This window comes from Pristis pectinata, chromosome 2 (genome assembly GCF_009764475.1).
Source record: "Pristis pectinata isolate sPriPec2 chromosome 2, sPriPec2.1.pri, whole genome shotgun sequence".
Taxonomy (NCBI): domain Eukaryota; kingdom Metazoa; phylum Chordata; class Chondrichthyes; order Rhinopristiformes; family Pristidae; genus Pristis; species Pristis pectinata.
The window spans coordinates 44,991,481-45,097,965 of record NC_067406.1 but is presented as its reverse complement, the minus strand read 5'-3'; the positions used below and the strand labels follow the sequence as shown (position 1 = coordinate 45,097,965).

At 39.1% G+C, this 106,485-nt stretch overlaps 1 protein-coding gene across 8 annotated transcripts; it reads left to right on the top strand.

Annotated features, from left to right (window-relative positions):
* The first annotated feature begins 480 nt into the window (after positions 1–480).
* On the top strand, positions 481–93,845 carry LOC127581216 (protein FAM214B). 8 transcript variants are annotated; one of them, XM_052035403.1, is made up of 12 exons: positions 525–612; positions 2,817–2,898; positions 32,268–32,325; positions 36,926–37,070; positions 62,125–62,355; positions 72,348–73,381; positions 76,562–76,620; positions 77,912–78,011; positions 82,029–82,187; positions 83,774–83,842; positions 88,055–88,251; positions 92,345–93,845. In XM_052035403.1, exons 6-12 carry the CDS (start codon positions 72,353–72,355, stop codon positions 92,496–92,498), a joined length of 1,767 nt encoding a protein of 588 aa, XP_051891363.1. In that variant the 5' UTR covers positions 525–612; positions 2,817–2,898; positions 32,268–32,325; positions 36,926–37,070; positions 62,125–62,355; positions 72,348–72,352; the 3' UTR covers positions 92,499–93,845. The 8 variants fall into 8 exon arrangements, with proteins under 8 accessions (XP_051891354.1, XP_051891333.1, XP_051891363.1 ...); XM_052035373.1 differs by lacking the exon at positions 2,817–2,898 and having other exon boundaries at positions 521–612; XM_052035420.1 differs by lacking the exons at positions 525–612; positions 2,817–2,898 and adding an exon at positions 788–807.
* Positions 93,846–106,485: the final 12,640 nt, after the last annotated feature.

Genomic DNA, 106,485 nt, shown 5'->3' with positions numbered 1-106,485 from the left:
ATAGACGCCTGATAAAAATCACCCAGCTTTTAACAACATCCAATCTGTCCGGTTAAGAAACCTCCTCAAACGCAACTTTTCATCTCCAACGAGCTACACCCATTCACCAGACTGGGGAAGGCGTCAAGGATGGGCGGGGTGGGTGCCAAGGAATGGGGAAACTCCGTGGGGAGAGGGACCACTGACGACTGTCACTGGTCTCACTGAGATGATTCTAACCCATTACCCTCAGCATCCCAGGACGGGGGGCTCCATCCCCTCCCCACCCCACTGCAGAATAAAACTCCTCAACGTCCGCACGTGTACATGGGCCTCGCCACCTGCGCCGCTCGCTGCCTGACGCCCATCTAGTCTGCTCACAGCCTGTGCCGAGGTCTTATTTATTAGCGTTGAATGCAAATGAGGCGCCGAGTGTCCAATCACCCCGCAGCCCGGGAGGGGGGCGGGCATTAGCAAAGCACGGTCGCCTGACAACAGGCCGGAAGGAATGTATGTGTACGGAAGCCAGTGTGGGTCAAGCGATGTATTGAACTGGGTTTGTTGCACCGAAGTGGGAAGGAGCAGAGGATAGAACTGAGGTGAACGATAACAGCGGGGTCGGACGGTCCCCAGGTCAGTTCTGTTCGGGATCGAGGGGAGGGGAGGGGAGGGGAGGGGAGGGGAGGGGAGTGGTAGACAGAAGCGGGCGTTCCTCTGCCTTGTTTTCCAGCCACTTGAACCGGCTGTTAGTGGTTAGTTTCAGGAAGGAGTTAAACTCCCGACTTGCCGCAACAGATCAGCTGTGAGCTCTGCTCCTGCTCTGTGAAGGTATGAACCTCGGGGCTTTTTGTCTGTCAGCTCGGCTGCATCTTGAGGTATTCAAGAGACTGACGGGCATCGCTTTTTGATTTGCGGGGAAGAATGTACTATGTTGTCTTTGTGCTTATTTGTGCTGTCGTAAAACTTGCAGCTTTATAGTTTAATTATTGGCGATTAATCCTCTTTCTAAATTTAATTCATAATTTTGAGGAGGTAATCAGAGGAGAGGGAATTCTAGAAATATACATAGATAATTATAATCTTTTGACATACGAATATTCGCACAGAACGCTTATGATCAGGGAACGTGAGGGCGGTTCGTGTCACTGTTGGTTTAATCTGTCAACTTGTTTGCCAGTCAGTGCATTAATAAAAAGGAAAAGGAGTGACTCTGGAGGACTTGTTTTATCAAAAGGCTCATTTGACAATTGCAAATAAGCGTATTCTTCTGGATGCATTTGGCGGATTTTTTATTATTATTAACAACGAGACTGTGTCCCTATGGTGACCATAGGAAAGTCCTTCAACGGTTTATAAAAAGTATTGGCATCTACTGATTAACCCTTTGTGTTCCGGATTTCAATTCATTGGGCCTACTTTCCCAGGCATACTTTTGTTTTTCAGCATTAAGTCATCTCCCTTATAAAATAAAAATTGCATTTGAAATATATTAGTTTTTTTCAAAACAGAACTAAATTTGTATACGTTTCCACCAGTGATGAACATCCCTGAAGTTAATTTCAGTATCCAGATTTTGGTATAAAAAAATACTAGTTTTCTTTTTGTAAGTTTTCTAACCGTTAAGATATTTGCTAGGTTGATTTTTTTTCCAATACCTTTTTGAAGTTTCCTGAAAACTACAGTGGCAATGTTTTTTCTACATGTAGCATCTGATTCCTGATAGATTTTGAGAAAGTACAAATTTAAAAGGTCTATTTGACAAAATATGGCGCACACCCTAGGTTCGCTGGTAGCATTTTCCTTTTGGTGAGGTGGTGCATGGTCCTTGCAAGCAAACATAGTGGCACATCTAGTGAAGCAACTGTCTAGCAGCTCCAACGACCTGGGTTCAATCCTAACTTCTGGTGCTGTCTGTGGAGCTTGCATGTTCTCCCTGTGACTGCGTGAGTTCATGAGTTTCACCCATGTACTTTGGTTTCCTCCCATGTTCCAAAGATGTGCAAGTGGGTAAGTTAATTGACCATTGTAAATTTCCCCAGCATGTGGATGAATGCTAGAATCTGGTGGGGGGGGGGGGGTGGAGTGGGGGTGGCGTTAATGGGAGTGTGGGGAGAATAGGTTACAGAGAAAATTACTTGCGACAGGGTTGCTCTGTGAGCCAACGTAGATAAAATAGACCGAAATGGCTGCCTCCTGTGATATATGGAATCCTGTATCTGGATTCTGGGTTTACATGGTCAGCTAAGTTGTGGGAGGCAACATAATTTTTTCAGCATGCAAGTTGAGATTGATAGGCTGTAGAGTATAGTTATTTCCATTATGGATCTTTACAGCTTTTCAGAATGTTAATTAGTCTGCAAATCCATGTACTTCACTCTAACAAAAAATGGCAAAGAAACAACAAAATTGTAGAAAATGGATTTGATTGTTGAATGCTTATGCCACATGTAATCATAAAACTACTAAATGAACTCATTGAATTTGTGATGCAATTTGGGATCTCCAATAGTATGTCATCAAAGTAGGAGTTTTAAGAAAATAAACAAATATTTGTAAAGCTGGTCTTGAATCCTGTATCCCCTTGTGCATAAAATAATTTCAAATTCAAGGTATTTTAGTTAAAGCAGTCACATTACAGCTCATGAAAGTTAAATTGAATGACAGCATAAATTTAAGCCTTTATTCTTTCTGATATTTAAGAAAGCTCATTTGTTTCATTGATTGGTAATCCTGTTGGGAAATGTTTAAAATGTAAATGTGATTGTTTCCTCTTTCTTCCATTGCACCCGTCATCCCCCTTCCCACAACTCCTTATCCTCCAAACTCTTTCCATTTAGCTTTCATTGGTGCTACAAGGGGCAGTTCTAGTTGGGAGGTTGAGCAAGAGTGCAGTTTCCCTTTCTGCACCCTTCACAAGCAGTGAGTATCTATAGGTTAAATATTATGCTCAATGCAATTGTAGAATATGTAAGGGTCCTTCTACACCTTTAGCGATGGCTGCACATTTTTACTCAATATCAACATAATTAGCAAGTTTTGATACAAGAGACTGCAGATGCTGGAAATCTTGAACAATGCACACCAAATGCTGGAGGAACTCAGTAGGTCAGGCAGCATCTATGCAGGGCAATGAACAGATCTGTCAAGGGCAATGAACAGTCGACGTTGCGGGCCGAGACCCTTCAGGATTGGAAAGGAAGAAGGCAGAAGCCAGAATAAAAGGGTAGGGGGAGAGGGAGGAGCACAAGCTGGCAGGTGATAGGTGAGAGGGGGAAGGTAGGTAGGTGGGGGAGGGGGGTAAAAGGGAATGATGTGAGAAGCTGGAAGGTGATAGGTGGAAGAGGCAAAGGGCTGAAGAAGAAGGAATCTGATAGGATTCCTTCTTCCATCACCATCCTCCTCCATCTGGCAGAACGGGTACTCGCCCTCGACAACTTCTCTTTCGGCTTTCCCCACCTTCTCCAGAGCAAAGGTGTAGCCATGGACACTCGCATGGGCCCCAGCTATGCCTGCCTTTTCATCGGCTATGTGGAAGAGTCCATGTTCCAAGCCTACACCGGTAATGCTCCCCAACTCTTTCTCCACTACATTGACAACTGCATCGGTGCTGCTTCCTGCACCATGTGGAGCTTGTCAATTTCATCAACTTAGCCTTCAACTTCCACCCCACCCTCAAATGTACTTGGTCCATCTCTGACACCTCTCTCCCCTTTCTTGATATCTCTGTTGCCATCTCTGGAGACAGATTAGTGACATTTTTTTACAAACCCACTGACTCCCTCAGTTACCTTGACTATACCTCTTCCCACCCTGTCACTTGCAAGGATGCTATTCCCTTCTCTCAGTTCCTTTGCCTCCGCCACATCTGCTCTCATGATGAGGCTTTCCGTTTCAGGACATCCAAGATCCCCTCCACTACTATTAATCTGCATCTCCTCCATTTCCCACATGTTTGCCCTCACCCCATCTCCCCCCTCCGCCCCCCGAGATAACAGGGACAGGGTTCCCCTTGTCCTCACCTACCACCTTACGAGCCTCCACATCGAACACATCATTCTCCACAACTTCCACTATCTCCAACGGGATCCCACCACCAGGCACATCTTCCTCTCCCCTCCCCTCTCCACTTTCAGCAGGGATCGCTCTCTCCACGACTCCCTTGTACACTCATCCTTCCCCACTGATCACCCTCCAGGCACTTATCCCTGCAACCGTGCAAAGTGTCACACCTGCCTCTACACCTCCTCCCTCACCACCATTCAGGGCTCTAAACAGCCCTTCCAGGTGAGGTGACACTTCGCCTGCGAATCTGTCGGTGTCATTTATTGCATCCAGTGCTCCTGGTGCAGCCTCCTCTACATAGGTGAGACCCAACGCAGATTAGGGGACTGCTTCATTGAGAGCCTTCGCTCCGTCCACCGCAACAGCCAAGATCTCCCGGGGGGCAGCCATTTTAATTCCACTACACCTTGTATTCCGCCTTGGTAGTCTCCAACCTGATGGCGTCAACATCAATTTCTCTAACTTCTAGTAACCACTCCCCTCTGTTTCCTTCCCTTCCCCCTTTGTTTTCCCTCATTCCTTCACCCCTTCTCTTTCCCCTCCCCCGCCCTCACGACATGCCCACCTCCTTCCCTTTATTCCATGGTCTACTGTCCTCTCCTATCAGATTCCTCATTCAGCCCTTTGCCTCTTCCGCCTATCACCTCCCAGCTTCTCACATCATTGCTATTGGTATTGTCACTTGTACTGAGGTACAGTGAAAAACTTGTCTTGCATACCAATCGTACAGGTCAATTCATTACACAATGCAGTTACATTGCGTTAGTACAGAGTGCATTGAGGTAGATAAGATAAGATAAGATATCTTTATTAGTCACATGTACATCAAAACACACAGTGAAATGCACCGTTGTGCAGAATTATCCTGGGGGCAGCCCGCAAGTGTCGCCACGCTTCCGGCACCAACATAGCGTGCCCACAGCTCCTAACCCATACGTCTTTGCAATGTGGGAGGAAACAGGAGCACCCGGAGGAAACCCACGCAGACACGGGGAGAACGTCCAAACTCCTTACAGACAGTGGCCGAAATTGAACCCAGGTCGCTGACACTGTAATAGCGTTACACTTACCGTTACACTACCGTGGGTAAAAACAATAACAGTACAGAGTAAAGTGTCACAGCTACAGAGGAAGTGCAGTGCAGGTAGACAATAAGGTGCAAGGTCACAAAATCATTCCCTTTTACCCCCTCCTCCTCCACCTCCGTACTGTCTCTCCTCACCTGGACTCACCTATCACCTGCCAGCTTGTGCTCCTCCCCCTCCCCTACCCTTTTATTCTGGCTTCGGCCCTCTTCCTTTCCGGTCCTGATGAAGGGTCTCAGCCTGAAACGTTGACTGTTCACTTCCCTCCATAGATGCTGCCTGACCTGCTGAGTTCCTCCAGCACTTAAATTGCAAGTTTTGCTTGGAACATTTTCTATGAAGGTGATGTGTGTATGAAATTAAGATATGGTTTTACTCTGGCACTTCACTACATTGAGCATTTTCATGTGACCAAGTGGTTAAAAATGGGTTTCATAGGAAAGGGAGAAGCAGATGAGGGCAGGAAGAAAGACAAGTAATGAGAGACAGAGATTCAGAAGATAGGCAGAAAACATGCTGTGGAGGCAGCAAAGTAACCAACAGTAAGTGTATTTGGTAACTCACCGCAAAACTATGAGAAATAGATGTGTAAAATAAGAAAACTCTCATGTCTTCATGCTCAGTGAGTAATTTCTTCGACAATAAATCAGTATGTAGGTATATGTCTAAAAGGTGTAGTGTTTATGTTACTGGTCTGGTAATCCAGAAAGTATGACTTACAATTTAGGTTTTAAAATAAAGTGGAAATGAACAGCCAATCACAAAGCTGTCATGTTGTCTTGAAAACCCAACTATTTCATTGCTGACTTTTCAGATGTCTTTATCCATCTGCCCTACATGAGACTCCACACCAATATACTGTAGTTGTCTCTCAGTTGCTCTTTGAAGCATTCCTACAAGACACTTGGTTGAATAAAATAAAGAATAAGAATCAAAATGCAGTTGTGACAAAGGTACACTGTCTAGTCAACATTGCAAAGGTCTCGCTCTCATCTGGAGATTGTTGCCATAATTGGGGAAAGCTGAGCCACAGATTAGTTAGTCTATATTCCAATGGTCATGCAAACAAACTCATGCGTAAACCAATGTTATAAATTACCCCTCCATCTCTCTTAATGTCTTACACAGAAGTGCAACTGACTTAATAAAGACGGGGGCACAGTGCAGAATGTAGTGACCTTCGGTCTCAGTTCACACACACATAGTAATACTTGTTCTCATTGGACATCAGTTGGAGAAATCACTGAGAGCAGTAAAGACAATGGATTTAATGTGCGTGGGACCCAATGGCATTCAGGACAGAGGTGAAGAAGAAAAGGAGTAATCACCACCACCTTCTCAAAGCTCAGCCTGTGAAGTCCACATCCCTTGAATTAATATATTTTTTTAAAAAATAAGGGGTACAAATGACATTGACACATTATCATTTATCCCAGGAAGTGAGAGCATTGGAAAATGGACGCAAAGTTGGCAGAAATAGAGAGAGGTTCATGCAACTTTGAGATTAATGAACAATACAGCATAATACAGGCCCTTCGGCCCACCATAAATGAGATGTTTGAAAATCCAGGTCAATTTGACCCTGACCCACTCTGGATTTTTGAGTGCATGTGTGTTTTCCTCCTGGCCTGATAGAATCATAGAATCCTAACCCTTTCGACCCACCTTGTCATGCCAATCATGATGCCTATCCACACCAATCCCATTTGCTTGTATTTGGCTTGTATCCTTCCATGCCTTTCCTATCCAAGTACCTGTCTATACACCTTCTATCGGTGTTTTAGTTCAAATTATGTCTTAATAATGTGGTTGCTGACAATACATCAGAACAGAAACAATTCATCTTTGATCCTGGGAACCTAACTAAGAAGAAGATAATTCTGTAGCTCATCGCAGTAATTAGAATGTTTACAGTTGATTTGCTTCCAAAACAGAGATTAAAGCACTGGCCCAAAAGCAAATGGAAAACCTACAACAATCACGGAGTCACATGAATTATGACCCATAGCCTTTAATGCCTGAGCAATTCAACTTCACCACCCCCACTTTTGTTTCTTGCATTAGTGGGTTTAATCTTGCTGGTAAGGATCCTGCCAGAAGCTTGCCTTGGTTAGTGAATTGCCTCCAGTACTGAAATTTTAGTCAAGGTTTCACCACTCTTTCAAAAGGAAATTTTAAAAGAGGAAACTGCCACAGCAATTGCAGTTAAATAAGGGAGGTGTGACTGGGGGATACTTGCAGAGTAAATTAGTAGATGAAAAATATAGGCTTAAAGACTACATTTTTATATGCAGGTCTCCAGACTAGCATTTCAACAATGTTAAATGACAAATGTTAAATCCTTTCCTTTTTGTTAATCAATTTTCTATTTGCTTTCTGCATACTTTATTTATATATTCACTTCCTTTTTATTTCTAATTAATAGGAGAATGTTAGACTGTTTGCAAGACTAATAATAACCATTGCACACTCTGTCAGCTTTACATGGTCTTCCACTCAAATAGCACTTTTATTTTGTAAAAACTTTATGGTCACACTTTTTCACATGTGCCATGCTTGTCTATCATGAATTTTAACTCTTCATTTTATTTATCTTCTGAATCCTGCCAGCCATTGACTTTGACAGCTTTACATGTCATTCTGCTGAAAATGGCTTTGTAGGTCACTAATCATTTATTAACAAAGAAGCCATCAACCCATTTAGGGCAGTCTGCTGCAAGCGTTTCTACAAGGTACAAATTTCCAAAGCGTACACAACAGGTTGTCAAGAATGCTAATTGTTTAACTAATGAGGACCACATTCTTTCCATTGTCAAAATTTGACTATCTATTTAGTATTAATGGACAGCCAAACTGAGGTGATTAGGAACTCTTCAACTTCTGCTTGATCTGCATACTACAATCCTAAACATAGAACACACGAGAGGAGGTCTCCTGCTCTGCCACTGGAGTTATCCCTGAGTCCAGTGACAGCTCTGGAACATGCCAAGCTGAGAAGTTAGATGCACCTCATAAATATGGTAAATTTTGTTAAGTGTTTTTATTTTTCTTTGCTACACTATTATCGTTTCTAATTAGCAGTAGTGTAAAGTGCTTTGAATGATTTATTTTTAATTTTATTATTTTAATTCATTTCAACAGTGTTTAAATGTCTCTGAGTAAAAGGGACATTTAAAATGGTGAAAGAAAACTTTGCTGGCAGCAAGCTCTCAATGGCCATATTGGATGGCAGGGCTTTCAGTTCAGCTGTCACCTGCATGCAACTCTGCTTCCTGAGAAGTCTCTACACAGAATGCAGGCCTCCAGCATTGCCCATTACTGTAGTTGCTGCAGCAATTAAGTACATCCATGAGAATAGCATGGGGGTCAAAGTGTGTATGTCAGGTCAGATTGAGAATGGTCTAGTCTATTGTTTTTGGTTTTGCTGCTGACTCCATTATTTTCTTTGTCAACTGCCAGATAATTCAGAACCTTGGTGTCGTATGTGATATTGAGATGAACTTCTGATTGTCACCAACCATCACCAACATTATAAATGTCAACGTTGCTAAACTCCACGCGTACCTCATGTTCATCTGCAGAGACCTTCATCCATGTCTTGTTCCCTCCTATACTAGCTTATTCCCCTGTATTTTGAAGTGATGATCCATGTTCTACCCTCCTGTCAAACCTGTCATTCAAAACTCTGCTATGTGAATTGATGCACCAACTCCTCCCATTCACCTTCACTCTGATGAGCTACATAGGCTCTCAGAGAAACATCAGGATTTTCTTGTTGACAAAAAAAAACTCCTCCTTATTTTCAAATCCATAATGTGTTGCAATTTCTAACCTTCTCCAGCTGTACAGCCCCCAAGATGTCTTGAGTATTCCCAGTTTTAATCTCTCAGTTGGCAGCTGTGCTTTGAGGCTGCCTAACCCTGAAACTTTGGCATTCCCCCACTAAATCTCTTTGGTTCTTTACCTCATTCTTTTAAAACACTCTTTTAATATATACCTCTTTGAATAAACTTCTGATCATCTGCCAATATATCAGTTTGTATATTTTGATGTTAAAAAATATATTCAATAATGCTCCAAGAAAGTATCTGAGGACATTTTAATGTTAATAATGCTATGTGAATGTAAGTTGGTGCTACTGTTGTCTTTTTCACTGAAACCAAATGTAGATTACATTTCTGTTGGTAGGCATATGTTCAGAAATATTCCCAAACCATTTACAGGAATCAAAACTTGAATCCCATTCTGGGGCATTCAGTGCAATAGTCAGTCTGAGAACATTTTTGAGAAGTGGTCAGTGTCATTGCTAGCGTCCTCTGGGCAATTTAAGTATCACCAATATTGGTCTTTGTTTTCTTTTAAAATTTTGTAATTAGAGTCTTAAAAGCTCTGATCAAAATCTTTTAGCAACTTGCCAGAGGTATGCAAGCAGATTGATGAGCATATTTATATAGTTTATATGGAAGAATAGCATGCAGGTGTAGGGAAGTAAAAGACATTTCTCTACCACCACTCACTCTCTCCCTCCTTCACTCCGGAGGCTTGGTTTGGAGTATGCATATAGGAGAATATGTGGAAGCAGATGACCTTCTCCAGTACCTGGGATTATATTCAGCAGGATCTTCCATAACAACGTCTACCATTTAAGAAGTATAATGGTAGTAGGTGTTTGGGAACCCCACCCACTTGATAGGCTCCCCTCCAAGTTGCACACCATCCCAAATTGGAAATGTATCACGGTTTCTTCATGGTTGAACCAAAGTCCTGGAGTTCCTTACCAAAAGCACTGTGTGGGAGCACCTTCAGGACTGCAGAGATTCAAACAAGCATCTCATCACCATCAGCACCACCAAAAGGGCAATAAGTGATGGGGACTAAATGCTAATGTTGTTGTTGTATTTGCCAGTGTTGCCCACATCCCATAAATGGATAAAAACATTGAAATAAAAAGGTGTAGGGTAAGGGTCTTGGTTATGAACCCTGGTCCTAGCTGTTGTTTACCCAGAAGAAAATTGGTTAAGAGAAGTTGTTCCATAAACTCTGGAAATTGTAAGATACATTTAGAGGAGTGACTAGGATGATAAAACCGAGGGGTTGGGGGTGGAGGAGAAATGTCTTAATCGTGTTTTTACTATGAGGGTGTTGTTTGCATAATTCAGCTTCCAGATGACCCAAAATATGTGGTACCTTTTTACTCTGGGTCATCCACCTTAAGCTACTTGCTCTTATTGCTACCTTTTCCCTAATCGATAACATCATTCCCACCTTTTCTTCACTGTTGTCTTCCCCCTGAATTGATATCGAGGAGTAAAGTTTTATCGATGCACCATAGAAACCATCCTACCTGGATGCATCATGGCTTGTTATGGCAATTACTCTGCCCATGACCGCAAGAAACTGCAGAGAGTTGTGGACACAGTCCAGCACATCATGGAAACCAGCCTCCCCTCCATGGACTCTGTCTATACATTTCACTGCCTTGGTAAAGCAGCCAGCATAATTAAAGACTCCACCCACCCCGACCATCCTCTCTTCTCCCCTCTCCCATCCAACAGAAGATACAAAAACCTGAAAGCACATACCACCAGGCTCAAGGCCAGCTTCTATCCTGCCGTTCTAAGACTATTGAATGGTTCCCTTATACGATAAAATGGACTCTTGACCTCACAATCTACCTCGTTATGACCTTGCACCTTATTGTCCACCTGCACTGCACTTTCTCTGTGGCTGTTACACTTTATTCTTAACTCTGTTATTGTTTTACCTTATACTACCTCAATGCACCGTGTAATGAAATGATCTGTATGAACAGTATGCAAGTTTTTCACTGTACCTCAGTACATGTGACAATAATAAACCAATTTACCTCTTTTTCAAAAAAATCACAAGTTCTCACCTTTGTGGCAGGCTCCAAAGATCAGCCTTTGGCACTGATTGGGATGCCTGGGGCTCAAGGCAAGGTCAGGCTAGGTTACAGAGGATAGATATAGCTTTAAAGCCATAGCTTTATATCTATAGAGTTTCATTTGCCAGGTATTGGGAATTGTTAACAATAAGTTCTTCTATTATAGCAAGCCTGTTTTCAAAATTAGTACCATTTATTATATCTATATGAAAATCATCAATGCTATTTATTTTTAATTCAGTTTTGCCATAATTTTACCAGGGATACAAAGCTGCCTACCATGTTTACAACAGTTGGTAATTGAATTATTGTTGTGCAGAGAACTTGATTAGAGATTTACAGAAGACCAGAATTATTTATTCTGTAGTGAAATACCCTTAAAAGGTTACAGTAACATGACATCTGACCATTCCTTTTCTCCCTACCCCACTGTGCTACAAGCTGAGCCCATGTACTTGTGTCTGTCTCAGGGTCAATCCACCAATGATCCAGTGAGGCACAACTTCTGAAGGTTAATCAGGTCACCCTTCCCCACCTGCAATCTCCACCTCAGTACTCCCCCACCAATATCTGGTGACTACAGTGTCCTTGTGGCTGAGAAATCCTGTTAAAAGCTCCCTCCACCTTCCCCTGCTGTGCTGAGAAAGCCAGGACTTGCATCTTTTTTTTCTGTCTGTTTTTTTCCTCAGTCTCTGTGTCTGTTATCATTAATACTATTTTAATATGTTGCAAAGTTACAATTTTGAACTACATTCCACATGGTCAAACACAATTTCAATTGTTACAAGGGGGCTTCAGGTGGAAAGATGGCTTTGTCTGTTTACAAGTTGTGAGAGGAACCTTGCCCTTTGTTTCCTTGTGGTATGCTGGGATATTAGTCTTAGTGACTCTCCACGAGATGTGACAACAAATCCATCCCTAATACCAGACCATTAAACTAAATTGGGTGTTACCTTGTGGTATTCTGGGATATTAGTCTTAGTGACTCTCCATGAGATGTGATGACAAATCCATCCCTAATACCAGACCTTTAAACCAAATTGAGTGTATCCTTGTGGTATTCTGGGATATTAGTTTTAGTGACTCTCCCCGAGATGTGACGACAAATCCATCCCTACTACCAAACCTTTAAACCAAATTGGGTTTTGTAGTTGAACAATTTCCTTAAAAATAAAAGTCATTTTGTTTTGCACATTTCAGCAGTCTGGTCTGGATCCTTTTTAAATGGTTCCTGCCCCCTCTGTTTTTCCTTTCTTCTTCTAGTTACCCCTCCCTTTCATTGTCTATCAGCCTTCAAAAATATTTTTCCAACATTCTGCATCTCTTGGCAATGTTCCCAAAGCCTGGCATTACCACTTTGATGATATACCCTTTTAAATCCTGCACCCTTCCAATGTTCTTGGGCATCAGAATACCCCCTTCTCTCCTACATTTAGGATAGCATTTTAATTTTTACCTCCTCTCTTCGATAATAATGGCAAATCAGTATAACAGTCTACAAACCCTTTTAGACCCAGGACTTCCAACCAAGGCCCCTGACCACCTTCCCTTTCTCCTTTTTCTCTATGTCCTACAGAACATCACAATGCTCTCAGCAGTTCTACAACTTAACAGACCATAATTTTGTTTATTGAGTCTTTAAAAATAATACCCCTAGTAATATATATTAAACAAAGCATTGCTATGATCACGGCCGCTGTAAATCTCCAAGTACGCTAAATAGGCCATTGCTGATAAGATGAAATCAACCCTTTGTTGTTTATTTGTTCACATGTCTATCAGGTCTCTAATATTTTTACTACTTTTCACCATTTTGAAGTTCTTCATTTCTTCAGCTGAGGATTGTACTTGTCTGTAGGCTTTAGTATGAAACATTCTGAGATTTCATTCTGTATTCTCAGCAGCAAATTACAAAATTTCAACTGAATTCATTTATACTGGGTATAAGGGAGAGTTGAGCTTTGTCTCCATTACATTTTTTCTGTACATGATTTGGAAGCTTCTCTCCTCTATGGATTTGCCTTTGTCAATAGGAATTCAACACACGCTCATGTCATGCTGTCATCATCATAATAGGAAACCTCGTGAGGATCAACAGACTTGCATGTTAGAATTGCTGTAGATGGAATAGAATACTTGGATGTTTGAGACCTTGCTAAATTTTTTAGCCCATGTTCCCACTCATTGTTCAGTGAAGCTTTCTGATCTCAAGGTTTGAATTTTGCACTTGCATCTTCTGAGAATGGTAGCTCCTCAAGTAGCATCTCCATGAGAAAAGCTGTTGATTATAAAACCAAAATGCGATATTGGAGGTGACTGTCTTAAGTGATCTTAAAGCTTGCACTGAAAGCTCTGAGATTTTGAAAAATTGTAATGAGCAATGGAATGCCGGTTTATTTTGTTTTAAGTCCCAGATAGGGGGAAAATATAGATAAGTACATTAAAATTAAGGTATTAAAGGGAACTGAATATCTTGAGTAGTTAAACATTTTAGCAGCTTGGATTTTTCTGATTTTTTTTTAAATTTCTATTATTGGCATTGTTCACTTGAACCATAAAATTTACAAATCAAAATGTCATTGAGTCCATGGTATCGGCTTGGATTTTTACTAAGCCACCCCAGTAAAGGTAATTTTTAAAAATTATGCTCTTGCACATGCTTTAACTGATATTTAAATTGCTGACCTGTTGTCATTGACTAATTCAAACATCTCCTCATAATTGTGGTTTCCTATTTCTACCATTTTTACTCCCTGTGGCTTTATTGTAATTTCTATTATGTGGTGTCATAAGAGTAAGAGTAGGCATTGAGCCTGTTCTGTCATTTAATGAGGTTCTGGATGATCTGTGCTTTAACCCTGCATATCTGCCTTTGCTCCATTATCCCTTTTCAGATTTATGATTTTATTTAAATTAACTTGCATTCTAAAATAACAATTGATGTGGCACAGTTTGCAGGTTGAGAAAGAAGGTGACAAATTTCAGCCACCTTCTGTATGTAGATATAATACCTAAATTTATTTCTGGAAGGCCTAGCTCTAAATTTTTAGGTTATATTTCTCATCTTAGAGGGGGTATCGGTTTCTTCATTTCACTCCTTCTATGTACCCTCTCAGTTCCCCTGAATATATCTTAAATTTCATACAAATCATTTTTTAACATTTTTATAAAAATAGGTAAACCAATCGGTTGTTTTATTTTGCACATTTTCTTAGTAGTTTGTGTAACCTTGTATCATGATTTAACCCTTGGAGTCCAGGTATCGTTCTGGTAAGCATTTCATTCAAGGCCAATATTTATTATCTTTAAAGTGTGCCACTCAGAACTGAATCTACAGTTGTAGTATGACCTCTGACCTCCCGTCCACTTCTGTATGTAAATACCAGCATTCATTAGCCCTTTTGATTAATTTTCTGCATGTTTACATGACATTTGTGTGTTCTGTTTGACCTCGGCTACCTCAATTGTATTTCCACCCCACCCCTGTCTGGCTCGCCAATTAGGTTTCAGGATTGCTTCCTTCCCACAGACTGAAGCTACTGATAAATGTGACCAATGACTTCTTGTGTGACGGTGCTGATTACTCAGATCCCCTGAGGGTTTTCTGTATGTTGTTTGAAAATAAGACTAAGAATTAGCTGCAGGAGTAAGCATTTGCTCCCCCCCCCCCCCCCCCCAAGCTGACTAGACTATTCATCAAAATAGTACAATGAGATCGTAAATCAGCCACAATCTCCCCATCCCTATTGTTGTCAGTTTTGAATTAACTCAGTGACTGAACCTCCATAGCTCTCTGGGGCAGAGAATTCCAGAGATTCATCATCCTCTCAGTGCAGAAATTTTTCCTGATCTTAGTCTGAAATGACCTATCCCTGTGCTAAGTTTTAGTCTCCTCACCCGGGGAAACACCCTCCCCACATCCCCTGTTGAGCACTGTAAGAAGTTTGTAAGTTTCAATGAGTTCTCCTCTCATTCTTTTAAACTCTAGAGAATACAGACCTAGTCTACTCAACCTCTGCTCATATAGCAAATCCACTGTCTCTGGAACCAGTCTGCACTCCATCTATCCCCTTTCAGGTAAGGCAACCAAAACTGTATGTAATACTCGCATGTGTGGTCTCACCAAGGTTCATTATAATTGCATTAATTTGACACAGTTAACTGCATCAGTCCCCTCGAGCATTTGTTCTCCACATTCCATATTATAAGATCACTCTTCTGGTCCATCTATGATTAGCATCATTGTTGAGGTTAGTCCTTTAAATATTTTGTATGCATCTGTGCAGCAAAAAAACACTAAAAGTGTACCAAAAGTATTAGGAATTCAAAAAGAAAGAACATAGTAATCTTACATAAGAATTTAAGAAGCAAGAGTAGTGATCAGTTGATTCCTCGAATCTCCTCTGTTGTTCAGTAAGATCACAGTTGATCCAATCTTGGCATCAACACAACTTTCCCACTCTCTCCCATAACTTTATTCCCTTGTGGTATAAATGTCTTTCAGTCTCCACCTTGAATATATTCAATAACTCCATCTCTACAACTCTGCAGTAGAGAACACCAGGGATTCATGACCCTCTGAGAGAAGAAATTCTTCCTCTATCTCCACCTGAAATGGAGATTCTGAAACTATGCTCCCAAGATTTAGACACTCTTACTATGGCAAGCACCCTTTCAGCATCCACCCTGCTCGTAATCTTGTATGTTTCAATAAAGTCATCTGCTTAACCTTTTAAGTCAACTCCTTCAACCCAGGTATCAGTGTAGTGAGCTTTCTCTGCATGGTGTCATTGTAATTGCATTCTTTCCAAAGTTTAGAGACCAAAACTATACACATAGCACTGGTGAGATACCTAGAGCAATGTAAAGCTGCATCAAAACTTCTCTACTTTTATACCCCTTGCAATTAAGGTCACCTCTCCATTAGCTTTCCTAATGTCTTGCTATACTTGCACGCAAATGTTTCGTGTTTCATATGCTGAGACTCCTGGTTTCCTTTTGTACTGCAACATTTTGCAGTCAAACTCCATTCAAATAATTTGATTTTTTTCATTCTTCCATCCTACCAAAGTGGATAACCTCATGATTTCCCACATTATGATCCATCTCCCTACTTCTTGCCTAATTACTTGCCTAATAATGATATTGCTTTGCAGGCTCTTTGTGTGCTCCTCACAATTTGCTAACCAACCTATCTTTGTACTGTCATCAAATTTTGCCTACAGAACATACACTAAGGTATTTGACATAGATTATAAATAGTTGAGTCCTTGGTAGTGGTCCCTATGTTGTTGCTACCAATCCAAAAATGACCCATTTATCCCTTCTCATGCTTTTAATTGGTTTGTCACTCACCTATCCATGTCAATTTTTTTACCCCAAGCATTGCATTCTTGTGCAGTAACCTTTTATGTGGCTCCTCAGTGAATTCTTCTTGCAAATCCAAATCTACTGTATCTACTCGTACCACTTAATTCACCTTTTTGTTATATTCTCAAAGAACTCCAGCAAATTTGTCTCACATTTTTTTCTTCCATAAACCCATATTGATTCTGCTTGATTATCTTGTGATTTAGAGTCATAGAGTTATACCACACGGAAATAGGCCTTTCGGCCCAAATTGTCCGTGCCCGCCCATGTGTCTACCTGAGCTGGACCCATTTGCCTCTGTTTGGCTTGTATCCTTCTAAATCTTTCCTATCCATGTACTTGTCCAAATGTCTTTCAAATGTTTCTTGTGTTTCAAACGTTGTAATTATACCCACCTCTACCATTTCCTCTGGCAGCTTGTCCATATACCAACCAACCTCTGTATGAAAAACCTGCCCCTCAGGTCCCTTTTAAATCTTTCCCCTCTCACCATAAACCTATGTCCTTTTGTTTTAGATTCCCCTACCCTGGGCAAAATACTGTGACTATCCACCTTTTCCATGCTCCTCATGATTTTATGAACCTCTATAAGGTCACCCCTCAGCCTCCTACACTCTAGGGAAGACAGTCCCGGCCTATCCAGTCTTTCCTTATAACTCAAGCCATCCAGTCCTGACAATATCCTTGTGAACCAACATGTAAAGGGGACTGGATGAACTCAGCGGGTCAGGCAGCATCTATGGAGGGAAATGGACAGTTGACGTTTCAGGTCAAGGCCCTTCATCAGGACTTCAGTGTTGCTCCAGATTTCCAGCATCTGCAGTCTCTTGTGTCTCCAATATCCTTGTGAATCTTTTCTGCACCTTTTCCAGCGTAATAACAATCTTCCAATAGCTCAGCAACCAGAACTGCTTACAATACTCCAAGTGCAGTCTCACCAATGAATTGAACAACTGTAATTTGATTTTGAAAAAACTTTGACTTTTTTTTTGACATGTCTTGCTATTACTTAATAGATTCCAGCATTTTCTCAATGATAGGTGATAGGCTAACCAGCCTAGAGTTTCCGGTCTTCTTTCTTGAAAGTGGCATGACATTTTCCACTTTCCACTTCTCTGGCACCTCTCCAGAATCAAAGAAATTTTGTAGATAATGCACCCACCATCCCTGCAGCCACCTGCATCTAAGACCCCAGGATACAGGCCAATAGGTCTCGGGGACTTGTTGGCCTTTTGCCCTATTAGTTTGTCTAATGCTCTTTTTCTAGTGATAGACTGTTTTAAGTAAATTATTTCCTCTCCCTTTTAGTGAGCTTAATCATGTATTAGTATTTTTCAATCTTATTGCAATTAAATCACTGAACAATACCAACTAAGGGCAGAGGAATCCTTCGGACCTGATGATCTTCACCCTAAAGTTCTAACAAAAAAGCAAATAGTCAAGTCAAGTTTATTATCAAGTACAGTGAGGAACAGGTACAATGAAAAACTTGTTTGCTGCAGCATTATAGGCATGTAGATTCAGACAACAACACAGAAAAAAAGTTAGACATAAATTATTCAAAACAGTGAAGAAAAAAAGACTTTTGTTTTGCACAACCAGAGATAAGTCCATGGTAATGCAAGAGGTGGTCCGTAGTGCTCCACTGCCAAGGGTGGATTAGGGTTGCACAGGTCAGTTCAAGAAACTGATGGTTGTAAGAAAGTAGCTGTTCCTGAACCTCATAGTGTGGGATTTGGGGCTTCTGTACTTCCTACCTGATAGTAGCAGTGAGAAGAGGGCATTACCTGGATTGTGAGGATCCTTGATGATAGATGCTGCTTTCTTGAAGTAGCAGCTTATGTAGATGCTTTCAATGGTGGGGAGGGCTGTGCCTGTGATGGACTAGCCTCTGTCCGCTACTCTCTGCAACCTCTTGTGTTCCTGAGCATTGGAATTGCCGTACCAGGCGATCAAGCAACCTTGTCAGTGTATTTGGTGACGTGCCAACCCTCCTTAAGCTTTGAAGAAAGTAGGAGCACTGGTGCACCTTCTTCATGATTGCATCTATGTGCTGGGTCCAGGACAGGTTGTCAGAGATATTAATATCCAAGAACTTGAAGCTGCTAGCTTTCATCATCTCTATCCCAACAATGAGAACTGGTGCGTGGTCTCTGGTTTTCATCCAAAATTCTGTGGATTTATCTAAGGTTGGAAAAATAAAATGACACATCACAGAGATTAGAGAGTGAGATCAGCTGTTGGAAAGTACTGGAATTGGTTATTAAAGAAGTCCCAGCACAGTGCATAAAAATGCATAATATGATTAACATTATTGGACAGTCAACATGGTTTTGTGAAATATGACATATTTAGCTGAACTGAAATTTAACCAGCAAGTTAGCTAAGGGAGAGCCAGTGGGTAGTGTATTTGGAATTCCAAAAGACCTTCAGTAGGGTGCTACATAAAATGTTACTGCCCAAAATGGGATCGAAAGTAACATAGAAACATAGAAGAACTACAGCACAATTCAGGCCCTTCGGCCCACAAAGCTGTGCTGAACATGTCCCTACCCTAGAAATTACTAGGCTTACCCATAACCCTCTATTTTTCTCAGCTCCATGTACCTATCCAACAGTCTCTTAAAAGACCCTATCGTATCCGCTTCCACCACTGTTGCCGGCAGCCTATTCCATGCACTCACCACTCTCTGAGTAAAAAAACTTACCCCTGATGTAACGTAACAACATAACGTATAGTAACGTAATACTATCAGATACAGGATTGGTTAACAAAGAGATGATAAAGGGTGGGGATAAAGGGGTGATTTTCATGTTGGTGAGCTATAACGAAGTGCCTCAAGGTCACTGTTGTGCCTCTGCTATATATGGTTTATATTAATGACTTGGATTGGATCAAAGCCGTTAAGTGCAGTGTACCCAAGTTTGCTGATGATACAATGGAAAGGTGAAAAGAAAATCTGCAAAGAGGTTAAGTGCATGGGCAAAAGGATGATGGATGAAAGGAAAATAAAAAAGCAAATGGAATGTTGACCTTTGTTGCAAGAGGGATACAGTACAAAAATTGGGAAGTGTTCCTGAAACTGTACAAGGTTTTGTTAAGTCCACAGCTGGAATACAGTTTAGATCTTGTGCAAGGAAGGATGTACTTACCTCAGAGGCAAAGTAACAAAGGATTATTAGATTGATTCCTTGAATGAGTAGTTGATTTGAGGAAAGATTAGGCAGTTTGGGCTTGTGCTTTCTGGAGTTTAGAGGAAGGAGAGCTGAGCTCATTGGGGAAAAAACTATTGTGAGAGGGCTTAATTTGGTAAATACTATGAGGATTTTACCTTGCTGGGGAAGTCCAGGGTTTAAGATTAGAGTCATAGAATGATATTGGCCCAATGAGACTGTGCTGACTATCACACCTTGTATCTTCAATTCCATCTGCCATAGTTACAGCCACTCATTTTATTTATTGTAAATCTGTAAATGTGTGGAAATGATCAGCTTCCTCATTTCAAGTGGTTATCGGGGAAAGATTCAGAGGTCCAAAAGAAGGTCAGGGATTAATTCTCAGTGATAATAACAAAATATTAGAAATCAGTGGTTGGGAAGCTTTTGCAGAGAAGTCTTGGGGATAGGATTTACTCACATTAGGAAAAGCATGGGCTTATTAGGGATTGTCAGCATGACTGTGCAGGGTAGGTCATGTCTTGCAAACGTGATTGTGTTTTTTGAGGAGGTGATGAAAATGATTAATGAGGATAGGGCAGTAGATGTTGTCTACATGGACTTTAGTAAGGCATTTGACAAGGTCCCTCATGGTAGACTGATCCAGAAGATTAAGATGCATGAGATCCATGGTGATTTGGAAGATTGAATTCAAAGTTGGCTTGACCATTGAAGATAGAGAATAGTGGTAGAGGGGTGTTATCCTAACTAGAGGTCTGCGACCAGCGGGGTTCCACAGGGATTGGTGCTAAGACCTCTGTTTGTGATATATATGTAACTTGGATGAAAATGGGTTGGGTAGTAAGCTTGCAGATGACACAAAAATTGGAGTTGTGAATAGTGAAGTAGGTTGTCGCAGGATATAGATCAGCTGCAGAAATGGATGGAGAAATGGCAGATAGCGTTTAATCTGGGCAGGTGTGAAGTGTTGCCCATTGGGAGGTCAAATGTAAGGGGAAAGTATACAGTAAATGCCAGGACCCTGAGGAGCATTACTGTACAAGGGGATCTTGGGATCCAAGTCCATAGCTCCCTGAAAGTGGCAGTAGAAGTAGACAGAGTGGTAAAGAAGGAATATGGCATGCTTGCCTTCATTGGTTGGGGCATTGAGTATAAGAGTCAGGAAGTCGTGTGGCAACTATATAAAACTTTGATTAGGTTGCACGAAGAGCATTGTGTGCCGTTCAGGTCACCCCATTGCAGGAAGGATGTGGAGGCTTTGGGGAGGGGGCAGAAGAGGTTTATGTGAATGCTGCCTGGATTAAAGTATTAGTTCTAAGGAGAGGTTGGACAAATTTGGATTGTTTTCTATTGAGTGTTAGAGACTGAGGGGAGACGTGATAGAAGTGTATAAGATTATGAGAGACATAGAGGTAGACAGCCAGAATCTTTTTTCCCAGGATAGAAATGTCAAATACTAGAGGACATGGATTAAAGGTGAGGAGGGAAAGTTTAAAGGAGATATTTAAAGTTTTTTACACACAGAGTGGTAGGTGCCTGGAATGTGCTGCCAGAGATCGTGGTGGAACCAGACATGATAGAGGCATTTGAGGCTGTTAGACAAAAACATGAACAGGCAGGGAATAGAGGGATACAGACCACATGCAGGCAAATATGATTAGTTAGATCAGCATCATGGTTGGTGTAGACATGGTAGACCGAGGGTCCTGTTGCAGTGCTGTACTGTTCTATGTTCTTTGTATTAAATAACATTTTGAAAGAAACACTGAAAGTAGCAAGGGTACAGAACGTACTCTGGATGGGGGACTTCAGTGTCTACCACCCAGTGGCTTGGTAGCATCAGTAATGACTGATCTGACTGAATCCTGAAGGACACAGTTGCCAGATTGGTTTTGCTGCATGTAGTAGGGGATAAACCTTGAGCTTGTCCTTGCCAGTTTATCTGTTGCAGATGCGTCTGTCCATGATGGTATTGGTAGAAGTGACCACTGCTGATCTTGCAAAAAATATCCATCCTGACAAAAATGGAGAACTTTTAGGGAGACCAGCATAGTGACTTGGAAGACAATCTGTATACCAAGAACATGATGAAAGCCAGTCATTAGATCTGCTCCTTCCACTAATAAATGACTTAAATATTTGTGAGGTTGACCACATCATATGAATGTGAGTCACTGGGGAAAAGTACAACCACAGTGGCATTTTGTTTTCTGTCAATCTCCAATGCTTTCATTGGTTGCCAGGATCACTCTTTTCAAGAATATGCCTGTGAAGCATTGCTTATTTTAAATGGCTTCTGAGTCCACAGATTGTCCATTGGGCTGACATAAGGAGATTATACAAGTGTCAAATGCTGTAAGAGCCTTGATTCTCCACTACACTCCACCTAATGTAATGTTTTCTAGCATCCAATGGCATTCCAAATCTCCCATTAACTATCTTTGTATTTTATTTTATTCATTCAAGGAAGACTGAGCCAGCACTTAATTGCCCATCTCTAATTGCCCTGAAGAAGGTGGTGGTGAGCTGTCTTCTTGAACCACTGCAATACTTGAGGTGTGGATGTGCCTACAAATTTGTTAGGGAATTCCAGGATCAATGGTGAAGGAATTTCCAAGTCAGGATGGTGTGTGGCTTGGAGGACATCTTCCAGGTGGTGGTGTTCCCATGCTTTTGCTGCCCTTGTCCTTGTAGCTGGTAGAGATCATGGGTTTGAAAGTGCTGTCTAAGAAGTCTTGGTGAGTTGCTGCAGTACAAACTGCTGCTACTGTGCATTGGTGGTTGAGTGAGTGAGTGGCTGTGGATGAGCTCCCTAACCAGTGAGCTTCTGTGTTCTGTATGATGTCGAGCTTCTTTGAATAGAAGAATGCTTAACCTTGAATAGAGAAAGTCAACATTTAACTCAAAGTTAATTGAACTTGCCACATGAACACTAAGGTTGTAGGTGGAGTATTATATGATGAGTTGCTCACCCAATGCCCCTGCACCACCAACAAATCAAGAATCTAATGGTATACTAACCACTTCCTTGAATAGAAGCCAGCACAAAATAGCACTAAAATCTAACATTAATCAGGTCAAAGCTTAATTGACCTCTTTATCCCCATATCAATTCACTCCACCTGTCAGTATTATGTATTATTTACAGAATGGACATAGGCAGCTTTTGGTGTACTTAATAGGATTTTCCAATCATGTACTTTTCTCATGGTAAAAGATAATCCTTATCTACAGCAGGTCATATCTTGGACAAAAATGCCACTTCACCTTGTGGATCAAAATCCTGCAATTTCCAACATAAAACCATCAGGGAAGTATCACCTGCCCAAGTATTTCACTAATTTGAGATGTACCAGCAGTTTCTCCAGAATGGGGCAATAAATGTATGCATTGAAAATGAATTGCAACTATTTTTGATTTGCTTAAACATCATTGTGCTTTGTACCCGTGCCTTCCCAGAAGTGGCAATATTGAGCCAAAACAAGCTCATGGCAACATTTGCATGACTTCAACTGGAAAGAAGTGTTTATATATGACCTGTACATCCTTTCAGGTCCCTTAGTTCAGTGCAACTGCTAACACTTTACTGTGCAATAATTGAAGTGTCAACTTTTTCAAGGCACATTCCCTGAGGCAACCAGACAGCAGCAACACATGGTTGTCATGGAGGTGAGAAGAGGGAGGGAGTTCCCAGATTTGAACAAAGGACATGAGTGAAATGCATGCCAGAGGCAAGATCCTGTGTGCAAGTAATTCAGGAGACCTGCCAAGACCAATGTAAGAGCTCAGCTGGAAGTGACTCAAGTGATGGTCTCCTCCAGAAGTGAGAATCCTTAAAAAAAGCAAACACACATGCAGTAGAGTCTCAAAAAATTGTGTGACATCCTCATTACCCTGTGTTCTTCATTTCAATTTAGGATAAAACATTGAGGAGTAGGAAGGAGGTTACCCACATTGGAGGGAGGACCCTTTCAGGTTCAGAGTCTTACTCAGCTGGAGGACAAAATGCTCCTTGTAGTTAGAGAGCCAAGTGTAGTCATTATAACTATTTCATTATGGTTACCAGATCCCCTTTGAAGTGATCCACATTAAGCATCTTAATTACAAAGTATACTACTGCATCACCATGAAGGTGTTTTACTTATGAATGCAATGCTCTTGTGTTTTGTCTTTACTCCTTTCCCCTTCATCAGAACAGAATGCATTAGAACAGGAGTAGCGTAGGTGATGGAGAAGGGAATGATGATGATTATTATACCCGATGGCCCACAGTACCACCACCAGACACTTGCATTGCATGAGATCAGCAAAATAGATTAGAAGGATGCATGTCATGAGGAGATGCCCCATGCCCTAGTGGGCAGAAGCTTTCTTGTGGACTGTCAAGGACATCTAAGATTCAAAGTGAAAGGAAGCACTTTTCCAGCAGCCATATTGTGATGTCTGACTTGGACATTGAAACCCACCTGCAAGATTGTCAAGCAGTAAGGGTACTGGGGTGTGTAACTTTAGAAAGTAATGTCATGATTTTCTGTTTGTGTACAGTCAGATTTCATTTTTTAAATAATTTGCAAGACACTAGCAATGTTCAATTGGATATTCATTGTGGGCGCATAACATCCTTCAGTACATTGCAATAGGTAACATTGGTATGGCAGCTCCAAGGACTGCTGCATAACCTGCCCTACCTAGAGCAGCTAACTTTTCATGTTAATCTACTTGAGGAAAACTTTGATTGTCTTTGGACAGTGAGTAATGTTTTGCCATGTAAAAATTGTAGCTTCGCAGCAGTGGAACACATAATTGTGAAATAATTTGATTGATGCCATAGCTGCCATGTTATTCAGGCAATGATTATGATCTCCTGTGTGAAATTGATGTCTATCTTGGAATTCTTTTCTTCTCCCTAATGCCCACCACACCCAGTGCTTGGTCTGCTTATAGTACTGTGAAACACATTTTTGTATTATCTGCCCTCATGCCCACTGGTCCCATGGACTTGCATTTCCTCTCTAGCAACTTTACTGCCCTCCTTTTGTGGTCTTGAATAAAGTATACGTCAATGGGTTAGGAGCTGTGGGCATGCTATGTTGGCGCCGGAAGCATAGTGACACTTGTGGGCTGCCCCCAGAACACTCTACGCAAAAGATGCATTTCACTGTGTTTCGACGTACGTGTGACTAATAAAGAAATCTTATTTTATCTAACCTTGAAATTTGGTGCAGAGATGGGAAGGAGGTGTTCCTTTGTACCTCAAGTATTTGTGGTGGTTTGTGGAAGTATTTAAGTAGCTAAAATTACTGATCTGTTCTTTTTTCAAAAGTCATTTCATACCCAGTGGAAAATTTGGAATTGCTCTGAGCCCTTTCATTCCTCAATTTCCAGTCCACTTTTGTAAATAGAAATTGGCAAAGAAAATTGCATAACCCTGCCAGAGTTATGTATTCTAAACATACTCAAAGTAAAAGACTGCTGATGCTGGAAATCTGAAGTAAAGTGGAAAATGTTGGAAATACTCAGCAGGAGAGGAAAATGTTAGTCATTGATCTAAACATTAACTTTGTTCGCTCTCCATAGAAGCTGCCTGACCTGCTAGGTATTTCCAGCATGTTCTGTTTTTATCCGAAATATACTAATACTAAAGCACACTGGAGAAAAGTTTTAAGGTATTTTGTGTTTATGAAATTGAGGTAATTTTTCATAAATGCATGTTTCTTGAATGTCATTGTACTAATTGCATAAGGTGTTCTGATCCCATCATCACAACAAAACCGTAAGTCCATACTGAATGAAGGGATGTGGGCAAGTTCCAGCATTAATTGCAGTGGCAGAAATACTTTTTCTAAGTTTAAAAATAGAGGAGCAGTATCACACTGTTTTGGAGAAAATATTAACTTGCCAGATGTCTTGAATTTCTTCATACTACGGAATAAGAGGTCAGTCAATGTATAGCGATTGTTGCTGTGGGCATTTGAACTTCCTTCAAGGGTTAATGTTTAAAAGTATATGCTGTACTATTATTTCCCCTGGATTATTCCTACCTTCATGAGATGATGTGTTTAGTGGAAATTATTCTACTCTTGAACCCAGTTTAATTGCATTCGCAGTGCATGAAGTGACATTTTAATAATCTAGGCTTTAGATTCATGTTGCACACAACCTGAATACTAATGAATAACAGTGAGGAAATTGATCTCTCTAATTTAAAAAGAAAATGTTGTACTAACCAACAAGTTTTGAGAAACATAGTATCAGTGAATTTTTTGATCTATGCTAAGATTTAAATAAATTTTCTTGATACAATATTTTCTAGCCTTGTGATTGTCATCCTTTAAGTCCCTGTCTTAATCATGGTTGTTTTTCCACTCCCATTGTCTGTCTAGATGTGCTTGAATGTACATTTAACAACTCTGAGATTATCGTCTTCCAAGTCCATTCAGAGCTCCCTGATTTGATTATGGAATCAGTTAACATGTACAATACCACCCATTTGGTATGAATTTAATTGAACTCGTGATAAAATTTCCCTTTTGGCCTCAAACTTATTCATTGGTTTGTGCTTTTTTTCAAGACCCATTTCATTGCAGTCATTTACAATCCAGTCTGCTATCTCATTCCAGAATGACTTTTTAATGGCTGCACATTAAATCTTTGGCAGTTTCTATTGCGATGGGTTCATGGAGCATCCTTTACTGACATTTAGCAGCTCCAGCATGTGTTTTAAATTCAGTGTAACATAATAATTTATAGAAAATGGTTAGCCAGATCTTTTGGCAGAAAAATAATAAAATGAGTTGTACATGTTGATCAATAGAACCTAAGACTATATAAAGTTACCTTGCAAAACCAAATTTACTTCTAGGAGGTATTGATCAAAAGAGGACTTAAGTGAAATAATTGAGAGATTTGTGGAAAAAGTCAAAATTTCTTCCTATAAATTTTAAGGCAAACGTCTTTTGAAACAAAACTATCTCAGGAACTTGTGCAGCTTTGAAATGTGTGGTTTCTGATAATGACGCTCTATTAAATTGCCAACTTTGGGTGGGGGTGAGCATATAGTTCTGTTTCTATTACCCAGCCTGCTATTCTTTGTGTTAATTGGTCTCGTATGTCTAAGGTTAGCAGTCAAGATTTATTTTAGAACAGAATTAAGATTGCTGTATTCTGAAATGAGAGACTCGTTTAAAAATAATTAATTAGTATTTGAATTTAGCATCTTCTTAAAAACCCATGATTTAAAACAGTGGTCAATGTAAAATATTTTGTCACAAAGGATATGGTTAGTTTTTTTTTCCAAATCTGCTGTTAAACCACAAAAGATAACAAGGTCAACAAAAAGAATATTATAATAAAGATTGATGACTAAATGTGCATTCAAATAAAACTTCAAAATTTTCTGTTCCTTAATTTATACTGCAACAAACCTATGTACTAGAGAAACAAAGGATTGCAGATGCTGGAATCTAGATGAAAAACACTATGATGCTGGAGGAACTCAGCAGGCCAGACAGCATCCGTGGAGAAAGGCAGGCAGTCAACACTTTGGATCAGGACCCTTCCTCAGGACCTATGTACTACATTGAATGCACAATGCAAAACTAAAATAAATAAGCAAAAGCAAAATATTATGGAAACTGGAAACCTGAAGTTTTTTAAAAAAAAAACAAAATTGCTGAAAATAATCAACAGTCAGGCAGCATCTCTGGAGACAGAAGCAGAGTTAGCATTTTAAGGCAATGATCATTAATCGCAATTGGGAAAAGTTAGTGAGGAAAGATTTTTTTTCTTTTTGAGAAGGGCAGAAAGAAAAATAGAGAAAATCTTCAAAGGGTTGAAAGATGGGCAAGATTAAATGACTTGAAGGTGATGGTACGAAAGAGGGAATGATAAAGACATGAGCTATCATAAATGATTTTGTCATTTAATCTCTCCTGCCTTCTATCCCCACTATCACAGACCTTCCTTTTTCTTGGTTTCTTTTCCACCTCTTTGTTACAATGCTTGCTAAAAATATATAACTTTTCTAATTTTTTTCCATTCTTCTGGGTTTTTATTTTGGCTTCATGGTGACTGATCTTTTGAGTATTTCTACCATCTTCTGTTTCCATTTTAATACTACAAAAATGTAACTCAAGGCCATTGGGACAGTGCTACTCTGCAGATATTTCAGTAGATATCTTGCACACCATGTATAACTATTCATGGGATATTAAAATAAAATGAGTTAATTGGTTAAAAAAAAAAGTAAGGGATCCAGAGGTAAAATTGGAATGACACCAGCCTCCCCTCCTTGGACTCTGTCTTTACCTCTCGTTGTCTTGGTGAAGCAGCCAGCATAATCAAAGACCCCACCCACCCGGGACATTTACTCTTCTCTCCTCTTCCATTGGGTAGAAGATACAGGAGCCTGAGGGCACTTACCACCAGACTTAAGGACAGCTTCTACCCCACTGTGATAAGACTATTGAACAGTTCCCTTATACAGTGAGATAGACTCTGACCTCACGATCTACCTTGTTGTGACCTTGCACCTTATTGCACTGCACTTTCTCTGTAGCTGTGACACTTTACTCTGTACTGTTATTGTTTTTAGCTGTACTACCTCAATGCACTCTGTACTAACTCCATGTAACTGCACTGTGTAATGAATTGACCTGTACGATCGGTATGCAAGACAAGTTTTTCACTGTACCTTGGTACAAGTGACAATAATATACCAATACCAAAATGCTGGAAATGCTCAGCAAATCAAGTGGCGTCTGAGACAGAATCAAAATTATCTTTTCAAGTTAATAATCTGTTCTCAGAAATTATTCACACCTTCTGGAAAAATAGAGTAGTGATGATAGATGGTGAGGCTCCTTCTTATTGGAATGGTAATCATTTTCACTTATCAGCCTATGCCTGAATGTTGACTAGGCTTTGCTGAGTGTAGACATGGACTGCTTCATTTACTGAGAGTTGTGAATGGAATTGAATATTATGCAATCATCAACAAGTATCCCTACCTTATGATGGAAGGAAGATCATTGGTGAAGCAGCTGAAGATCATTGGACCAAGGATACTGCCTGGAGGAACTCCTGCAGTCATGCTTGGGTCTTTGGCAAAGCAGATAGGATGTCTGCCCTGTTCTCCTAACTATTGCTGGCTGTGACACTACTTCACCTGCAAAATTAACTGCTGTAATACTGGACTTTACCAGACCCCAGGAATAACACAGCTGCTTGGTTAACTGGAAGGATAGGCATGAAGAGAGAAATTGCTAAAGTGTATTGGGAAATTATATTAAAAGCCATGTCTATGAATAAGCAGTAGAAGATATTTAAAGAAATATTTCATCATTCCCACTGAAAGTAAAGAAAAATAGAGGAGGAGGAAAATAGACAAAATATAAATAAAAGCAGGATTAGTCTATAAAGCTCCTTGTCTGTTCTGCCATTCAGTAGGATCAGATCTGATCATGGCCACAACTCCAATTTCTTGCTTGGTCCCCATAACCCTGATCTCTCCTAAAGTCTAAATATCTATGCAAAGCAGGATGCTGTAAGCCAGTTAACAACTGTATTCAGGACAAGGCTGGAATCCATTATGGTGGTATTGGCAAACCTAATAAAAATCCAAAGTACAATTAGAGTCAATATTTTATGAAAAGTAAGTTTTTAGTTTGACAAATCTGTTAATCCTGTGAGGATGTAACAAATTGGAAAGCGAGAAGCCAGTGAATATAGTGGATTTTGAAAAGGCATTCAATAATGTCCCATTAAAAAGTGGCTGCACAAGGTAATAGATCATGGTATTGAGGGTAATATTATTAGCATGGATAGAGGATTAGTTCACTAACAGAAAAATATAGTAGGATAAATGGGACATTTTCAGGATTATCTGGCTGTAATTATTGGGGTGCCACAGGGATCAGTGTTGGGACTTTGGCTATTTATAGTTTGTTAATGGCTTGTATGTAGGGGCCAAGTGTATTAAAAACAATTTTATTGATCATGCAAAGGTAGCTAGAAAGTAACTTGTGAGGAAGATGCAGAAAGATTGCAAGGGAATGTGGCGAGATTAAGTGAGTGGATAAAGAAATAGCAGATGGATGACAATGTGAGATGATCCACTTCTGTACCAAGAAATGAAAGCAGAGTATTATTTAAATGATGTGAGATTAACAACTACTTGTGTCCAGAGAAATCTGTTTCATTGCACAAAAAACAATGTTAGAATACAGATAAAGGTAGTAATTAGTAAACAAATGGAATGTTGGCTTTATTGCAGGAGAGATGGAATACAATAGTGAAGTCTTGCTACAATTGAATGGTGCTTGATGTGCTTCCACCCAGAGTGCTGTGTAGTTTTAGTTTCCTTATTTAAGGGAGGATGTATTTGCTTCAAAGGCAGTTCAGAGGAGACCTCTTGGATGGTGTTTTATGAGCAAAAGCTGAGTAAATTGGGCCTATGTTCTCTGGATTTTGGTGGAATAAAAGGTGATTGCTTTAAAAGGTATAAGATTCTGAGGGGGCTTGACAAAGGTAGATGGTGTTAGAGTGCCCCTATTTTGGGTTTCTAGAACCAGGGAACATGATCCCTTGTCCTGAGACAAGATAGAGATGAGGAGGAATTCTTTCTGAGGATTGTGAATCAGTAATTCTCTACTCTGAGAGTTGTGGGTGCTGAACGCTATAGGCAGTGGTGAAGAATGGGATAGATTAATTGAATTTTCGATAACGGGGTTAGCTATTGTGAGATTGGACAGGAAAATGGAGTTGCAACAAACAATAAAATCAACCATGAGGTTGCATGTCCAACTCCTCCTATTTCTAATTGTTGGATTATAAACTGGAGAATGACAGTGCATAAGGTATGTTGTTGGGGTCAATGAATTAGATTTGTCAGTGCTTATTTTAAACCAGTTCAGTCAGGCTTTGAAATGGTGATAATGTGACAATAGCACTGTTTTCATAGGTGGAATGCAGAAAGAACTGGAGCAATTTTAAAACGTGTCTACCATAAGTTTTTAAAAAACTGGTACAGGTACATGGACAACTGGTAAATCTGTAAAGGGATACAAAAGTTTAGAAACTTTTGGTTTAAATAGTTTGATAACTGACTGCATTGTAACGCAAAGCTTATTCATTATACAAAATTGAAATATTTATTTGAAAATTCTCCCATAATTTCACATTTCCATATTTGGTTAAACAATCTTGTTTGTGGGAGGAGAGAAAAGGCAAACTAAAAATATAATTTAATTCAAATGGTCTCCCTATACAGTATGCTGCAGTTCCTATTTTTTCCAGTTGTTTCCAGTCAGTTATGGGCCCACCTATGTTTAAAATGGCATGCTTAAGATTACATTTGCATGTATTATCTTCCCTTTTTCAACCTGAATGGTATTAAGCTTTCTGTTCAGTCGGAATGTCCTACCATCATCGTGCTAGGCAACAAGGAGGAGTTCTTCTAAGTTAATTGCCAATCGTAACAGGCAGGAATCTTCCAATCAGCAGTGTGCTTTGCTGAAAAGCCAGAGCTGACGGAATGAGCTTGTTTAGTCAGCTGATAGGAAATGAAGTGAAGGCTGTAGCCGGCAAGAACAAGGCTCTGAATGTGAACATTTTTCATTGTGCCTGGGCAAGGGTGAGAATCAAAAACAGTCATAAATAACAGATAATGCTACTCAAGGTCTGTAACAAACTGCCGTGTATCTAAGTAACAATATAGAGCTTTGTTTCCTTCCCAGTAGGCACTGTGCAGTTCTGTTAGCACTGGAATAGAATATTCTGTAGAAAAGTTAACTGGGTAATTGCTGTTGGATTAAAGGTATCCACACAATGTTCTCTGGTCGGTTGTGGGAGAAGCACTGGGTACTTTGCCCTGCACTTGATGGGAAGAATTTTAATGTTGACCTAAAAGTAGTTACTAATCAATCGCACTGCTGCTTTATTTACAATATGTTGCTTCCATATGGTTTGCTTACAAATCTTTAAATATTAAATTTGGCACAATTGCTTCTTTTTTTGGGGATGGGGTCTTGTCCATAATTGGGGCTGTTTTAGTTTTTGTGGATGGATTCGAAATGGCTGTCTTCATTATTAAATATGGCTTTGTAATATTTTAAGAATTCTTCACAGAAACATGTGTCACTAAAGCTAGTTTTGGTCTGAATGCAAGTGAAATATTAAAGAAGGCATTTATTCAGCAAGGTGCTAAGTACAGGACCAAATAACCTATCCAGCAGAGAGCTGAGATATTGGGTAAATTGACCCATGTCACAAACTGTTTCTGTGCGCCTGTGTTAAGAGCTTTTTGTGCTCTCATTTTGATTAATCATGGTAACCAACAGAAACAATGATGCATTAGCTTTTCCTTCTGAGATTAGAGGAAATGCACTGTAATTGCACAATTGTTCATGAATCTTGAGAGGAAATTCTGCAAGAATATATGTTTTGGAATGGCAGTGTGCATGTTTTAGTGACCTGGTATAGCATTACTGCAATTACTTAAATTTACAATTCCTATATTTGTGAAAGGGTTACTGTGAATACGTATTTCAGAAAAGAAGATCCATAATGGTGCATTTATTTATTGAAAGCAATTATTTTAATACATTTTTGAAATAATTATTCATCACAAGTTAGAAGCAGACCAACTCAATAACAAATATATTTCCTCTAATACTTGATTCTTTTTTTAGAAAAGGTTACTTGTGTGATCCATGTAGAGTCACTTCATGTCATGATATACAGTAATAGGTAAGTTTTTTTTTCCCTTGACTTTCTAATGGGTGTGAAGCTTATGACTTATTCACTTCCTCTGGACCTATTGTTTTTTATATTTACTCTGAACCTCGGGCTTCCCACTTCAATAATATTTTTCTTTTATTATTCATAAAATGTAGGTGCCACTGACAAGTCCAGCTTATTGTTCCTAAACTTCTTTTGAGAAATTACTAAACTGCTGGAATGACATTCCATGTCATTCTTTGTCATGAAGGTATTCTAGTATTTGAATCCACCAACAGTGAAGGAACAATAATAAATTTACAAGTGGGGAGAAATTGCCCTCAAGGGAAAAAAGCCTCATCTACTAACGGGGCATATTACAGCTTTTTGGAGACAACACTGAATTCAATAACTTCAGACTATCAACATTTCTAGCATTTTTATTTTGGGTTTCCAGGTTTTGCAGTATTTTGTTTTTGTGTTCCCCTCCAGTTTGTACCTTCTACATTAATGTTTGATCAAAATCTTATTAGCACATTTGAGAGCAAATTCATCCCAAGGACTAGAGCGTTTATAGAAATGGTTCATTACCTCCTTGAAGACACCAAGACTAGATAATGTATACTAGCCTTGATGCTAAAATCCACATTGCATTTAATGAAAGTTAGAACATTCATTAGAATGATAGGTAAGAGGTGCTGCAAAATGAATAGAACAGAGGAGGATGCAGATGTAGACAAGCATTTGGAGGAACAACCTTCCGTTATCGAGACACCAGAGACTGCAGATGCTGTAATTTGAAGCAAACAAACTGCTGGAAGAACTCAGCAGGTCAGGCAAAGGGTTGATCAATGTTTCAGGTCGAGACCTTGCATCAGGACCTTCCATTATACATCTTTTTAAATAGTCTTGTTTTAATTCTTTCTGAATATTATTATTGTTTATAAAACATGCTGAGATTTCCAGAGTATTTTGTTTGCTGTGGGTACAGCCGATGCATCACAGAATGATCTTCATTTGGAGTTGGAATATTATTCTCTTAACCAAACAGGAGTTTCCTACAAAGTTTCTTTGTAAAGTCGCCCTTTTTGTTTTTACCTTGGTTATGGGCAGTGGGTGGGGAACAGTTAAAATCCCACTCATGGTTGCTATTTGATCTGAAAACGTTTCTAACAGTGGAAGATGATTTTAACCACTTTCCTTTTCCCTGAATTAGTACCAGCATTTGTACAAGGTAATATTCCAGCATAACCTCATTTAAGCCATTTCTAAGAACATAAAAGACCTGGTTCAACAAAGCTTTAATTGTCAGATTTTTGTGTCAGCTGCTGGTGTGTTTCCGAAGCATGTAACAGCTAGACCACAATGAATTGGCTACAAAACGTCAGGAGGCGCATGCCTTTTGAAAAGCTGCTTTTACATAGTGAAATTTAACCAGCATTAAATTATCAAAGCTAAAGTGAAATCCCATCCCTTACACATGTTACATGATCAAAACATTAATTTCATTAAGAGTGTGTACTTTGTATATTCCAGCTTTTCTTTTAGGTTCTCCTGGAATAGAAAGTAAATAAGTTTCTGATCTGCTTCACTTTGTATTCTGTTGAGTTTCAGTCTGGAAATGACTATTGTGCTTTCTCAGCATGAGAGCTGTTCATGGACAGGTTGAAAAAAAGAACTTTAATGTCCTGCAGTGACTACTTTAAAATAATGTTTCATTTCAGTAACTCAAAAGTCTCTGGCTATAATCTTTTACTTAAAAAAAACTGATCCATTTGAATATTTAAATTGGAAAATAACGTTAGTTAGTGCCTATGCCATTTTTCCATTTTGAAGAACATCTAATACATTCTCTCTTGCACATAACCCTATTCCATGAAACAACACAGTTTTCATTTAGAACTATAACACTTTCTGTGCCCAAGTATACGGTTTCAGTCCAATTGGATCCACTGATCGGTATCCTCTTTCCCTTCATGTCTTCATTAAAAAAATCTTTTTCAATTTCCTTTTGATTTTTGCTTACCAATTCTTTTGTTCATGCACCATCTTTCCTTGAGTAATTTTTATTTTCACCCCTGATGGGCAACATATCTCCAGACATTTTGAATGTATTCCTCTTGGCATTTGTCATAATCTTCTTTTTGTTTGCCTTATCCCATCTTCAATTGTATCTTGAAGAGACCTAGATTTGGGAGCTCTCCCTTTTTCATTTGTTGGGAACACATTAACTATTTCCTCAAATGTCTCTGGTGTTTTGGCACTAATTTACCTCCAAGAGGCTGTTTCCAGTGTACTTCTCATCCCAGTAAAATAGGCTTATCCCAATTTAATAATGTTATTCTTGGTCTATTTTTGTTCTTTTCCATAACAATGTAAAATCTTTCTGTTCAATCTGCTCAATTCTGTTCTGATGAAAGGTCTCAGACCCAAAACATTGATTATTTCTCTTTTCACAGATGACCTGCTGAGTATTTCTAGTACTTTGTTTTTATTTCAAATTTCCAGCCAGTGCCACTCTTTCCATCAACCCAGGTTTCTTCCCTTAAACCAAGTTCTGTAACTCCCCTGCTTGCTGGGCATGCTACATTTCAGAATATTCACTTGAATGCATATCAGAATCAGATTTATTATCACTGACATATGACGTGAAATATATTGTTTTGTGGCAGCAGTACAGTGCAAAGATAAGGAAATATATAAATTACAGAAATAAATAGTGCAGGAAAAAGAATAATGAGGTAGTGTTCATGGATCATTCAGAAATCTGATGGCGGAGGGGAAGAAGCTGTCCCCGAATCACTGAGTTTGGGTCCTTCGGCTCCTGAATGATGGTAACGAGAAGAGCATGGTAGTGTAGCGGTTAACGCAACACTATTACAGCGCTAGCGATCCGGGTTCAATTCCAGCCGCTGTCTGTGAGGAGTTTGTATGTTCTCCATGTGTCTGCGTGGGTTTCCTCTGGGTGCTCCGGTTTCCTCCCACATTCCAAAGGTGTACGGGTTAGAAAGTTGTGGGCATGCTATGTTGGCGCCGGAAGCGTGGCAACACTTGCGGGCTGCCCCAGAAGACCCTACGCAAAAAGCTGCATTTCACTGTGTGTTTCGATGTACATGTGACTAATAAAGATATCTTATCTCTTAGAGGGCATGTCCCAGATGGTGACAGTCCTTAATGATGGATGCTGCCTTCTTGTGTCACCACCTCTTGAAGATGTCTTCAGTGGCGGGGAGAGCTGTGCCCAGGATTGAGCTGGCTGAATCTATAACCCTCTGCAGCCTCTTGTGATCCTGTGCGTTGGAGGCTCCATACCTGGCTGTGATGCAACCAGTCAGAATGCTCTCCACCGTACATCTGTAGAAATTTGCAAGAGTCTTTGGTGACATACCAAATCTCCTCAAACTCCTAATGAAGTAGAGCTGCTGGCATGCTTTCTTCATGATTGCATTAATGTGTTGGGCCCAGGATAGATCCTCTGAGATGTTGATGTCCAGGTACTTGAAGCTGCTCACCTTTTCTACCATTGACCCCTCAATGAAGACTGGTGTGTATTCTCCCGACTTCCCCTTCCTGAAGTCCACAATCTATTCCTTGGTCTTGCTGACGTTGAGTGTGATGTTGTTGTGACGCCACTCAACCAGCCAACCTATCTCACTCCTGTAAGGCCTCCTCATCGCCATCTGAGATTTTACCAACAACAGTGGTGTCATCGGTGAATTTATAGATGGTGTTTGTGCTGCGCTTAGCCACTCAGTTATGAGTGTAGAGAGAGTAGAGCAGTGGGCTAAGCACGCATCCTTGAGGTGCACCTGTGTCGATAGCAAAGAGGAGATGTTATTGCCAATTCACACTGACTGTGGTCTCCCTATAATTTCCTTAACTAATATAGTTAAACTCCTTTTTTAATTCCTATTAAAATCCTTTTGATGGGAATATTGAGCTGCTGTTCCTCCCCATCTTTAAGCCATATTTTAGTAATGACCTCAATATTGTGTCTGTCTGTGTCCTCAGTTCATTGTTTTTTAGTTCAAGGAGTTTTGGAAATGAAGCATACGCGATTCAACGCAGACCAAGCTTTTGTTTCCTTCCCTTAAGCGATCTTGTTACACTTTACTGAATTGTGCCAAGGGTTCCATTGTTCACCTGAACAAACAGTGCCTTGGTTGAACAATGTAACACTTCTTTCATTCTACATTGAAGTCTCTGTTCAGATGAATTGCTCAAATCCTGGAGTAGAACTCAAACCCACAGCTTTCTCATTTTAGGACCGTACCACCAACTGAGCCAAGCTACTAGTATATATGTATTGGGCCACAGATCAATGCCCTATTGGGGCCGATATGTTTAAAATCCAATGTGGGCAGTTAAGGTTGTATCCTGACTAAATTTCTTGGGCAGTGCCTAAGAGTGGCAGGCATAAGATTCCAAATTCCACTGTTATTACTTCCTCTTCCCACTTGTCATGTGGATAGGTTGTAATACCAATAAGCATTGCTTATTGCAAGAGTGCTGATAAATTTTGCATGTTTTGATCCTGCATGGCTGGATGCCATTTCCAAAAAGAAATGTTAACATTCCTGTCTTTTCCATGTCCTAAGATTTAATTAAAATTGGCTTCCTTTGTCAACAGGTTCTTGTGATACAACAAAGACCAGTTTCTTACAAAATCTCTGATCTGGGGAACTGTTGCACAAGCTTAAAGGTTGGACAGGTTACTGGATATTGTCTAACATATGGTAACGTGAAAATAATCAACAAATGATGTCCAATGCCAGGTTAGTTTAATGACTTTTACTGCCTGCAAACCTCCCTAAAAGTAATGTTTTTGTCTGTAATACTTCATTCTACCCTTTGTTATTATAACATACTGTTCATTTGATAACTCTCCGTTTTAAGCCACAGTTTGTTCATTACTGATCAGTATAGATTTATAATCTTGGACATGCTTTCTTTCAACTTTCTCTCATTGTCCTTGTTCTAGTTAGTTTTTTTTTACTTTCTCTCCTCTTCTTTTTGTGAAATGCTTTATCATATTTTGCCAATTCTTTGTACTAGCTGGTTTATTGAAACATTTTGTAATGGTTAATAAACATAATTGAATTGCATACATTTTTATTTGGCATTTATTGAAAAGATATTGCAAGGAAACTTGAAATATAAGCTTTGGGAACCATGTGAAGACCTTGGGGCAGGTGCAGATTAAACTTGTTTGAATACTTGCTGGAATGAAGGATTTGCACCTTTGGAAAGGTGAAAGAAATTTGAATTATTTGTCCTGGAGTGGAGTGAAAATGTGGTAGAGATGTTCAAAATAATGAGAGGGCAAGTGAGGCAAGAAATAGAAAGATAGTCCAGTTTAACACATGGCTAAGGAGATGGTGCAGGAGGGAGAGCTTCAGATTTTTTGGGTCATTGGGCTCTCTTCCAGGGTAGGTGGGACCTGTACAAACGGGACGGTTTGCACCTGAACTGGAGGGGGACCAATGTTGTTGTGGGAAGCTTTACTTGTGCTGCTCGAGGGGGGGGTTTAAACTAGAGTTGGAAGGGGGCAGGAACCAAAGTGTCACAGCAGCAAATGGAATGGCTGTGGGGAAAGTAGATGTAAAGCCTACAAACAAAGATAGAAATTGACTGGTCGATGAACATGGTGGGACTAATTTTCTGAGATGTGTCTATTTCAATGTGAGGAGTATTGTAGGTTAAGGCAGGTGAACTTAGAGCATGGATCAGCATGTGGACTTATGATGTTGTTGCCATTAGTGAGACTTGGTTGCAGGAGGGGCAGGACTGGCAGCTCAATGTTCTGGGGTTCTGACATTTTAGACATGATAGAGAGGGAAGTATTAAATGGGGAGGGGTGGCATTACTCATCAGGGAAAATGTCACAGCAGTGCTCAGAGAAGACATACTGGAGGGACCGTCTACTGAGGCAATATGGGTAGAACTGAGAAATAAGAAAGGGATGACCATATTAATGAGACTATATTATAGACCTCCCAATAGTCAGCAGGATTTACAGGAACAAATTTGTAGAGGGATAGTAGCCAGTTGCAAGAAAAATAAGGTTGTGATAGTAGGTGATTTTAACTTTTCACATATTGACTGGGACTCCTATACTGTAAAGGGATTGGATGACATAGAGTTTGTCAAATGTGTTCAGGAAAGTTTCCTCAATCAATAGGTGGAGTTTCCAATGAGAGAGAGCATGATCCTTGATCTCCTCTTAGGGAATGAGACAGGGCAGGTGACGGAAGTGTATGCAGGGGAGCATTTTGGATCTAGTGAGCATAATTCCATTAATTTCAAGATAATTGTGGAGAAGAATAGGACAAGTCCTTGGTTTGAGGTTCTAAATTGGAATAAGGCCAATTTTGATGGCATCAGAAGGGATCTGGCAGGCGTAGATTGGGATAGGCTGTTTTCCGGCTAAGAGATGCTTGGTAAGTGGGAAGCCTTCAAAAGTGAAATATTGAGAGTACAGAAGCTGTGTGTTCCTGGTAGAGTAAAAGGCAAGGCTAACAGTTTTAGGGAACCTTGGTTATCAAGGGATATTGAGGCCCTAGTAAAGAAAAAGGAGGTGCATATCAGGTATAGGCAGTTGGGATCAAATGAGCTGCTTGAGGAGTATAAGAAATGCAAGAGAGCACTTGAGAGAGAAATCAGGAGGGCAAAAAGTGGACATGAGATTGCTCTGGCAGACAGGGTGAAAGAGAATCCCAAGGGCTTCTATAGCTATATTAAGAGCAAAAGGGTAGCAAGGGACAAACTTGGCCCTCTTGAAGATCAGCATGGTCATCTATGCATAGAGCCGAGAGAGATGGGGGAGATCTTAAATGAATTTTTTGCGTCCGTATTTACTCTGGAGACAGACACAGATACTATAGAACTGAGGCAAAAGAGTAGTGAAGTCAAGGACTGGATCTGAATTACGGAAGAGGAGGTGCTGGCTGTCTTGAGGCGAATGAAGGTGGATAAGTCCCCAGGTCCTGACAAACTGTCCCTTTGGACCTTGTGGGAGGCTAGTGCAGAAATTGCAGGGGCCCTGGCATGGATATTTAAAACATCCTTAGCCACGGGTGTGGTGCCGGAGGACTGGAGGATAGCTAATGTTGTTCTGTTGTTCAAGAAAGGCCCTAAGAATAAGCCAGGAAATTATAGGCCAGTGAGCTTGACAAGGGTAAGACTTGCACAGTGAATAGTAGGGCTCTGAGGTGTGCAGTAGTACAGATCCATACTTCCTTGAAAGTGGCGTCACAGGTAGATAAAGTCGTAAAGAGAGCTTTAGGCACTTTGGCCTTCATAAATCAGGGCATTGAGTACAGGGATATTATGTTGAAGTTGTACAAGACATTGGTGAGGCAAATTTGGAGTGTGTGCAGTTCTGGTCACCTACCTACAGGAAAGATATCAATAAGCTTGAAAGAGTACAGAAAAAATTTACAAGGATGTTGCCGGGACTTGGGGATCTGAGTTATAGGGAAAGGTTAAATCGGTTTGTACTTTATTCCCTGGAGCTCAGGAGATTGAGTAGAGATCTTATAGAGGTCTACAAAATTATGAGGGGTATAGATAGGGTGAATGCATGCAGGCTTTTTCCCCTAAGGTTGGGTGAGACCAGAATTAGAGGACATAGGTTTCAGGTGAAAGGTGAAATGTATAAGGGGAATCTGAGGGGGAACTTCTTCACTCAGACGGTGGTGCGAGTGTGGAACAAGCTGCCAGCAGAAGTGGTGGATGTGAGTTCAATTGTAACATTTAAGAGAAGTTTAGATAGGTGCATGGATGGGAGGAGTTTGGAGGGATATGGTCCAGGTGCAGGTAGATGGGACTAGGCAGTAGATCAGGTTGGCATGGACTAGATGGGCCGACGGGCCTGTTTCTGTGCTGTAGTACTCTGACTCTTATGGCTAGAGGAGGTAGATAGAAGATGTTCCTATTGGGAAATAATGGAGAATCTGAAGACATAGATTTTAGGGAATTAGGAAAAGAACCAAAAGTGCTGCAAAGAAAAGCCTTTCTAAAGAGTGAATGGTTAATGTCTGAGTGTATTAGGTGACAGATTAGTTGGGGTAGATTCATTTATGACTTTCAAAGAGGAACTGGACCCGCATTTCCAAATAAAATTGCGGAGTTTTAAGAAAAAGGTGGGAAGTGGACCTTGCTACACTGCTGTTGATTTGATGCTCCTCGTCAGTGTTGATGCCATTTCATAATTCTTTGTTGACACAGCTGAAAATCAAATTCTTGGAATGTTAGAATTAGGAACTTTGCCAATTAAGTATGGTGGTGCAGTGGAATTTAACTTCAGCTGAAAAGACTGTGAAAATAACTTTAATGTTTGACTCAACTTAATTCCACCCCCAGCACTGGGTGTGAGCCTCGAAAGTCACTGTTCTTCAAGTACACTTCTAAGTGTTGTTTAAATGTGATGAATGTTTCTGCCTCCAGTACCTTCTTTTGGAAGCGAGTTCCAGAACACTACTACCATTTTGGTGAAAAGACTTTTGCACTCCTTTCCTATGTGAAGCACCTACATTCCACTGGTGGGATTGACCCCCGAGCACCTTCTTGCCTGCCAACTGAATTCTCCATTGCAAGTGTTCACTATTCCAATGAGGCCCAACAAAAGTTTGAGGAACAGCACCTCATCTTCCATCTGGGCATGTTGTAGCCTTGCGGATTCTATATCGAACTCTCTAACTTACATTAACCTGCTTTCACTGACTGGTATCAAGTCCTATTCATTCCTGCTCTCATTCATCCATCTGTGACATTAGATGAATTTTTCTCTTTTTCTCTGATCTGCTAGGTATGTCCCACAACCCTGCTGTTTGCAACACATTATACTTCTGGCCGTGTTATCACCTTCTAATTGTACTTATTAATACATTTGACTGTAGGACATTTAAAATTTGACCCCATGGCAACCCTGGCTTCACACCAACACAGATATTCCCTTTGTCCTATCCATCACTGTCCCCCTGCAACTTAAAATACATTTCTTTTTTTTGTTTCCCAGTTCTGCCAAAGGGTCTTTGACGTAAAACATTTACTGTTTCTTTTTCCACGGATGCTGCCAAACCTGCTGACTGTTTTCAGCATTTCGTTTTTGTCTCAGATAATGATGCATTTTTAAATTTTTATCTCATTATTATAGCTATCTCCTGGAACTCATTTTTAATTATTTTCAGAAGTTGAAGAGGAATTTACCAGATTTTGTTTTTAACTGGAATCTTTAAGTTGGTCTCTCTGAATCTTTTAGAGGTCATGCATTTTGCACATTCTGAAAAATATCTTTTGTGCAAGTACAAAGTTTTTTTCCTGAATGAGGCAAAGAAGCTTTATTTAAGATCATTGCTTAATCTCAGACTTGCATTCAGACTCAGAATTTGAGCATTTTACTCACAATATTATAAATTGTATTTTTCACTTTGTGTTTGTATTTTTCAAAAATTATATCAATACTGCTTAAAAATTAAAGGCTCCTTGAGAAAAGAAAATGTAAACGTTTGATTCTTATACATATTTGAAAAGGATTTGCAAACCTAATATTTCTTACAATTTGATATAAATGGTGCATTATAATTTTAAATGTTGCTTATAAATGGTTTAATCAGATTTGCACTATTAGCTTTTGAAAGTCTTGATTTAGTAGTGTAGTTATGGTGATAAAATAGAATCTGGTGTTCCAAGTAATTTGGCAGATAACTGTTATGCTTGGGGTAGACTTCATTAAAACTCAACAACTATCTTTCTAATAAATAGACATGCAAATTCTGCAATTAGTAAGTTGTAAATTTCTTACTGATATATTCATTTTCAACAATATCAATACTTTCTGAAAAGTTAATTTGGACTATGTAATTGTTCTATCAATCAGGAACATGTTTTGACTAAAATGTAGTAGATTCCATTAAAGCAGCTTTCACTGTTGCCTGCAGAGTCATTGGAAAAACAGCAGTTTCATTCAAAGGATAGGAGTCCACTGAGTGACCATTTCTGACTTCTGATGTCACAGTGACTACAACCTGCTGAGGGACTGACTGCATTAGCAAATAATGGATGAGCAGGCTGTGTTTTTGTCCTTCAATCAAGCTGCCATTACAGTATTCATATATACCTTTTGAGATCTGTATCTCTAAAAACAGCACATTTGTATCAAATGCCCACCCAGTATATCTGTGGCCACGGATCATAAGTGTTATAAAATGTCTTCTATTCGTGGGACACAACATTAAGCTCAGCAACCCTAATGAGAGTGTAATGGAAATCATAAAGTCTGATAAAACAGCAGCAAGAGTACTTTGAAAAGGTAAAGAATAGACTTTTAACTCCAGAAAAGTAGCTTCAAATCTATTATGTCTTCAAAGTTCAGCTTGTAGCATTTAATTTTCGTATTGTTTGATGGTCCATTTACCTATCATATAACCATGATTAAACTGCACATTTAAATTGTATTTGGTTTTAATCAGCTGTTGCCATTGTGGTGCTGAATCATTCAGATCAAAAAAGTCCTAAATTTGAATATTGATCTAGATTAAGTGATCTTACCTCGAATGAACTGAAGAGTTTATACTGTTTGCCCATCTCAAGGATGGAAGGGGTAAATCTGATAGCTTTTAGGATCACACCAGGGGGAAAAGAATCTTAAAAGGGAACCTTTCTTTCTAGACTATTGTGGTTTAGATGTGACTCAATTTGACAGTAAGTGAATAATTTCTAATGACAACAAGGTTTGAGCTATAGATGTTTCATTGCCAGATTTACCTATATTCTGTGCAACAAAAAAAATCAGCAGCCAGAGTTCTTGTACAACTGTTGATTTATGTCATTTTGACCTATGAAGTACTTTTGCTTTGATTTCCTGAACCATGCCTCCCTAGAAGTCAAATAACCTACTGGTAACTGCACCCAAGGCCCCTTTATGAATGATTGTGTAATAAGTTAGTATGTATGAAAGCTGAATAAATTATCATTTTCATAAGAGCAAGTATGGAAACTGCAGTAAGAACATGCTAACGCAGGAAGGATACCTCATTGACTTAATCTACATTCTTTAATTGAGACAATTCTATGGCAACACAACTTCAAATGACTCAAAATATCGGTTTGTAAGTAGAGCAAGTAATTAGGAAAAGTGGCAGAATATGATCATCTGTTGCTAGGGAAGCTAATACAAAAATAGGGAAGTTGTGCTTCAGTTATGTAGGGCATTGGTGAAACCACAGCTGGAGGACTGTGTACAATATTTGTCCTCCTTGTTGAAGGAAGGACGTTCATCCATTAGAAGCAGTTCAGGGAAGGTTTAATACTTTGATAGACAGGTTGTCTTGCGAGGCTAGCCTTGTATCTGCCAGCATTTAGAAGAATGTGAGGGGACTTGATTGAAGTATACGATCCTGAGGGGTCTTGATGGGGTGGATGTGGAGAGAGGATTTCCTCTTGAGGGAGAATCTAGGATTAGAAGATACTGATTTAAATGGGTCACCCCTTGTTTTTAAAAATATGATGATGTATTTTGTTTCTTAGGGTTGTGAGTCTTTGAAACTCTCCTCCTCAGAGTATTGGATGCACTCCCTGAATATTTTTAAGGCAGAGGTAGATATATAGTTGAAAAGAGGGTGAAAGGTTACCCAAAGTAAGGGTGTAATGCAGAGCTGAGACTGCGGTCAGATCAGCCATAGTCATGCATTCTGAAAGTTAATTTAGAAGTTGTAAGATCAACCTTACTTGTTGCTCTACTATTTGTATGCTCCCTAATTTGTATATCGGGGTGTGTGTGTGAACATGTTTCCTATGTTACAACACTGAATACACTTTAAAAATATTTTATTGGCTGTAAAGTACTTTGGGGAAAGACTACAAAAGGCACTATATAAATGAAAATCTTGCATTGTAATCACATTGTACAGAAAATGTTGCAGACTTCATCTTCCTAATGCATGGAAAAGGTGGTTCCAATTTTAGTCTTGATGGGCATAATTCTTAATTTGTAACATTATGCCTCCCTTCTTCCCTGACCAACCAGAAACCTGCTTACTAATAATCTAGGATAAGGCTTTATAATATGGAAGACTTTCCCATGTTTTGTCTTTCAGTCTTATTTGGTTGTACTAACATGGTTTGTATTCTTTGGATTCCAAAGAATACAAACCAAGTTAGTACAACCTGTTATCATAATCTAAGCTGTTATCATTCAGATGAAACTGCACTGAAGCCATTATATCCTCTGTGCAGTGCAATGCTGAAGACTGAAAGAAGGGCTGCAAATGGGGTTCAACCAAGGCTTCATATAGTGCAAGTGTTACTTTCTGTGGTGTGTTTTTTTTCCTTAAAATAATTCAGCTTATTAATTTTTAATCACCTTCTTGATTTGCTCACCTAATTTTGTTTTCTACCTGTACATTGGATACCCAAATATCTTTGCTTCTCTGTAGTACTTTGTTTCTCATCATTCGGTAAATACTCCGATCTTCATAGGTTGTAATTTAGGATTGAGAATGACTTGCTTCCATTGTGGGCTCTAAGGTGACTGCTGATGTCAGCGTGGCACCCACAAACTCTTCTACAGATGGAACGGGAGGTATCTGATGGGGCAGGCAGGTGGGTAGTTAGAGGTAGTGCTCTGCTTCTGTTTACACAGGACTTCTGTGTGCTTCTGATGCATGGACTTGAAGCTCTTTGTGCCATGCTGAATGCAAGCATGGGCGAGGGATCTCATATCAATGTGGACATTGCATTTTTTAGAGACTTTGAGAACACACTTGAATCTTTTCCTCCATTGGTAATCTCTTCCCATGACACATTTTTGAGTGTCTGATGTCAGCCATGCTAATGACATTGCCTGTCCAATGGAGCTAACTAACTGTAATTGGGGCCCTAATGCTGGTGATCTTGGTGTGGAAGAGGTTACTGACGTTGGTTCACTTATCCTTCCAATAAATTTGGAAGAATTTGCAGAGATATCATTAGTGGTATCTTTCAACAGCAGGCCTTGAGATGCCAGTTTGAGGACTTGATATTGAAATAACCACCTCCTCATGGACCAAATGCCGTGCTGGTACATCGAAGTTAGTGGTGGATTTCATTATGGATGTCTGCCTTCCCAAAAAGGTGGCTCCTGGGATTTGGGAAATGGTCCATGTTTCCCAGGGTCTTGTGGTTTTATGTTGGTGGGCAGTGTTGTACTGCAGGAGCAGAGTGGTGGAAGTCTTGAGGATGTTGGGTGTGAAGCTTATCTCTCATCTGCTTCATTGAATGAGTCAATCTCGCCCTATGAGCTTGTATAAATGCAAGCATTATGTGCATACTGCAGTTTGATGACTGAAGTTCAGTGACCTTCGTTCTGGAGTATAGTTGCCATAGGTTAGACAATTTCCTGATTTAACTGTGCTCCCTTGGATAGTTTGTTGGAGATGAGGTGCAACAGTGCAGTGAGAAAGATTCAGATATAGTTTGAGATTGGGGCAATTATGCAGGCTTGTTTCACACCAGCCTCCACTGGAATTGGCTCCATTGTGCATCTGTTGGTGTGCATGCCATCCTGAGGCAAACAAATGATCTATTTGCCCACTCACTAGTATATATCCTTTAGAAAGTAGACTATGAAGGAATGTAATGCAATAAAAACCCTCTTTTAATTGACTGTCCCCCATAAACAAGTCTCCCATCTCCACACTATCTATGTCCTATGTGATTTCATAACCTTATTATGATGTCATCTAATATCTAAAATTGTGCTCGACTGTAGCAGCCAATCCACTTGTAGTGTTGAACTGGAGTACAAATACAATATTGGTAAGTGATATATTTAAAGAGTCTGCTCATACTTTCTAAATTCTTTGACCTTCCTTTAGTTTTCTGAAAGTAAAGGACTCCACTGGAGTTGAGAAACTTGGCTTCATTTGTAAATGCCCAGAGACATTGGGGTGAAGTAATGAGTTTGCCGGTCATTATTTAAATAATCTTTGTTAGAGGACACAATTCCCTTGCAGTGATGCTATATTTGCTGTGATGCTTTTGAAGTCTTGTCTCATTATTTGGAATCAGAATTGCAGTTTGCACTAACCTTTTGGTGCAGTTCACTTTTTTAAATATGAAGGAGTGCTTTTAAGGAAGGGAAACCAAGATTCTAAACTTCTAAAACTCTCAGTAGATGAGTGAACAGAATTGAGCCATTTTTGTGATCTTCTTTCACCAAGAAAGATGCCTTGGAGTTGGATTACTGAGACAGTGATGTAGTTAATTGAGCTAATGCCATAAAATTATTCTAAGATGGAAGTTTTTACTGACATTAAGCTTCTAATGCTATTTTATATTCTAATCATTTTTTCTCCAACTGCTTTTCCATTCAGTAGCTTTATTTTCCACATTTTTTCAATCCTTTTAAATATTTTAGTAATTTTTTTGACCTTCTATCATATTTTATATTATCATAATCCTTGATGTTATTTTCCAATATAGAATTTTACAATTGCTGCTTTGTTCCAAGTTAACAAATGAGAAGAGAGAGTCCTTCCTTGTGTACCTTGTTAATTATTTCTGTTCCAATTACCACCATCTGATTGCTCTTTAGTCTCTAACTCCAGTGAATAGATTTTCCATCTTGAATATTTTCGATGATGAAAAATAAATGCTTTGAACATTTAGGCATAATCTTGCAATGCAGATTATTTTTACTCTTCCATTTGCTGTGGTATTCTTCCTATAGAATTGGAATTTGTTTATTATTGTCACTTGTACCGAGGTACAGTGAAAAACTTGTCTTGCATACTATTCGTACAGATCAATTCGCTACACAGTAAAACAATACAGAATGCAGAATAAAGTGTAACAGCCACAGAGAAAATACAATGCAGGTAGACAATAACGTGCAAGGTCATACGAGGTAGATTGTGAGGTCAAGAGTCCATTTTACCATGCTAGGGAACCATTCAATAGTCTTATAATAGCAGTATAGAAGCTGTCCTTGAGCCTGGTGATACGTGCTTTCAGGCTTTTGTATCTTCTGCCCGATGGGAGAGGGGAGAAGAGGGAATGTCCGGGGTGGGTGGAATCTTTGATTATGCTGGCTGCTTCACTGAGGCAACGAGATGTATAGACCGAGTCCATGGAGGGTATGCTGGTTTCCATGATGTACCGAGCTGTGTCCACAACTGTCTGCAGTTTCTTTCGATCATGGGCAGAGCAGTTGCCATACCAAGCTATGATGCATCCAGACAGGATGCTTTCTATGGTGTATCAATAAAGGTTGGTGAGGGACATGCTAAATTACTTTAGCCTTCCTGAGGAAGTGCAGGTGCTGCTGCACTTTCTTGGCTGTGGCATCTATGTGGTTGGACCAGGACAGGCTATTAGTGAGGTTCATTCCTCGGAATTTGAAGCTCTCAACCCTCTTGACCTCAGCATGATTGATGTAGAAGGAGCATGTGCACTGCCCCCCCCCCCTTCCCGAAGTCAATGACCAGCTCTTTTGTTTTGCTGACATCAAGGGAAAGGTGGTTGTTTTGACACATCACTCAGCTCTCTATCTTCTTTCTGTACTCTGACTCATCATTATTTGAGATACAGCCCACTGCGGTGGTATCATTTGCAAACTTGTAGATAGAGCAGAATCTGACCACGCAGTCATGAATGTATATGGAGTATGGGGCTGAGGAAGCAGCCTTGTGGGGCACCAGTGTTGAGAATAATCATGCCAGAGGTATGGTTGCCTCTCCTTACTGATTGCGATATATAGTGGAGATAACCAGAAGTGCATGCAGTATTCCAGTGTCTTGTAGCCATATCTTCTATATTATTTGATTTTGGATTCACTTTGCTTAAAAATGAGACAGGGAAGCCCCAGTAACCACAGCCAATCAGCCCAATAACAGTGGTGACAATTTTAGAAATCGTAATCTGGGATAAACGTTACTTTTTCTATGTAGTAATGGAGAAGGATGATTGTAATTGACGCATACGTGGAATTCCAAAGGGTGTTTGAAGTATCACCAAAGATTATTAAACAAAACTTAAGACTCGTAAAACAGTACAGCACAGGAACAGGTCCTTTGTCCCACAATGTCTGTGCCAACCATGATGCCAGATTAAGCTAATCCAGTCTGACTGCACACAGTCCATATCCCTCCATTCCCTGCCTGTTCATGTGCCTGTCTAAATGCCTCTTAAATGTTGCTATTGTATCTGCTTCTACCACTTCCCTGGCAGCGCGTTCCAAGCACCTACCACACTCTGTGTAAACGAAAAACCTTGCCTCGTAAGTCTCCTCTTAAACTTATCCCCTCTCACCTTAAATCCATGCCCTCTAGTATTTGACATTTCCACCATGGGAAAAAGACTCTATCTACCCCATCTTTGTTTCTCCTAATTTTATATAGTTTAATCAGGTTGCCCCTCAGCCTCCAATGCTCCAGAGAAAAAAGTCAAAGTTTGTCCAACTTCTTGTTATAGGACATGACAGAGATATTAAATAGGCTTATAGCTAGATGCATGAAGAAGCAGGAGGTTGAGGGATATACAGCATGTGCATGCAGGCTGATGTGCAGCTTAAATTAGCATCATGGTCGGCACAGACACCATGGGCTGAAGGGCCTGTTCCTGTGCTGTACTGTCCGATGTTCTATCCACCTTCAGGGAGCTATGGACTTCCACACCAAGATCTTGTGCTATATCAATGCTCCTAAGGGTCCTGCCATTTACTGTATACTTTCTTCTTGCATTAAACCTCCCAAAGTGTGACACTTACACTTGTGCAGATTAAACTCCATCTGCCATTTCTCTGCCCATTATTTCCAACAGATCTATATCTTTCTCGCTGTCCACCACTCCAACAATTTTTGTGTCATCTGCAAACTTGCTAATCCACCCATCTACATTTTTGTCCAAATCATTAATACATTATCACAAAGAACAGCTCCCAGCACTGGTCCCTTCAGAACACCAGTGGTCACAGCCCTCCAGTCAGAATAACACCCTTTGCCACTACCCTCTGTCTTCTCTGGCCAAGCTAGTTTTGAATCCAATATACCTAGTCACCGTGGATCCCACGTGCCTTAATCTTCTGGATCAGTCTACCATGAGAGATCTTGTCAAATACTTTTACTAATGTCCACTTTGACAACATCCACTACCCCACCCTTATCAATCATCTTTGTCACCCCCTCAAAAAACTAAAGTTCGGAAGACATGACTTCCTCACAACGCTATGTGATCAGAATGGTAAGATGTCCAAGGTTTTGCAGACTGGACATGAACATGCAGATGTATTTCCTGGAGTATGGTATTGGGGCCATTAACATTTTAATTAACCACTGATGTAATTTGATATTTTGATGACTTGGGTACATGGGTCCAACTTTGCAAATGCCACGGCCTGGATGTATTAAATAATAAAGGAGGAGGACAAAGACTGGTGAAATGAGCAGAGATGTGTTAGATCAAATTTAATGCAGTAAATTGTTCATGTAGTTCCTCTTTCAGTATTTTATGTGAGCACAGGATCAGAGATAACAAAGCTTACATGTATACAAAATTTTGAAGGACTGGAGAAAATGAGATTGTTTAGAACTTAATGGGACTCTTGGATTTATTATTGGAAGTTTTGTGTTTAAAAAACAAGAAGTTCTGCTGATCCTTTATAAGACACTGATTAGACCAAAACTGGAGTACTCTGTTCATTCGGGGGGGAATGGATGTTAATGGATTAAAATGATGTCAAAAGTATAAACCAGTATGTTTTGTGGAGGGACTGGAGAAGGTGTTGAGTTTGTTAGAACAAATGAGGACTAGAAAAGATTTGATTGAGATGGTCAAAATAATGAAGAGTTTTAATAAAAGTTAGGAAGCAGAAACTGTTCTTACAGGCAGTAGGGTATGTAACCAGAGAACACGTTAAATGATGAGTCATAGAGGTGCAATGAGAAAGGGTAGTGAAAGCATATTCAGAGGTAACTTTTCAATGGGAAGTCATTCTCTTGGGTTGCCAATGGTCTCTATTTTGGTGTATAACATTTGGAAATTCTTCTTATGCTCAAGTCCCCATTACTTTTAGAATTAGAAAACAAGACTCTATCATAATTCCTGGAAATTTACACTAACATTTAATCCACAAGCAGTACATATCCCTACTTTGTCTCTGCTATTTTTATCCTGGTGGTCCAATTGAGTCAGATCTTACTAGCAATTCTGATGGGAAATGCCAGCATTCAGCCTATGAAACTTAAGTCCCAGACTTCTGATCTGTCAAACATGAAGTCCAGGACATGCCAATGATTTCAGAAGAATAAATAGGAGACCCTACTGTGGAGTAGGACAAAGGATTGGGAGGCAAAATGAAAGTTTCCATTTAAACTGACGTCATTTTGCTTCATTTTAATGTTTCTGATTATTTATAAATGGTTTTATTTTATTTAAATTTTATTATAATTATTTATTTCAATTTTAATAGTTTTCAAATGTTTCTGAATTCAAACACATTTTAAAAACTATTTTAAAAAATAATTGCAGCTTTTATAGTTAATGATCTGTCAGAAGTTTTTCTGGGCAGGTCCTCCTCATGACACTCCCAGAGACTCTGTTCTTGCTGATAGTATACTGCTGATCTATGGAATTTAGAAGGCCAGTGAGATAGACCCCTTTCACATGCAGATGAGGAAGTGGATCCTGGAAGTACTAGGCCAGTAAGATTTGGTCTGTTATTTTTCATACTGCATCACTTTCATGTGCAAGTGCAAAGGCTTCTGAATATACTTTCTGAACATTCTGAACCACAAAATGTAATTTAAACAGCAACATCTTGCATTTATGTAGCACCTTTTAATTTAATAAAGCATCCTAAGCCACAATCACACAAAAATTGGCACGCAGTGTAGCATGTATTAGGTCAGATGACCAATAACACATTGAAAGAGCTCAGTTTTAAGACTAGTTGTAATGGAGAAGTAGTTGAAGAGATTAAATACCTGACCACATGTGTTTGGCTTTCATGGCCTATTGATAGAGGACCACTCATTGTAGAAGCAAGTTCACAATAATGCAACATGTTATGTTTCTAAAACTGCTGTCAACAGTGGGATAGATAGCACCAAGTGTACAACCAGAACAGTTGTACCACAGGTAATGAATTTTTGACAATTTTGATAATATAGTCAGGTGTTACTGTTCTCTGTAGCCACAAGTGAGAGTGTGGAAGGCTACGTTGCCTTCCCAATGTGAGGGTTAAGGCCATCTCCCCAGATCTGGAGAGGAACCTGGACTGGGAAGAGAAAGATCCAGTTTTGGCAGTCCTCATGGGAACCAGTGACAGGGATGAGACAAACAAATAGGTTCTCCTAAAGGAATATGAGCAGGCAGGCGTCAACTTAAAATCAGAACCACAAAGGCATAATCTCTGGATTACAATTTAAGGCATATGTAAATTGGTATGGAGTTGATAAGATCCGAGGGAACCTGTGGGAGAAATTAGTCCCATGTCATGGGGCACTGTCATCACTACTAAGGAAAGAGGAAGCTGTCTCATTGGGGTGTACTTCACTGGAATTGGACTGGGACCAGTGACTGAGTAAATTAAATAAGCAGTGCTGTAGATAAGACTTTAAGTGAAATGGTGGAGGATAGTGGAATGGGGAGGGTTCTGATGAGGGGAAATTTGCAAAGTTAAAAGGAAGTGAAATGTGTAATGACAGCCAGTGTATGTCAGGGAAGAACAGCATTCAAATATAAAACAATACTTCCAACTAAAATTGGAGCAGGTAAAATAAAAGGTAAAAAGACAAAACTAAAAGCAGTCAAACAATGGCATAAATAGAAATAAATGGGTTTAATTTAATAACTACTGGAGACATAGTTACAGAGAGAGCAGATCTGAGAATTAACTGTCCTAGGATACTTTTAGAAAGGAAGGAAAATGGAAGAGAAGGAGTAGCTCTGATAATTAAGCACGGAGTAAAAGCAGCAGAGAGAGAAGAACGTAGTTCACAATTGAGAATCAATTTGGGTTGAGAAAAAAATAGCAAGGGCACAGAAAACATTGGTGGAAGTTCTCCTTAGGCCCCCAAACAGTAGTGGTAATGTTGGCCATGATATAAACTGGGAAATTTAGAGACACAAGGAGGTTAATACAGTAATCAAGGGGGATTTTAATTTGCATATGGACTGGGTGAACTAAATTAGCAGAAGCATTAGCATGTAGAACAAATTCTTGGAGTACAATAGAGATGGATTTCTAGGCCAGTATGTTATGGGGACAGACGATTATAGATCTAATATTGTGCAAAGAGAATGGTTTGATAGATAATCTGGATGTTAAAGTGTCTTTAGGGAACAGTAATCATAATATGATTGAATTTTATATAACAAAAGTGATTTGATTCAGGTTCTTAAGTCTGATCAAACGATGAAGGTATAAGATGTGAGTTTACAATAAGTATATCCTTTCATGTCACGAATACCCTAGGAAAAGCTGTCCGCTATGCTGAATGAGAGTTAAAGGTTGTGTAAGATCAAAATGAAAGATGCTTCATCTAAGAAATTAATAATGAAAGAAAACAAGAATAACGTAGCAAGAACATAATAATTAGGATCAGTAGTGAACCATTTGGCCCTTCAAGCCTGCTCTTCCATTCATCAAGAACACGGTTGATCTTCTAGCTCTGCTCTGTTTGCCTGCACTCTCTCCATATCCCTTGATTCCATTAATATCCAGAAATCTATTGATCTCTGTTTTGAATGAAGCTTCCACATCCTTCCAGGATGGGGAATTTCAAAAGAAGTTCTTCACCCACTGCATGAAGAAATTTGTCCTCATCCCAGTCCTAAATAACTTGCCTCTTATTCTGAGACAGTGATTCCTAGTCCTACACTCTCAGTCAAAGGAAATATCCTTCCTGCATCCATCCAGGGAAGTCCGGTAAGAATTCTGTAAATTTCAGTGAGATTACTTCTCATTCTTCCAAACTCCTGAAAATTCAGACTTTGACTCAAAATCTCCTTGTGGCAAACCTGTTCCAGAAACCAGTCATTGCAACCCCTTTATGGCAAATATATATAAGGAGACCGAAACTGCACACAATATTCCAAGTGGAATCTTGCCAAGGCCCTACGTAATTGCAGTAAAACATATTTTTATTCCTGTACCAAATCCTTTCAGAATAATGGCCAAACATAAAATCAATAATTAAAAGCTCTATAGTCTACCTGCACTGCATTTTCTCTGTAACTGGAACACTATGTTCTGCATTCTTTTTTTCACTTTTGTACTACCTCTATGTACTTGTGTATGGAATGTTCTGGATGGCAGGCAAACGAAAGCTTTTCACTGTATCTTGGTACATGTGACAATAATAAACCAATTACCAATGTATGAAGGAAACCTTAGCAAAAGTTAATGTCTGTTCCTTACTAATTGAGGTAGGAGAAGTTATTTGGGGAAATGCATTACCAATAGTGCTGCTGAGCTCAGAACAGCCATAAACTCTGCCCTCCTCACTGCTACATGCTGCTGTGCCAGTCATCTGGTTAAGGGTTCAGCCTTTGCTATTCTAGGAACAGTAAAGTGATCTCATCACCAATATGGTTCAGTGTAGAGTGAACCACCAAGGCAATGTGCAATGGCTGCATGTGAAACCTTCTATTGGACAGGAAGCAATGAGATGCATCATAGACTAATTGTTGCCACCGGGAGAGATCTGGAGGTTAGGAATTTGAACGACAGTCACCTTAAACTTGGTGAGTAGAGCAGTCCAGGCAAGGATGTGTTATTAGAGCTCTGTCTGCAGAAGGTTACAGATCTGCCACATGGCTTAGAAAACCATAAGCCTCTAGATATTCTTTCTCTCAGTGGTGGGAAGTGGAGCAGGAGTCCCTGTAGATTGTCAGGGGAGAAGGTTTACAAATATGAACTCTTCTAGGCTTCCAACATTGGGGCCATCGGCCATGTCTGTGCTGCCTCCATGCATAGCCTGCAATTCTAGCTCATGCAGCATGCCCAGACAGACCACCACGTAAATGCCCACTGTAAGGACCTTTAAATATAGAGTGGTAATCATCCTTGCTTAAAGTCACTGTAGTCAATATACACGTAGCTGAGAATCAGCAGCAGGTCTCCAGAGTGCAGAAGCTTATGCAGTGTGTCTGTAGCACTTTAAAGTGTGCATATGAGTAAAAAGGCATGTTATGAAATCATGGTTCTCTTTTATCTGACTAAAGACTGATCCATTTTGGTTCACTGGGACATTATTTCTCCCTGGAGCACTCTAAGCAAGTTGCACAAGAATTGATGTCATTACTTGCATGTCCTCATGTGGAAAATTCCTATCACGCAGACAAATAGGACTAGCTCAGGAAGGAAGCTTTAGTTTGCATGGATGAATTGGGCTGTAGGGCTTGTTCCATTGCTGTATAACATTTTGCTATTCTCTTGAGTTCCACCCTGACCATTAAACTTTGAATTGTAATTAGCTGAGAAATAGCTTTGTTGACTCCAAGCGAGAAGGTTGTGGGTTGAAGACCCACTCGAGAGGACATGTTCAAGTCAGTTCTTGTGCAACACTTGCTTAGACGTGTTCACCTGGGCTAACAGCAGTGCATTTTCGAGAGGGTGCTGCAATGTCTCTGATTATTGTCTTTCAGTTGAGATGATAAACCAATGTCTTTTCAGTCCTGCTAAATGTCAAAAATCCCATAGCATTAATTTGAAAAGGGCATCACAAGGAAGATCAGTGGTGCTACCCACAGTACCCTAGCCAATCCTCAGCCATGATTCTGAGGAATTGACATGTATATCTTCCTGTGTTCTGAGGTGGCTGATGAGGCCAAAGTGGGACTTGTAGACTGCACAAGTGGAGCAGGAATTCCTTGATGGTCCCCAGTTGAGTGGGGAGTTTGAGAGGTGGTGCATTTCTATCACCATTCGTGCTGGGCTTCTATATGCTTCTGATACATTGACACAAGGTTCTCCATGCCAAATTAATTTCCAATCTGAGTGGTCAGGGGCCAGGGATTCCCAGGAGTTGGTACAAATATTGCACATTTTCAAGAAGGCTCAGAGGATGTCCTTGAATCTCTTCTTCTACCCCACTGTAATCTCTTGTATGATAGAGCTTGGAATAGTATCTGTTTTGGGATTCTGATGTCCAGTATGGAAACAATGTGGCCTGCCCATTAGACTTAACTGCGTGTAGTTGCGATGTCAGTGCTGGGGAAATTGGTCTGGAAGAGGATTTGAATTAATTTTCATCATTCAAGCAACATCATATGAAAATATGCAGTCATTAACCAATTGCTGTCATAATATATGTGAAGTGGCTGTTTTTTTTCCCCTCAATTACAGCAGTACCTGCTTTTAAGTTCCTTAAGCAGGTAGAGAGTGATTTAGACCATCCTGAAGTAGTGAACATGGTCACCATAATCACAAGTTTTTATTCTTTCAATATTAATACATACATTTTTTTGTTAGCCAGAGGAAAAAGCTCCTTTGAAAGTGTTCTCTTTGTTCTCTGGAAATCTGAACAGGAGACTGGCTGTGAATGATTTCCAAGAGGACTGATATGGAAAAATAACATTCTTAATTTCCTGTATATCTGTGCTGGAAATCCTCTAATCTCTTTGAGGTGTTTTAGTATGTATATAATCATCATCCACAGTCAGCCATATCCTATTGGTGACTTCTTAGCATTGACATTCAAGCTGTTGTTATTTTTCTCCTGGTCATTTTGAGGCACTAGCATCTATTTGCTTAGTTATTGAAAAGAAGTTGTATTATGTTTGCAAGAAACTTGGTTATAGTTTTACCCACAAAGAATATCTTATCCACTCTGCGTTGTCATTATACCTGGACTCCACTCTGGCTTCCTACTGTCTTAGGTTTCTTTCCATGGTAAAACATTGTCTGTTAATTTTTCTACTGTGATCACACTTAAAACTAATCATTTTTACACTTTTCTAACAAGTTTAGTGCAGGTATTTGGAGAACTGATCTCTGCCTTGGGAGGCTGAATGCCAAACTATCACCTTCTCCTGTCTCCACCTGGACCATGGCCACATGACCAAACATAAAACCATTGTTTCTCAGAAAATGAAAATCAAAAAAATGGCAGATGCTGGAAATACTCCGCAGGTCAGGCAGTATATAAGGAAAGAGAAACAGTTTCTCTTTCCACAGGTGTTGCCTGACTGCTGAGTATTTCCACTGTTATATTATTTTTGTTCATTGTTTTTCAACTTTCAGAGTTTACCTTTCTCAGGATGTTCCTCTATGCCTCCAACCTAAAACATGTACACTTCCATAAAGCTAACTTGTACCTTCCTTCCCAAGACTCATAGTTTCAGCCTGTTGCCCCACAGAGAGTTTATTATCTCATTGTTTTATTGCCTCAATTTCACCTCAACCTCTCCAAATTAATCTTGTCCATGAGATTCCTTCCACTCTATTCCACTGCTGAGTATTTTCGTTCTTTTGTTTTTTCCCAGCAACATTTCCATCTTGACTCACCGCTTTTCCCGTTTTTCTCAGAATCACTCCTTTCAGATTTCTGCCTGTCAATGTAACAGCCTAGCTCTGATCACCAACTATATCCCCATCAAATTTAGTCTGTCTTCTACTCTTCAGTCTGCCTGTGGCCTTTAGACACAGTTGATTTGTCTTTCAATATCAACAAACCTCAGAGGACTACCTTTCCCCAGTTCCATTTTCATCTTTCCAAGCATAACCAAAGAATCACCTGCAATCACTTTGGTTCTTACACCTAATGTCATTATTTCACATCCCATAAAGGATATATTCATGGGCCCATTCCTATTTCTCATCACCATCCTGCTGTCAGAAACATCAGCTGAAAATAGTGCCAGTTTTTACTTGTACCTCGCTGACATTCCCTCAACATTGTAACCACCTCATTCAATCCTTCTGTTTTCAAATTATTTTAACCTTCCCAATATTTAGTTGGTAATTTTTTTCTCATCCTTCACTGGACATCAGATAAGCAGTCTAACAGTTGTCAGTCCCCGCTATGAGTTCTGCTTCATAGCCAACTTAAAACCCTGTTCCTGTGAACCAAAGATGAACCCAACCTTGATGTCACATTGGATCCCAAGGTGAGCTTCCAACCATGTATACACATCATCACTGTAGCCCACTTTTTTCCCATTGCTGTAACAATGCCCAGCTGTCTTGGCTTATCTGCTACCAAAATCTCCATCAACAACTTTGTTATCTCTAGGCTTGGGTACTCCAAAGCAAAACCAGCCAGGAGTGTTTTTATTAGTTCCCTGTAAGCCTAGTTATCCAAAACGCTTCTGCCCCTGGTGAGCAGCACAGTGGTGGTGCGGGTGGTGCAGCTGTCTGACAGCTCCAGTGACCCACTATCAAGTCTGGCCTGTCTGGAGTTTGGATGTTCTCCCTCTGACTGCATGAATTTCCCTGGGTGCCCTATTGTCCACCCACATCCCAAAGACATGCTGGTTATTAGGTTGACTGGTTACTGTATATCATCTCTAATGCTGAAAGCTTTTGGTAGAATCATGGAAGTGTTAATAAGTGGGAGAATGGGATTGATTGGATTGCTCTGAGAGCTGGCATGGACCCAATAGACTAAATCGCCTCCCATGTCATAAAGAAAAAGGAGAAATAAATGAAATATGAAATGTGTTCTAATATGCATCATTTCCATTTACTCATCTCCTTTGTATTCATTGGGTTATGTCAGCCCTTGATTGTAATGTTTAAAATTCTTGTCTTTATTTGAATCCTTTCATTTCCTTGTCATTCTTTAGTTCCAATTTTCTCCATCTCTATAATCTAACAAGATGTTTATACTCTTCCAGTTTTTGTCTCTTGAGTATTTTTAAAATCCCTCCACTATTGCTGGCATCTCCTTCAGCTGCCAAAGCCCTAAAACTATGGAATTTCCTCCTTAAAATTCTTTAGTTCATGACCCTGTTTGTCCCCCTTTTAAGATGGTCCTTAAAACCTACAAAACCAAACTGTTACCTCCAGCAGTCAAATATTTGATCACACTCTTGTGAAGCACCTTGGGTATTTTGTTATGATTAAACCTCTTGCGTGAAGCTGTTTTTCTTTCCTGTCTAATTTCCTCCGGCCTACATGTGCATCTCTTAAGTAGTGCACCACTACTTCAGCAGTTTCCTAACCCCAATCATTTTTTCCACTGTACATATCCATTTCCTCTACATCTCTGACCCTAACCAGCGTAGCCTCAAAGCCATTCATGTTTTCCTTGAAATCCAAACAATTGCTGACCGTTAAGTTCTCTTCTGCATCTTGTTCCTAATTTGAACAATTTCTCATTTGAATCCATTTGTTTATTCCAAATAAAAGGCATTGCTGTGGAAACTGTATAGGATCTAGTCATAGCTACAATTTCCTAGGTTTTGTGGAACATTATTCTAATCCTACTAAGAACATCTCCCACATCTTTTGAACTACACATGTTTTAATCTTCCTACGTCCCTCTGGAAAAAGGAGGGGCGGTGGCTGGGAAACTTAGATTAACTTTTCCTTTAAAGGAAAGACTGACTGCTCTGCCCTGATTGTACTATGCAATTTTCCTCCCATTCTTCCCCTCCAGGCACTCATAGTTAAACGGTCTCCAGAGATGTTCACCCCAGTATTAGACAATATTTTTATCTCACCCAATACTGCTATAAAAATACTACTAATCACCATTTCAATACTGATGGTGGCATTGATAGAAGCAAATTATCTGTTATATTTCCTATTTTGCCGTAGTGACTCTATTTAATTGACTATACACAATCTTGGATGCTGTAAGGTGATGAGCGGTATTAATGTAACTGGAAGTACTTTTGTTTTCTTCTTTTTCTTTCATTTGCTGATGTTCCTTCTTCATGATTCCTTGATCATGATTACAAGAATAATGAAAGTTTTTCATCCATCCAGTTTGATGGATCTTTTCTGTTGCTGCATTTGATTCTTAAATATTTCCAAAATCCTTGCTTATGATGGCCATTTTGCATGCATTCCAAGTGCTGGTCACCTGTGAAGAACTTATCTTACATTTGTCTTTTCTAGTTTTAAACTATAACCATTTGTTTCATTTGTGTGATTTCACATAATTATCCAGATTGAGTTTTTCTAACTTTTTATTATCTTACACATTTTGTGTCTCCTATACCTTCTTTCAAGCCGAAAACCTAGCTCAACCAGATACTTTTCAAAATTTGTGTTATCTAATAGCTAGGGATTAATCTGATGGCTGTTTTCCAAAGCTTCAGTTAACTCCCTCATGAGAGGAGGAAGCTATTTGGCCCCTGAAGCTCATCCACCAATTCATTTAGATGGCCTTGACTTCGTTCCATGATTCTTTTACTTAATGTATTTTAATCTTAACACTCAATTGATCCAGCATTTAAAATCTTTGGGGGAGCAACAATTTTCACTGCCTTTCATATGATTTAGTACTTTCTGATTTATTTTTGAATTGGCATAATTCTGTTTAAAATTAAAGCGCTCATTTAGATAATCTAAACTCACTGGAATATAACCAAAATTAGGTAAATAATTAAACCAGCGCTTAAACTGTTAAGTTCTTGTGAATATTCCTCCTTAAACCAGTGCTACATGCCTCAACTGCAGTCTCTTGTGCAAAACTGAATTCATTTTTTATGTTGGGGTCTTCCCAAGGCTTTTAGACAACTGAAGCTTCACGTCTTTATAATATTTAAATTGTATCCTTCTCCTGATGAATGCATTGACCATTTATTGTATTCGTGTGCTGGCTTTAGTCAGTTTGTGTATACAGTGAACAGATGCTGCCTGACCTACTGAGTGTTTCCAATATTTTCCATTTTACTTCTGACTTCCAGCACCTGCATTTTTTTTTCATATGATTTAAGATAAACAAATGGTTATGGGCTAGGACTTGGGGATTAGCAAAGCCATTTTAATTATGTGAAAATCAGTAGATTAAACCTGAAATAGAAACCAAAAACACTGGAAGCACTCAGCAGGCCAGGCAGCATCTGTGGAAAGAGAAACAGAGTTAATGTTTCAAGCCAAAGATCCTTCATCAGAATGACATCATCCTCTATCACATTAAATTCCCCTCTGATAAAACAAGATGACTTGTTAGTGCAGTCTTGAAGATTTTGAAGTTGATTTTTAGGGCTTATCATAATTGCATGTACCTTTTCCACATCACTTCAGTAAGGGTATTCTAAGGACCAAAGTAAAGCTATGCAAATCTAAAATGAATATCTAAGATCCAACTTAAAAATAAATTTGAATATTAAATTTGAATATTAAGTACATCTCAATGTCAATTGAAAAACACGATTATGCTGGAGGAAGTCAGCAGGCCAGGCAGCATCCGTGGAGAAAAGCAGGTGGTCAACGTTTCAGGTCAGGACCCTTCTTCAGGGAAGGAAAGGAAAACCTGTTAAATTCAGCATTATTAAGACTGTGGTTATTTTGGTTTTATTAATGTAGTAAATTTCCAGACTAGCAATACAGAAAAATTGTGTTCTTTAAATGTGTGTGCTTTTGACAAAATTTGATTTTATCACTTTAGTGCGTTCTACATTTTTCAGCTTATTACGAATGGGCAATGTAATAAACATTCCGAGGTGAAATGTTGTATCTTTAATGAGCGTATGATGCAGGTGCCCTCTCTGTACTGTTGCATTTATTGTCGTATTATAGCAAATTGCTCTTCGGATAAGAAAGTCACCAGAGGTCCTGTTTGTTTTGGTGAATGTTGAAGATTATTTGCATCATTTGATCTACTCAAAGTTCTCTTGCTATCTTTACTTGCCCAACTGAAACACATTCTTTTGTTGCAGTTATTTGTATGTTTGTGCAGTGAACAAAATGACTGTTATTTCTTCATCATTGACAAATCATAAAATGATAAAGTATTTGAGATATATCAGAATAATGTGAACAGCACTCAATTAAAGCAAGCTTCCAATGTGTTTCTTTAAAATACTCTGCAAAGACCTTTGCCCCAACTAATTATAACCTTTCCATTTATAATTACTGATCACTTTTATGGCACTTGAGGGTGGCTGACCATCTAGTCATAGATTATGCTTTGTCCTGTGTATATATTGCAAGTTATAAGCCATCTTGAGACCACTATATCAAATTTAGATGGATTATAAATGCCATAGTGAGGAGACTTTCATCTCTTTTGGATGGCATGATGCTGTATCAGAAATGAAAGCATGTTTTAATTCATTCGCCTTGTCATGTGGACCTTTTAGGAAACATGATCATTTGAAATATTGGTATGACATTGTATACTCAAGCTGAATGAAAGTTTTCTGCCATCAATAGAATTCACCCCAGATTATTGGTTCTCCTGCAGAAAACTAGTACCTTGTATATGTAAGTTGAGCCTTTGAAGTCAAGGACAAATGTTTTAGTGGGATTGCTTCAAAATCTCTTTGCCACATGATAACTTTTTTTTAACTCCTCAAATGTAAATATGCTTTCACAATCTGAAATAGTAATTCAATGAACCTTGCATATTAAACTGTAAATATAATAAAACTGAAATAAACTGAAATGGTTCCCTTATACAATGAGATAGACTATGACCTCACGATCTACCTTGTTGTGACCTCACACCTTATTGCACTGCACTTTCTCTGTAGCTGTGACACTTTACTCTGTACTGTTATTGTTTTTACCTGTACTACGTCAATGCACTCTGTACTAACTCGATGTAACTGCACTGTGTAATGAATTGACCTGTACGATAGGTTTGTAAGACAAGCTTTTCACTGTACCTCGGTACAAGTGACAATAATAAACCAATACCAATACCAATAAAATTATTTTTTCTACAGTATTCCAGGGTCCTGAGATTTCAGTGAAGAAAAAGTCACACCTATTTCAGCAAATTGCATGCTCCAGTGATGCTGGAAGTTACTCTGCAACAAGTTAGTATCTACAGTAGTGAAAATGGATTTGCCAAAATAGCTGACACCAACACTAAAACTATTTGGGAATTATTGTACCGAGAAAGTCGTGTGACACAGCTTATCCTCAGACAAGGCAATCATCAGAATACTGGAACGGTAAGTTTAACCAGTCAACTGAGCTATTGACTCTTTTTATGTGTCATTAAAAAGTGTAACTCTCTTTATGAATTACCTTGATGGTTTGCACAATGTCTTCCAGGTGATTAACAGTATTTACTTGGCCTGAATAATGATGAAATCATGAAACTTAATTCTAAAAATGCTGGAAATTTGAAATAAAGTTGAAAATACTAAAATCAAGCAGCATCTGTGGAGAAATGGTTAATGTGTCAACTTAGTGACATTTCATCAGAACTGAGGAAAGAATTTTTAAGGTTCAGAGAAAGGGGAGAGGTCAGAAAGATCAAGTGAAAGATGATTATCTCTTTTCCAATTCAGATGAAAGGTCATTAACCCGAAATATCAAGTCTGCTTCTCTCTTCAAGGATATTGGCTCACATGCTAAGCATTTCTGTTTTATTTCAGATTTTCAACATCTGTAATATTTTGTTTCTTGGATTGTTTATTTCACTTCCATGACTTTTCCAGGGATGTCCATATCTTCAAGGAGTGGATATCCCTCCAGGATTTCTGCTTGACTTTTCCTCTGTTTCATACGCCTCTTATTCTCTCTGTCACTCATCTAACTCCTTTACCTCTGTCTTTTTCAGCACCTTAAACCTCTTAGTTCTAACTATTCCCAATTTTGATGAAGGATCATTGAACTGAAATATTCACTTTGTTTTTCTCTCTATAGTGTCCTAGAGTCAGTCATGTAGCACAGAAACAGGCTCTTTGGCCCACCATGTTCACAAGGATCATGAAGTACCCATCTCTACTAATCTTAGTTCCCAGTATTTGGTCTGTAGCTTTCTATGCCTTTGCAATTGAAGTTCTTGCCCAGATACCTTTTAAATGTTGTCAGAATACCTGTTTCCACGACCTTGAGCAGTCTCCCTCTGGGTAAAAAATCTTTTCCTCAGCTCTCCTCTAACCCTCTTACTCCTCATCTAAAACCGATGTCTTCTAGTTTTGGACATCTTTGTAATAGGGAAAAGTTTCTCATTATCCATCCTACCTATGCTTCTCATAATTTTGTATACCTCCTGTTGGGTCCCCTTCAGCCTCCTCTACTACAAGGAAAACAAACCCAGCCTATCCATTCTCCTCATAACTGAAACATTCCATCCCAGGCAACATCATGGTAAACCTCCTCTGCAACTTCTCCAGTGCAGTCTCATCCTTCCTGTAGTGTGGCAACTAAAAATACACACAATACACAAAATATACAATAAACCCTATGGTTTATTAATGTTTTACCAGGTTGTGCCATGACCTCCGTGCTGATGCCCTGGCTCATGAAAGCCAGTATCCTGTATGCTGCCTTCACCACTTTGTATACCTTGCTGCCACCTTTAAGGATCTATGGACTTGTCACCCATATGCTCTGATTCTACGTACATATTACCCCTTTGGTCCCTAAGAGGCCCTACTTTTCCCCAAGTTACCCTCTTCCTTTTAACATACTTAGATAATGCCTAGGAATATTCCTTGCTTTGCTCTTTGCCAATGATATTTCATGGCCCTTATTTACCCTCCTAATTTTTTTAAGTATTCCCCCCCCCCCACACACATTCTATATTGCTGAAGGGCCCTCCTTGTTTTCCATACTCTATGCCTTCCATATGCTTCCTTTTCTGTTCTTTATCAAATCATTATCCTTTGACATCCAAGGTTCCTTAGACTTGTCTTCTTTACCTTTCACTATTCAAGAACTCATTAGCCCCGAACTTCACTATTTAGCTTTTAAAAGACTCCCACTTGTTGGATGTAGCTTTATCTGCAATTAGCTGCTCCCAGTCTATTTATGCCAGGTCCTGTCATGTGGTACTGAAATTGATCTTCACCCAATTCAGAACCTTAATTTCCAGACTACACTTATCACTTTCCTTAATAACCTTGAATCTTACAGAGTTAAGGTCACTATCCCCAAAATGCTCACCCACAGATACGTCTTCTACTTGTCCAGCATCCCACCAGCCTTTCAGTGATGGTGTTCCATGTTGTAATGGCCAATATTGGAAAAAGTATAATTTTACTTTACGTGTGTGTGTGTGTGTGTGTGTGTGTGTGTGTGTGTGTGTGTGTGTGTGTGTGTGTAACAAGTACAAAAATAAATGCAATCCAAAACAAAATTCTGTAGATGTTTGAAATCCAAAATAGAACAGAAAATGGTGAAAAAACTCAGCAGGTCAGGCAGCATCTGTGGAGAGAGAGAGAGAGAGAGAGACAAAGGTAATGTTTTGGGTCAATGATCTTCCATCAGAAATCATCAGACAAAAACAGCTGTGAAATTGGGGACAATTGAATAGTTCCAGTTTAAAAGCTAGAATGGATGAAGGGCTACTTTATATCCTGTAAATTCTGGGGAGTAATGAGAGATTAAGTTAAAAACACGTCATATTTTTTTTCAGCTTTCAAACAAGTTTATTCTGGTAGGAATTAATCCATTTGTGCAAATGGTGAACATGAGTTTGATTACATTGTCCGTTTCCACAATGTATTAATTATTTATTTAACTGTATTTATTTGCAGAACATTAACCTATTTTAGCGATCTTCTAAAATCCTGGCCCTAAGCTAAGTTTCAAATTCTAAATGCTGCTTAGCAGACAAACTGCTTGCATCACTTTCCTTGGCGAGTAGGATAAAGGAAAATCCCAAGGCATTTTATACATACATTAAAAACAAGAGGGTAGCTAGGGAGAGAGTAGGACCACTGAAGGACAAAGGAAAGAATTCATTCCAAGAGCCAAAGGAAGTGGGTGAGGTACTAAATGAGTACTTTGCATTGGTAGTCACCAGGGAGAAGGACATGGAGGATAGTGAGATCAGTGTGGGATATGCTAATATTCAAGGGCATGTTGATATCAAGAAGGAAGTGGTGCTGGGTCTCTTGAAGAACATTTAAGATGGATAAGTCCCCGGGCTCTGAGGGGATCTCTCCCAGGTTATTGAGAGAAGCAAGAGAGGACATTAGGACCTTGACAGAGATCTTTGTATCCTCTCTAACCACACATGAGATCCCAGAGGCTGGAGAGTAGCCAATGTTGTCCCTTTTAAGAAGGGTAATAGGGATAATCCGGCAAATTATAGGCTGGTGAGCCTTACAATAGTGGTAAGGAAGCTATTTGAGAGGATTCTTAGGGATAGAATTTAGTTGCATTTTGAAAAGCATAGGCTTATTTGGGATAATCAACTTTGTGTGGTGCATGTCATGCCCTATGAAATTGATTGAGTTTTTTGAGGAGGTGACAAAGATGATTGAGGATAGGGCAGTGGATGTCATCTACATGGACTTGAGTAAGGTTTTTGACAAGGTCCCTGATGGTAGGCTGATCCAGAAGATTACGACACATGGGATCCACATAGACTTGGTAGATCTGATTCAAAATTAGCTTTGCTATAGAAGACAGAGGTGTTTCTTGGACTGGAGGTCTGTGACCAATGGTGGTCTGCAGGGATCAGTGCTGAGATCTCTGTCTGTGATACATATATAAATGATCTGAATGAAAATGTAGATAGGCTAATTAGTAAATTTGTAGATAACATGAAAAATGGTTGAGTTGTGGATAGTGAAGAAGGTTGTCAAAGGATACAGCAAGATTTAGATCAGTTACATGTATAGCCAGAGAAATGGCAGGTGGCGTTTAATCCAGAGAAGTGTGAGGTATCGCACTTTGGGAGGTCAGATGTTAGGGGAAAGCATACAGTAAATGGCAGGATCCTTGGGAGCATTGGTGTACAGAGGGATCTTGGGGTGCAAGTTCATAGCTGCCTGAAAGTGGCATGGCATGTGGATAGGGTTGTGAAGAAGGTGTACAGCATGAAGAAGATGCCTTCATTTGTCGAGGTGTTGAGTATAACAGTTGGGAAGTCATTTTGCAGCTGTACAAAACTTTGGTTAGGCAACATTCGGAGTATTGTTCTGGTTGCCATGTTACAGGAAGGATGTGGAGGCTTTGGAAAGGGTGAAGAAGAGGTTCACCAGCACATTGCCTGGAGTAGAGAGTAACAGCTATGAGGAGAGGTTGGACAAACATGGATTGTTTTTTTTTCTGGAGCATTGCAGGCTGAGGGGAGAACTGATAGAAGTTTACAAAAATTAGGAGAGGCATAGAAAGGGTAGTCTTTCTCCCAAGGTGGAAATGACAAATACTAATAGGCACAGATTTAAGGCGGGAAGGGGAAAGTTTAAAGGGAACTGTGAAAGGCAAGTTTCTTTTTACACTGAGTGGTAGATGCCTGGAATATGCTGCCAGCGGGGATGGTGGAAGCAGATACAATTGTGGTGTTTAAGAGCATTTAGACAAGCACATTAACATGCAGGGAATGGAGTGATATGGATAATGTGCAGGCAGATGGGATTAGTTTAATTTGGCATCATGGTTGGCACAGGCATCATGGTTGGCACAGGCATCGTGGCCAAGGGGTCTATCCTCCACTGTTCTGTTCAATAATTCTACCCCACCACGCTATCATGACTTTGTAGTCTCCACACTTTTTTTAACTATGCTTTCTTTGCCAGCTAATGGTCCACAACACATGACATTTAAATTTCCAAAATAAATGCCCACTATATCTTTTAACCATAGTAGCTTTCTATCTTGCGTGGCACTGAACGTGTAAGTTCTTGTTTACAACTTTTTCTCCCTTAGCTTAACACCCATACACTGGGGTAGAAAGTGTCTGAGAATCATGATACCCTGTCAACCAAGACGGTGTGTAATATGCTCAGTGGACTAGCTGTTCATTTCCTGAGTATTGGTTTTCTACATTTTAATGTATTTTTTCTGTAATCTACTCTAGTCCAAGAATCAACCCATACCTTCCTTATCCTCGACTCTCGCTCTTCGCCAGCCATTGTATTTATGACCAAGTCTTCAGCTGGTTAAACTGTACACATTTTGGAAATTCATCCCTTAGTCATTTCACCTGTCCTAATTCTTTCCCAAATATTATGTTCAAATGTATTTTTGTTTAGTGCTTTTCAGTCATTCTTCCAAAGCTGCTTTGAGCCTTTTTTCTCCTAAACTGAAATACCTTGGGACATTTGAAAGTGCTATGTAAATGCAAGCTGTTGAACTGCATTATTTTTAGAACTTTTAGTGGAGTGGGGGATGGTAGGAAACTTTATCTGAATGTTATTGTAAATTAATTTACTTTAAACATTTCAAGGGTTTCAGTTCATTGGTTAAGATCTGGTGTTGTGTTTTGCTGGTGAGGCATTTAAATTTTACCATTTAGCTTTCCTTTCGTGTCTGTTGTTCTCTCCAATTTAGACAAGGACCCTTAAAAGGCACTTAATCATAGCCTTTGCCATGGAGCTCCAGAAATAGAAGTTATTAGTCAGCTGGAAACAAATTCCAGTACCAATTTGAATCTAAATGTGGCATTGTTGAATAACTGGACACTGTCAAATTGTGCAAAAGTACTGCAGTTATCTTTTAATCCCGAATCCTTTTGCATTATCAGTTCCACATGGAGAAAATAAAAGCAGGCCAAGCTTTTTCTGAATTGGTGAGAGGCCAAAGAAGACTAAACTTGTTTTCAACTTCACTTGCTCTCAAGTTACAAGTTGCTGGGTAGCGCTGCTAATAAAGGAGGATATACTGTCAATTTTCTGTTTATTGGTTTTTGGAGACATTTCTCTTGGTTGATTTGATTAATTTATTCATCAATGGATGCAGTTTATTTTATTGATTCACTTCCTACTTGTGTAGACTCTGAACAATTTAACCCTTAAAGTTTAAAAATACAAATGAAACTTTTCCCCCTTTTCAGCATGTGAGATTTCCTGTACTTTTTGGGTAGAGATCAGAATCACCATTTCTGTGTTCGGTTTCCAGCTAATAACGGGGAAAAAAACAAAAAGGGATTCAACAGTACTTTAGCTTAATGTAGCAGCATTGCTGAGTGATTGATGTCCAAATTGGTGCTCTTCCTAAATTCTGGTTGCATGATGTGGTGCATTTTTGACATACTGTTGCTATTTTGGGCCTCTTGAATCTTTCATCTCTCCCTTAACATGTTATAATGGTCAATTCAGAGTGCAGTTAGTCTTCTGCTTTTTCTTTGAAATTGTGAGCTATTTTTGTACTTTCGACCATTTTAATTGTCTTCCAAACTGCTTCCCCATTAACTAAATAAAATTATTACGTTTGGGATCAGAAATTTCAGAACAAATTAAATGGATATTTATGATGCACTAAATTGTAATGTCCCTTGTATTTTCTTCTTAAAGCATCAAACAAGTTGAATCGTAGGGAAGCAAGTGATCTAGGTTTCTCTGTAATGTTGGAATACTGTGGACTGGTTCTGAAAAGTTTCTGTCTTAAACATCTGCATATTTCCTGAGAGCAGTCGAGTAGTCTTTTCCTTGTTCTGTGCTAATTATTTGATTTTTTTTTTCTGTTACTGGCAGTTTTAACCTAGTATTGTTAGAAGGATCTTGTCATTGCCACAGGACTGAGATGAATTGTCTGGTTTAGTTCAATTGTAATGAGAAATTGACCAGGGATGGTAATGACTAATTGACCAGCATTGGTATAGAATTTCACTGATTATGTATGTGTTAAGTAAATAATATAATCACTAATTATATGACATTTAACCAAAATGGGCAGAATCCTGTTTCACTGGATAAGGAATATATGTGATTAGTACAGGCAACAGTGACTTTTATCAGAAAAAGGATTAATGGAAAGTTTCTTATGCTTACATTGCATTTTCTAACATTTTGTGTATGGTTTGCAAATTTGAAGTCACAGCAAATGTTTGCTTGGTTTTTGCATGTAACTCTACCTCGCCCTTTGAAGAACATAAAACAGTCCAGCACTAGAACAGGCCCTTCGGCCCACGATGTCTGTGCCAATCATTGTGCCAATTTAAACTGCACATCTGCCTGCATATAGTCTAAATTCCTCAATTCCTTGCCTGTTCATGTGACTGTCTAAATGCCTCTTAAAACAAAAACTGCAAAGATAATTGTTCAGCTGTTTAATGTTCATTTTGGCTTGTTAAAAGAAATGCTATTATTCAGGTCATGGTGTGGCAATTACTTTTTCCCCTTTTTAATGCAATGGGGAAAAAGTACATAATTTATGGGGAAATTTTGAAATATTTTGAAACTAATACCCAGTACCGGGAATTTAGCTTGTACAAAGGATGCAATTAGCAAATATCTTGTGTGAGTCACTGCATAAGATCTATTTCTGGAATGTCATCATCAACATTAGCACAGACATAGCAGAGAGCAAAGTTTAAATTGTATTCTGAAAGTAATTTTTTCTGTAAATTGCATTTTAAAAAATTGATTTAGTACTGTTTGTAAGAGCAACATAACTTTGAGTCTCAAGGGAATAATATCATACTGGTAATCACTGGGAATTATGACTAAATATATATATTTATAAAAATTAATCGAAAACCAGTGTGTTTGTGCTGCTATACACGGAGTGATAAACTACGATTTACATTTTTGTCAATCATTGCGGGTTTATTTCACTTTGGAAATGACCATTTTGTATGCAGGCTATGAGAGGCTATGAATGGAATCTAACATTGTGCTATTATCAAACATCCCCCATTTAAGATCTTTTAATGAAGCATCTGAAGATGGTTGGCTCTCAAACACTGCATGGAGGAACTCCTGCAGTTTTGATTTGGTGCTGGGATGATTGACATCCAACAACCATCTTTCTTTGTGTGAACTATGAATTGCAATCACAGAAGAGTTTTCCCTTGATTTCTATTGAGGTCCTTGATGCCATGCTCAATCAAATGTTGCCTTGATGTCAAAGATGGTTATTTTCAGCCACTGGAATTAATTGAGATCTGAAATAAAAATGTAAAATGCTGGAAATGTTCAGAATTTATGGGAAGAGAAATGCAGTTTAATGTTTCAGATCAATGACCTATCATCAGAACTGGGAAATGTCAGAAATAATTTAGAGACCAGGAGGAATTGAATGATGTAATTGTTGATGCTGCAAGCTAAAAGAGGGTGGTAAAAGCTATAACTAGAGAAGGTGGAAGGAGGAGGAGGTGAATGAAATCCCAAATACCATTAGAAAGGAGAGGGGAAAATTAAACAATGCTGGAAATGTGAATAGAAGACTTGGCGGATTATCTGATTTTCTGTTTTTTGAATTTAATGTTGAGATTTTAAAACTGAGATGTGGCAAGTTGGAAGATAAAGTGCTGTTTCTTGAATTTATGTTCAGCTTTGTTGGAGCAGTACAGAAGGTTAAAGACAGATCAGAGTACTGTGAGAGAGAAAATTATAACTGTAGGTAACTAGACGATGCAGGTCACTCTGGTGGACTGCACAAAAGATAACCACTATTTAGAGCACGATGTAGATGATACCATTTTGTCAGCACCAACTGTAATATACTAAATTGGAGGAAATAAAAGTAAATCATTGCTTCACCTGGAAAGAATGTTTGATCTCTGGGCATCTACAGGGGGATAAAAGGGCAGGTGTGGCATCCGTGGCATTGCATGAGAAGATGCTGAGAGAAGGGAGCTGGTTATTGGTGGAGATAGAAGAGTGAAACAAAACATCACAGAGGGAACAGTCCTTTGGAATGCTGCAATAGGAGGGGAAGATCTGTCAGATAGTGTCATCGCATTGAATGCAGCAGAAATTACAGAGATGATTCACCGAACATACTGGAAAGTGAGGACATGGAAAACATAAAAATATGCTTGCTCTGGTTGGGTAGAGAGGTGGTGAGAATTCATAGATGTAATTGAGAGCACTGCCAACTATGGTGAAGAGGAAACCATGAATGAGGAAACAGGAAGTCGTATTGCAAACACTGGTGCAGAAGATAGTGTCATCAGCACAGATGCAACAAAAACTAAGTAGTCCTTAGGAAGCAGGGTGGGAATAAAAATAGTCAAGGTAGCTGTGGGAGTCTGTGGAGTGAGTTGTTAGAGTGAAATCCTAATCGAGCATTCGTGAGTAGGTTATTAGTGAGCAAGCTCTGCTGGACAACACTGCTGTTTACACATTCCATCATTTTGCTGTCATCAAAAGCATTCCATCAACTTGTTGATAGTTGAGAGTTGACTGGGTGATAATTAACCAGATTGGAGTTTTCCTGCTATTATTTATTTTATCAACTGCATGTACTTGGGTGATTTTCTACCTTATTGGGCAGATGCTTGGCTGGAGTTGTCTAACTGTGAGTATACTCAAATTAATAGATTTTTATAAAAGAGAATTGAGGGATGTGTGGATATAACTGCACTTGAGGTACAGAATCTGTCATGATCTTATTTCTTAGTTCAAATTATGATCAAGGGCCTCAAAGCAGTTAGAGGCAGCCATCCATCTGAAGAAAATCAAAAATATAGCTCCATAACAATAATTTAAAAATGTTATTTCAAAGTGGGCAAGCTATTGAGAGATCTTGTGGGTTATTTTCACTTGGACTGTTTTCACTCTCTTGCCTTGGTCTTCATGAGAGAGGACAACACTCACATTTCATGTTCCCTAAACTTGCATTCCCTGGATTTGGAAGGCCAGTCATATTGGCTCAGAACTGAGCAGCCATGCCCTAAGTTGCAGCAGGACATTGAATAATGTACTGGGGTTCCTTGGTGGGCTGGCACAAGTTCTGTCCAAACTTGTCACCTTCTTCATGATAGCCCAACAATCCCCATTTAAGTGAATGGGCTCTCAAAACCAATGGCAGGTATAAAATCATAGTCATAGAGCACAGACCCTTTGGCCCACTATATCCATGCCAACCATCGAGGATCTATTTAATCCTTTTGTTTTAATAACCTCGTGCAACTTCCTCAATCTCCCCTGCTCTAACTTGTCGGATCTGAGAGCAGATTCCCCACCATAAATGTTTATCTTTAGAAATCTGGGAGCTTTAGTGTTGCTTAAGATAATGTTACTATTTTGTGTTTTAATTATGAATGCATCTGCTAATTAAATGCCACTATGTAATTTTCTTTTCATTTTTTTAGATGCTATGTCAGAGGGGAATTGTAAAAAGCACCATTGGTTCAACTTCATGAGGAATAACTCACACCATTGCAAAATACATATATTTTTCTGCCCTTGGATTTCAAAATTTCTGTGGTGTAAGATACAACAGTCCATGAGGCACATGCATCTGGAGACTTCTCAGAAAGAGCAGTCTAACAACTTGTCTCGGCAGGCTACAAGCCATGCAGATGGGAGCTTCCAAGATACACCAATGAGCGACTATCGCTTGGACTCTAGCGATGTCATCCCTGAAAGAGGAATTTTGGCAGGGTATAGTGAGAACGAGGTTAGAATTCAAAAAGTGTATCAACTTTCAATATTTTCTCACCTTTCTAACTCTTCAAATAGTTTGGAACAGAGAAATTGCAAACGGAGTATTAAAAGAAGTGTAACTGAACTTCATCCAGATCTTGAACTTGAACTCAATCAGAAAAGAATCCATGTGCACTGCAAAAATTCTGCCACGTTGACTGAAAGTCTAAATGCATCTCATTGTGGAACTGATAATGATAATCTTTCTGAAAAAAACATAGGTGACTATACAGATCAGCAAGATGTTAGTTTCCATGATGAAGAACCAATTGTGCATGGTTCTGCACAACACTTTTCTCACAGTGGTTTGCATGTTATTGAACATAAAGACTCCCAGGACAGTATTTTGATAGAAGATGGTGATACGGGCTCACCTAGAAATAAATTGGTGCCGACGACACCAACCTCCGAGAAAGAGGTTCAACCTATTACCAGTACTGGACTGCTATCATCTGAGAAAACGCCCTCCTCTTTAGGACACTCAAGTACAATCTCTGTCAGATGTACAGCTAAACGGAAGCTGCTATCACCAACAAATGCATTAGGGAAAGATATGTGCTCAGGGGATGAAGCCCCATCTGTTGCAAAGAAATGTAGGATTCAGTTAACTAATTCCATCCCAGTTTCTTGCAGAAGTACTGATGCTAAAGCAGCACCTTTCTGGAATCACTTACTTCCATCTTCAAGAGACGCATCCAAGGTTTGTACTAATTAATATTTAATTATTTGGCAAGCTATTATATATTCCAATGGAGTTTATTGTTTAAGTGCACTAGTTAATGCTCAGCAGTTGCTTATAGGATAACCTGTTAAATAAAGCCACGTTCCTGCCATTTTGGTTCTCCTGTTTTGGCAATATATTATTACCAAGTGAAGAATTAACATTTTGGCATTTGATTCTCTTTAGTTAATACCTTTTCTTGATGTGGGTGTCAGTTGCCTGGATTTGTCAAAGCACTAACTACTTGATACATGGGCCGCATCAGTAAATTATATTACTAAAACCAAGCAGCATAGAAGTCTAAAACTGAAATCCACATAGATTGTCCTTGATAGAAATTTTAAGTTGTCATGGCTGCAGTCACTTGAGTTACAGGAAAACTGGAATGAACTCAAGTTAATTGATGAATGATACCCAACCAGAAAAAAAATAATTGAACAAGTATGACTGCAGCAAGGGTAATATACAAGTTTCTCATTAAAAAAATATTTTCCTATTCTACCAAAATGAATAATCTTTTCCCCACAATAAATGCAATTTATGTTCCAATCATTTACCCAGTCATTTAATCTATCAGCCTTCCTTTCTTGATTTTGTTCTCTTCAGAGCATACATTCCTCTAAGCTTTATATTATCTGCAGATTTGGAAACATTACATCCTGTTCCTCCCTAAGTTACTCATATAGATTGTAAATAGTTGCAGACCAAACGCTGATTGTATTAAGGGATCTGCAAGATAAGAGTGATCATAATGAGATCGCTAATTAATCCTGTCTCATTAAACAAGATGAGATTTAAAATTATTCCTTGACAGATTGCTCAGAAAACCTGTCCTGAATGCATTCAATAAGCTTCTCAACTGCATTTGTTAATTAGATTTTCTTCAGCTTGTATGAAGACTGAATTCCCCCATCCACACCCCACTCCATAACGTGATTATGTTATTACTTTTGGTTACATTTGCTGATTTGTTGAAAGTCTGCATTCAAATGAAGTTCTTTTAATTTTAGCTTTTTACTATTATTTTGACTTTTTTTAAAACTAATGCACCATTAAATTCACTGTTCCCTTCCATAACACTCTGCTTATTGTCCAAGTTGCCACTTTGCTTCATGGCCATGACACTTTTTCAATGTATAGTTTTCTCTTATCTGTTCCCTCATCCCACATCTTTTATTTTTAGTACAAAATCCTAATTATTCAATATTTTCGGACACTAGTCCCAACCAGGTTAAATTGGAGTCTGTCCCAACAAAATATTTGCTGCTCGTTTTAAATAATTGCAAAATAACTAGAAGGGAAATGAAAAGCACTTCTTTCAGAGGTTTGTTTAAGACTTGATCCGAAATGTGACGGAACTAGACTTTAAAGGAAATTTCAAAAGATGATATGAAGAACAGGGTTATTAAAAAAAATTGGAGCATAGATTAAATTGGACAGCTCTTTAAATGAGCCAGCCCACAGACATGACAAGCCAGAGACCACCACCTGTGCTCTGCTTGATCATTGTTTTTCTCTGTTATGCACCTGTGAAGGAATGTGCATTATTGATTGCAGTGGCATTACCACCTCTAGCACATACTTGCATTCAGTCCCCTTGGCTGCCTCCCTCCTTGTCCTTGGTTGTATGTTGAACCTCTGTAATGTTGTCCTTCAGTAGAAATATTCTTAGGCATGAGGTGGGTTTTCAAATGACTGATAAAGCTCAGTTCTTTGAAGTCATCATTTGGCTTAACTCATCAAGCACTTTAGTGTTGTCATTGTGCCTAAACGGTCTTCAGTTGTCAGATACAGACGTGGAACTCTGGCGACAAGTTACTGAACTGGAAGCCAGAGTTCTAGATCTTTGATTGAGGGACATGAATTTGAATTCTTATATGGCAGTTTGGGAAATTAAATTGAAGTAATTAAATAAATATGGTATTTTGTTTGAAAAGAGCTAGTCTCATTAACAGCAATCTTGAAATTGGTTTGTCATTAAAATCCATCTGGTTCACTAGTGACGAGTAATGAAAAACCTGGCTAATATGGTTTCAGCAAGACTTCACATTTAGATTTTTTTTTAAATACCAAAAGCAAATCAAGTATTGTTTTCTGTATCACAGATCGACTTGGGTTTTGCAAACAAATTTCAAAAGGTGTAACATGAGCTGGTATCACCAAAGAATGCAAACAGTCGTGATTTTTCCATGCATACAACTGAAAGAATTGATGATATTTGAACCAGAATGCTTACTGAAACAAATCAAATGACAATGTGGTCATCCACTTACGTATACCAGAGAGTGTTTTTATTGTTGGACATTTGATGTTTTCATGGTATTTCTATACCATTCAGAAAGTTATTTAAAGTTTTCAAATCAGCATTCTATTAAATAGGATTCCCTTTTCCAGGATAAAAACTCATCAGGTGAGACTCCAAACATTAACAAAAAATTTTCAATGGAACATCTAGAATGTTAGTTCAATTTGCTATGCCACAGCTTGGTTCTGATTTAAATGACACAATTTTTCCAGTGATGGAATAAAAAAAATCCCTTGAGTCAACTACTTGATGACAAACAAAATTTGTTACTTTGTTGGCCTAGGCCAAAAGCTGACCATCCTCTGTGTCCTAGTACTGTGATTTAATCTCTTTATCCCTAGAAATAATCTGATTATGTCATTGCTGGCAGGAAGTTACTTTTTGATGTCTGCTAGACAAGTATAATTTGTTTTAAGACTATTGAATCACTGTATGTGCCATTAATTTAATGTAGTTAACCAAATCATTTATAGTTAACTATTTCTATTTTCTGTTAAGCTTATTATGTACCATATCATTCTTTGCAAAAACTGCCTTGTTATTCCTAAGAGATTGATTTCTGAAGTCTTAAACATGAGTGGGTAAAAAAGTACATGTATCAGTAAAAGAGCAACTCCATCTCCAAATCAATGGCTATTAATACACCACTCCCCAACGCCTCTTTTGAATTAAACATTTCCAATCTACCTACTCTTTAGCACAGCTCTTGTGTACTTCTATTGTTGATCATCCCTTTCTATCCCTGAAAGGTGACTCGATTATCCTTCCGTAACATTTGTTGCAACAGTCTTTGATTGCAAAAGGTGCCTGTTAATGCCTGTATGACTTAATGCCTGCATTCACCTTTTCACTAGAATTCTTCTGATTGCATCAGTGGTGCCAGAAGATTAAAGAATGGATTACGCCTGAAATCGTAAGTAGTTGACATGAAGTTAAGCATTCTGAAATTCAAATACTGCTTTGTTAGAGGAATGAAAATTGCACTGGAAGTCAGTCTTCCCGTTTTCATACCCAGTTCCACTAAAAGGAGCTTGACAAAAGATACTACTAGCAATATTTAGTCATTATACTTTAATTTTTCCCCAGAAATTTAAGTGATCCTTGTCATGTTGTCCTGTTGGTGTCAGGCAATTATTTAATTCTGATCAATGGATGAATCATCTTTAATTTAGTTCCCTCTTACTTGTCTGATCATTTTGGTGATCATGATTTTGATATTCTATTCAGAAGACCAGGTCCTGAAGTGCCTTATTCGTTTCCAGGACTTAAGTATCTTAGAGCTTTCATCAGCTATTTTCACATCTTCCCACAATCTATGATCTTAAAAGTCAATCTTATCACTTTTTTTGTTTTTGCTCAGTTCTCTGACAAGATAAGCCTTTTACATCCTCTTGTCCGTTTTGCCATTTAAAAAATACAGCTGTCCTTTTCCCCTATTCCTTTTGGTTTTGGTTAACAAAAATGATCAGTGGCATATTTAGAATTAATATTGATTACCATTGATTGGTGTTCACAGAAGAGATTTTCAAACTTCTGAAACAGTTTCCTAATTTCCCATGTCTAAAACCTTTGTCCCTAATTTTAGGGCTATTTTCATTTAGTCTACGTTTCCCCAAAATAGCAAATAATAGTTTCTCTATCCTTTCAATTCCTGTCTTTGTATCCGAGTTCACAACTGCAATCTTATTTCTAAGATGACTAAAGAAACTCACAGTGAGACAAAGCCAGAAAATAATCAGCTGGCTACTTTATTTGAATGACAAAAAGCAATGTACAAAGTAGATGATGAAAGCATTTGCTCAAGTCGATCAGTGCAACTTTTGCCTGAAAACAGAAAAGTTATTAGTAGGTCACATCGCTAAATTCGCAAGTAGCTTTCGAATTCTCCAACTCCTGAAGATGGCCATAGTTTCCCCGTCTGCTTTACCTAAAGCTTTCCAATTTGCATCTTTGATTTTCATCATGCTAGCAGCCAGTGAAGTCCGCTAGACCCATTCAAACAATCCAGAGTGATTAGAACCAGAACCTTCAAAATTAAAAATATGAAAATAAATGTTCATTGTTCCATTAATTCCATTTTCTATTCATTTTAATAAATAGGAATATGTTATGACATTAAATATATAAATCTTTTAAATAAAACTATTCTATGACTGAAATTAATTAAAAAGAATATCGACACATGATACTTATTTGCTCTTCAGGAGACACCTACGGAGTGCATTTGCAGGAGAATCCAACAAGTTTTCATCAAGAAGCAGCACAAGTTCTTCTGTTAGTCGTTCTTTGCTTGGAAATTTTGAGGTACAATTGCAGAGCATTACAAATCTAAACGGATATATTCAGCGACATTCCATCGTGTGACTTGCATCAAATTGAGCTTCGATACAAAAAGTGATTTAATTCTGCTATATTTCCTCCTATGTTCCAAGAACATGGGACGGAAAAATAACGAGTGCCATTTCTTGTTCTAACTGGCTGCTGCTTCGCTTATTAAGTAACGGACAAGCTGAGTCTGAGTTGAGTATATGAAAGCTGCAGACTTCCGGAGTGCAAGGCTGCGAAGAAACGTCCTGGTCTGTGAAGCAGCTCAGTGACAACAAAGCACACAAGTGCAATCTCGCCTGGCCGGCAACTGATGCATGCACATAACTACCTGACGGCAGTGCTGTGAAATAGCGAGAGTTCAGTTTTAATCTTGCAGTCTCTTGTGCCTCGATTTTAATCTTGTCTATGACAACGTTCCAATTAGTTCGGCTCTGCGGAAAGAAAAAAGAAACAAACAAAAGTTCCATCCCTATAACAAGATAGACTATAAAGAACAAGATATTTATTAATTTATATACCCATACTAAATGTGAAGTAAATCTGCTTCACCTGACACCTTTCGAAGTACTGGATGAAGATCATAATGATCCAGTTGATACAAGGGATTATGGTTCCTAAACCCTCAGGGGAAAAAAACATTAGAGATGGATAAAACAAAATGCTGAAAATAGTCTGCAGGCAGGCAACATCTGTGGAGAAAAAAAACAAAATTAACTTTGCAGACTGAAGCCTTTTCATCAGAATGGGTCAGCACTGACACACAACCGTAGAAACGTACATCACAGAAACAGATCCTTTCTGCCCACCTCGTTCACGCTGACCATGATCCTATCTACGCTAATCCCATTTGCCCGCATTAGGCCAGTATCCCTGTACGCCTTTCCTATCCAAGTACCTATCCAAATGCTTTTTAATTGTTGTAATTGAATCTGCTTCCATCATCTCCTTTGGCAGCTCATTCTAGCTATTCAGCACCCTTGCCCCTCAGATCTCCTTTCAAGTTCTCCCTTCTAAATTTAAATCGATGCTCTCTAGTTCTGGTCTCCCTTGTCCTGGGAAAAAGACCATCTATCCTATCTATGTCCCTAATAATTTCATAAATCTCAATAAGGTCACCCCTCAGCTTCCCAGGTTCCAGTGAGAAGAAACTCAACCTGTCCAATCTATCCTTACAACCACAGCCCTCCATTCCAGGCAACATATTGGTGAAATTCTTCTTCCAGTAGTGTGGTGACCAGAACTGTACCCAATACTCCAAGTGCAGTCTATTCAATGTTTTGTACAGCTGCAATGTGACATCCCAACTCTTGTACTCTGCCTCAGCCTATGAAGGCAAACATACCAAATGCCTTTTTCACAACCCTATCCACTCGTCTTGCCACTTTCAGAGAGTTATGGACCTGCAACCCAAGGTCTCTCTGTACATCAATCTTCCTAAGCTCCCTGCCATTTACTCTATTTGTCCTACCAGAATTTGACCTCGTACTGTGCATTACATGTCTGGATTAAATTCCATCTATCACCACTCCAACCAACTTTCCAGCTGATTTATGTCCCACTGTATGCTTCGGCAACAATCCTTGCTATCTACAGCCTCACCAAATTTTGCGTCATCTGCAACCTTACTACACCTACATTCTCATCTGGTGACTTTACATTTTTTATACACTTTACATCCTATCCCTTAAAATCTTCAACAATTTGAAGATTGACATTCCAGGCTTATCACTGCTGTCATTTTTGAACAAGGTCACAAACTGGAAAGACTGGCTTTCCTTAATATTTTTTTAAAATCTGTTAACCCTGATATGAACATACTCTGTGACTAAGACTCCTCAGAGAATTTCAAAAAGTTCGCTACCCCGTGGGCAAACCACAGTGTAAGCTCGATGAGCTGCATTTCATCAGGGCATCTAACCTTCTGACCAAGCATGTTGCAGCCCTTGGGACTCAACATTGAATTAAACAATTTCCAAAAACCAAACGTTCTGGCATGTGTCAGAGTTGGCCGGTTCTGATGAAAGGTCATTAATGCTAACTCCATTTAATTCTCTCTGCAGATGCTACCAGACCTGCTGAGAATTTTTTTGTTTCAGATTTATAGCAACTACAGTGTTTTGTACCCGTGTTTAAATATTGCTTTCTTCCCTTCGGACAGATCGGCTGCCTTCATGCTCTCAGCCTACACACTCAAACTCTCTTGTTCTTTACCCTACACAGACATTCCTTTGTTCCCTATCCCAGACTTCCCCTTTGTTCTCTCAATCCCATCCCTGTCTCCTCTTCTCTGCAACTTAAACATTTTGATTTCTAACCTTTTCTCATTTTGATGAAAGCTTGATCTGAAGTGTTAATTCTGTTTCTCTCGCCACAAACGCTGCCTGACTCACTGGGTATTAGCAGCATTTTCTGTTTTATTTCAGATTTCTAGCATCTGCAGTTTTTTTTTACTTTTTTGAGAAATAAGTAGGTATTTTCTGGAACCTATAATATGAAAAGACTCTTCAGAGTACGTGCAGACAGGTAGTACTATGTGGTTCTTTTTAACTAGTATAAGGTTCAACTGTGAAGTCTCCCATCTCCCATATTGCTTCAAACTGGGCACTGGTAGAAAACAACTGTAAGTTTGTTGTGGTATGAAATAAATAACTAATCCAATCTGTATGCACAAAAACTGCTGTGTAGTCTACAATCAGAGCCGTAATTAACAGGTTTGCAAAGTTGATGTTGAATAATGCATCGGGTGCTTAGCTAGTAGAAATCATTTAATGGGAGTCATTCCTATTATTTAGCTTCACTATTGAACCCCATATACTATAAACAAACATGAGGCATCCTTGCTGGTTTTCTTGGGTACGGATTACTGCATCTCACTATGAGCGAGAAGCATCCATATAAAAATAGTTGCCTGCCCTGCCACCAGCCTCACAGTAGTGAGAATTTAGTCTGGAATACTGTATCAACCCTGTCATTGTCAACCCTCAATGGCATTTCATCTCTTTAGATCTGCAGATTCCTGCAAACAGTTGGAACAATGGAATACATTTCTATAAACCTGGGCTTCCAAATGCAGAGAACCCTCAACAGTCCACCACAACTTCACTTTAAATCAGGAAAGCATCAATGGATCTACCTGGATGCCATCAAACCATTAACATATTTTTTGTTGTTAGTGTTGGTAATGAGGAGTACTGGCACAAGAATGTGCCTGACACACCAGCTGATCAGTGATTCCGTGAAAATGCTTCCAAGCTCTGATCTGTCATGGAGAATATGGGCAGGCAACATTGATGCTAAATTCCCCACATAGGAGAAGCAGCAACCACCAATATCAACTTGGTTGTGGGACTGGAAGTACAAAACCAAATAATGGCCCTAATTGTAAACTGCTGCCCAAGATGCGAGTTGCCAATAGCTTCCTGAATGACCATCAACCAAAACCCAAAGTCACAATTTGGGTTCAAAACCCAGATATAACGTTTCTGGCATTGTTGATTTAATCACCATGTGATTGATAAAGAATGATGTTATAACATAGTTTTCCCAGTTACATTTTAATATTTTTACAATTTAGATTCTGATAAAAGTCAAAGTTCTAGAAAAATTTGGGAAAAATTTCAGCTAGTGGAAACTATGGTCTCACTTCTTTTCTCTTTTTGCTCATAGAATAAAGTGGCGATGGGGGAGGCAAACTTGTTCCTTGCCTGTGCTATTATCACTATGAATAGTTTGTTGGCAGTCGTGTGAGTGCCACAGAATCATTCTCCTCCAGGTTTTCATTTTTCAAACTAATGAAGCCTGAGAATACTGATCTCCAATTTGCAGTTCAAGAGCTTGATTACACAGGACTCTCAACTCTGCGATTACCATGTTATTATATGCTATTTAATGTCTTATTTTGCTGCTAAGACTTTAGAAACAACCTGAAATATTTAAGGAATAAAACATGCGAGCTGCAGGTTAAGTTGGTATTGCCTTTTTATTTCATTTCAGGAATCCTTATTAAATGGCAGGTTTGCACCGTCAGGAAGAATTGAAGGTTTTACAGCTGAACTTGGGGCAAGTGGATCATATTGCCCACAGCATGTAACACTACCCGTGGATGTGTCTTACTATAATATTTCTGAACATAGTGCTCCATCACCGTTCCTGGTAAGAAAATGACTTGTGAACATTGTTGAGATTACTGTTGAGAGTCAGCTTTGGCTCAGTTGGTTACAATATAAACTCCATTTGGAGATTGTGAAGTCACATTCTAGAGATTTGAACAAGGAAATCTAGGCTGATACTCCAACGCAAAACATTTCTGCCAAAAGGTAATTTTTTCAGGTGCGATGTTAAATTGAGACCTTGTCAGACCTCCAAAGTGAGTGTAAAGAATCATATTATTTCTGAGCAAACCTCCTCCTTCCAGTACCTTGGGCAACATTATCCCTCAATTAATATCACTAAACCGGATTTTCAAATTATTATTAGCTTGTAGTTTGAGAGACTTTTTTTATTTGCAAACTGACTGTGATGTTTCCCAAATTATAATAGTGACTACATTTAAAGAAGTCTGAAATAAAAACAGAATATGCTGGAAACACTTGGTTCTTGCCTGGCCTGTTTAGTGTTTCCAGAATTTTCTGTTTGTACTACATTTGTAGGGTTTTGTCACAAAACTTGACATTTGGAAAGATTTGATACAAGTCTGGTAAAGGCTTAAGACTTAATATGTCTGCTGCTAGTCAATAATCCAGAATTGATAATTTTATATATTTTTAATGTTAGTTGATATGAATTGGATATTTTATCTGTCAAATCTCCAATGCAAAGGGCAACTTGTGTTTCTCATTAAAGAACATGGACTCTCTTTCCCCATCAAAAGTATTTTGATATCTTTTTAAAACAAGCACAGTCATTGCACCCTGAAAGAAATTCCTGAATTTCTTATTTTACCTTTGCTGGTTCTAAAAAAAAATCTGGAAATGTTCCGTTAAATATGAGGCCTGATATAATTATCCAGTGTAACATTTTTGTTTTGGCTGGTTATGAATTTAGTTTTTGTGTTTCTACAAGAGATCTGCAGACCTTGGATATTAAAGATGCCGTGCCAGCTCTTTAAGTGATTGTTTCCAACAAAGCAGCAGAAGTATATGTTTAAAGTGAGCTTGAAATAGGTAGCATTCATATTTGTATGGGCATAAGAAATGTCTGGGGCCTGAATCATGTACTGTATGTGTTTTGGGTTTAAGATACAGAATTGGGTTGCCCTGAGGCAGCCAATTCTGGCAATGTTCAGGAAAACCAAGAATATATGTATGGCCTAACAAACAGTCCTTTGAGGGACCACTAAAAGTAAGTTTGCCATCTAAAAGTAAGTTTGTCAAAATGTTTACCTGAACTGTGGCCAGAAAGAGCTCGAACCCTGAGTATTTTCCCAGATGATCTATCCCTACCTGTCTACTGTGAACTTTGTATTTTTTTGAAGAATGTGTTTTAAAATGCAAAGTATTTATTTTTGAACCGATTAATAATACGCATATAAAAATTGACATTGAATCTGATTAGATTACTGCCCATACACCTTATCCTTGTCTAAAAATGATTGATTTATTGATTGATTTACTGCTTGATTTATTGTAAAGCTTAAAATGAAAACTACATTTTGGGCATCTCAGAGACAGGATTCTTCAATGTTGGAAAGGGAAAGGTTTCAACCTTAATATTTTCATTGCTATTTTCTTTTCCATTAGGGTGTGATAAATCTGGAATCTTTGGGAAAGAAGGGTTACAATGTCCCCAAGGCAGGAACCATCCAAGTGGTAAGTTGTCAGTGTCTTTAAATTCTCAAAGGAAGTTACACTAAACATTTGCACCAAGTTAAAGTCACTCTTTCCATTTCTAAGTAATGCATTTTTTTTCCTTCTAAACAATGTTAGAAAATGGACTGAAATTACCACCAGAGCATCTTGGGTTTTGAAGTTGATTCCCAGGGTGAAAGTAAGAAAGCACGCAGGATTTCTGATTGCAACTGCTTTCAAATAATTTCTGATGAGAAGTAGACATTGAATAATGAGATTAATCTTTAGATTCTCAGTATTAACCATTTGACTGACAGATGCTGTTCTACGTGGTTAGCTGCTTAAGCAGGGTATTGGAAGACTGCGAGTGTCTTTCAGGGGAGAATGGATTAAATTTAGCCTAGCTTTTTAACGACCTTTTGGACTTTGAGCTATCACTTAATTTATTCCTGTCTAGAGGTTCATAATGATGCTTCACTTTATTTTTAAAATGTGCCATCTGAATTAATCTTTTTCCTTGCAATTCCTTACCATAAAGAAACAGTTCGACTTTTTCTGTGTCATTGTTAGGTAATAGTGAGAACCCATCGTTGCCTTTGAAAACGTGCTTCAATCTTGGCTCGTGACTAGAGTATATGCATTAGATAAATCTAGCTTTGTGGCTGTTTCAGTAGCTTGGCCCTCCGTGTGATCACTGACTGAAGAAAATAAAATCCATGGTCTTCCCCAAGCATTATTCTTATTATTTTGCTGCAAGCAGCAGTTGACTTTGCACATTTTTTTTTTGCTCCGTTTCCTTCATTATAACAGAGACTGCACTTCAGAACTGTTTCACTGATGTAAACTGCTCTAGGATGTCATAACAGGAATTATGTAAGATCTTTTTTTCTTTTCTCATGGAATAAAGCAACCATGAATTCTCCCCTGTAATAATCAAATAATCTATAAAGGACTGTAGAGATGTTTATTATGCTGAACTAACTTCATTATTATGGATTACATTTTTGTTCTTAAATATGTTGTAAATGAAAGTGTTCTATTATTTGTATCTGTAGTCTGCAGTATTGAGAAATAAGTTTTAAAAACCTTTTTTGTATGACTTGCAAAAGATAAAAACCAAACAAGTTGAACTCACAACATTCTACAGCTTTGGGATCACAGTTCAGTTTAACTGAGAAATTTTCATGTCAGTAAAGTACATCAGAAAGGCTGCTCGCCCTTTATGGTTTGGAAAAGGTTGACTCTATGCATTTGAATTACTAATTTTCATTCCTGAAAAGCAATGCTCTGTTGGAAGCATGATTTTGGAATGTTCCCCTTACTAATACATAGGAAATAGGAGCTGGAGTAGACCTTCAGCCCTCAAAAGTGTTCCTCCATTCAAGGATCTCATGGTTGTCCTTACTGCTTGTTCCCTGTTATCCTTGACTCCCCTATTGTTCAAAACTTTGTCATTCTCAGCCTTGACTATACTTAACGACTCCACCTCCACAGCTCTCTGGGTAGAGAATTCCAAAGATCTTCAAACTTCTGAGAGAAGAAATTCCTCCTCATCTTAAATGAGCAAATACTTATTTTCAAAGCCATTAGTACTAGATTTCCTACAGCAGGAAATGTCCTCTCAATCTCTATCTTGTCAACACCCCCAACCCCACTCCTCCCCCACCCTGAATCTTGTGTTTCAGTAACATCTCTCATTATTCTAAAGTTCAATGAGGATAGGTCCATTCTCCTTCAATGAGGCATCTCTAACATCCCAGGAATCAACCTCCTGAACCTTCTCCAAACTGCCTCCACTACAAATATATACAAACTTAAGCACGTGAATTTTTTTGGCAAGACAATTTCACACTAACTGGCCAACATCTCATGTTGCTCTCTGGTTACTTTTTTAATTAATGGCAAGAACGTCATTGCTGAACACAAGCACTAGTGAGATGTCTATAAGACTGGCATCATTACATAACATCTTCTGTTTCTGTATGAAATGGTTCCAGTATGATTAATAAATGCAGAAGAATGAAATAGTCCTATCATTGAAAGCTGATTTGAATCCTTTGTCCATTGATGCATTTTAATTTCAGACTCCTAACTGCCTGTAGCTAACATCTATCAATCTCACTTAAAATTGTTTATTCCTTATTTCTATCACTCGCTGAAGAATTGTTTCTTCACTTCACCTCTCTCTTGAAGGGCCTGGCCCTTGTCCAGGACTCCCTACTGTACAGGAGAAAAAGCAGTTTTTATCCAACCTATCAAAACCTTTCAAAATCCGGAATGCTGCCGACTGGCACATTCCAGGCTGCAGGAGTACGTGCTGAGGGACGCACTGAAGCTGGGTGCAGCCAGCGCGAGGGCTCGGTGGGGAAAGACGACAGTTTAGGTTCTTCTGCCACAGGAGAAGGAGGGGCGGGGTCAGGCAAGGAAGCCGCTCAAATGTTTCTAAATATGGTTTTGGGGTATCACCTCAGGGAGCCACATGAGTGGCATGGGTGCTGTGTTTTTTTATTAAAAAAGGTAACACTAAGAATTGAACTGTACACGAATGTAAAGGTTTGAACAGTTTTTTTTATTGTATATAGTTTATTTTGATTAAAAAAACTTTCAGTCAAATTACTATTAAACCTTCTATATTTCAGGAAAAACAAGCTTAGTTTCAGTCCCATCTCACCTAACTTTAAGAGCTCTGATTACATTATAGCGAATATGCACAGCACAACGCATGGTGCCTATAATTTTACACAATACTTCAGATATAGTCTTACTAGAGCTTTATATGGTTTGGCCAAATTACCTCCTGTTGTGTTCTATTTGTCTTGATATAAAGGCTGGCATTCTGTTAGTTTAAGTATTTTTCTGTACCTGATGACTATATTTTGGCAACTCTCACAATTCTCACAAGTATTTCACTATTTAACTGACCTTTCGGATCTAATCTTTTAGTCCAGAATATCTGAATTCACAATTGACTGCATTAAAATCTGTCAGCAATAATTCTGCAAGCACTCAATAATTATATGCTCTCATTTGCACAAGATACCATCAATTTTTGTGTCATACCTGAAAATATGGTTGATTTCTGAATCTAGAGAGGTTTGGAGGATTAAAGTTAAATCCTAAACATCCTGGATTGGAATGCATTAAAACCTGAGGCTTTATTAACCTTTTTATGGTACTTTCATTTCTAATACTTTTCTTACTTGCATTTACCCTAGTAAATTTTAGTCATTGATTCAATATTAATTTTGTTAGATGCCAACCAGCTGTGCATTCTAACGTTTTACAAAGTTTGGCATATTGCAGACAACCACCTGTTTTTTAACTCCAGAAACCATGCTAGACATGTTATATGTTAAATGTGACAATAATTAAAAAGGTGTGATCAGCCTCTTGGTTGGCCTGGAAGTGTGTCAAGTTTTTTGATCCTTTTTTCCAGTGCATCATTAATTTGCTTGTCAAGATTTTTGTTGCGTATCATAGAATGGGCTGAATGGAGTTGTGTTTAGCTTGCTGCTATGGTTTACCTCCCCTCTCCCCCCACTATCACCAAATGGTCCTGATGTAGAGGGCCAAATGAGCAAACCAGCCTGTCAAGGGTTTGTAAACGTATCTAATATTCAGAAGCACTTAGCTAATAACATTTCTTTGATTAATTAGAAATGGTTAAATTTCAAAAAAAATAAAACTAGTGCCACATTAAATCTCATAAATAATTTTAAAAACATCCAAGTGAAATAAGTGAAGGGAAAAAGAATGCAGATTTACTTTTTCCTTCCTGATCCAGGTGCAGAACCCCTATTCAAATGGAAGGAGATTATGTTTCTACACCAGGTCTGGTGCAAAGGTGGATACTCCAGCATATCCCATGGATATTCTGGCTCTCCTGCTGGACTCCTCATGGAGTCCAATGATGGGAGAACGATGGATGCTTTGGCATCCAATGGACTGATGCAGGGGAGTGAATAATACCAGGGAAAAAAAGGATTGTTAACAATTGTTAGTTAATTACAAGAATGAGTTTTATACCAAATTTTGTACTTCATGTACCAGTTTGAGAATTAATAATATTCATTATTTACATTGAAGGCTATTGTAATTGTTTTATTATTTCACATAACTTGTTATAGAAATGCTCATTATTGCTTCTCTTCCCATCCATTCTGACAAATACAAAGGTTATGTTTGTGTTGGTGCATTTAAATTAATACCATAACAATTGCTCTCTGCTTACAGACCTTATTCAACCCAAACAAAACTGTGGTGAAAATGTTTCTTGTAACATATGACTTCAGTGACATGCCACCAAACCACATTACACTTCTGCGCCACAGGATTTTTCTTGTACCAGTGGAAGAAAATGAAGGAACGTGTGAAAATATGGAAAACTCAGAAGTAAAAAGAAAAGTACTATGTTATCTGATTCATTTAAGGTATGTATAATCTGAAAATAACACACACCTACTTCCTAGCACAAATTTAATGAGAATTGCTAAAGACTTGCAAGAGATCCCCAGTTATAATAATGTCCAAGAGTTGATAGATATGCTTTTCAGTAAAATTCTGTTTAGTTTTGGGTAGTGTGAATTTTGATTATAAATATAATGATACAATGGATGGAAAGAACTTGCAAAGTAATCTGATCCTGTGCTTGCCTGTTAAATTCACATGGGCGCTATCCGGCCAGAGCACTGGTAAATTTTATTTTAATAAATTAAATTATCAAATCTTTCCTTCCACCACAGCCATGAAAGATCAACCCCAAAACTAACAATTTAAACTAAAAACATTGTCTTCTTATAGAACCTTGCAACACGGAATAAGGTCACTTGCCCCATCACTTCTAAGCTGGCTTATTAATATAGCTCAGTGTATTTACGATCAGTTTTGGAGGACTTAAGTGTTTAAGAACCAAGATAAAATCAGGAAGTGTCATAATTACTCAGTTGACCAGGCAGCATTTGTGGAACAAAAAGCCAAGTAATGTCACAGGCTGATGCCATCATGAATGATCACTGATCTGAAACATTAGCCCTGTTTCTCTCTTTACAGACCTTTGGCCCAACTCATCCTTGCCAATCAGGCTGTCTATCCGAGCTACTCCCATTTGCCTATGTTTGGTCCATATCTTTCTAAACCTTTCCTATCCATGTACCTATCCAATGTCTTTTTAAGGTGCTGTAATTGTACCTGCATCTACCACTTCCATTAGCAGCTCATTCCACATACCCACCACCCTCTGTGTGAAAGACTTGCTCCTCAGGTCTCTTTAAATCTTTCCTCTCTCACCTTAAATCTGCCCTGGGAAATAAGGGAGTCTAAAAGTTGAGGCCATAGATTTAAGGTGAGAAGGGAAAGATTTAAAAGGGACCTGAGGGGAAACTCTTTTTTTCCCCCACAGAGGGTGATGGGTATATGCAACAAGCTGCCAGAGGAAGCTGTAGGGGTGGGTACAATTACAATGTTTAAAAGATATTTAGACATGTACATGGATAGGAAAGATTTAGAGGTATGTGGGCCAAATGCATGCAAATGGGAATAGCTCAGACAGAACTCTTGGTTGGCATGGACGAGTTGGGTCAAAGGGCCTGTTTCCATGCTGTATAACTCTGACTCTATGACCTTGGGAAAAAGACTGTAACCATTCACCCTATCTATACCTCTCATGTCAACCTCCTACGCTCCAGGGGAAAAGGTCCCAGCCTCCCAGAGGAGATTTACCAGGATGCTGCCTGGATTGGAGAGCAAGTCTCATGAGGATAGGTTGAGCGAGCTAGGGCTTTTCTCTTTGGAGAGGAGGACGAGAGGTGACTTGATAGAGGTGTACAAAATGATAAGAGGCATAGATTGAGTGGACAGTCAGAGACTTTTTCCCAGTGTGACAATGGCTAACACAAATGGACATAGTTTTAAGGTGATTGGAGGAAGGTATAAGGGGGATGTCAGGAGTAAGTTTTTTTACACAGAGAGTGGTGGGTGCTTGGAACGCACTGCCAGAAGAGGTTGTGGGGGCGGATACATTAGGGACATTTAAAAGACTCTTAGGTAGACACATGAATGATAGAGAAATGAGGGGGCTATGTGGGAGGGAAGGGTTAGATAGATCTTGGAGCAGGATAAAATGTTGGCATGACATTATGGGCCTAAGGGCCTGTACTGTGCTGTAATGTTCTATGTTCTATCCAGTCTCTCCTTATAACTCAAGCCCTCCAGTCCCTGTAACATCCTTGTGAATCTCTTCTTCACACTTTCCAGCTTATTGTCATCCTTCCTATAGCTAGGCAACCAGAACTGCACACAATGCTCCAAGTATGGTCTTGAGAACATCTTGTACAGTTGTTATAGCATGACATCCTAACCCTTGTACTCCATGCCCTGACCAATGAAGGCAAGCCTGCCAAATGCCGCCGCCTTCACCCTGTCCACGTGTGCTACCACTTTCAGGAAACTATGTACTTGTACCCCTAGGTCTCTCTGTTCTACAATACTCTCTGGGGCCCTGCCATTTACTGGGCAAGCCCTGCTCTGGCTTAACTTAACAAAATGCAACACTTGTTGCACTTACCTGAGTTAAGTTCCATCTGCCATTCCTTGGCCCACTTTCTCAGTTATATAGATCCTGTTGTAATCTTAGATAACCTTCTTCACTCTCCACTATACCACTAATTTTGGTGTCGTCAGCAAAGTCAAAGTCAAGTACACGTATGCACAGGTGCAATGAAAAATGTACTTTCAGCATCATCACAGGCACATAGCATCATATAAGCAGCATTCACAAGAAAAACATAAATTAAGCATAAATCATACACAATTTTTACAGGAAAAAACACAATTTGAACAAAAAAAAGTCCATTTAGGTACAAAGTGATCAGAGTAGTCATAGTGTTGCTAAACTGTAGTGGTGATTAGGGTTTTGCCAGTTGGTTCAAGAACAGAATGGTTGAAGGGAAGTAACTGTTCTTGAACCTGGTGTGGACCATACTAACCATGCCAACTACATTCTCATCCAAATGGTTAATATAAATGATGAACAACAGTGGACCCAACACTGATCCCTGTGGCACACTGTCCTTCAATCTGGAAAAACATCTTCTAATTCCTTCCACGAGCCAATTTTGTATCCAGTTGGCCAGCTCACCCTGGATCCCATGTGATCTAACCTTCCGAGCAGCCAACCATGCAGGACTCGTCAAAGGCCTTGCTAAGGTCCACATAGACAACGTCTACTGCCCTGCCCTCATCAGTTCTCTTGTTTCTAATAAGTGGTCCAATATAAATGGTGTGCTGCCAAAGGTAAAATCCTATAAATGCAGAACATCTGAAATAAATGTAAAAAGAAATGCTGAAGTCCTTGGCACAAATGGATGAAAGAAAACAAAATTGACATTTCATAGGATTTTGTAGGATTACAAAGAATATAGAGCACAAAAGCAGTATCGTGGGTCAATGAACTCCAGTTGAGGCTTCTTTCGTCTAGCTATATTTGCATAATTCTTTATTCCCTTATCCCATTGCTTGTCCCATCCCCCCCCATAAATTTGTCTATACTTCTCACAAAAATCTCTCTGAATAACCAGATTTCTAACCTCATTATGAGATTTTTTTTGACTATTTTATTGATGTCCTCTAGTCATGTTCTTCTCCACAATTAGAAATATTGCATCCAGTTTATCGAAACCTTTCATCATTTTAAAAGCTTCAATTACATTACCTCTCAGAAAAGAAACCCAGTCTGTTTATTTGTCCCTGATATGTGTATTCCTGCATTTCTGGTAATATCCTAATAAGTCATCTTTGTATCCTCTTCACTGCCTTGTTTGCCATGTATATTAACGATATGGATGAGAATGTAGGTGGCATGATTAGTAAGTTTGAGGATGACACCAAAATTGGTGGTGTGGTGGACAATGAAGGAGGTTATCTAAGGATACAGCAGGATCTAGATCAACTGGGAAAGTGGGCAGAGGAATGGTAGATGGAATTTAACTTAGACAAGTGCATAGTGGTGCATTTTGGGAAGATAGACCATGGCAGGACATACATGGTGAGCGACAGGGCCTTAGGGTGTGTTGTAGAACAGAGAGACCGAGGGGGTCTTTGTTCTGAACAGAAATACAGTTGATTTGAGCATCCCCTTAAGGAGGAGGAAATATTGTCCTACCTCTGATGACTGTATAAGTGTGTTGTATGAGAGGATTGGACCCAACTATGATAGTAGCTTGAAGAAATGATCCAGTGATCTTCCTTGTCCAAGGTTACATATGATGAATGTCCATTTGGATTAGGTGCAGAAAATGCCAGTGGAATTATGTCTTAACAACTGTAGTGGAAGGGGAAGTATATTTGATCATCTAGCTGATGTGATGAACAAAATTCAATTATGAAGTGTTAACTTGATATGTCTGTTGACATAGACTACATTTGAGTAAATTCCTCTGACACGATTGCGTTATTTTAAAAATAAATGTTATTTTTTAATTAGCATGCAAATATTCACCCTATTCTAAATTTTATCTAAATGCTCAGGTTTCAAAGTTCAAAGTCTGGAAAAATCTACTTGCACAGTGATATTAGGCTGCTGTTTTCCCGAAAATCAAGTGAAGTGGATGCTGGAATACCATACGAGTTGAAATCATTTACAGAAATGCCAAGAAATCCAAAATATTCACCACGAGTTTAGCACATTAATCTCAAGACTATATATTGGAGTTCAGTGATTATTTATCTAGCGATTGGTTCTAAGTATGGAGAAAAACTTTCAGTTCAGTGTTAAACGCATGCTTTGTAATAAATATTAAGGATTTGTTTAAAGTGCAGTTTCCAATTGTGACATTCTGTACATTTTGATTTTAAATAAAAGCACAGGAAACTTGCTTTAATGTAGGGCTGAAATAATATTTAATATACATTTTTGCTCTCAGTTCATGGAAATTTAATTCCTTAACCTCAGTATCAAAATCCCATTTTACTTTGAAACATTGATCTATTTATCTTAAATATCTTTCATTGCCTATATTGATAATTATTGTAATTGTGGGTTTCCTGATTTGTAAACTAATCAGGACCACAAAAGACACATTTGCAGTTTGGGAATAAATTAATAGTAAAGGGTTGACTTAACTCTTTAATTTATAGAGCTTATGCAAAATTCATTACAATATTTAATACACAGAAATGTGAATATTGCTGCTTCCAGATTTACTCTTGGAAAACCTCTTCCCTTCTCCAAAAACTTAATTTTCTGATTAATAGGCTTAAAAGTCTTCCCCTAAAGTTTAGTTTGCTGCAAAAACTGATTTTAACTTGTTCTACTCCCACTTAGAAATAATACCAACAAGGCCAATGAGAAGGGAAAAAATGGAAGGTGAGAAAGGCAGTAGCTGAGACCTTTTTTCAGTTTAATTTTAACTCACCCATTTTATAATTATGTTCAAGTTCTGGCAATGGCAAACGAACTATTCTCTGGTTGGGAGATGAGGTGGGAAATCTCTTCCTATTACTTTTCCACCAGCAAATGGCAAATCCGTAAGGTGAACACCTGATTTATTTGCTTTTTTTTGGTTAATTACCCAATCAACTGAAGAATATCTAGCTTCAGCTTTCCCCTTGATGCTTCAACCATTAATATGTGTTCTTTTACTTGGCGCACACAATTTGTGTACAAATGCACTGTGATATTTGGTGATGGTTAATATTAATGGACTTTATATTTGCCAAAGTGTTTGAGAAGGGGGGAGTTTCTTGGACCAATGGATGTCCAGATAATCCTTCATTCTAGAGTAAATGAAACTTTTTGTATGGGCAAACTGTAGATTAAAGAGTTAATTAAAATGTTTCCTAATGTTAGTTTTACTTTTTCATTATGCACTGTGTGGTATTATATTCGGAAGGTACGCTTCAGAAAAATACATTAGTTTTTGTTCTTAATATTATCATTGTTGTCCAAACTCCTAAACATACTAATCATATTGTTGAAACAGTTGTAGAAACATAAAGCTAAGTGAAGTAGATTGTATTTTTTGATGGAATAAACTGCTGTAAAAATATTGGTTTTGAATGTTCTTTTAAAAATGCATGCCATATAAAATCTTGCTGTTCATTCTCTATATATCTACTGTATGACAATTTCCCCATGAGCTAACTACAAAGCTGTTGTGTCAGACAACAACAAGATACCAGATTTGATTTCCAGTCTGTTAACTGATGTCAGCAATTGACAATTACTGTTATAAATTGCAGAAATAAAAAATTAGGTTTCTATGGATGACTAACATCCAACAATTCCAACTAGAAATGTATGAGAATTGATGTCATTTGAGGACAAGCTGTGATTTGGCTACAAGTGGTCTTGGTGAAGAGATGAAGGATAGAAAATCATCTTTACTACCATAATGTAGTAATCTGATGATGAAGTATCAACTGCCCCTAGTACTACCTCTCAATATATTGGTTCCATTCAATTCAATTGGCTTAAAGGCAGCCAATAGACTTGTATTCATGTCTTGCCACGTCTAGGTGCCAATTATTCATTCAGACTAATGGAACCATAACCCATTAAGGAGCAAATTTCCTCAGGAGATGATGGGAGGAAAAACCGGTGAGAATAAGACATGTGTTCCTCATTTGATTACAATACATGTGATCTGACCCATTTCCAAAAACTAATGCTAAAAAAAATTTCCATTGTCTGAATATTCTTGGTGGATAAACCCTCTGGTTCACAGTTTTCCTCCATCCTTTTGCCTTTTCTGTTGATATGGCCTCTGCACATCCCTGTCATGCTGAAAGCCTAGCAAGATTGACAGCATAATGTCCATTCCTTCTATAGAAAGAGTCCCCTTGCATCTCTATTTCACACACCTTGCTTTTCGTAAAGCACCAATCCCTCTTGAACCTACTAAATTTCTAATAAACTAGCAAGTCATTACAAATCTTTTTAGTTAGTGCAGTTGTTGGATTGGAGGAGGCAGGTGTAGAAAATGAATTGAGTTCTAGCTATACCAAAGGTAAATGTATTTGTCAGATTGAGACACATCAGATTAACATTGTAGAAGATCGATGTCGTCAGCTGTCTGCATACTTTCCATCATTAATACAGAAGGATCAAATCACACAAGACACCTAGCAGCAACCCAGACAACAAAGCAAGGAATATGAGTGGATTAGGAATTGTGAAGACAAGAGAAGAGAGCTGAAGGATGCACATCAGATGGAGTGAAACTACAAAAGAAATGGCCAAGTGTCTCAGCGCAAGTTACAAAACGTAAATAATACAATCTCCCACTTTGGAATTTTAGCTTTTTCTTCTTTTATGAAAAAGATGTTGGGATTGTAATATGTCTAAGTCTAAAAGTAAAGTAAATGGGTTTAAAAAGGAAGGTCATAGGCTGCAGACATCGGCGTTTCTGTATTAAAGTGGAGAAGGCAAGATGACCAGGAATATCCGCAGCGATGGTGCTAAGGACAGTTCGATTCAGTGTCAGTGAGAATTTGGTGAGGGCATTGATACCATTCCACTAAATTATCACCAAGGAATTTATCAGTGGTAATGTCCCATTACTTCCTGATGACAAAATTAACAAAGAAATGGGACACAAGGGTGATAAAATTTTGAGCAAGTGATTGCAAAATACATCATAAGCATGCCATTTGTAGGCTAAGATTGTAGGAAGTTTGTTTTTCCCTTCAAGTTAGTCTGAAAGAAAGGTAACACCAAAGACTAAAGTAAGTTAGCCCATGACTGGAACAAAGTGCATGGTGTATTATTATATACAAACCTGGAACAGTACAGCACAGGAACAGGCCCTTTGGCCCACCATGTCTATGTCAACCACAATGCCAAATTAAACTAATCCTGTCTGCCTGCACATGCTCCATATCCTTCCCTTCTCTGCCTGTTAATGTGCTTACCTAAGTGCCTCTTAAACTTTGCTTTTGTATCTCTTTCTATCACCTCCCATTGTGGTGTGTTCCAGGCACCTACCACTCTCTATGTATTTAAAAAAAACTCACCTCACATATTTCCTTTAAAACTTTCCCCCTCTCAACTTAAACCTGTGCCCCCCAGTGTTTGACATTTCCACCTTGGGAGAAAGATTCTATCTACACCTTTCATAATTTCATAATTTCTCTTTGGTCACCCGTCAGCCTCCAAAGCTCCAGAGAAAATAATCTAAGTTTGTCCAACTTCTCCTTAAAAGGTAAGACACACCAATCAAGGCAACATCCTGGTGAATCTCTTCTGCACCCTCTCCAAAGCCTCCATGTTGTTCCTGTAGTGTGGTGACCATATAAACATACAATGCTCCAAATGTAGCTGAACCAAAGTTTTATACAGCTGAAGTGTGATTTGCCAACTTTTATACTCAATGCCCCAACCAATGAAGGCAAATGTGCAGTATGCCTTCTTTACAATGCTATCCACTTGTGTTGCTACCTTCATTGGAGTGCTCCTAAAGGCCCTGCCATTTGTTGTACACTTTCCTCTTGTTTTTGACTTTCCAAAAATGCAACATCTCACAATTGTACAGATTAATCTCCATCTGCCATCTTTCTGCCCAAATTTCCAACTGATCTAAATCCTGCTGTATCCTTTGGCAACTTTCCTCACTATCCTTAACTCCACAAATGTTTGTGCCTTCAGCAAAACATGCTAGTCAGACCACCTACACTTTCATCCAAATCAACCTCCAAGTATGCAGGCACACAAGCATGTTGTAGCTTGGAGGAGAGGCAGAAGAAGTTGAACAGTTTCCCATCTGTTCTGTAAATTAACTCCACCTCAGCAGAGAGCTTGTTGAAAGTGAGGTGAAGTGCTACAACAATGAAGATTGAAAAAGAGGTTAGTACAATAACACAGCCTTGCTTGACCGCGGTGTTAACTGGGATTGGGTCAATAGTGGATACCTTGGGTGAGGATCATGACTTGCATATCATTGGGATGCAGAAGATGGTAACACATTTTTCGAAGGAGTTGGAGTCTAAAAATAGGGATGTTTTGTTACAATTGTACAGGGTGTTGGTGAGGTCACACCTCAAGTACTGAGCACAGTTTTGATCCTTTTAGAAAGGATACAATAGCATTGGGGGCAGTCTAAAGGAGATGCACCAGGCTTATTCCTGGGATGAAAGGCTTGTCCTATCAAGAGAGGCTAGACAGGTCAGATCTGTATACTTTGAGCTTAGGAAAATGAGGGGTGATCCGACTGAAACATCTTATTAACAACAGTTAAAAGACACTTGGACAGTTACATGGATAGGAAAGGTTGAGAGGGACAAATGGGGCTAGCTTAGATGGACGTCATCTAATTGGGCCGAAGGGCCTGTTTCTGTGCTGCATGATTCTCTGACACTATACAAGATCCTTTAGAGGACATGACAGGCTAGATGATGAGACATTTTCCCTGGAGGGAAAGCCTCATATGAGGGGACATTGTTTCAAGATAAGTGGCCAGTCATTTAATACCAAGGCAAGTCGAAATGTCTTCATGCAGAGGGTAGTGAATCTCTGGAATTCTCTTCCCCAGAGAGTTGTGGCAGCCAGTTCACTAGAAGTATTTAAAATGGTGGCAGATAAATTTTTGAAAAATCAGGGAGTTGATGGTAATGTGGAATTGGAAAAGCAGTGTTGATCATATTGAATGGCGGGGCAAGCTTTCTTATGTTCTCATGTCCTTGTGCTTGAAACAGTGCAGCCTATGGAGGAGGGCTAAATCCACAAGGGAGGAAATCCCCAAGTAACACCCAGTTTCATTGATCAATGAGGGTGAACTTCAGTGGTTTTGCTCTCAGTACTACTTCCTAAATTAGGCCATTCTATTTATCTAATGCTGGCAAAATAAAACTGACTTAGTTACTGACCTGAACACATTCAAATCTCTATGGGTCATGTCTTAACTTCTACCAAGTCCCCATCATCAATCGCCTCTTAACAGTACTTTATGGAACAAAATCGCTGAGGCAACAAGAACAAAGGACACAGAAGGCTTCAGTCACCTATGAAGCATTTAGAAGAAATTCTAGGCTTGGAAGAAATTGGAAAGACAAGATGGAGCAATCTCATAGATGTATTTATAGTTGTGACAGATATAAAACTTATGGAGTGGTGAGTGGAAAGAAAACAGATGGATACGTGGGATTTAATGCAGAACAGGATATATTCAACACATTGAACAAATTTGAACTAGCATTTGGTCAACATTGGCAAGTGTGATGCTCATTTACTTCCATTGGTATAACTTGTATTCAATTATTTCCTAAAAATATTTTTTTCCAGTCATCTGACCTATGGATTTGGGATTTGTTTATTGGGATATGTCACTTCCTTCAATTTGATCTGTTTATTGCAATTTAGGTTACCATTTATTTATTCTAGGATTTCAATTTGTACAGGCCATCTGTTGGCAAGAGTGATAATTTTTCCTATTTAGACTGGAGAAGACACTTGGATATTACTAGTGGTGTCACCAAACCCTTCTAACTATTAGTCTGTGCAAACAGGACACTGGATCCTACCCATCTCTTGGCTCATATGGATCATTATTCAGCAGGCAAGCTTAAATTGTGTTCAAATACAAACCAGATGTTGTCACTTCACTTGAAAATTAAGTCAATTTTTTCAATTTCTGTGGAATCATCCTATTTATGGTCCTGAGGCAATGTAAAAGTGCAGAAAAATTCATTGCACTGGCAGGAACCTAGGTTTTGCTTTCTAATGGTTAAAACAGAATGCAACCAGCTTTGCTCATCCGATGAAATTATGTCATAACAGATTCTTCAGATTAAATCAAGTGGATTCAATAAATCAGGATACCATGTTGAGTGTTTAATATTTGTAATTTGAGTAATAAGACTATTCTAATTCTAAACATGTGCTATTTTTCCTTTCAGTTATTCTACGGTTGTGTAAGTTATAATTGGCCATGAAGTTTGAAACCCACATGTATTGCAGCAAACTGCTGTCAATGTGGAGGAAATGTTAGGAGTGAACTTTTATGATTTGTGAGGGAATCCAATAGAAAACACATTATGGAGCTTGAGGTGGATCACATTTTTAAATTGCAATGGATGACACCTAACGTGCTTCTGGTTTTTTAGTCATCCTAATTACATCATTAAAAGAAGGACTGAAAGTGGACTGTGTGTAGTCCTATTTCAGAGTAAACAACAGTTGCTTTATTGGAAAAATAAAGCAAGCATCTTAAACAACCAAAAGCTAACAATTAGAACACTATCTAAATAAACATCCAAAACAGCAAAAAGGAAAAAAAGAGCAAGCACAACATCAATATAGTAACAAGAAATCATATTCAATTTATGTAACATTAAACACACATCACAGCATCTGGGTGCATTATGTAAAGAAAGCACACCTTCTCATCTGAACAAGTATTATCATGTTTGATGTAGGCTGTTGTGGAAGAAGAATTGCTCACGTGAATTCATACTTAGAAGTTATTCAAACAGGGAAGAATTTATTCTACCTTGTGGGAGACAAGGCCCATTCATCTCAAAGGCAATCACACACAGTCTCATTGGCATTCTTATGCATTGTATAAGAATTGAAATGGGACAGAACAATATCACCAATGTACAAAAGTTCAGTTGTCACCTCAAAACCAATCTGAAGCAAGATGGTTGCATCTGACATCTTCTCTTGCCAGCCACCTCTGACATCACTCTCCCTAGTTGATCATCATGTGCCTTGAAGACCCCTGCCTCTGAGCAGTATTGAGCAGCCTCAGCTTTCCTTCCTGTTTACATCCCCCCAGAGGCCATTTGTGCCATACAGGTTTGTTATTTCCAAGCCACATTTTTCTGGCAAATCACCTGTGTTCAACAACCCACCACTGTCTATATTTCTGCATTTGTCTCAGGAAAACCCTGTGATTCCTTTTATCTTCCTCAGGGGGACACATCTCAGGAGAACCCAGTCATAATTAATTACTTTCCTCTAAACCGCAGCATTTACACATTCTCACCCCATCATCCCCCTCATACCCCATTATTCTTCCCAAAGTTGTTATATGTGCATCACAGCAGTCAAAGCATTGTTGTGGATCAGATCCTGACCTATTGTCCAAATTCCCATCCTGTTAGATTTCTCCTGCCAAGTTATCCCTTCACATTGAATCAGCTGGTTCCTTTCCTCATTTGGTAAATGCAGTCTTGGCAATCCTCCAAGCTGTCTCCTTTCCTGAAATCCACTCATGGTTCTTTAAGGATTACGGGAGCCCTTTGGTTAGTAGATTTTATCTGTGACCAATATTGACTTTGCAACGGGATATATATAGATTGAGTGAGTGGGAGAAAACTTGGCAAACAAAGTTTAATGTGGGAAGGTGTGAGGTCATGCATTTTGGTAAGAGGAATCAAAAGGAAGATTAATATCTGAATGGGAAGAAAATGCAAATGAATGAAGTTCAGAGGGATCAAGATATTCTTGTGCATGAATCACAAAAAGTTACCAGGCAGGGGTAGCAGGTAGTTAAGGAGGCAAATGGCATATTGACAAGTGCGAGGGGTTGGAATTTAGAACTAGGGAAGTTTTGTTACAATTGTTCAGGATGTTGATGAGGCCTCACTTCGAGCATTGTGCAGAGTTTTCGTCTCCTTACCAATCCACAGGATATTCATCAGGATAATTTTTGCCCCAGAGAGGATTGTCCTTTCAAGAGAGACAAAACAAGTTAGGCTGGTATTCTAAGGAACTTAAAAGAGCAAGAGATGACTTTATTGAAACATACAAGATCCTAAGGGGGCTTGGTAGATGTTGACATGTTTTCACTAGTGGGTGAGTCGTGAATGAGGTACATAGTTTCAAGATAAGAGGTCAGCCATTTAAAACTGATGTGTAGAAATTTCTTCTCACAGTGGGTGGTGAATCTCTGGAATTCTCTGCCCCGGAGAGTTGTGGAGACTGGATCATTAGAAGTATTTAAAGTAGAGGTAGATAATCTTTCAGAAGATTGGGAAATGAGTAATTTTAACTACAAGGGGATCTTAACTCTGATTCTCTACAGCAGTCACAATTTCTTCAGATTAAAGAAAATATACCCATGTCTACAAATGAAACCTTAATCTTTGGTCTATAGTTCAAAATTCTTTGTAAGATGTATCAACTAAAAACCATCTTCATGCAATCTTAAAACATTGATCCATATGATGAGTTAAAAGCTCAAAAGTTTGCCAGCTTTAAGGAACTTCTGAGGTCAGAGCCAACAAAACATTCATACAATTTAAGTCAATTAAAACCAACAAAAAAAGTCTCAACAGATTATATGTACAGAAATGAACACTTCCAACAATTGACAAGACTATAAAGAATTGACATGACTATAAGGAACTGACAGCTTCCAGCTCCCAGCTTAACAGTGACTGAATTCGAAGGCAGAATGCAGGCAGTTTATGAAGACATCCTCTCATGCAAGGAATTGATCATACAAACGTTCAAAAATACTTTCACCTAAACTGGATTTCACTATCCATCGAACTTGGCATGAAACATTTTAATTCCTCAACCACTCTGTCACAAATACACACACATACATACAAACTACCAGGTGTTCCTGATAGTGTAACACTGTGTCTTTTCAAGTGCTGTCATATTAACATAACTCCTCGTTTGTCTAGCTTACTCCTTGCTTGTTCCACCAGTTTTTCTGGTCTTTGGGATCACTGCTCAGGTACCACCCAGCATTTTTTTCCACCTATTGACCTTTGGTGATTTTCATTGAACGCTCTAGTTAATGACCCCTTAGGTCCTCATTGTGAAGTCCCAGCTCTTGTTGCTATGGAACTCTTCAGTAGTGTTTTACTATCTGGGTCAGTACAGATCTGTTTTATCTTCCAAGCTGTACGTGTATGTATGTTGCATTAAGTCATTTGATTTACATCAAATTTACTGGTGATGTTTAAAACTACACTTACCCGAGTTATGTTCTGGTTCTGTGGTGCAATCTGATTGACTACGCTAAATGCTGTGGAGCTGAAGGGTCGCTCACATGCATCCATACTTTGGTCAAACTGAGAAGTGTTTACATGCTGCAGGGAAGAGAAGACTCATTCATCTCAAAGGCACAATCCACACTGTCTCTCTGATTGGCATTCTTACACATATTTTGAGAAAAGGGAGTAGAACAATACCACCCAATGTACCAAAGTTGAGTTACCATAACTTAACCAATCAGAAGCAAGAAAATGTATGATCAGCTTCTGATTAGTTAAGTGACGGCAACTCAACTTTGCCATCACTTCTGACATCACTTTCCCTGCACGATCATCATGTGCCTTGGAGAACCCTGGCTCTGGTCAGTATCGACGGCCTCAGGTTTCATTACTATTAGTATCTCATCAGAGGCCATTTATGCCAGCAGGCCTATATTCTGAGCCACATTCCACCAGGTAGCCACCTGTGTTCAACAGACCTGCTACCATTCCTGGCATTTCTGCAGAGATTATTTGTCTCAGGAACAAACTTGTGATTCCTTTAATCTTTCCATGGGAAACATTAAGCTCAGGAAATGCTGGTCTTTCTATTTACCTTCGTCTAAAAAACATCTGTGTCAATACCACTTGCTCTCAGCTAAACCAAAACCTACGTGTTCTTAATATGTTAATTAAATCTTTAATATATATCTTTGTCTATATTGCCCAACAAGTCCTCGTGTTGACCCAGGCATTGTAGTGGGCTGTTTGTTCCTTATTTGTATTGCTGCACCTAATAGCTTAGTTAAACAAACCAAGCCTTGGTGAGGCAGAAAAGCACCTTTATCTTATGATGTGTTTTTTACATTATAATATGCAAGTTAGTCGTACATGCTACCTTCCCATGTCCAGATATTTTACATCACAGACAAATAAGTCCATTTGGCTAACTGTACTCATCAGTCAGAAAAATCTAGACCAGTCAATTTCCACCACTGTTGTATTGTAACATCTATTTGTTTACTAAATTAATCTGGTCTACCACCTTGACTCAATTTAAAAAGTTCATCCCACACATTAGTCATAAGTTTCCAACTCTGATTGGACTAATTCCTGGAGGCTTAATCAGTATTTTATTATCCATCTTGAATAGTTTGTACAACAAAAAACATTGAATAAAAAATTAAAACAAATATTTTAACACTGCTATGATTTTTCTCTTCAATTGCTTTTATTAGCATGTAGGAGATTAATTATTAAATCCTAGAAACTCCAAGACAATCCATTCGCTTTTTGTATGAAGACATTTCTGATATCATTCCAAAATTTGCCTAGAATTAAATGAAAAAGCTTGTTCTATCATTATTCTTTATTTTGGCCATGGCTGGTCATTGACCATAACTTCACTTTTCCATTAAGATATCTTTATTAGTCACATATACATCGAAACGCACAGTGAAATGCATCTTTTGCGTAGTGTTCTGGAGGCAGCTCACAAGTGTCGCCACGCTTCTGGCGCCAACATAGCATGCCCACAACTTCCTAACCTGTATGTCTTTGGAATGTGGGAGGAAACTGGAGCACCCGGAGGAAACCCATGCAGACACGGGGAGAACGTACAAACTCCTTACAGCCAGCGGCTGGAATTGAACCCAGGTCGCTGGCGCTGTAAAACATTACACTAACTGCTACACTACCGTGCCTGCCGACCCCCTTGTATTGGTATTGGTTTATTATTGTCACTTGTATTGAAAAGCTTGTCTTACAAACCAATCACACAGGTCAATTCATTACACAGTGCAGTTACATTGAGTCAGTACAGAGTGTGTTGATGCAGTACAGGTAAAAACAGTAACAGTACAGAGTAAAGTGTCACAGCTGTAGAGAAAGTGCAGTGCAATAAGGTGCAAGGTCACAACAAGGTTGATTGTGAGGTCATAGTTCATCTCATTGTATAAGGGAACTGTTCAATCATCTTATCACAGTGGGGTAGAAGCTGTCCTTAAGTCTGGTGGTACGTGCCTTCAGACACCTGTATCTTCTACCCGATGGAAGGGGAGAGAAGAGAGAATGTCCCGGGTGGGTGGTGTCTTTGATTATGCTGGCTGCTTCACCAAGACAACGAGAGGTAAAGACAGAGTCCAAGGAGGGGAGGCTGGTGTCCGTAATGCGCTGGGCTGTGTCCACAACTCTCTGCAGTTTCTTGCAGTCCTGGGCAGAGCAGTTGCCATACCAAACCATGATACATCCAGATAGGATGCTTTCTATGGTGCATCTGTAAAAGTTGGTGAGATTCAAAGGGGACAAACCAAATTTCTTTAGCCTCCTGAGGAAGTAGAGGCACTGGTGAGCTTTCTTGGCTGTGGCTTCTACGTGATTTGACCAGGCTGTTGTGATGTTCACTTCCAGGAACTTGAAGCTCTCAACCCTTTTGACCTCAGCAACCATTGATGTAGGACGGGTGCATGTACACTGCCCCCCATTCCTGAAGTCAATAACCAGCTCTTTGTTTTGTTGACATTGAAGGGAAAGGTTGTTGTCATGACACCATTCCACTAAGCTCTCTATCTCCTTCTGTACTCCGACTCATCGCTGTTTGAGATACGGCCTACAACGATGGTATCATCTGCAAACTTGTAGATGGAGTTAGAGCAGAATCTGGCCACACAGTCATGAGTGTATAGGGAGTAGAGTAGAGGGCTGAGGACGCAGCCTTGTGGGGCATCAGTGTTGAGAATAATCGTGCCGGGAGGTATTGCTGCCTATCCTCACTGATTGTGGTCTGTTTTGTTAGAAAGTCAAGGATCCAGTTTACAGAGGGAAGGTGTTGAGTGCTAGGGTCTCGGAGTTTGGTGACAAGCTTACTTGGGATTATTGTGTTTGAAGGTGGAGCTGTAGTCAATAAACAATAGTCCTAACATAGGTGTCTTTACTGTCCAGATGCTCCAGAGCTGAGTGAAGGGCCAGGGAGATGGCATCCACTGTAGACCTGTTTTGGCAATAGGCGAATTGCAATAGGTCCAGGTTGTCTGGTAGGTTAGAGTTGATGTGTGCCATGACCAACCTCTCAAAGCTCTTCATGGTGGTGATGTCAGAGCCACTGGTCGGTAGTCGTTGAGGCATGTTAACATCGCTTTTCTTCGGTACTGGGATGGATGGTGGTCTCTTAAAACAGGTGGGAACCTGAGATTGAAGCAGGGAGAGGTTAAATATGTCCGCAAATACTTCTGCCAGCTGATCAGCACAAGATCTGAGCACATGGCCCGGGACACCATCTGGGGCCAGGTGCTTCCTCGTGTTCACTCTCCGGAAGACTGATCTCAACGTCCTCCACTGTGATCACAGGTCCAGCTTCATTGGTGGCTGTCAGGGTGGATGATGACAATCCACTTCCCTTCTGTTCAAAATGTGCATAGAATGCTGTTGTTAGCTATGTCTTGTAGCCTGTTATGGCATGTTTAACACCCTTCTTTTAACCCCCTTTGATCCCCTCGTCTAATTCTCTTTGTGTCCAAAAATCTGCTCATCTCATCTTTGAATATTCTTGACAACACTCTAAAGATTCTAGAGATTCACCACACTCTGGGCAAAGAAGCTTATCCTCATCTCAGTCCTAAATAGCGTATCCCTTATATTTGAGCTCTGGTTCTAGTTTTCTCGCCAGAGAAATGTCCTCTCTACATGTAACCTCTGAACATTTCAATGAATTCTCTAAACGCCAGATCGGCCAGTTCTCCTCAAAGATCAATTCTTTCTTCCCAGAAACCTTTGTTGCACTTCCTCCAACCCAAATATATCCTTCCTCTAGGTGTACAGACCACACTGTAAACAGTACGCTGGGCGTGGCAGACCAAAGGCTTTTGTAATAAGAAACATAAGAGACAGAAAGTAGGAATAAGCTAGCTGGCAACCTTGAGTCTGTTCTGCCATTCAATAAAATTAAGATGATCCACTCTTGGCCTCAAAAACCACTTTCCTGTTCTCTCCCCATACCTCTCAACTGCCTTGTAGTTTAAATATCCGCCTTGAATATACTCAATAAGTCCACCTCCACAACTCTCGAGAGAAGAGAATTCCAAAAATTTGTGACTCTTAAAGAAGAATTCCTCTTCAACTCTATCTGAAATGGGCAAACCCTTATTCTGAAATTAATGACCCCTAGTTCTGGATATGCCCATTAGGGAAAACCTCCTCTCAGCATCTACCCATCAATCCTCTCAGAATCTTATATGTTTTCAATAAGATCAGTCCACATTCTTCTTAACTCTAATAAGTGTTGGCCCAACCTGTTCAACCTCCTTTCATACATCAATCCCTTCATCCTAAGAATCTATCTGGTGAACTGTCTCTGCACTGCCTCCAAAACTAGCACATTCTTCCTTAAATATGGAGACAAAAATTGTACCAATCATCGTATCAAGTGCAAATTTTGCTACAGTTCACTTAGCCTAAGTCAAAGTTGAGTTTATTGTCATATGCATAAGTACACGTACACACAGGTGCAATGAAAGACTTACTTACAGCAGCGTCACAGGCACATAGCATCAGGTAAGCAGCGTTCTCAAGGCAAACATAAACTAAACATAAATTATACACAATTTTTACAAGAAAGAACACAATTAGAACAAAAAAACAATGTCTATTTTAGTGCAAAAGGATCATAGTGTTGCTAAACTGTAGTGATTAGGATTTTGCCGGTTGGTTCAAGATCCAAATGGTTGAAGGAAAGTAGCTGTTCTTGA

Bases quoted from the DNA above. Each gene is read 5' to 3' on its own strand.
- LOC127581216 (XM_052035363.1), top strand. From the start codon at position 71,494: ATGTACTTGGGTGATTTTCTACCTTATTGGGCAGATGCTTGGCTGGAG. The intron at 73,382-76,561 runs GTTTGTACTAAT...CCTTTTCACTAG, and splicing joins CTTCAAGAGACGCATCCAAG to AATTCTTCTGATTGCATCAG. The intron at 83,843-88,054 runs GTAAGTTGTCAG...CTCTGCTTACAG, and splicing joins AGGCAGGAACCATCCAAGTG to ACCTTATTCAACCCAAACAA.